At 34.4% G+C, this 130,938-nt stretch overlaps 11 protein-coding genes and 2 long non-coding RNA genes across 25 annotated transcripts; 9 read left to right on the forward strand and 4 right to left on the reverse strand.

Annotated features, from left to right (window-relative positions):
- Positions 1-24,585: 24,585 nt before the first annotated feature.
- LOC122584659 lies at positions 24,586-26,939 on the forward strand. Its single transcript, XM_043756704.1, has 2 exons — positions 24,586-25,024; positions 25,326-26,939. The coding sequence occupies exons 1-2, from the start codon at positions 24,643-24,645 to the stop codon at positions 26,732-26,734; spliced, it is 1,791 nt and encodes a 596-aa protein (XP_043612639.1). The 5' UTR covers positions 24,586-24,642; the 3' UTR covers positions 26,735-26,939.
- Positions 26,940-30,699: 3,760 nt separating this feature from the next.
- On the forward strand, positions 30,700-34,653 carry LOC122585406 (serine/threonine protein phosphatase 2A 57 kDa regulatory subunit B' beta isoform-like). Its single transcript, XM_043757540.1, has 2 exons — positions 30,700-31,985; positions 33,913-34,653. Exons 1-2 carry the CDS (start codon positions 30,822-30,824, stop codon positions 34,237-34,239), a joined length of 1,491 nt encoding a protein of 496 aa, XP_043613475.1. The 5' UTR covers positions 30,700-30,821; the 3' UTR covers positions 34,240-34,653.
- Positions 34,654-34,726: 73 nt separating this feature from the next.
- Positions 34,727-37,259, reverse strand: LOC122590077 (probable pectate lyase 18). The gene is made up of 5 exons (XM_043762413.1): positions 37,135-37,259; positions 35,892-36,621; positions 35,618-35,806; positions 35,314-35,522; positions 34,727-35,210 (listed from the first exon to the last, which is right to left on the reverse strand). Exons 1-5 carry the CDS (start codon positions 37,257-37,259, stop codon positions 34,727-34,729), a joined length of 1,737 nt encoding a protein of 578 aa, XP_043618348.1.
- A 6,543-nt stretch (positions 37,260-43,802) lies between these two features.
- LOC122584721 (SHUGOSHIN 2-like) lies at positions 43,803-47,808 on the forward strand. Its single transcript, XM_043756803.1, has 12 exons — positions 43,803-43,951; positions 44,785-44,951; positions 45,127-45,164; positions 45,254-45,362; positions 45,457-45,480; positions 45,583-45,651; positions 45,760-45,801; positions 45,906-45,993; positions 46,441-46,495; positions 46,562-46,740; positions 47,014-47,068; positions 47,135-47,808. The coding sequence occupies exons 1-12, from the start codon at positions 43,903-43,905 to the stop codon at positions 47,439-47,441; spliced, it is 1,182 nt and encodes a 393-aa protein (XP_043612738.1). The 5' UTR covers positions 43,803-43,902; the 3' UTR covers positions 47,442-47,808.
- Positions 47,809-49,206: 1,398 nt separating this feature from the next.
- Positions 49,207-64,021, reverse strand: LOC122585084. Of its 5 annotated transcripts, none has more exons than XR_006321659.1 (8): positions 63,790-64,021; positions 63,121-63,195; positions 62,973-63,025; positions 52,464-52,924; positions 52,126-52,209; positions 50,020-51,373; positions 49,875-49,923; positions 49,207-49,755 (listed from the first exon to the last, which is right to left on the reverse strand). It is a non-coding gene; the product is annotated as an uncharacterized LOC122585084 (long non-coding RNA). The 5 variants fall into 5 exon arrangements; XR_006321657.1 differs by having other exon boundaries at positions 52,699-52,924; positions 63,121-63,223; XR_006321656.1 differs by having other exon boundaries at positions 63,121-63,223.
- LOC122585083 (G-type lectin S-receptor-like serine/threonine-protein kinase SD1-1) lies at positions 50,518-53,082 on the forward strand. 3 transcript variants are annotated; one of them, XM_043757178.1, is made up of 7 exons: positions 50,518-51,100; positions 51,280-51,417; positions 51,528-51,685; positions 51,833-52,043; positions 52,121-52,370; positions 52,453-52,606; positions 52,684-53,082. In XM_043757178.1, the coding sequence occupies exons 1-7, from the start codon at positions 50,542-50,544 to the stop codon at positions 52,984-52,986; spliced, it is 1,773 nt and encodes a 590-aa protein (XP_043613113.1). In that variant the 5' UTR covers positions 50,518-50,541; the 3' UTR covers positions 52,987-53,082. The 3 variants fall into 3 exon arrangements, with proteins under 3 accessions (XP_043613113.1, XP_043613114.1, XP_043613115.1); XM_043757179.1 differs by having other exon boundaries at positions 52,133-52,370; XM_043757180.1 differs by having other exon boundaries at positions 51,292-51,417.
- A 1,391-nt stretch (positions 64,022-65,412) lies between the features above and the next one.
- On the reverse strand, positions 65,413-67,827 carry LOC122586472. Its single transcript, XR_006322008.1, has 5 exons — positions 67,742-67,827; positions 67,165-67,393; positions 66,530-66,727; positions 66,261-66,431; positions 65,413-65,594 (listed from the first exon to the last, which is right to left on the reverse strand). It is a non-coding gene; the product is annotated as an uncharacterized LOC122586472 (long non-coding RNA).
- Positions 67,828-78,368: 10,541 nt separating this feature from the next.
- LOC122585627 (pre-mRNA splicing factor SR-like 1) lies at positions 78,369-84,843 on the forward strand. Of its 4 annotated transcripts, none has more exons than XM_043757755.1 (5): positions 78,369-78,480; positions 78,634-78,986; positions 81,612-81,692; positions 83,735-83,811; positions 83,896-84,023. In XM_043757755.1, the coding sequence occupies exons 2-5, from the start codon at positions 78,705-78,707 to the stop codon at positions 83,936-83,938; spliced, it is 483 nt and encodes a 160-aa protein (XP_043613690.1). In that variant the 5' UTR covers positions 78,369-78,480; positions 78,634-78,704; the 3' UTR covers positions 83,939-84,023. The 4 variants fall into 4 exon arrangements, with proteins under 4 accessions (XP_043613690.1, XP_043613687.1, XP_043613688.1 ...); XM_043757752.1 differs by having other exon boundaries at positions 78,373-78,480; positions 83,735-83,806; positions 83,896-84,843; XM_043757753.1 differs by lacking the exons at positions 78,369-78,480; positions 78,634-78,986; positions 81,612-81,692 and adding an exon at positions 81,721-81,831 and having other exon boundaries at positions 83,735-83,806; positions 83,896-84,843.
- A 3,753-nt stretch (positions 84,844-88,596) lies between these two features.
- LOC122590086 lies at positions 88,597-90,208 on the forward strand. The gene is made up of 3 exons (XM_043762420.1): positions 88,597-88,977; positions 89,058-89,307; positions 89,388-90,208. Exons 1-3 carry the CDS (start codon positions 88,597-88,599, stop codon positions 90,206-90,208), a joined length of 1,452 nt encoding a protein of 483 aa, XP_043618355.1.
- Positions 90,209-90,810: 602 nt separating this feature from the next.
- LOC122585513 lies at positions 90,811-95,474 on the reverse strand. Of its 4 annotated transcripts, XR_006321720.1 has the most exons (6): positions 95,202-95,474; positions 94,313-94,380; positions 93,875-93,989; positions 93,379-93,468; positions 91,183-91,297; positions 90,811-91,112 (listed from the first exon to the last, which is right to left on the reverse strand). XR_006321720.1 is itself a non-coding variant. In XM_043757639.1 (4 exons), the coding sequence occupies exons 1-4, from the start codon at positions 93,647-93,649 to the stop codon at positions 91,004-91,006; spliced, it is 348 nt and encodes a 115-aa protein (XP_043613574.1). In that variant the 5' UTR covers positions 93,650-93,862; the 3' UTR covers positions 90,811-91,003. The 4 variants fall into 4 exon arrangements, 2 of the variants coding, with proteins under 2 accessions (XP_043613574.1, XP_043613573.1); XR_006321721.1 differs by lacking the exon at positions 93,875-93,989; XM_043757639.1 differs by lacking the exons at positions 93,875-93,989; positions 94,313-94,380; positions 95,202-95,474 and adding an exon at positions 93,594-93,862 and having other exon boundaries at positions 91,205-91,297.
- A 3,720-nt stretch (positions 95,475-99,194) lies between these two features.
- LOC122590096 lies at positions 99,195-100,075 on the forward strand. The gene is made up of 2 exons (XM_043762431.1): positions 99,195-99,924; positions 100,029-100,075. Exons 1-2 carry the CDS (start codon positions 99,195-99,197, stop codon positions 100,073-100,075), a joined length of 777 nt encoding a protein of 258 aa, XP_043618366.1.
- Positions 100,076-104,806: 4,731 nt separating this feature from the next.
- Positions 104,807-106,243, forward strand: LOC122590115 (receptor-like protein EIX1). The gene has a single exon (XM_043762452.1). The coding sequence runs from the start codon at positions 104,807-104,809 to the stop codon at positions 106,241-106,243; it is 1,437 nt and encodes a 478-aa protein (XP_043618387.1).
- Positions 106,244-115,897: 9,654 nt separating this feature from the next.
- LOC122590124 (receptor-like protein 33) lies at positions 115,898-117,205 on the forward strand. The gene has a single exon (XM_043762463.1). The coding sequence runs from the start codon at positions 115,898-115,900 to the stop codon at positions 117,203-117,205; it is 1,308 nt and encodes a 435-aa protein (XP_043618398.1).
- The last annotated feature ends 13,733 nt before the right edge of the window (positions 117,206-130,938 follow it).

The following is a 130,938-nucleotide window of genomic DNA, read 5'->3' on the forward strand; positions in this document are numbered from 1 at the left end:
TTGGACATAATAAAAATATTTTTATGAGTTGATTAATTTAAAGAAGAAGAATGCTAGATATACCTTGGGATTTATTAATGATACACGAGGGCTTAAAACGCGTACATTGCACGCTGGAGAGAAATTATAAAATGGATTGTCCATAGTAGGTGCATATAAGAAGGATTATGTTGGTTACCTGGATGTGATAGGTATTATGAATTTTCCCGCACTTTGATATATAGACCCACGTAGATGCACTATAACCTTAAATAATTTCTTTAACACCAGTTCAAGCATGCATGTAGCGAAGTAAATGTACTCCTATTACCACTAATGATCATTTTAAAAAAAATTAATGACTTAAAATGCATAGAAAAGTCTTATTTAGCACTAAAATAAACCATATATACCTCATAATTTTCATCACAAATTTGATAGACTGTTCTTTGTATAAGATTTGAAATTTGTTGATCATTCATTTTAACTCCAATAGCACCAGTGGCATCTACAATCCTAACTTGCACATTAAACCTACCAAAAAAAAAAAACAAAGATACAATTTTACCACACAACTTAATGATTATAGAGTTTTAATATGAAATATAAATATATACCTAGGATTGATGAGAACTCCTTCCTTGTTACATGAACAACAAATCCACATTTTGTTGTCCCTTAAAGCATCAATAATGTCGACTGCATCCATGTAGAGATCGATCAACTTAACTTCTTGAGAACAGTTCACACATCCCATTGAATACCATAACTGGTCGGTTGGAATAAAACCGATTGTTGCAACAACAACCACTTTATCAAACTGTCAAAATGAAAATGTTTATACATTAGAATGTTAAAAAGCTAGTTATAAATTCGAAAGAAAGTTATGTTAAAAAGTAATCTAATCAAAAAAGAAAAATTCACAAACAATGAATACTTACATGTTCGTCCATCAGGATCATCTCAATACTACCTATGTTATTAACATCTCCGTATAGAGGTTGCTTCCATAGCCGCAAATTCTAACCGTTATCGTACATGACTTATTATTTGGACGCAAATTTCTAATTGAAACATGGTTTAGTGAAGCCATGCTAAAATTGATCTGTTATTTGTTTACGTTTTAAAATGCCTTAAAACTGAATGGAAGTGGCCTTATATAGACATAGACATGCAAGGAAGTAACCGCCACAAGCAATACACGAACGGTTACATATTCAAATTTTTCAAAATTTGAATTTCTTGAAAGCATAACTAATATGTTTTCAAAAATTTGAACTTCTTATAAAAATAACTAATCCGTAGACCTTCCAAGGAAGTAACCGCCACAAGTAATACACGAACGGTTACATATTCAAATTTTCGAAAATTTGAACTTGAATAAAGCATAACTAATCCGTTTTCAAAAATTTGAACTTCTTATAAAATAACTAATCCGTAGACCTTCCAAGGAGCAATATTTAGATGATTTTTGGGCTTTCTTGCATTTTTAAGCATGCCACATAGGCAATAACTAACAAATTTTGAAGTGAGATTTATATAATGTAAGGATATATATATATTGATGCACGAATACTTTTATGATGCACAATGATCTTTTGTTTAAAAAAAAACTATTTTATTATAATACTTATCTTATTTTTACCAAAACCAATATACATATAATTTATCAACTTTAGTGCCAAAAAAAAAAAATTTATGTAAATATAATAAATATAGATATATTATTATTATTATTTTAAATTTTATCGTCTCCATTATAATACGGTTGTATTCTGCAAAATGAGATTTAACTTTGAAATTGGTCGACTATCAAGTGACTACCGAACATTATTTATAACCTTAGGCTATTCGTAATGGTCTAAACTAAAGTTGAAAGACTTATCTCTTTAGAAATTTCATGTTTAATCCAGTTATTAATGAATAATTATAACTTGGTGCAACAAACTGTTAACAGCTAACATATATTGTCCCAGAAAATAATAAAAATTGAAAATTTAAGGATAATTTGGTTGATTGCAGCTGCCATTTTAACTTTTTCTTTATTTTTGGATAGCTGAAAACAATCAACGTTTCAATATCATTAAGTACTAATGTTATGAATAGTGCCACGTCCATGACACTGTTCTATTCAGTCATTTTAACCCCGCATTATTGTTCAAATTTTGTCATATCATATCATGTTTGAATTTTATTCTTAATTTTTTTTAGTTTTTTACACGTCTTATTTGCATTTGTGTTCTCTTCTATTCGTTCATTTTATACCCTGCATCACTATTTGAATTTTTCCATATTAAATCCCGTTTGGTTTCTTTTTCTCGGTATTTTTGGTTCTTTTTTTCACGGTATTTTTGCTTTTTCTTTCTCAACTAATATATTGAAACTTTTACTCAACATTTTGTTTTTATTTTGTTTTTTGATTTTTAGTTTTTCTTGCACAAATCAAATGCATGTATTCGATATTGCAAACCTTTTAAAACGATTTTTTTTTTCTTGCACAAACGTTTTTGTTTTTCATCATGTTATTTCTTGGTTTTTTTTTTCACACTGTTTTCCTTTCGAAAGCACCGCAAATCTCACTAGTTTCAATTAATTCTAAATTTAATATTGGTATTTCTACTCAAATAAAAGAAACTACTCATAAATTAGTGGTGAACTTAATACAGATTGATCGAACACCTGAAATTTCTTCTATGAAAAAACCTAATGTTCTCTCTAGATAATAACAATCTTATTTCCTCCACCAAAAAAGTCGAAGGCTGGTATGGTGTTTGTTTTATGTAATATACATGTACGATAACATGGACACCAATTTAATTAAATTGTATACAACCCCTTTTTATTGAAAGTACTAGTATACACTAATACACGTATTCACATTTGTATTTTCTTAGATTTTGCGAAACTCAAGCGCATAGAAACACAAAGCCGAAGGCATGGGCCTTTTAATTAACGGCCTCAGCCCCACAAAGAAAATAAGTAAGGGCCTATCAGGATTTGGGCTTGACCAAGAGGCAAGAGAGTGTAGCAACATGCCAACATCTCGCTCAAATTTCTTTATAGAGTAAATTACACTTTTCGTCTTTGAAGTTGACACGTTTTCCACTTTTGATCTTTAAACTTTAAAAATTATAATTTTGACCCTAAAGTTGGCCAATTTTTTCAATAATCGTCCTTTGGCCTTACGACATTAAAAAATGGCCGCTAACGTACGCACGTGTTAGACACGTGAGGGCACTAGTGTCATTTCACCTTACACCAAGGGACGAAAAGTGAAAAAATAGCTACTTGAAGGACGAAAAGTGAAAAAATAGCTACTTGAAGGACGAAAAGTGAAAAAATAGCTACTTGAAGGAAGCAAAATGAAAATCATACAAATAAATTTAATCTTTCATTCTTTCTTTTCCGATGAAATTATCCGACTAGACATTTATTTACCCTTTACCCCCAAGCCTCTCCAATCACCACCACCTAATAACCACCAACAACAGTCTCGCTACCAGCCACCGCCGTTTGTAACCAGCATCAGCCACCGCCGTCTATAACCGCCGCCGCCGTCTGTAACCAACACCAGCCTCTCCAATCACCACCACTGCCTACAATCACCACCAGCCACCACCGCCTACAATCACCACCAGCCACCACCGCTTACAATTACCACCAAACACTGCCATCTACAGTCACCTCCAACCACTGCTGTCTACATTCACCACCAACTAACCGCGCCACCTAGAATCACCACCATCCACCGTCTTCCTTTCAATTAAAAATCAAAACTTAGAAAAGAAAAAAAAAATGACTGACATGTTTGAACTATAACTTGTGTTGATTGGTTGTGTTTTGAATGTCATGAATTTGAGTAAATGATTTTGTTTGTGGTATAGATTTGGATTCAAAGTCAGAAAATTCCATCAGTAAAAATGATCGGAAAAGAAAGAATGGAGGAATAAGTTTATTTGTATGATTTTCATTTTTCGTCCCTCAAGTAGCTATTTTTTCACTTTTCGTCCCTCAAGTACTTTTTTTTCACTTTTCGGCCCTCGGTGGAAGGTGTAATGACATTATTGCCCTCACGTGTCTAGCACGTGCGTACGTTAACGACTATTTTTTAACGCCGTATGGCCAAAGGACGATTATTGAAAAAATTGGCCAACTTTAGGGTCAAAATTGTAATTTTTAAAGTTTAGAGATCAAAAATGAAAAATGTGTCAACTTTAGGGACGAAAAGTGTAATTTACTCTTCTTTATATCTGTTTCTTTTTAATACTCGTATCTAAGAGACACATGCACAAACATGACTAGTTCACTTCTCGCCAATTCGCCATTTCAGGGCATCTTTAGTCAGTTTTAGCTCCAATAAACATCAAGGCCACACGACCGACCAATGGTCGGAAAAAAAAACTCACTTATGCATCCGTTTCATCCTTTTCTTTTCCGTTAATACTTTACCTTTAATTTAATACCTTATTATACTCTACAATATACAATTATACTCGATCAAAACCAAACAAATAAAAAAAACAAGAAATATGGACTCTCTCGTCTCTTTTCACCCTAGGTAATATCTTTCATCGATCACTTTTACATATTTATGTTACTTACTTTTAACTCTCCATCTTCTCATCACCTTTTTTCACCTATTTATTTCATCTTCCTTTTACAAATAGTCTAAAGAACCAAAACAATACAAATTGAAATAAAATGCAAAATAGTAAATGATATTAAGCAACAAGTAAATATATATAAAAATTGTACACTTTGACTAATATCATGTGGTAATAATAGTAGTAATCCTGTAATATTAATTATAATGGATTTTCTTTACTGAACTTATAGCCTCTCGAAACTTGGAGGCCATACACTATTACCCAAGTTGGAAACCCTCAATGATGACCATGGTTGTATATTAGGGACGAGCAAAAGACCCGTTGACGTGTGCTCGACCCGTCCGAAGCCCTAACAGGTCAGGCCACGTGTTACGTTTTTAGTACATTTGCGGGTCACGGGTTGGATGGGTCGGGTCGGGTCGGATGAAGGCAAAAACTGAAAAAATTGTAAAGGAAATCCGCGAACCGCCTGTGACCTTACCCGAACCTTCATGCTCTCACGGGTCGGGCCGGTTTTTGCCCGGTTGGGCCAGGTTTCGACACGTACACATCCCTATTGTATATTATTCAAATCTTATTTTGTTTAAAAAAGACTCTCTCACTCCCATTCTTTAGGTCTTTGCTCAATCAGAAACTGAAATAACCCTCGCAGGTACTGTGCTGTAAATTCATAAGAACTACGTCAACAAGCATGGAGCTAACCGACTGGGTTGGATCAGTGGTTGGAGCTAATGCCTCTAGAAACAGAGGTCATGGGTTTGATCCTCATGCCCAGCAAGGCTGGAGGTCCTTTTCTACCTATGGTAAACCTGGAAGCAGCCTCTTTACCTTTGGTAGGGGTAAGACTGTCTACATATCAACCTCCCCCATACACCGTCGAAGACGGTATTAAGACCCAAAACCCATAGAAAACGGCATTGGGAGTTACTTTACTTTTATCAAAGTATGGAAAACGTAAATGTACACACTCTTACTATTATAAACATATAGAAACTGATTCTGGGAATCACATACCAAAGAAGTATGGTATTATCCCACTAAAAATTAAGCACCTCGTATTTGTATCATCATACATCTCCTACGGCATCTATATTCCTTTTTTCTTGCTTAAACCAAATTTCGCTGAAGTTACTTTACTTTTCGTTCTTAGTTTTTCAATTTGACAACCTTATATTATTACAGAAGGAAGCACCTCATATATTTGTTATTATCTAAACATGATGTTAATTAGGGGTGTTCATTACGTAGTCTAAACCGACAAAACCGAGAAACCGACCGGACAATGGACCGAAACCGAATAGAACCGAAGAGTTCGGTCCAGTCCACGGTTCTATAAAATCTTGAAAATCGGTTCTCGGTTTGGTCCATGTTCAACCCGAGAAAGCTCATGTCTAGAACCGGACAGAGAAAAATTATATAAATTTATCCTTATTTAGTATAGAAGATATACAAATGTATTAAAAAGAGATTATGACTCCTTTTATCTAGCAAATTAATAATCATATACATAATTTACATAAATTTTTTTCTCAAGTTTCACACTTTTGGTAAGCCATAGCAGGTACCTTTTTATGAATTATCATACAGTAGTATAATATAATCATTACTAACAGTAAGATTTTTTTAATATGTTAATTGCATGTATACGTTTCTATCTTCAGTAACTATTTGATCACCAAATTTTGATGAATATCGTATTTTAATAGTCGAAGATAGATACATATATATTACAAGTATTATAGCAGAACATGCACTTGTTTGATTACATGGTTTCTTGATTTCTATTATAACTGTCATATTATAGTACTAATAGTAATGTGTTGTGTGTTTGATAACCAAATCTCTAAAAATTTCATAAAAATGTCTCGGTCTCGGTCCATCCATTAAAACCTGAGAACCGACTAGATACCGAACATGAACCGAACCGTCTTCCCCGGTCCGGTCCTCGGTTCTACATTTTAGACGTTTCCGGTTTTCGGTCCGGTCCTCTAAACTACCGGTTCGGTCCGGTCCTCTAACATTGTTAATTGTGTTTAGTCAAAGCTAGCAACCAAATTTGTTAGTTGATGTGTTCAAAATTAAGATTATATGACGTAATTGAAATGAATTATCTAAATTAAGGATACATAAACCAAGTGTAAAATAGATTGAGTTATAAATTAAGATATAAAGTATTGTTTATTTTTGTTAAATTGAGATTGATGAGTTAAAAAAAAAGTAGGTTCTCATGCTTTGCATATAAATTACAAAGAAAGACTTTATAGTTAAAGATAAAAAACGGTAAAATAGTCATTTAAAAATTTGAAGATTCATAAAGACTGCCCGGTGAAATAAGTTTTCAAATAAAGGACGTTCCTAGTCATTTTTTTTAACTTAAAGAACGAAATGTGAAATACGATACAAACTACATGGACCATCTTCACGTACACAAACAATTAATTATATATTTTTCTTGAGATTGAATAACAACAAAGTTAAAAAACTTTATATACTTTTGTTGCCATATGACAAAAAAAACATCGTTCCTGTTTGCTTCAACATGGCATAAATGTATAATATCCTCCATAACAGCTAATTAATTTTCAAACACTTTAATTATAACTTATAATCACAACCACTCATCTTCAAAATACTCATTATCTTTAATCATAACCATCCATTTCACTCCGCTGTTAATATTTTCAATCTTATTATCATTCCACACACCATTTATAACTTTACCTCTACAATTAAAACAAGTCGTAAACTGAAATAATTCATGGCAACCATTGTTTATTGTCGATCATCAAGTTGTTGATCTAGCTTGTAGCATCATACGGGTCCATCTTGTGATTTATCAAAGTGTGAATGTGAATAATAAACTATTGAAAATTGGGACCAATGTGTAAGCACGCTTTAATCCAAAAGTCATGTAGGTCCATATGAAAGATACTTTGACTTAAATGTAGTAGAAAATATAGTTCCACGGTTAGATAAGATAGAATCATACATTTTAAATTATAATCCTTCATGATTCACATTTTTTCATTCTATATCAATTTCACTTATCTGTGCTCCTTGTCGAGATACGTAATTTTATTTATTTATTTTTATTTTTTTTTCCGGATAACAGACTTAATTTGTTTCACTTAACAAAAAGGTGTGTATCGTCCTTTTATGTTATTCAGGAAAGTAAGAAACCAGACAAAATCAATTACTTATCTATAAACCCTTATAAAGGTATTGGTTTTAAGAAATTAAGCAACTTTTTCATTCCCATAATACCCTTCTTACTTCTATTGTTTTTTACACCTCCTCAAGTATCTACCGAAAGTACCCTTATCAAAAATTTAAACCCACAAAACACACAACATCCTTCTCCTTCGCATTTTTCGATCACCACCGCCGTCTTCATTTTACATTGTCCTCATCTTCTAGGCGCTGCAACGCACGGGTACTATGCTCGTGTTTCTTACACATATATAAATTAATATTTATATTTATTTGTTCAGCTTTGAAAGAGAGAATCAAAATCAGACATTATTGATGTAGTACTTTTGACATTTATGTATAGTTGACTATCTAATCCATACACAATAGGTACTCAATTCCGCTTATAATTGTAAATTAAGCTTTTTGTATTTCTTGCTGTTAACTTACGGAGTAACCGCAAGTCCGCAAGTATAGTGAGTAGTAACTTTTTTCTTGACCTAAAAAGTACTTAGTCGTGATATAAAAGATATTGTTTTTTCACTTATAATTAAAAAGTTGAATATAATTCGAATATCATTCAAGAAGAATATTTGAATATATAATGAGAAAAGTTCAATTAAATTTAAAAAAGTTATTAAGCGGAACCACGTATCATATATATTGAGTAAACGATAAGTAACTAATTAAAACAGTTAATAAGTCATCAATAATTAGTCTTTGGACTAATATTTAATGGGTTTTTTTTTCTTCCTACTATTCAAACATGAAATCTCGGACATTCAAATAAGTAAAGCTCATTTGTTGACTTTATATAACATTGAAACCAAATTAGTTATCATCTAGAAAAATATATATAGAGTAATACGTTAGGTGCATACGTTTGATATTTGATACTATTCGGATCATTCCAGGAAACTCTTTCCCAGATGATTCCCAAAATATATACTTACTTTAAACAATTATATGGGCAAATAATAGACTAAACTAACAAGTTATTACAGATATGTAGTCAGAATATTACATATGATTGACCTCATTTTTAAATGGTACCGTGGCATCAATAGGAGATCATAAATAAGGAGTTAGCTACTTCCTGATAAATATTTCTCCATGTACCACGGATTCACTTCATATGATATATCATCACCAATTAGTTATGTTCTATTCGTAATTAGTTTTGGTTTTTAGGTTTGGATCAAATAGTTAACATTTTTGTTTTTGGAGATAAGGGTTAGTTAACATTCTTTGGAAAACAAAGATCATGAATCTCATCCATTTTCTTTGCAAAACCGAAAGTAAGGCTGAGTTTATTTTTTTTGTGTTATGTTTTTCTAGCACCTTGTTAGCCTAGTAGTAAAATATATATTTCCGGTTGTCGTTCCAAAAAAAATATAGTATATCAGTCCAAAAAAATAACTTATAATCATGAAAAGTTTTGATTACAAATAACCCACACAAACATCTATATGTGTTCGGAAAATTATCAGGAATGAAGAATTATAAATATATAATAACAAATAGCACATACAAACATGTACAACTCAAAATATGAAATTAAAGTAATTAAGAGAAAAAGAAGAAATGAAAAAAGACTTACCTTGTTTAATTGTACTCGATAATGAAATTGAAAATGGAAAAGTGATAATAATTTGCATTCTCTCCATTATTTACAAAAACAACATGGTTTGGATGTAAATACCCTAGGAAGTTTGATTCGAATCCTTTACAAAGGTTGGAGGTTTTTTCTACTATTTAGGTAGAAACTGTAAACAACTTTTCTATCTAGATGAAAACAAGGTCTGTCTATTTCTTAACTTTCTCATACACCGTCAAGACATTGAGACCAAAAACTATAAAAAACAACAGTGAAGAACTTCTTCTTTTTCCTTTCTTTATTTTTAGAGTAAGAAACTTATGATTTGAATGATGTGTCAGATAATTTTTAAGTTTGAACTATTAAAATTCTACATACTGTTATAAGATGGAGATAGAAGAGAAGATGGAGAGAAGAGAGGAGGTAATCTTATTAATTAGGGATTACAATTAAGCCTTGTGAATATCCATACTATATTTAATATTACAATACTCCCCCTTGGATATTCACACTATATTATAGCAATATGATGTATGCTGCCTCATTAAAAACCTTATCAAGAAAAACCCAGTAGGATAAAAACTCGGTGAAAGGAAAAAGAGTGCAGCGCGTATAATACTCCCCCCCCCCATTTGAATATCTGTCTTCAAAATATCAAATGTCGATCTTGTATACAAATGACTCAATAATTTGCCAAAGTTGCTCGTTCAGGTTTGATGAAAAGTTATTGTGTCACCTTCTTGTTGATCATATGTTGAGATTGAATCTATCATTGTTTGAACTTGGTTTATACATCACATTATCTTCACACAATACCATTGAATATTACGTGCAAGTCTTGCGAACACATTTTTCTTGGAAGTCTTCATTATTGATCTTTGACCATAACCATCTTCATAGTTTGATGATGAACTTGATAATGATTGCTTGATCTTCATAAAATCTTGTAGTATCATCACTTGTGAAAAACTAAATTATTCGTGACTGTGCTTCTACATCAACATATCCAATCATCTTTGCAAGTGAACTACTTTGATCAAGTAATCTCATATCTCATGTATGAAGTATATTTTCAGTTTCATCCAGCGATAGCTTGTTGATTCGAGCCATTTATTCCTAATACATGTATAGAATGATGTAATATCGGGGATATGCAGTACTATCATTAGTACTGATAAAATACATCAACATCCTATTCGCGGTTCAAAAAACCGATAATAGCTTAATGAGTAAGCCTTGCCAATATAAAAGCTCTTTGACCTTTCGTCAATATACTTTCATAAATGGACAAAAGTCCCTAAATGCTCGATTTTTGATATAATACAACATTAAGTTGTAGTATATCCATATCTTTATAAGATTTAGGCATACGAATTTGGATCATCCATTATTTATTTTATTAATGAATGTCCCCCTTGTATGTCCAATTTGCAAAATTATGCCTCATTAAAACATAATCATGTCAATACGATTCATATATATGTCCCCCTTGGATCATCCATTATTTATTTTATTAATAATGTCCCCCTTGTATGCCTCATTTGCAAAATGATGATATCGCATGCGGGCAATTGTGCCATACACATATCTTGTTTCTCCATATAATGACATAATAATCTCAAACCAATATTGTTTATAAGAACCATTCATATATATGTTGATCATTAAAAATATGATACATGCTCCTCGCATTTTATATCCATGTGAACCTTTAAGTCATTTCTAGGCTCTAATGATAACAAGGAGATACAAATAATTATTTGTATATCAAGGTATTCAAATCTACCAATAATATGATCACCATGGTAGAAATATATCAAGGTCATTGCAAAAATCTATTGTAACATCAATTGCGTCATATACGTCAATATATCAATTTCTCATTTCGCTTTAGCACAAAGACCGATTTATACAAAGTATGCTACACATTCTTAGGTTTGGACTTCATGTCCAAAAATTTCTTGCCAGATAAGAGGCTTTAAATGTTCGGTAGCATTATTCATCTTTGTTATTTTTAGCTAACGTATCTCAATTTCTTGCACCTCATAGCATATATGCTCTTAAAATTTGCACGCATTGTATATAACGCCATATAATATACATAATTGTTGTCGACATCAATCTTATTTTGACTCCATACTTTTGATTCAATGCAATACTTGACATAATATATGTTTGTAAAAGATCTCTTTATTATTCAAATATCATCGGTTCCTCATGAACCATCATGTCTGTTGTCTCCCTAAGACACATGTTTGGGTCTTTTCACCTCGATATGACCATCACATGTATTGCTCCTTTATATTTTCGAGGATTTTTATTTGGAATCGATATATACCACTTTGCATGCGTGACATAGACTTATATATATGTCATCTTTATGAGATACGATCACCGTTGGAGCATTGAAAATCAATGTATATGGCTTTATCTGATTTAGTGAGCGTGTTAGTCAATCACAAAACTTAAGTGAATGGATCACCATATGAACCTTATGTTCATGCTCTTTAGTAAGCTCACAAATGATCATTACTTCTTATCTCTCCCTGAAGGAATCATCCATTTTTGACCAAAATCAATTATAATGGGGAGGAAGTGTGGTACTTTGTTGGCATGATGCAAACTCATATTGTATAATAACTTTGCCCAAACATATAATACAGAGTTTTGCTTTCAAAATTATATAATTTGAAATAGACGCTTAATAAGCTCTTTAAGATTCACCACCATTTACGAATACTCACAATCTTATTAGCTAAGCCACTTGTGACACAAACTTCATGTTGCGCCTTTCATGATATATGACCATTTAGACGATGCATCGCTTTTGAATAACTAAATGGTATATTAGATGTATAGGCCACATACATCCTCTTGTATCATCTTTAATTAGATATTAAGGGAATGAGTCCCCACTTGGCTAGCAATTGGTGAATAATTGACGTTTCTGAGAGCTTATAAACTCATTACTTTGAAGAATCTACGGATTCTCTTTTGCGTCATATATAGATCCGGATGGTCTCACCGGTCATGCCAAACAATAATAACAAAATCATGGTTCATAAACTTTTAGTTATGACCATATATGATTCAAGTGCATTTTGCATTGTATAGTTTATATACAACGATGATACCAAAGTGAATCATATACTCTTAAATGTTGTTCCTTTTAATCATTATATTAGCTATCGAAGTAGCTCTTTAAAACCAACAATATGTCAATAATATGACAATCTTGAATACATATATAAATGTAGTTGAAGTGAAATAACGACATATTGTATATAGTTGTTTTCTTTAGTCACTAATAATTTGGTCATTCATTGTGACAACTCGTATTCATAAGAGAAACACTATGATTCGTAACCTATCATCTTCATTTGATCATATAGAAGTCGATCATTGCTAGTGTCATCTCGTGTTCTTAAAAGAAACACCTTGATATTTGAATTTCCGTGACCATGACACATGTAATTGCATTCACTTTAGTGAATGAATACCACACCGTTAAACGGCTTTAGAAATTTTTTACCATATTGCAACTTCATGATCATCCATGTGAAGTTGTACTCGCTTATATTTGACAAATTTCAACTTCATGTGCAACTAATTGTAGCGAGTCGATCACATGTTTAAGATTATCATAGAATTCTTATGACCATTGTCATAAATTTTGATGTGCTCTCATATTGAGCTCTTATAATGGATCTTCGTGATTATATCACACTAATTTGGTGATCCTTTTTTTCAAGAAAATGGAAGTAGTTCAAAACTTAAAGTTTTGATATGCCAATTCATCGTTGTACTTTATGTCAATAATCACATGGATATTGATAATCAAACCAAACTTTGATCCAACAAAATCAAAAGTTGTATATTGTTGCACAATAACTTATAGTAATGATTTCCAATAAAAAATCATTAAGAACTTTTGAACTACATGACGTAGTTTATTGAAATGACAAATAATGTCAAAAAATCGATAACCTATAGTTATTTATGCTTTGAATGTGTTCAAAGAATCAATCACACAAGAACCTTTTCTTCTTTATTATATATGAACTACAAGTAGTATTAATCAATGGCATATCCATATCATTCTCTACGGGGAATTTTGAAACAACTTCATGTCAAATAAACATAACTCTAGTTACGATATTTCTTTCAAGTATTTGATATAATTGCATAGTATTCGATAACTATGTTGCGTAATAAACTGATGTTATTAGCAAATTATATAATTTTTGATCCAACAAAATCAAACATAACATGAGTTATGATTTTCTATAAAGAATCATTAAGAGCTTTTGATTTGCAATAATTGTCAATTAACCATTGAGATTTCTCATAATTGCAACGGGTATTTTACCGCTAAAATTCAAGCGTTGACATGATTCCAACGAGTCTTTCATCGTTATATATTTGCTTTTAAAATCCTCATGGAGGTGATGTTGGAGAAAAATCATTGATTTTTTGTGCTCTTGTAAAGTGGTCTTATCCAACTTCAATTGTGTCTCCAAGATTATTTGGAGATTGATTAATTCGACATATCAATAATAGTTATTTCCACCTTTGCAATATTTTTCATTGTAACTACAAAATACGAGAATATGTAATTACTAGTAGCTCTTGCAGAATAAACCTTAGTTTTTTAGCCTCATATTGAATTCAATTGTCATTGTAAATAACCATTGTTATTTACTTATATAAGATACAATTATTTATGCTTTGAATAAATTCAAAGAATAGCAAAGAACTACATGATCTTTCAACATAACTTTGATCATGTTATTATTGATTCAATTCAAAAAGGATGAAACTTTTAAGTTTCTTATGCATAACCGTAGTTAAGATTCACTTTAGTGAATAACGAAAAATAATTCATGAGGAAACATTGAAGTTTATTATGCATAACCGTAGTTATGATTCACCTAAGTGAATAACGAAAGTACAATCAGTGAGGAAACATTGAAGTATCTAATGCATAACCGTAGTTATGATTCACCTAAGTGAATATCAAGGGGAAACCTTTAAGTTTCCAATGCATAACCATAGTTATGATTCATCTTAGGGAATATCGATAACACATATGGTTCTTTTATGCATAACGCATGTTATGAAACCATGAATTGCGTCGAGCAATCTTAAAATTTAAGATAAAAGAAACCTTAAGTTTCTTATGCATAACGGTATCACGTTATGATTCACTTTTGTGAATGACTTTAGAACAATTTGTTCATTAATGCATAGCCGATGTTATGTATTCGTGTATTGCTTCAAACAATCTTTACAAGCTGAAGAACTATAAGTTCTATAAATATAACTACGGTTATGTTAAATTGATTCTCGTAAAAGAGATTATAACGATTAAGATAAAAAAAAAATAAAAATAATACATCGTATATATCATATATGTCCATATGGTTTCCTATGAGCGCCCAATATAAATCGAAAAACAATTGAAAATTTAGTGGTGACTGGTTGATCTATTTTACAGAACCATTTTGTATAAAATTATTATAGAGAAACCGTAGTGATCATTATATTTCTTTTCTCATATATAAAATTAAAATAATAATACTCGTAATAAAATAAATAAAAATCATCATAAAAAAATCTCAGCTCATGAAAAAATAGTTCGTAAGCCCATGTTAAACTTCTCAAATAGCCGCAAGTCCGCAACATTATTACCTCGTGAATTTGAGTAAAGCTTGACCATAAAAGTATATTGGAATGGAACATCGTAATTCGTAAGAAAGGAATACTCAAAAAATTATGTTTTCCACAAAACATAATCTTATACTGTTTTATCAACTTTTTTATAGTAAGATTTGAATGTGCATGAAACATATTGTAAAAACAAAACAAGCATGAAGCCAAACGAATTGTTTTTTTGTCATCAATTAATTTGTACTTTAAATAATAGTTATCCAAATCGAACCACTTGTCGAACTAAGGATGATGGTATTTAAGTTTAACTACCGTTAGTAGTCAATTCAGATAACTAATTCAAAGATACATATGTATAACACAAATAATATAAGCATGAACAAAACATGCATATATTTTCTTTATAGTAATGAGAGTCGCCAAATCCAACTATTTGTTGAGATAAACAAGGCCGTAACTAAGTTCAATCATAATTAGTAGCAAATTCGGACCATCATAAATCAAAAGAAAAACTTGTTTCATTCGATGATTCAATAATAATTATAAACATATATCATTGTCCAAAGAAAAAAAAAAATATGTGTTATCTTGTATGAATCAAGAGAAACAAACAAATAATCACAATAACAAAAAAAAAATCTAAAGTTCTATTATCAGATTAATATATAAATATCGGAATAAAATAGCTTTTGAATAGTTAATGTATTTAAAAAGAATGTTGTATCAATTGTCGGTATATGTAGTAAAAACTAATATTTGCTTTGAATGAATATTAATCAACTAGATTTTAGACCCGTGTCCAACACTGGACACGGGATTTACGATATTAACAATATTAGATCTCCATACATTTAAGTCATAAAAGCTTACAATTTTAAAAAAATACGGTTTTAAGTGTTATATTTTGCAAGTTGTAGTACAATAATCATAGGTTTCTCACTGTTATTATTAGCCTAGACATATTGGTGAAATTGTTTGCCGTAGTCATTCCACAAGGCACATGCTATATATAATAATTTCTCCATTATAGAATATTTTGAAACAGATGTACTCATAATTTGATATTATTAAGAAAAGTAATTAAGAATTAAAATATAAACATATTTGTGATCATGTACTTGACACTCAAGTATATGTATTTAATCATGATGCACGTTCATAACACGCATCTGTTTATTTTCAATCACTTATTCTATGATAATATGATAACAATTAGGATTATTTTTATATTATTTGATAACGATTAGGACTCTTCTAATATTTGTTAATAAGTCATTAGGTTTTCAAATTATTTTTTGTAAAAAATATTTCATATGTTAAATTTTTTTTGTTTAATTAAATGATTGTAAATTTTAAAAAATTCTCTCAAGTTGATGGCTAAAAATAAATATAAATGAAGTATTCAAGGCTAAAAAGTGTAAATTATTGATGGAAAACAAAAAAGTATAAATTAATGAGACTTTTTTTACAAATTAATACAAATATTAATATAATAATATATTTGGATAATGATTATTATGATTTTTAATTTGTAGTTTATCTAAATGATGACATCATCAAAAGTCAATTTGATGAAATCGAACAATGTGATTGATTAATTAGTCATTAGTTCAACTGTCTTATAGTATATATTAAGATAAGATTGTCAGTATGTTTTCGGAATAAAAAAACTTACAACTTGATTAAAGATTTAAGAATGTTTCGAATACTCAAGGTAATTGGTCGGCCGAAATTTTATTATTAAGAGACTATTGTGCTGATAACGTGTTATAAGATGGAGATAGAAGAGAAGAAGAATTGAGAGAAGAGAGAAGGTAATTTTATTAAGAAAAATGATAATGACAGTCTTGAGGGTTGTCATTAACAGCTTATTACATGCATAAAAAGTAGTACTTTATATATCAATAACCGTCCCCCTGAATTTTCGCAAGACAAAGTACAAATTTTAATGCATCAAATTAACTAATACTGACAGCCCTTAGGACTGTCATTAACAAAACTCTTTTATTAATTAGGGATTACAATTAAGCCTTGTATTTATAGGTTATAAAAGAATGTTCTAAATACTATAATATGGAAGTGACTATCCATATTATATTTAATATTACAATACATACTTAATTTTTGTAAATTTCTAAGTTGTTGAAAAGTGGCACAAGTAAGTGTGTACTTAATGTTAATTTTACTCGATCTCTTGAACAATTCAACAATTTTAGTATAAATAATAATGGTTTCGTCAAAGACATCTATGGCCTCTTGCATATATGCACGGTTGCTCATTCTACTAAAATTGTGTAATTAATTAAAGCATATACAATTATAGTAATTTCTACATATTTATTCTCTAGAAGAAGATCAACATTGAGTAATAACCTGATTAGGCAATTTTCCTGAAGAAAACATCGACAACTAATTATAAGAGGCAATGAAACACTCTCCTGTAAATGTGAGGTTAATAAACTTGATATAGGCTCAATCTCACTCTCATGTCTCTTGAGAGAGAGTCCATGTTCAATACTGTAATCAATGAATTTAGTAGTATATAGGGTACGTAGTTTATGAATAAGAGTAAAAATGATGTAGCAATATATTAACTGTTAATAAATGTTACTAAACATTCTCCAAATTAATGATGAGTTGGTGAAGTGGTTTGGAGTTTCCCTAGTGACCTATAGGTCTCAGATTCGAATCTCCATTTCACCAAGTTTGATATATAGGTAGTCTTTCTATGAGGGTTTGACTTGAGTATACCCAGGTTTAAGCCTGAGGGAGCAGAGTTTACCCCTATTAATCGTCGTGTCTTCGGGCGGATAAGCATGGGGTTTTCCCCCATTGGGTATTTGAAATAGGCATTTATACTTCGAGTGAGCTCTCTAGCGTGGATCCGGTTAAGACAATATATGCTAGACCTCTCGTTGTCGAATCGCGACACGAAGTTTCAAGCGAAATCCACTTTTCAAAAAAAAAAACTAAACATTCTCCAAGTGAATTTTTAAAGAGGAATCTAAGATTTTCTCAAGTTGTGACAGCTACTATACGTTAAACTATCCTCAACCTCAACCTTTGGATATCAAATTTGATTTTTGAATCTTGACTATTGATTTTAATTTAAAATTAAAGATAAATAGTTAAGTTGGAAAAACTTGAAAAGATCCTTATCCAATTTTTTTATAACAACCAAAATAAAATTATATCAAAGCAAACTAGCAAGTCACTAGCTCCTAAAAAGTACAATTTTTTTTCCATGTGCAATCTAGAAAAGAAACATCACAACTATTTTTAGACTCATCCCTAGAGATTAACAACGAAAATTTCAAAAGGAGTTAAAAAACTCATGCCTATTACTATGAGAAGAAACGAGAAAAACTCCCAACCATAAAGATCGAGCCATAGGTTTTCACCTCATGGCGTTTTTGATGAAATCCCAAACATGTCACTGGGTAAAAAAACAACCATTTGAAAACCAACGTGGACTAACAAGAAGAGAGTAATATCCCCCATGAAGATTAAGCAAGCAGATCATGCATAACTATTTTAGTGACAGTATGTTATTTGACGTCTTTGACTTGTCTCAATACATCTCCAAAAAAATTTCTTATTTGAGATAAGCATATTTAGATTTTTACTTTAAACTGCTAAATACTAGTATTACATCTAAAACTGCTCCAAAAATAAATAAATAAATAAGTTTGAAGGAAGGGATCCTGCCCCCGATATCCCTTAGTTTGGATACTCACCTATACCACCCGGTAAGGCTTTGGATGTGAGTGAAACACCTCCACTTAATTACTACAGGATATGGGCATCCTCGAGGATCAAACCTTTGTATAAACTTGATCTATTGCCATATTTAATTCCTACAGGATATGGCGGTTTTAATTCCTACAGGATATGGGCATCCCCGAGGATCGAACGTTTGTATAGAGTTCTCCTGTAAGCCCTAAACATCATTGATGACGGATACCATTGAGCTATTGCCATATTGGTTAAAACCACCCCAAATATGCTTATATTAAAGTATAAACCTTGATCTTCATCACAAGGGCATAAGGATGAAAGAAGTGGGGCATAAAGGCCGACGACCCATGCCCCGTTAGGCGATCCGGGTGTTGAGCGATCTCCATAGGTTGCGTCAATTTCGTTCGACCATTACATTTTCCTACAAAGTGCCGTTTGAAACGGCTTTATTTATATATATGAAAGAAACTCTTCTTATTTTTTATTTCCTTTTTTCATCTATAAATACCACTATTTTTTTTATATTTCATCAAACAATTCACACATCTACACACTTTCATTCTTAAAAGACACTCTAAAAAAACATACACAACAATTTGTAATATTATGGGTTGGACAAAGTCGAAAGAAGTTAGTTTAACTAAAGCTTGGATCGAGGTATCGGAAGATCCAAATTGTGGTATACTTTATTAACTACTAATTCGTACATTATGGTGTGATAATGTTTTATTAACTAGTAATTTCTTTTTTGTGTTATTGTTTGTAGATATTTACAGACAAATATTATCAATGTGTTTTAAATAGGGAAAACGAACAGGTTGGTTATCGTAATGAAGACATCGTTGTCGCTAAATGACGCCATTTGCACCTCTATTCACTCGTTCAACCAAATTTTCAGCCGTTTGAACAACCATACTAACGAGGCAAGAATCCAAAATGTGTTTGTCGAGTATACAACATGTGGGCGACCATTTCATCACATGGTGGATTGGGAGTTACCAAGGAGAAGTCCGAAGTTCTAGTTTTGTAATTTTCTAGTGTTGTGGTAATAATAGTTATGATATTCTTCCCACGTTTAAAGCGCTGTGATGTTTTAAAAAAAAATCCAATTAAAACCACTAAACATATGGTTAGTTTTGGTAGAACGATATACTGTATTCAACATATGAACTAAAACACGTTTAATATTTTGAATACGATATATCGTCTACAAAATCTATCCGTATTTGTAGTGGTTTTAATTTTGGTAAAAACATCACACCGGTGCAAACGAGGCAAGAATATGAAATACATAACCCACACCTGTAATGTTTTTTATATATTTATTTGTAGTGTTCTATAACTTTTTACATTTATTCGTAATATTTTATGATTTTGTATGTAATATCCTATATTTATTTATATATAAAGCCTAAAATAAAATTAATAAAATAAAAAAAATCAATCATTAGTCTACCTCACCATTCAGGCAACTTCACTTACACTTTTTTTTTCCACGCAACTCTTGGCAACCCAGGATACCACATGATGTTCTTGGGTGCAAGTAGCTCAATCTCCGAAAACTCCACTCCTCTAAGCCTAACTCTAAGCCTCTTGTTTAGTTGTTTAATTATTATTATTTTTTTAAATATAGAGTTTGTAGATGAGTATAATAAAATAGATATCTAGCTAGTTGTAAATTTATAAAAATGTGGCAATTATGTGACATGTTAAAAAAATAACATTAATGTTGTTGTATCAGGTGACGAATTATGTTTGAAAATCATATTGGTTTTGCGCCACCGGCCCAACAAGGGCCGACTGCCGAGGCAAAGTAGGCTGTGAGACAACATAATAGATAATGAAAGAAAATTAGAAGGAAAATTGAAGAAATTAAAACTATTTTTTGTTAAACAACAAATCAAACTAATAATAAATTATTTCAAATACAATCAAATTACTCCATGTTGAAGATTAATATTTAGTCTTTATCTTTGGAGACAAAAATTTAAAATAAACTAATCCTACATTAATAACTTTTTGTTACTTTTTCCTTTTTGTTAGTTTTTTTTAGGACAACAAAATTTTATAAAATTAATCAACTAACAAGACGCCTACTAAAAAGTACAATTATAAATACAAATTTAACAAGATGCCTACTAAAAAGTACAATTATAAATACAAATTTAGATATAAACAAAACAACTAAACTAAACCCTGCCTCTACCCGAGACATTAACTGCTAGAATTAAAAAAAAAATGAAAAAAGGTTAGAAGTTAAGTTAAATGTTATAGACCATAAACTTTTTAGTCCAATTCTTCCATCACGTACGAATGATTCTTCATGTTATGATTAGAAATTCACAAAGGCAATAAAAGAGACAATATAATGGAAGGTTTCAATATCACTTACATGGATATCACTATAGATGAATTGAAGGAGGCATGTTAATTATTTCTAACTATTCAAATCCATCACCACCAAATAAAAATTATAGGCCTCAAGAACTTGTCAGGCATATTCATTGAGCAGTCACGACTCAATCAAATTGAAAACCTAAAGCAAGGTTTTAATCGTCGAGGCCTTCTCAAGATATAAAATAATTAGTATTTTTAAAAAAGTTTATCATTGCAGTCTTATTAAATACAAAATTTTTAATTAGTTTCAAACAATAGTTTAAAATGATAACTTCCTCTCAATCATTAGAATTGTAGTTCATTTGATCTTATATGCTATGTTTTCTGATCATATAAATTTGTTTCCTATAAGTTAAGCTATGAAATACTGTCACCCGTTTAATAACACTTAATTTGTACGTGTCAAACATGTTTAATTGTTTTATAACATCATCAATAGATAATTGTTTGCTTATAAAGTTTTACCTATATTATTAACAGCAAATAGTACATCATAACAAATGATCAATTTCTATGAAAAAAAAAATCAATTAACATCTTATAACATTCAATTCTCAATTTGGATAATTAAATTTTTGATTACGTATTGTATTAACATGTTTTCAACCTATTGTTTTTTCCTCTAGCTTGGTTTTTTCACGTATATATAAATGTGAGTAAACACGTTCATACACAATAGACACATAATCTAGAGGTTATTATTTGTCTTAAGTTCTCTAATTCTTATTTACACCGAGCCTTATTAATAAAAATATGAGGCTTTTAGAAACTTGAGGTCTAAAGTGTTTGTTTCACTTGTGTTACCCTTAAACCACTACCGCCAGTGAGTTAAAAGTTCGCCCACCATTTGCAAGATTTTATTTATTTCATATATGTTACCATGTATATTTTTTTATGAGTTAAATGCAAGAATGGTCCCTTTTGAATATCTGAAATCTGACCTAGAAATTTAAGATATCCAAAAGTCGAATATCGACTTTTGAATATTCAAATATCCGAAGTTTTCAAAAATCGTTACCTAACTTAAATCCAAATCTAAACCGAAATTTGAATATCCGACAATTCAAATAATACCGGATTAGATTTTTAAATAACGTAGTTGGATACAAATACTTTTGAACACCTCTATGTTTGTGTGGGTGGAAAGACATTAATACCCCCATGTGCTACTCATATGGAAAACTTAACGACACTAATTAACGATTCTGTTAATTAGTCAGGGACCGCCATTGCAACTGAAACATATTTTTAGGGACCACGGTTGCTAAAAAATCAAGAGAGGGACTATCGTTGCAAAAAGTAACAAACCACAGGGACCATTCTTGTATTTAACTCTTTTTTTATTTTCTTTTTTCATTTCTTACACCACTTTTACATATTTTGACCCCACAAAAAATCACCTGAAACGGTCAATTATTGATCTTCACTAAAACGAACACAATAGTTTCCTTAAAATGCACGCCTAACCAATATTACATTTTCTTCTTTTTTAAAATGAGTACGTTAGTCGCGCAATGTAGCGGTGGTGTTGGGTAAGAAGGTCTAATGATGTCGGTGATGGTACTATTGGTGAAAGTGGCGGTGTAAGTGGTGTAGGTTGATGTAATTGTAATAGTGGAAATTTTGAGAAGATAATAGTTTAAAGTGTTAATTATTAAAATAAAGGTTTAAAGTGTAAATTAATTCATTAATGACAAATTTGGTATTTTATAAAATTTCTTTTCATAGTGGGTGTTTATTAAGGGTAATTTAGTAATTCCGTATGTAACTATTTTTAAAAATAGGAGTGAGATAATTTTTTTTAAAAAAAAGTATAGATAATAATAAAAAATACTCTGTTATATAAACATCCTTAATTCTAAGCCAACTTTTTTAAATTTTAATATTAGTAGATTTAAGCAAAGCATCCTCAAATGTAAGTGTGAGTCACGTATAAAAACATAACTATAATAGTAATAAACTCTTTTAAATCAGTCAAACAAACATAGATAATCTATACTCTATATTAAAAAAAATACCCCAATGTTGAAAGTTACATAGAGAAAAATGTCTAAAATGTCCTCTTATGTAATATTTTCACCTACAAAGCAACATCCCTTTAAAATATTTTCACATACACTATTTACTTATCTATACTCTATATTAAAGAAAATACCCCATGTTAAAAGTTACATGGGGGGAAATGTCTAAAATGCCCTCCTATGTAATATTTTCACCTACAAGGCTACAACCTTTTAAAATATTTTCACATACACTATTCTCTTAATATTAATAATTAAATTACACTATCAATCCTTTATTTTTCTAAAATATCTTCATTAACCTTTTAAATCAATTACTTTTATATGAATTATCTACGGCACTCGATGTCGCATCCACCACCAACACTCGCCTCCACCACCACACCGTCACCATCACGACCACCGTCACATCGCGCGGGTACAATACTGGTTAAATTTAAAAATTATCCTATATCACATGCTTTGGCAATGTTACCGGCCGACGCAATTAGAGGGCCATTTAGGCAAATCGGTTGCCTCATAATGGCACATCAATTGTCTCATTCTATTGATGCTCCTAGTACCGACATATTTGTTGTGCTCGTCAGCGATCCAATCTATTAACCAATAAGCAAATGATGGATAAAATTCGGATGTGTATAATTTTTTATTTTTTATGTGTATAAATGTGGGTAAATTGACGGGAACCTTTTATGTTCATGTATCTAGCTTTTTAAGACACACATAACCTCAAAAAGGATAATGTTAAAGTAATTCAACCATCACAACTTAATCATGTATTTAACAAGATTTGAACATGGGTTTCTCTTAAGAAGTGACGGCTGGTGGTCATCTATAGTTAAAACAATTAATTAAAGTGATGAAATCCATCGACAATGACATTTTAATCATGAGATATTTTAAAGTTAAAAGTAATTGGGAGGTCTTAACTTTTAGATTAATAGTAATTTAATGATCAATATTTGAAAGTTATTTTTAATTTTGACTATTGATTTTAATCAAATAGTAATATTTACTAACTTCACCGATAAATTTATTTTGAACTTAGAGAAATTTCCATTCAATTAATTATATATTAGTAAAAAATGCTAACATGACATCAACTGATAAGGTTACGTGACTCCATAGCTAGGGATTCTTCGTCTTCGTATCGAAATTGTTATACTAAGAAGTTATTGGTGAAATTAAAATTAAAATAGATAACGTTTTATCCATTCGATTTATCCTTGAATTCGAATAAATTAATACCATTATCAATTAGCATCCCTAATGTATACGTATCGTTAGTCGTGGTATGTCTTTGTCTAAAAGAGTCAACTCAAAACACTCTCATTTTTCCTATATAATGTCCACACGTTTGGCTTTATATCACACAACTAGAGCTTATAAGATCTTATCAATAACAACCCATCACGTACTTTCAATTCACTACTAGTCTCTAGTGATGGTGATGGCCAGCATTGGCGGCCGGTCACAAATGGGCAGCTTCGCTGTCCAAATTCTTAATGGCCGGTGGTTCATGGTGTTCGCCTCGTTCCTCATCATGTCAGCCGCTGGTGCCACCTATATGTTTGGTCTGTATTCGTCCGAGATCAAAAAATCTCTCGGATACGACCAAAGCACACTAAACTTGCTATCGTTCTTTAAAGACCTCGGTAGCAACGTTGGTGTGCTTTCGGGGCTTATTGCTGAAGTCACTCCACCGTGGTTCGTTCTCTCTATGGGATCCGTACTCAACTTTTTTGGGTATTTCATGATGTGGTTGGGTGTTACCAAAAGAATTGCTAAACCAACCGTTTGGCAAATGTGTTTGTACATTTGTATAGGTACGAGTTATTTACTTCTTACACTTTTTGGAAACAAAAAATCTTATGTCATTAACTACCTACGACTTTTGTGACCAAAATTATATATATGTGTTTTGTATCATGCATATGTTTTAATTTTGTGTAAGATTGACTACTCAAAACTTTCGGTTTTCATCTTGATTTTTTTCCAACCAAATGTTTTAAGCTTTACATATACATGGATTAGAAAAGGTTTTCAAATATTTTAGTTCTTTGTATATTTTTTGGTATATGTATGTATAATGGTATTGATATTGTACATATGGATATATATATATAGGTGCAAATTCACAATCGTTTGCGAACACGGGGGCATTAGTAACATGCGTTAAAAACTTCCCGGAAAGCCGAGGGGCAGTGCTAGGACTTCTCAAGGGATTTGTTGGCCTAAGTGGAGCCATCATCACACAAATTTACTTTGCAATATACGGTTCAGACGATAAAAGTTCAATCATTTTGTTCATAGGTTGGCTTCCTGCTGTTATATCCGTAGTGTTTGTGCGTACAATTCGTATCATGAAGCTAGTTCGACAATCAAACGAGATCAAAGTTTTGTACGATCTCTTATACATATCTCTCGGTCTGGCTGGATTCTTGATGATTATTATTATAGCCGAAAAAAGTGTCAAATTCCCTCGGCCTGAGTATGGTGGAAGCGCGGCTGTTGTTATTTTTCTTCTCTTTTTGCCCCTCGCGGTTGTTATAAGAGAAGAGTACAATATTAGAAAAAACAAAATTCAGTCGCTAAATGATCCATCGCCTATAAAAATAGTCACTAATAATCCACCTTCGACAAATACAATCATCGTGCCACCAGTGTCACCACCCAAGCAAGAAAAGCAACCGTCATGCTTCAAAACCGCATTCCAACCACCCGCAAGAGGCGAGGATTATACTATACTCCAAGCGTTGTTTTCCATCGATATGTTGATACTATTTTTAGCGACTATTTGTGGCGTTGGTGGTACTTTGACTGCTATTGACAATTTGGGCCAAATCGGCGAGTCTTTAGGGTATCCGACTCGAAGTATTAGCACATTCGTGTCACTAGTAAGTATATGGAATTATCTCGGGCGAGTAACAGCTGGATTCGGGTCAGAATACCTTCTAAAGAAGTATAAGTTCCCAAGGCCTCTTATGCTAACCCTAATCCTAATTCTATCTTGCCTTGGGCACATTTTGATAGCATTTGGTGTCCCGAATTCTCTCTATGTCGCTTCGGTTGTCATTGGCTTTTCTTTCGGAGCACAATGGCCATGTCTTTTCGCAATCATATCCGAGATTTTTGGGCTAAAGTACTACTCAACTTTGTACAACTTTGGGTCGGTGGCAAGCCCGATTGGATCATATATTTTGAACGTTAAGGTAGCCGGAAACTTGTACGATAGGGAAGCCGAAAGACAGATGAAGATTTTAGGGATTGAAAGAAAGGCGGGTGAAGATTTGAAGTGTAACGGAGTAGAGTGTTTTAAGGTTGCATTTCTTATTATAACTTGTGTCACTGTTTTTGGTGCATTTGTTTCGATAATTTTGGTGGTTAGGACTAGAAAATTTTATGCTGGTGACATTTATAAGAAGTTCCGAGATCAAGCCGCAAGGGCGGAGATAGAGACAGAGACCGAGATAACGGTGGTCGAAAACGGTACTGGTGGTGGCGGCAACCACAGCGGTAGCAAGGGAACTACTTGATTATGTTTGTATACATTTGTTTTATACAATGTAATGTAGGTATATTAGTATACTGAACATTTGAAGATACGAAGTTATAGCCAAGAAAATGCAATATTTGCAACTTAGTTTTTGTTTTTACAAGTAGAAAAGGCTATGGGTCCATTATGGAATTTGTAAACTTACTAGACAAAGTAAAAGAAAAAAAATTAACGTTTTTCTTGAACGTCGAGCTTATTTGAAGCTTTCTATATATGTGTCAAAGTTTTGTAAGGAATAAACAATGAATAATTCTAGATAATCCTAAATGATTATATACTATTTCCAGTTGAAATAGATTTGTATAAAATATTCACATACAGATAAATAGTTGGCTTTTCAACGTGTCTTAAATAATGTTTTATGTTCGTAGTAGCTATATCTAATTTTATATATCCAGCTGGTTCGGGGTAGGTGGACCAATGGTTTATCAACTTGTACGACTTTAGGACTGATGTGGTAAATCCAAAATTTTGAAAAACAATTAAAAATAAACCTTACATAGTTACATGTACATCAAAAGAGAGAAATACCATAAACAAGTAAACAACCATCTACTTGTTCGTGCGATCGTGCGGAAACAAGAATTCGGATTATGAATGACTTGTGGACTTTTGATGAGAGACAACATAAATGTAAGATTGAGCCAAATACTTAAAATTACATGGGCTTTTATTTTGAAAGTGGGCCTTTACTAATCCTAAAAATATATTGGACTGATAATTGGTTATAGCCGTGCCCAAAGAAACCGGTTTGAGCCGACCCGGTCCGACCAAACCGAAAATCGAACCCGGTCAAAACCAATTTTAACCAAATCAGTTCGGTTTCAAAGCCAACCCGGTGGTTCGAAACCGGTTCGGGGTTTCTAGGTTCAAATTGGTTTCAATACCGGTTTGAGAATCGCTTTCAAACCTATTCGGTCCGAAATATCATTTTCACTTAATTTCAAGTGTTTTTTGTGAAATAACTTGAAGTTTTTTGTGTTAATTCACTAGATATTATTCATTGGAAGTTGTCTTGGGTCCTAATCTCGAGTCATTAGCATCACGTGGCCGAAAAATGATATACGTAGTTAAAAAGTGACCTTTTAGCATTTTTAGTGATTTTTAGTGAGTTTTCACTTAATTTTAAGTGTTTTTTGTGAAATAATTTGGAGTTTTTTGTGTTAACTCACTAGATATTATTATTTGGAAGATATCTTGGGTCCTAGTCTCGAGTCATTAGCAAAAACGTGGCCGAAAGACGATTTACGTAGTTAAAAGTAATAGGTTCGGTTTTCGAATCGGTTTGGACCCGAACCGGTCCCAAACCTATCCAATCGGTTCGAAATGGGTTGGGTTTTCAAGCCTCCAAATCGGTTCTAAACTGGTTCGGGTTTGACCTCACACCGATTTGGGTCAACACCCCTCTAAACCGGTTTGGACCGGGTCGGGTCCGGCTTGGGTCGAAAACTGACTTTTGCCCATGGCTAATTGGTTGTAACTGTGTCTAGTTATCTATTAAACTCCATAATTTTAGTATTATTTTATATTTTAGTTTGCTTGCAAGAATATTAATAATTTATAGACTAGAATTTTCAAAGCTGAAGTTAATTAAATTTTATTGTGATCCATAATGGGGAAAAAAAGATTTAGTGGGATTGGTGATGATACTAATCATAGTAGATAATATAGACTATGACGAGTTTATCAATCAATCTGTTGTGAATATTGTTGGGAGAAGTTTATAAATCATTGGTTAGCTGCTATGATATGTATAATTTTGTAATGGTTTTCTATTAATTTGTTTGAACAATAAATTTTGTATTTAATGATATAAAATTTGTCGCTGAGAATAATTTATATAATTTAAATTGTTATGTTTAATCTAATAGCTTTTTTTTCGGACTTATCTTAGGTCAGCCCCAATATATATGTCATGAGAAACAAGAGGCGATACCATAAAAAATCTCAAAGAAGGTAAAATTAAAAAATTCATGAAGATAAATCTAAAAGGAAGCAAAATATTAAAAACTTTATAAAACTTTTTTTAATTTATGAAAAGTTTAAAAATACATGACAACTTTTAAATTTTAAGAAGGCATTGGACATTTGGACCCCTTGCACCACTGACGGGAAATGATGTCATTGGCACCATCTTATCATGAGATGGGGTCGTTGAAACTTGGCGTATATACAAAGGGGTACAACGTGATTAGGTGGGTATATATATATATTAGATGGCTCCTCGCGCGTTGCAATGGTAAAATAGATAATGTTTGAGGTGGAATGTGAAGCGGGGAAGGGGGAGACAAATTATGAGTTAGGGTTTTTGCTATGTGTTTTTATGTGAGGGGGACATAGTTACTGAAATTTTTGTAAGGATATTTTAGTCAGAATGTATAGAATGGAAATAGAAATATATTAAGATAAAGAGTAAATTAGACATATTGGGTTCTTAAAAATATAAAAAAAGGGGTGTCGGTTTATTATATACAGGATTATAGATATATATAAAATATTTGGATATGAGAAATAAAAGTGTTCATGGTTAAAAAAAGGTGCTTTTGAGGATATCTTTCAAGAAAAATAACTGTGAAAAATGAGTAAGAAATGTGTTATGATTGTAGGAAAATATAAATTTTCAAGACCACCTCGATATCCTGCATCATACACCATTTAGTTTAGGAAGGGGATTCTTTAAATTTATTCCAATTTGACTAGTTAAGTTAGAAAAATCAATCTGATTCAAGTTTATTCTTTAAAAACACTAAACATATAGATATGATACGATAATGTAAATGTGTAATGCATAAATATATATGAACAAAAAAAGTGACGTAAACAGAGGTGGATCCAGGATTTCGTCTAAATGGGGGCATAAAAACTTATTTGATGACTAGTAATAACAATGGGTCGGGTATGACCCGGGTTTAAGTAATTGTGGTCTTATGGACCTGTTTAAAAATCTTCGTTTCAACCTTAGACCCGGACTCGTCGAGTCCTATATTTTTTGGTAATTCTATTAAAATAATGAACTTAGATTTTACTCCTAAGGACGTCATATGTATCTAAAATATATATTAAAAAAAACCTTATTATTTATTTATCATAGTTTTAGATGAAAACAGCCATTAAGATTTTAGAAAAAAAATCTTAATTGGTTAAAAATATATATGCAACTAACTGTACTCCTTTCACAGAATTAATGATATATGTATCAAAAATGTAGAGCCTCTTATAAGATAGAACTAAAAATGTAAGACTATGGTGAAGTAGGACTACAAGAGTACAAGTCTACAAGTGTGTAGAAAGTATTATAAAATATTAAAATATGACAATCGATGTATTAGTGTTTCATCGCTTTTACTAGACATTATTTAATTAAATGAGGGCATTGAGAAAATAAGCTGGGGGCAATAGTGAAATTTGGCCGTATGTACCATAAATGCTTATGGTATTGGTATTAAAATTTTCAATGTTATCGGGGGCATTACCCCCATTGGTATTCAAGTGGATCCGCCCCTGGACGTAAATATCACCAAATTCACCATTCTATTTCTATTTCGTTATGTAAAATTAACCTCTCGTTCAAATGTAACCATTTCAAAAGAAAGAAATATTTATTATAAATAAAGTTTTAAAAAGTCATAAGTATGTAACTAAAAAAACTACAAATTCAATTTTCTGTTAAAAAGGAGTTAATTATAGTTATGTATTTCCCTCTTTTTCCCATTCTCCACAATCAATCTCATTATCACATTCAACTGAAAAACCTAATTAACAAATAATTTATAAAAATAATAGTTCTGCAGATGCTTTCTATTTTTGGATCTCCCCCTTTTCGGATCTCTTTCTTTTATTCCTTCATCAAGGTCCCATTTTTTAACCTTTCTTTCCATTTATATCTTTCAATTTTATTTTTTTTATTTTAATAAAAAAAAAACAAACAAACTGATCTTTATTACAAATTGCTTTAGGGTTTCATTTCCTTGATCCATTCCTGTCAAGAGCCTGCATATATATAGATACATATATAGATATAGATATATAGAAATATAGAGTGATTGGAATTTGGGAAATTTGTAAGTATGTTAAAGATTATTAAAGGGATGAAAAAGGGTTCGAAACCCGAAGTAATCGAACCGCCACCGGGACCTAACGGTCCATCTGATGTCACTGTAAACCATGCTTCGCGTTCGGCTAATCCAAACGCGAATGCTAACCCGACTGCAGCCCAGCTGACTAATGTGAAGTCGCTGGCTATTAGTCGAACGTCGCAGACGCAAAATAGTGTGATTGAGGTGACACCCATGGTGAAAGACGTACCGGTAAACGAACGACACGTTTTGTTTATCAAGAAAGTGAATATGTGTTCGGTGTCGTTTGATTTTTCTGATTCGTTGAAGAGGGTAGGAGAGAAAGAGATAAAAAGACAGAATTTACAAGAACTCGTGGATTTAGTGCAGACGGGGTCGAGTAAAATGAATGAGATTATGCAACAAGAAATGGTTAATATGATATCTGTTAATATATTCCGGGCTTTGCCTCCTGCTGCATTTGAAAATACGGGTGCTATTGATGGTGACCCTGAAGAAGATGACGTTTATTTGGAACCCTCTTGGCCACATTTGCAACTTGTTTATGAATTGCTTTTGAGATACGTGGTTTCGCCTGATACTGATACTAAAGTAGCTAAGAAGTTTATTGATCATTCGTTTGTGTTGAACTTGCTTGATTTGTTTGATTCAGAAGATCCACGAGAGAGGGAGTATTTGAAAACCATACTTCATCGAGTGTATGGTAAATTTATGGTACACCGGCCATTTATCAGGAAGGCGATAAATAATATCTTTTATAGGTTTATATTTGAAACCGAAAGGCATCCTGGGCTTGGTGAATTATTAGAGATTCATGGAAGTATAATAAATGGGTTTGCTGTCCCGATGAAAGAAGAGCATAAGTTGTTTCTTCTGCGGGCGCTTATACCACTGCACAAAGCTAACTTTATCAATTATTACCATCAACAGTTATCGTACTGTGTAACCCAATTTGTGGAAAAAGATTTCAAATTGGCCGATCTTGTTATTAGAGGGTTATTGAAATACTGGCCTGTTACTAATTGCACAAAGGAGATTCTTTTTCTTGGAGAGTTGGAAGAAGTTCTGGACGCAACACAACCTGCAGAGTTCCAACGTTGCATGGTTCCTCTATTTCGAAGGATTGGACGCTGCATTAATAGTCCCAATTTCCAGGTCTGTATATTACTGATATCCTACTTTTAGCTGACAGTTGGCTTTAGTTTTTTTGCAATAATTGCGTGTTGAGTTAAGAACGTTAATTTGTCCTTGGAAATTGTTATAAGGCGAAATTTCTTTTAAGTTTTAAGTGTTATATAACTATAGGACCCAATTGATATTCTATTTAGAACGAAGGAAATAGGAGAAATCTGCCTGACTTATAATCCCTATTTTAGAAAGATCAAATCATGGATATGATATGAGTTATTCTGTTACTCCATCATAATACTATTTCCATATGTTCTGACTTATTTGATTATGTTATTGTTAATGCCATAAGTGGGTCTAATCAATCTTTACTTGTTCTTTGCTTGATATTTGATTATGTTATTGTTAATGCCATATGTTCTGACTATTTTTTGACATTAAGTTCACCGCCTTATCGTTCTAGTGCAATTATTAATCTGTTCTTTTGTCACATACACACAAACACGAATCATTTCATATGTAATATTATAGGGGACACTTTTTCCTCGAATCCAACCATAGCTGTCCATAATTTGATCCTGTGTTACATTATGCTGGCACAACAATCCAGCAGGCAATCATTAGCTTCCTAATGCTTGTAATGCCTGTTCCAATTTAACCAAGAATTGGATGATCAATATTATACCCCAATATTGTTGTATTCTATATATAAAGGACCACATCCATCATCAGTCGACCCCCAAATGATAATGTTTTGTGATTATGTTTGAAGGGATGGATGAACTTGTTAAACAAGCCAGGAAATCAAGAAAGTGATTCAAATATAACACAATCCGTTTTGTGAAGAAAGAAAGATAGTGGGTACTGGTAGTTGTATATACTAAAGGAAAGTCTTTCTGCACTTTTTTACTCCCACTAAAGAATATTGAGATGCAAGATATTGAATTTAAAGTTACGAGTTTTTGTTCTCGTATATAGATACAGATCAATGACATTCGTTCTAAGACTCTAAGTAATGGACCAATGGCCTATATCCACAGCCGCACTAATGAGTCTGTTATTTACTTGAGTTGGGGTTTACGGTCACTTTAGGGACATATGAAGCAAAGAACCGGGCATATATGGTGACCAGTAGTTTTCCTTGCTGCCGACCTCGACCTGCTCATTGGTCTGTCGGGCTCCGCCATTGTGCCCATGTCCCCGGACTCCCGCACTCATAGCGTCTACATATGTTTGGGTGACAAGTGAGACTCCACACTCCACAGGCACAATTCCACACCTAATGCATTGTACATGATTGACAGCCTCTTAAGAGCTAGAAATTAACCATGATATATAGAGATATGAACCTCATATGTGCCAACTATAGTAAGTTTTAGTTGGATTTCTTTGGGTGAAGGAAGCTTGCATAATTGGAAACTTGATTTCTTTCCTAATTAGCCATCTAATCTGTCTGAATTAGCACACAGTTTATAGCTTTTGCAAGTTTATATCGATGTATAGAAATTTCACATTAGAACCATGTAATCAAAGATCGATGGTACATATGTAACTACTGTGTATACATGTGTGATACACACATGTACACACTCTTACAACATTGCAACAAATTACAGTTGAATCATATATTGACACATTAATAATCAAAATGTGCATCTATTAATGCACACATACATGCATATGATTTAAGATTTAATCCGTTATCCATGTAGTTGTGTACAATGGTAATGAATGCTAGAAAAGAGTTATAGAGTGTCAACATGCCATTATATATGACTTTGTATGCAACGTAAGGTTGCAAGAGTTTTCCCATGGAATGTAAAAAAAAAGGTTCATGTGTCATTATTTGATTACCAAAGGTACCATGAAGAATATTGTCAAAGAAAATAGTTCATGTGTCATTTCATAGCAAACTTTGTTTCCAAAGGAGTGTTGATTTCAATCTTTGGTGCAGGTTGCAGAACGGGCACTTTTCTTGTGGAACAACGAACATATTGTGGACTTGATTGGACAGAATCGTGAAGTCATATTACCCATCCTCTTTGAACCGTTGGAGAAGAACATTCAGGGTCATTGGAACCAGGCCATCAATGGATTAACTGGCAATGTCAGAAAAATGTTCATTGAAATGGATGCAGACCTCTTTGATGAGTGTAGTAAGCGGTTTTCTGAAAAACAAGCTATGGTCGATGAAATGCTAAAGCAACGTGAAACGGCTTGGAAAAAACTCGAGGAAATTGCATTAGAGGCAGGAGGAGACGATGAAGTTATGATTACTTGATAAAGCATTGAAGAACACTGAAAAGACTCCCACTTTACGTTTCCATGTTTACTCATTCTCCCATTGATTTTTTTGATTTAATCTCTTTGAAGTGTCGAAGTTTTTTAGGCCATCGACTTGCTACCTGGACTTCTTGCTCATTTCCGACATTCAAATGGGCAGAGGTACAAGATGATCTTCAGTCATTAGTCTACAGTCTCAGAGCATGACAATTGCTCTTTTTTTCTTCCATTTCTTCACATAGAGTAGTTATTATCTGTTGTTATGATTACTGTTATTTTGTTATTGGGTTAATAATAAGTTAAAGCTGTATGATGTTAACATCATAGGGAACAAGTTCTTAAACTTTCTTATACTGTGGTCAAATGAACCGCATATCATCTTTTTGGTTTGTGAATATGAATTGCATTAATATCTTGCTGGGTCCTAATTTGCTACCATACAGTTATTTACACTGAATTTGCCATTTCCTTTCTTAATAGTTACTTTAATGAAAATAGAGCACTGGAGGAATGGGCGTGTGCAATGATAATACAACTAGGGAGGACAGAAATATGTTGATTGATATCGAAGAATGTGCCAATGTTTGAATGCTTCCAGATCCACCTGAAAATCTTCTGCTGCCGGGACCACCACAATAAGGTATTATTCCAGGTCCACAACCTTGTAGCACCCCAGGTGGTGGTGATCCTGACCCGTACCCACCAGGATTCATCCCAGGATCACCATATTGTGTGTTCCCAGGAATACAACCGCCACCAGGTATGTTTTCATGTGCAAAACAACCTGGTGGCATGGTCCCATAAGTGTTGACACCTGGCAGTATTGTCCCCGGCGGGTAGCCATAGCCGCCACCATCAGGTGGTATGGTTCCTGGAGGAAAGTTAGGGTTACCACCATTAGGTTGACCATCTAGAGGTGGAGTAATCAGTGGAGGACCGTCACCAGGTGGAGGATTTTCACCTACATTGCTGCGTAACAATAATAAAACATTATTTTAAAAATCACATGGAATCTGAAGCTCTTATGGCCAAAAGGTACCGATACCGTAGAAAAAGTTAACCCGTTAATCACCTTGCAGGGCCTACAAGTACACCGGCATGCATAGTTAGTTGGTTTATGAGATAGGCAGACATTGGTGGAACACTGGAAGCCTTGGCATACTGAACACTAAACTCTGCACCCGAGGGCACAAAGAAAGCACCATTGACCATTAAGTCCCCTTCTGTCCTCCAGTTCCACCCCTTCCATTCATCCTCCTTTGCCTCCATTCGCTTTGTCACCTATGCATACACTTCTTGTAAGTAAGCATACATATATACATTTATACCGGTATAAAATGTGACAGTGTGACACCATACTCATAGTGGTTATGTACCTCTTTGTGAGAATTAGGCATGGCAACAAATCTGTTGCCCTGACTATTGATGGTGGGAGCAGCGCTTCCGCCAATAGCATACAACTGCCATTCAGTATAGTCATTGTTTACGACATGGAAATATCCATGCCGGCATCTTGGCATTCTCTCCACAAGCCCTTTCCCAAAGTGATTGAATGCTACAGTCACCTACACAAGCAATCACTATGTCTACTTGTAGTGTTCATATTTAGTATAAGCTTGATGTAATGCATTTTAACTTTTAAGAGGTTACCTGCATGCCGGCATCTGCCAAGTAGTCATCAGAATGACCCAATAACATGACCTTATCATGATCTGTAAAATATGAATTGGTAACTGTCACGGCTGTTGATCCTTCCGTGATATCCACCAGTCCGTCGGTACACCTGGCAAAAGAACAATGGTCAATCCACAAATTTCTTACCCCCCTGACCGTCAATCCATCACCGTCTGATTTGCCTCTGCCCACAACGTCTGTTGGACTCACCCGTATCTTAGCCTTTCCCGATGGTTCACAGTCGTGGATGTAGAGGCCATGAATGATGATGTTCCCCACATTCTCTATCACAATGCACCCTTTCCCGGTCACATGCACGATAGCTCCACGGCCATCAATGGTTTTTGAGCTGCTCACAATGAGCTCATTTTTCAGATTAATGTGCATGTCATTGGCAAATATGATCCATAGAGGTTCAGATTGTATGACAGCATGTCTTAGTGTTCCTGGAGATGGGTTTTCTGGATTACCATCAGATGAGTCTGTGACAACGTATATTTGGCCTCCTTTCCCACCCATTGCACCCTGACCAAATCCGATAGCACAGTCAGCAAGGCGTTGACGGTCATTGGCCCAGTTTGGGTCACATCTCCAGCAATCGTCAATCGGGTTTCCTGTCTGACAAGGAATTTGGTCTTTTGATCGAGTGAATATTGGCTGTGTTTCAAGTAATCTTCTTCTAGAGGTGATTGAAGCATTTATTTTCCTGTAAAGGGGGAACAAATGAAAACAGAGCAACTGGAAACAGAGTATTAAGACAAAAAGAAGGAAAAACATAAACTTTTTTTGAAATGCCAAGAAAAGAAAGAAACCCAGATTGTATAATCTCCCAATAAACATAATCCAGATGGGAAAGGTCTACATTTCAACAGTGATCCAACTGGGTCGGGCTAGGTGGGGGCAGACCTGCTAAAAATATATGTTTCTAAAAGTTCTTGAAAAACTAAATGTTACCCAGATGATAAAATCTACCAATGAGCACAACCCAGATTGCTCAATCCCACATTTTCTAAGATATCTTTCAAACATACACAAATGTTCACGGTTCGTCGAAAATGGAATAAGAACTCCATCAACCCATAACCTTTTGATTGACGAGCCATCTCGAATACCATTATGCCAAAGGCCCGTTGGTCTGGAACCCACATTTGGATGGTGAAAATATAAAAAGTACTATGTGTTTGGGTTTAAAGATCATATTAAAGCTAGCTAAGCATACCTTTGTAGTTGTAGAACAATGGCTTCAGGGTCAGGGTGTTGATGAGGGAGCAATGCTAGTGTCCTATTAAAAGTGAAAGATAGACAAATTAAAAGCATGTAGATGAAAAGATTAGAGCATGTCATTTCTTTCTGTTTGAGGATTGAAGTTTCATATGGTAAGAAACTAAGAATGCTTGTTTATATAAAAATGTGAAAAGAAAAAAAAAGGCAACGTTTAAGTTAATTTAAAATTATTAAGACACAAATATTGGGTTTCATAGGTTAGGGTTTATCCAAGGGGTTTTTGAATAATTGAATTACAAGCAAAGTAAAGATATTTGTAGCATGAGAAGTTGATTAAGACAAATTTCTTTCTCCATGCATTTTTCATCATAGTTATTATTATTAACATTCTTATCTTGTTACTTAATCATTTTGAGAAAGGAAAATAGATACGAATGGGAACATCATTATTATTATTATGTGAATGTAAGGTGAGAATCTCTTTCATCTCCTACTATACCTTATTGTTATCTATCCCATATCTTACATTCTTGTTCTTATTCTTACTACTCACCATTATTTTTATTTATGTGACAATGAAAATTGGGGTTTAATATGTCAGGAAATTATTTCACCCATCCCAATAAAAGTTTTAACTTATCCTTGAAATATATTATTATTATGCACATACAAGTGTAGTTGTGTACATATACATACATGTATGTATGCATGTATAAATATATACTCATATAAATATATGTACATGTTTTTTGCATACATACATACATACATTACAATGAGCAACGAGATAGGAGATAGAAAGATGCAAGTATTTTAGCAACATAAAAATGTATACATCATACATATATGTTACATCAGGGTATTTATGCTCAAAGTTATACGCCTTTTTATCTAATCTAGATTAATTAGGACATCACTATATATCATGTATATTCCATCTCTAGTCTCCTTATACTTCATTCCCAGTGAGTCCGCAAGCAAAATAATAATTCTAGATGTATACAAAAAGGTTATCTCGTCACCCCTAGCACGATTCACCATTTGAATAACGTATCTTGAGATTTTTAGGTGAATATGATATGGTTAATGGTTATATTGCCTTCTATGTTTTCCCGGTATATCCTATGTACATTTCCTACCATTTTTCTAACAACCTTCAAGATATTTATTCAGAAAAGTGCTCGAATCTATGACCTCTTGTAAGAAAACATGACGCTTAACCACTTAAACCACTTCGATATATAGTGGTTTGAATAATTAGTACGAGTATATTGTATTTGGTTATAAAAGAATAATTAAAATGTAAATAATGTACGTGAAAGTATTAGTTAATTAAATCCTTTTAAGATTTCCTTTAAAGTTCTAATTTGTGGATTTTGGCGGCTATGGATCAAAGATTCTTTGCGGTAATTGAAGTATGTCTCTTGTTCAAATATTCCCTTTTATTATTAATTTTATATATTTTAATGTTATGTTATGGAGGGAAATCAGTTAGAAAAGCAAATAGATCAAAATAAAAGGTTTAAAAAGCAGCGTTTTTTATGAAACAATCCAAGTTGATACCAACTTTTTGACAAAGTACCCCTAAATTATGGCTCTTTCAAGGGAGACATTATTTTTGACTTTGTGTAAAAGTAAAACAAAATGATAGAGACTGGCGTTTTTTATGAAACATATTCATTGTAATCTTATACATGTGTAAATGTTTTAGATAAAATAAAACAAATATATTAAAATAAAAGAATAGGTGTTTCATTGAAAATTATCATGTATTATGAAAATTATCGTGAATCAATTGCTTTGTGAATCTTCGTGCATCAATTTAATCATGATGTCAAAATCTTGTGTTATTTGTTTTATTTTAATACTTATTTTAAAATACTCAGCCCCTATGTATATAATATATAAAGATAATTATTCTGATTGTTATAAATATTTGTTGAGCAATATATTAATGTAATGTAATATATGTAAACCATAAAAGTATTTTTTGGCAATAAAATACTAGTGAAGAAGTGATTATTATCTGCAATGAACACGTAATATTAGAAAAGCATAACATACATGATATATGTTTCTTAAAAGACAGTTTTAAAAGTGCAAAATTTATCTGGAAAATGCAAAAGCAAACACCAAACACCCATTGTTCACAATACTCATGTTACCAAAAATAGCTTAGAAAATTTTATGAAGATAATAATATTAAAAAAGTATTATCTCATCTTTATTTCTATATAGAATAGACTATCTTTTCTTTTTAATTCAAATTTTAAAATGACCATTTTAGCTATCTTCTTTATTCACTAATTTAAATATTTTCAACTAATATAACTATAACACACTTATTGAAATAACATAGTTACATCGATTCTCCAACTCCTATATAGCTACACTAATTCCCTTTACATCGCTTAACTTTACCCTCACCACCAAACTACTACCGTCGTCATCCATCACCTAATATACCTATAACACGTAATATGATTCGGTCTTTAGAAAAAGCGGGTTTTCTTTGAGGGGTTCTATTTAGATTTTCAAAGCTCGCTTCATTATGATCCGATCTTTAGAAAAAGCAGGTTTTATTTGGGGGGTCTTATTTAGATTTGTGTAGTAGTGCTAGTAACATATAACAACAATGCAATTATTTAAAAACTAGTGGGTTTATAAAGCCACACTGCGGGTTTCGACTATCGTGTTTACGTGCACAATTACATTCAAATGTTTACGATATAAAATAAAAAGACTAAGCCGACTGACAGAGAACTATATATATACATCCACGTTTGTTATATCAAACATAAGTAAATATGATAATCCCGTTTAAAAGTTTGCATATTAAACACATATGTTTTATTTAATTTTAAAAAAAAAAACAGACTGATAGGCATCAGCGCTAGAAAAACCAAAAAGGGTTGCGACATGGTAAAATCCGAAAAGTAATACGGGTGAGACGTAAAAAATGATTGTAAAAAGAACTCATAAAAAGCAATAAAATAACCTTGTTTAAAACTTTGTCATATTACATACATTATTTTTTTTAAAAAAAAATCTAAAAAATAAAGCAAATAGAACCATTCAAAAATATGAATTAGTTAAATCAAAAATAAAAGATAGACGAGATCTAAAAGAACCTTAATAAAAACAATATGATAAACCGCTAAAAAATTTGACATATTAAATATATACGTTTTATCATTTAAAAAAAATAAACAAGCAAACAGATGCGTAGTCACTTGTCAGGCTGCTTTACTGTTCATCGTTCCATTTTTCTTGATAGAGATATAATTTGAACTTTAACTCAATAACGAAAACGACCAAAACTCCAAAAGTATTCAAAATTCAAATCTTTAAAACTCATTTATTTATCGGAAATGCTAAATACAGCCCTAATGGCTGTATTTAATGTGCATAAAAAAACTTGTATCTTCCATATTAAAAGTCCGCCCCCTGCTTTTCATGGTAAATGTACAAACAATTTATGCACCTTAAACACAGCCCTAAAAGCTGTATTTAGCAAACCCCTTTAATTATTATATTTAGTAGTATCATAATACAGACATGGCTCATTAATCTCCACTTATGAAAAATTTATTCGATCACTTAAAGTAAACACAAGCTCATGGAAGGAACTTTTAGAAAAAAGCTCCAACCCCTTTCTATTAAAATTACCAATACACTCCCAAAAGTTCATCATGTCGTATTATTCAACAGTGGAAGACTTGAAGTTACAGGCATAAGTCTTACTTTTGAGTTCCCTGCACTACAATAATTTACATTGCAATTTTTTTCATTTGAAGATCTTTTATTAATACCTTTTTCTTTTTGAAAAGCCAAGGCATACATTCAATTAAAAACAATTGTCGAACATAAAAGTTCTATGGTATCATAAATTTGATAATCGAGAAGGTAATTTTAGGGTTGTCAATCTCGACCCAACCCGAAACCCAACCCGAAAAAAATCAGGTCAGGGTTGTGAAATCTCGACTCGTCAACCCGCCAACCCGCTAACCTGATTTATTTCGGGTTGACCCATTGGGTTAACAGGTCGACCCGCCACCCTGATAAAAATTTAAATTTATATAACTTTTTTAATAGGTCGACCCACCAACCCATTTGACCCGCCAATCCATGATTCATTTGACCTGAAATTTACCCACCAACCCGTCAACCCACTAACCCACGACCCATATGACCTTTTTGACTTAAAATCAACCCGTCAACCCATCAACCCATTTGATCCGTTAACCCGAAACTCGACCAATCAACCTGCCAAGCCAAATTTAGTGGGTTGGGTTCGAGTTGACAGGTCATGGGTAAGGATTGAAATTTCTGACCTGAATTTTTTTAGTGGGTTGAGTTAGAGTAAGAGATTTTTGATCCGCCAACCCAAACCCGTTAACCTGAATCCATTAACAGCCAAAGTAAAGATAACCCATTTTTTCTTGTAACGTACAAAAATCTAAATATTTGGATTATCTAGAATACCTTTTATTCATTCTTTTTCTTCCCATATGTAATGGGGGCATAATGATGTACATAAGAAAAGTCCCTACCAAAACAAGTAGCGTAGTTTAAATGCATTCTTCAAATAAATGGTGATCATGTCTTTCATTTTTTTTATTAACAATTTGTAGATGGTAAAAAAAATTTTTTTATCAATCTTGTTTGTTTTCTATATTATTTCTTAAACAAAAAACCTTCTATGCCTATTAATGTAATTATACATCTTTTAGCCACAACTTATAGTTAGTCTGCCAAACATATTTATACAATTAAAAGCTTTAGTTTTACAGGTCCAGCCTTCAACTTCAGCCCTTAATTCTAGTTACAGCCCTTAATTCTAGCATCAGCCTTTAACTCTCGCCACTTTTGCCAAAGACCTTTATAAAAAACAAACAAACTAACACTAAAAATATTAAATGATTACGTATATCATCAAATTATGGTTATAAGGTATGATAACTTTTGTCATCAAATTAATGCAAATAAAATATTAAATAATAACGTTTGTCATCAAATTTGGGTAATAAGGTATGATAACGTTTGTCATCAAATTAATGCAAATAAAATACAAAATAATAACGTTTGTCATCACATTAAGTTATGCTTTTTTTTCTCCAAATCAAATGCACCGAATAATTCTTTAATTTGTTTATACTCATGATGTGTTAGGGGCCGTTCTTTTTTTAGTCATTAAGTGCTAAATGTTTTTTTCAGTTATTAAGTGTTGAATGTATTAAGTAACTGAATGTATAAATAATGATTGAATATATATTAAGTAAAAAATAGGTCATTGACGGTTATTTTTATTTATTAAGTAAAAACAAAACATAAAATGCTTCATATGTCGTAGTAGATTAAGAATAAGCTTTAATTTTGGAAAAAATAAAATAAAAATAATCACCGATATAGACTCGACCTTTCATATTTTTTGTTACTTTGGTCACCCACCTTTTATTTTTGTTAGAATGAGATGCAACTTTTCACTTTTTTACCATTTTAGTCACTCAACTTTTATTTTGTTAAAATGGGACGTAACCTTTGGATATGTTTTTACATTAATTACTCACATTATAAAAAATTGTTGAAAAATGGTATTAAAGTATAATTGAACACCAACATGTAATTAGGTAACCTATTAAATGTCCATCTTAGCTTTCATGTAGCTTGTCATGTCACTTAAAACAATTATTTTTGTCATCAAAACTTAAGATGACACATCAAAACCTTATTAAATCCATCCATACCCATTTACCGTTTCTATTTTTAACCTAAAACTTCTTTGTAACTAAAGGAATCGAAAACCTTTTAAATATCTTTGTATATAAAGTCATTGTTGTTGTTTATATAATAATTGTTTAATTTTAATTAATGAATAAATGGTTTATGATGAGTATTACTTTGATATCATATATGTATCTTTTGGTATGCATCATATATATTTTTATATATAATTTTTATGAATCTAATGATTAAAGTTAAAACTAAAACTAAAATAGGTATTGATTTTATGTCAAAGAGAATAGACAATGGGGTAAATATTAATTATCATTTTAATAAAAATAAAAGTTGGGTAACTAAAATTTTAAAAAAGTGAAAAGTTGCATCCTATTTTAACAAAAATAAGGTGAGTGCTTATAGTGGAAAAAAAATTTGAAAGGTTACACCCTATTTTAGTAAAAATAAAAGATGGGTGACTAAAATGACAAAAAAAAAAAATTGAAAGGTTAGGTCTATATGAGTTATTTTTCCTCTTTTATTTTAATAAATGATTAATCATCCTAATTTATTAGCCTGAAAATCTTCTTAATTTATTGGACGGTGACATGTGAAAAAGGATAAGATTAAGAAAAAAATTAAAATGGAATCCACTTATCAAATTTATATAGTTTTAGGAAGATTAATCATTTTTTTTAAACATATATCAGTCAAAGGAAATGATAGATCTTTCTAAAAATTAACTTAAAAATCCTTTTAAAACTTTAAAATTGTGACATTTGAATTTCATTAATTTTCTTTTTTAATTTTATCCGTTGAGTCTATTTGTTTTTATCTTAGGAAGATTTGCATACGGTAAATCACTCCGGGCCTGGGTTAAAAGCCTAAAAACCGACCCACACGCCATTTCAAAATTACGAGTTCCGACAATTTTCCCTCGTCTATTCTCTTCTCCGTGAGAAATAATGAAAGATATACATATAATAATATTCATTTTGATTTGATTTGATACTTAAAAATTAGGGCGCATTATTATATGTAAATAATGGAGCACTTCTCTTTTCATCATCCAAAGATGGACGTTTTTGTTGCAGGTATCTCAATTTTGCCCTAATTTTTCTCCAATTTTAATCCGCTTATTAATTCATTTTTAACAAAATTGAAACACCAATAGCTGATCCTATACTTATTTATTTGTTTCGTCTACATATATATATATATATATATATATATGGTTTTCATATTGAATTATGATGATTAATACTGTAAAGCAGTGATAGTTGTAGCTGTGTTACAGGTGAATTGATAATATATAAGCTCGAATTCAAGGTTTTTTTTAACCGTATGTCGGCATTTTAGGTTTTTAGTAACTGCTTGTGTTAAGTCTGAAATTTATTTGATATGTAAATTTGCCTACACAACTATTCAATCGGTTTGATGGCAAGACCTATAATATTATGTTGTTGAACGGTTTGATGTCGAGAGAGATAAAAATGAGATCATGTTTGACAATTTCATACTTTGATATCGAGAGAGAGATAAGTAATATTATGTGGTTGAACTGTTTGATATCGAGAGAGGTATCGATAATAATGTTGAATTTTTGGCTGCGAAGATATGGAACTCTAGTCTTTATTTTTGCGTTATTCACATTTACAACCTCTAGGATTGTTCCTGCACCATACTGCGTTGATGGATAGTTGTAGGTATTTTAAGAATAAATAGTTCGTTTGCAATGAAAAGGAAAGGACAGTCATTTAGTAGTATTTTGTTTGTCATTATGAAAGTTAATCTTGAGAGTTGAGACCCAAGATAGGGTATAAGAATTGCCAAAGGATTATAAATAAAGATTTCACCTTATATGTTTATAGTTTACAGAGATTGTATTCTGTTTGTGTTAATTATGATGTCTTGGGCTGAAATATAGATAGGACAAAGGCGTCGGGAGTTGCAAAGGGTAAACCGAGGATTGCAGTGAGGAAAACCCTTGCTGATATTAGCAATATTCCTCAGAGAGTTACTGCTTCGAGTGAAGTTAACAAGCCACGGCAAAGTTCAGACGCTACAAGACAGATTATCGAGCAACTTCAAAAGGTACATCTTTTTAGTTGGTGACATTACGCAGTTTTAATCTGCATCTTAAAGCTAAAACATGTCACAGTTTTGTTAACATGATTCAAGTAAATATCATTTTTTTTTTTTTGATATATAATATAGATAGATAGATATGCTCACTCAGTAATTGAAGTTGCTCATGTATGTTATCCAGGAAAATGCAGGACTTCTGAAGCTTTTGGCAGATAAAAAGTATCCATTGATTTTCTTTTACATTTCATGCTGCTATGAGAATCCCAAAACTTAAATTGCTCCTTATAAGTTAAATAATGTTTTTGCAGTAAACTCATTGAATTGAGTGGAGCCGAGGTGCAAAAAATGAGGGCTACTTTGCAGATAGTGAAACAACAGAATTTGCAACTTGCTCAGTCAAACAGCCAGATTCAAGCAGTTAGTTTACTTGGCATAGTTAATGCTTGATATACTATTGAAGCATGCATTTGAATATGACTAATATGTGTTAATATTTCATTTTATGTTGCAGGAACTAAATTTAGTCAGGGAAATGGTAGGTAGTCCAGGAAGATGCTAGGCGTTTTGTCCTTCTCTTTGACTTCTAAGTTCTTACACTGGTCATATTCATACCCCATGGTTTTCTTGTTTCATCTAGCAAAAATCTCTAAAGCATGAGCTTGGTTGCAAAAGTGCCTTGATTATTGCAAAAAATCTCGAGCTGGAGGTCAGTTTATTGTTATCTTCTTCATCGGTAGCACACTTGCTGACTTGCATGCCCCTTGGTATATATTTCTCTATTTAATGCCTGTTTTTTGAATGTATGTTATCTCAGGGAAATGCGAAAACCAACATGTGTCAAATAAATGAAAATGTTGTAAGTACATAAACCTCGATAGTATTATAGCTTTGTTCAAAATTTGTTTGTTCAAGTTTTGTCTGCTACAATATAGGATGAAAATTTATGTTTCCATCTTGTAGACTGGTAATGTAACTGAGCCAGAGGAGAAAGAAGTGATCCAAGTAGCAGAAAGTGACAATGACAGCAGTAGAACGCAGAAATCTAAAAGTCAGTCTTATTGATATGTTCTGGTTTCATTTTCTTATAGCGCTAACTGCATAAAAAAAGAAACAAAGCTTAGCCAAATTTATATGCTAGCTGCTAGCTAACTAAATTTGTTTAGGCTAGACAAACGACCAACAATTTAAAATTTGATTTAAAGTACCTTACTTTCAAATGTTTTCAATGAAGGTACTCTAAGTTGGTTTAATTTGATGATGTACTGTTAACTTTGATCCTTTTGACTTTGTATTTTCTTTCATACCTTTTGTTAATTGGTGCCTGGAAAGTGGTTAACTTCGAAAATTAACTTAATCGGAAAATTTGATAGTGTGATGGTTTTCTAGGGGTAAACAATGTTGGCTACTTGAAACAAAAATTTGACGAGCACCTTTTTATGCAACTTACACCACTTGCATTCTAAAAATGGGTAAAATCTTCTCATGTTGATTTTAGGTTTAGTCCCTTCTGTTGAAAAGATACAAGATACTGATGTCACTAAAGCGAGAAGGTATTTGCATACTCGTCATTAAGGAGCCATTTCTACACAGTCCGGATATTGAGGTTTTCTTTGCAGGATCCAAACTAGAAGGCAATCTGCTAGGTTTAAGCTTAATGAACCCAAACCTACTGAATTAGCCATTAAGATAGAGAATGAAGATGGCTGTCCACCATGTTCATTACCGGATGATGATAACATGAAAGTAAATGATTCTAACTCAGTACCTTCATCATCTAAGAAGGAAAATATAGAAGGTAACCTTACTTTCAAAGATTCTGACTGATCTATCCTGGTCAATAAGAAGGAAAATATGGTTAACATTACCAAATGACGATATTCACTTTTTTTTCTCATTCGCTGTTAAATGGAACTTGGAAATTGGTTAACTTAGATATTTACTTAAATCGAAACTTTTATAGTTTTATGCTTAAAAAAAGTTAGCTACTTGGAGTTGAAATTTTAAGAGTTCCTATTTATGCAAATTGAAAATTCTAAAAATGGGTATACTCTTCTCATATTAATTTCAGGTTTAGTCCCTTTTGTTGACAAGATTCAAGATAATGATGTCGCTAAAGCGAGAAGGTATGTGCAAACTCATCATTAAAGAGTCATTTCTACAAGATCTGGTTATTAAAATTTTGTTTACAGGATCCAAACTAGAAGGAATTTTGCAAGGTCTGAGCTTGATGAACCAAAACCTACTGAAATCGCCATTAGGATAGAGAATGTTGAGGATCTTCCACCATGTCCGTTACCTGATGACGATAATATGGTGAATCATTTGAATTCAGTGCCTTCATCATCTAAAAAGGAAGTTACAGAAGGCGATTCTCTTGAAGACAACAAACCTCAAGAACTTAGAAAGCCATCTTTTTCAAGGCCCGTTCGTGAAGCAAGAAGGAAAGTTCAGTCTTACAAAGAAGTCAATCTAGTTGTGAAAATGCGAAGAGAGTGAGCATTCTTTAAACTTGTTTTTACATAAGATGATCAGGCTTGGAATTGACCTGCAACAGTTTCAAACCCCTTTTATATCTGACAGTATATATGGGTTGTGGAGTGGTCAGAAACCGGGTTCCTTATTTAACATGTCTGATGATAACTAGCTGATCAGAATTATTGAAGATATAATGATATAGATTGCTAAAGCTTTGTTTGACTCTACAGTTTTTGTCATCCATTATATGTAGGGATCTGAGCTGCTCATCTGAATTGTAACTGAATTTTAGGTCTTAGGGTGTGTTTGTCAATCATGTATTCAATCATCTTTGACAACTTGATGTAAGAACACTATTCACAAAAATACTATTTTATTGATAATCAAATTCGAATTACAACAAGATTACAAAGTTATTAAGAAGTAAATAACAAATACAAGAATCAAAGTACAGAAAAGAAAGAAAAGAAGAAGGCAAAATGAACTGAGGATATGGTTAAACCAAGGTTCCTTAAAACTGATTTCAGACCACCCAAGTAAACCCGTCAGTTTCCTAGGGTACAACAGCCAAAGCAGGTTGTACTGTCGGAGTTAATCACAACCCCGAATTATATTTTCAAGAACAGCTCTAAGTGTTGTTTAATCTGATCAAAAAAACTTGATCATTTTATTAGAGGAACTAATGAAGTGGAAAACACATGTTAGCTTGCATGGTTAACTAACATGTGTCACACTTAGCATGTAGCAAGTGTAGAACCAGGTGTTAAACCAAGAATAATCCACTCCACTGATGTAAGCCATGATTGAGCCGAACTGAACTAGTCAAAAACAAAGGCGGCTCTAAAGCGGCGATGCAAGCGTGCTAGGTGCACCACTAAAACGCCTCATCGCCTCCTTGCCCACTTGGGGTGTAGCCCCTTATAAGGAATTATAATTCCTCCAACACTCCTCCTCATAAACACACTTAATATTTATACCTCTTCCAATGTAGTACAAACTCACATTATTTAAATACTCTTTCAACTTATTTTTAATCATATCTATTAACTTGAATAATTTATGTTTTAATCATATCTATTATGTGTGTTTTCTTAAAATTTCATGCTTTTTCATTAGAGATGTCAATCGATAAACTTTCGATGAATTTTTAAATCCGAGAGCGGAGCCCTGCGGCTAAGACATTCGGTTATCATACTCTATGACTTGACTTATTACTTCCACCATCTCACCGCCGCAACGCGCTGACACTATATAAATAGATCATGGTGATTCATCTTGGAATCACTCAACAAACTTCCAAGCCAACGATGTTCATTTATATGTTATCTCTAACTTCTTGTGCAAAATAGTACTCGTATTCTAATACAACGATGTGTTTCGACCAATAATAATATATTTTTTTGTAGGTTGTTAAAGCCTAAATTTACCGTTAAAGAAAAAAATGTAAAAGAAGTTGATAAAATAAATTTATATGAAATATACAGCTAATCAAGATGTAATTTATCTGAAAATGAATAATTGATTTTCCACCGAATCTCAAAGATGTAAGTTATCTTGGTTAAAATATAGGTTGTTTTCCTAAGTAGCAGAAATTGTTATTTAAATGGGATAACGGAAGTATATAAATTAGGTGCTTTCCCCTTGAGGGATATTATGTGTACATTTAACGAACTTCAAGGTGAGACAATGGAAATTTTTTATAAAAGAATTTAATAAAAGCAATATATATTGAATATATATGTATATGTATCAATGTCGGTAGTATATCATTAAAATTAAATAAAAATGAAAACCTAAAGCAACAATTTTATACCATATAAGTAAAATTTTGTTTGAACTGAAGAATCAACATTTTTATACTATACAATAAAAAAATTGTAAAAGTAATATGACCAATAAAAAACAAACTTATATAACTTGAATGAACATCTAGAAACAGTATATTCATTTCCTAACTTGTTCGTAGAATCGTAGTCATTTCCATTCTGCAAGGCGTTGACTAATGACTAATCAACACTATCGAAGAAGTCATGTGTACCATGTTACACCAAGTGGAATGTGCCTAATGGGTGTGGAAACGATTTTCTTTTCGAACGTTACAGATAGGCATTTTCTTAAGGGGCCATTTCTAGTAAACTTCGTATTATTGAAATGTCTTCAGTCTTTGGCAAGTCAATAACCACCTCCAGGTCTAGCGCTTAGGCAATTTGATTTTACTTTAAGTTCGAATCTTGCTAGTTAACATTTCGAGGTGATTAGGAAAATGGTTAGAAATTGACCACAAATTTACCCGCCTAGGTCTCATACGAGATTCGCTATCCCAGATAACTTGAACCTGAAAAAGTTTTTAAACACGATTACAAAGTCTTTGTTAAGGTTTATGCAGAATATTTGCAAAAGAAACTTAATACCAAAAAAGGCCAAACCAAGTATCATGTTACTATTTTTTATCACCTTTTTCTTTCTAATTCAAGATACTTATTGTGCAGTAAACACCAGTAAACTGCATCAAAAAATCACTGATGGTGAGACTATTGTTTCAGAGAACAAAATATATGAGATGGGATTTTTTGGGCTAGGTAGATCGAAAAATCGATACCTTGGAATATGGTTTAAGAACACAAATCCTCGTACTGTTGTCTGGGTTGCAAACCGTAAAATACCCCTTAAAAATACCCTGGGTGTCCTCAAATTGAATAACCAAGGAATTCTGTCTCTTCTTAAAGTAGGTGGGATAGCCATTTGGTCATCTAAGCCTTCTTCTTCATCTAGCAAAAACGTTAGTCGTCCCATAGCACAACTAACGGATACTGGGAACTTTGAAGTTCGGGATGAGAATGATGTTATTTGGCAAAGTTTTGATGACCCTGGAGATACCTACTTACCAGGAATGAAAGTGGGAAAGAACCTTGTAACAGGAAGAGAGATGTACCTGACGTCGTGGAGGAGTGTAGATGATCCTGCCCCTGGTGAGTATACAATGAAACTTTCAATGGTTAAGGACAAATATCAGCAATTGTATCTTAGAAAAAACTCTGTCATTCAAGCACGGATTGGTCCTTATGAAGGCTTACAGTTTGCTGGCCTGCCAGTTTATAGCTTTTTTGAGCATAAATTTGATATGGTTGTGAATCAGAAGGAGATTTATATCGAAAGTACGTTGAATAGCATCACATACTCATTTAGGAGTATAGTAACTCCTGGGGGCTTGTTTGAGATATGGCATATGGATATGCAAAACCACTTGTGGTATCAAGTTGACATTTTTCCGAACGATAATTGTGACAGTTATGCACTGTGTGGCCCATATGGAAGCTGCAGTACCGCCAGTTTTCCTAATTGCGGATGCTTGAAAGGGTTTGAACCACTGAGCCGTGAAAACTGGACCCGTGGATGTCAGCGGAGTAAAGCCTTAAATTGTGAGCCAGGAAAGGGGTTTTTCAAGATGTTATCAGGCATGAAACTGCCAGACACGCAGAACGCCATGTTCAACAATAGCACAAGCATCGAGGAATGTGAGGTAGCGTGCAAGAATAATTGCTCATGCATCGCCTATGCAACTAACATGACTGGAGATGGAATTGGATGTCTGCAATGGTTTGGTGATTTGATTGATGTCCGAGTGTACCCAGAAAACGGACAAGATTTTTACATTAGGCTAGCAGATTCTGAATTCTTAGGTAAGCAAATACATTGCTCAAACATATAAGTTGGTTATGATGTTTGACTTCATTATTAACAAGTCTACATATGATTTTTTTGTACCAAAGACAACTTGATGTGTTTCAATCCACTCATTTCAAGGATTATATGTAACTTGAGAAGATTTCATTTGCTTTAACTCTGTAATATCTCTTAGATCTCCATTCAGGCAATGGAAAGAAACAGCAAGTTATTAAAGCTACTTTGTCAATTTTAGCCGCATTGATTTTTTTGGCCTTGATAATGGCAATCTGCATATGGCGTAAGAAAAGGAGATCAAATGCAGAAAGTGAAGGTTAGTGAAATTAATCTAGATGTTCATACATTCTATCAATACAACATAATACCTTAATTATGATCATTTTTTTGTATGTAAGTTCTTTACATCGACTTAATCTTTTGTAGGTATTGTAGTAAATGTTCTATATAACGATCACTACAGTAGCAGCAAGAGGAGAAGCATAGAGGTGCCAGTGTTTAGCTTTTCAACAATTGCTAGTGCAACCAATAACTTTTCTAATTTCAACAAGCTGGGAGAAGGTGGTTTTGGTCCAGTGTACAAGGTAATGCTAATACTTAGAGGTTCTGTCATGGTAATTTAAAGATTGAACAACTTTGCTTCTGCTTACTTATCTAAACAGACAGACTTTTGGACGTTGATCCTTGTAATTTCTAACACTAATGTATGTACTGATAATGATAACCTCTAGGGAGAGCTAGAAGAAGGACAGCAGATTGCTGTAAAGCGGCTCTCAAAGTTCTCTCAACAGGGGCTCGATGAATTCAAGAATGAGGTCATATGTATTGCTAAACTTCAGCATCGGAATCTTGTAAAGCTCTTAGGTTATTGCATTCAAGAATACGAGACGATGCTAATTTATGAATACATGCCTAACAAAAGCCTGGACTGGTTCATATTTGGTTAGGCTCTTTTTTAAAATTTTAGAGTTAAATTATATAGTTGAAAAGAAATACAATTTATGTAAACTAATATTTAGCATACCGAGCAGATGATTCAAGGAAATCATTACTTGATTGGACACAACGCTTTCACATTATTCAAGGGGTTGCACGGGGTCTTCTTTATCTGCATCAAGATTCACGACTTAGAATTGTCCACAGGGACTTAAAAGCAGGCAACATTTTGCTTGATCAAGACATGAATCCAAAGATATCGGATTTTGGTTTGGCTAGAGTGTTCAAGGAACATGAAAGTGAAAGAAAATCCAAAAAAGTGGTCGGAACTATGTTAGTATCCTAAACTTTGCACTCTTTGATGCATTTCAATTTCGTTTTTTCTCTATTGATATTGGCTTTATCTTCTACTTAGGGGATACATACCTCCAGAGTATGCAGTAAACGGACTCTTCTCGGTAAAGTCAGATATTTTTAGCTTCGGGGTTTTGGTGTTGGAAATTGTGAGTGGGAAGAAAAACAGCGCTTTTGTTCATGCAGACCACCATGATGATAGCCTTCTTGGACATGTAAGTGTGTTGAATACATCCATTCATTTATAAACTGAACTCATTTGTGTTTATTACTTGTATTCATTTGTGTTTAGGCATGGAGACTTTACCATGAGGGCAAGTCACTTGATTTAGTTGACACATCTTTAGGCAAGTCATATTCGGCTTCTGAAGTGTTGCGATCAGTACACCTCGGTCTATTATGTGTGCAACAACGACCGGAAGATAGACCTAGCACTCCGTTTGTAGTTTCCATGTTGGGTTATGAAGGTTCGCTACCTTCACCCAAACTTCCGGGCCTCTTTATCCAAGATGACAAAGGATCAACCTCAAATCCTATTTTCCAATCATCATCAGTTAATGGAATAACTATAAGTTTAGTAGAAGGTAGAAAATGAGGCAAAAATAGTCATGTTTAAAGTTGTTAATACATGTTGTCACACCTATTTTGTTGGGTGTTTGCTAAAAAACTGTATAAGCATAACATTAGGAAGACTGTGAATTTGTTTCGATACATTTAAACTGTATCATATATAGAAAATGTAATGAATACAATCAGATTGATAAGCTTGTTATGAATGGATAGTTATTACTTTCTTTTGAAAGACAAAGAATTATATCTCTAACAACTTACAAGAAATAATATTTAGCAATCCTTAATAAGCTCAAGGATTTAATGGATTCCAAAAAGAGTTTATATGGCATAATTTTATATTTATTTGTTTGTTTGAGTTTAACCAAACATATGAACGAACACGAACAATTAAACTAACATACTTTTATGATCGCCTGTTTAAGTTTAACCACTTAAATGAATGAATGCAAACACTACGTGTTCGTTTCTTTAGATTTAAGCACACAAATGAACGAACACCAATGCATATTTTCATTTATGTTATCCCTTAACCATTACAACTTAGTAATAATATTATATATATATATATATGTTTATACGCCATATATACGATACAAATTACTAACACATAATCAAACAACCTGTCAGGCATTCATGAACGTGATTCAACGAGACATACTTGTGATTGCTTGTTTAGTATTAGACTAGGTTTTTTATTAGAGGGTGTTCATTGTAAAAGTATCTATTATATGTACCTCCTATGTAATCCCTTTTGAGATATACAATAATACAATCAATTACAAAGATTCTTAAGGTATCAGAGCCAATAGACTCTAAACAATAAACCCTAGCCGTCACCTCCATAGAGGTCGCCGGTTCATGCATTCTTCCACACTCAACCATTCCTTTACGGTTAAACGCATACTTCGATACTTAAAAGGGAGTGTTAACTATGGTCTACTAATACAACAAAATTCGAACCAGCTTGCATGCCTACCATGATGCAAAGGGACTGTTAAGTATGGTATATTGTTAAGTATGGTCTACCACAACAGTCACTCACAGGGTCAAGCCAGATCAGTCACCACAGCCACCAATCAGGGCTCGGGCAAAGCTGATTTAAGCGGTATTAGGTCTGCTTTAGACACAATCAGGTTTGATTTAGGAAGATTCAGGTCTGAATTGGGCAGTTTAGGGTTCCGTCGAAATTGCTTTGGGTCTTATTTTGGCATGTTCAGCCAGGCACATTAGGGTTTGATTAGGCAGATTAGGTTTTTATGGGGTTCGTTAAATAGCAGTAGAAAGAACTGGGTTTTGGGACAGCAGGGGCTGTTTAGGTCTAAATTGGGCTGTCTAGGGTCCCGACGAAATTGTTTTGGCAGATTTGGGTCTGATTTTGGCAGATTAGGGCTTTTGGGGGTTCATGAATTAGCAGAAGGAAGAACTAGGTTCCAGGTCAGCAGGGGCTGTTTCGGGTGTGTGTTTACAACAGAAAAACCGAGACTTTGAGGGTGTTCAAGTTTGTTTGTGGCTGTTTTTTGTGAGACTGTTTTGATCAGATATCTTCAAACCAAGTTTTATTCTTTCTTGTGCCTAGTTTAAGACCGGAAGAGAGGCATAAGTTATTCCAACCAGAAGAGCAGAAGAAGCGGACGGAAAAAATTCATCAAGCAGGAGGCTTTCAACCAGGTCTAGCTTAGCTAGAAAACAAAAGGGACGTAGAAGCAGGAGGCTCAGTTCTTGTTCTTTTTTATTTGGTTGGTGGTTGTTGAGAAAGAAGTAACTGGGTAGTGAATATTAGATCAAAAGTTTCATTAGCATGGTGCTGCTGATGTTGAGTTCTTTGCGGGCCTTGATTGGCTTGTTGATGATAAGAGGAGACCGTCGTGTTGCATGAAGAACAGGAAATAAGGATCCGTTAAAGCGGTTGGCTTTGGATTCGTCTTGTTTAGCAAGGTGAAAGAAAACAGGTGGCTTGTTTTCTTGGTCGCTGGAGATGCTTCTTTGAACAAGCATGATCAAAAGAGGTTGGACATTTTAGGAATCAACGTCCGGAAAATAACAAAGGACTCAACACTACAGAAGACTACAACTCAGACGAGGCGCTAATTGCAGAGTAGAGAGTAGTGTGGATACCTAGGTCGTGGATTTTAGTGCTTCATTTAATGCTACCCACAACAGTGAAGCACTGCGGAATCTCAAAGTTGGGGATTTTGAAAAGGTAAAACCGGCGAACATGAATTTCTTGATGTGTAGGGCATGGGTGACATAGATTTGAAGACTCCAGCCAGTTCATGGACTTTGAAAGTCTTGGGGTTATTCCAAGTCGCAGTTGATTCTGTCGGGAAGTTGGATGAGCATGGGCATGAGCAACATGGTGTCTTTATATGGTCAGTTTATCGGGCTGAGGGAGTGACCATCCCAGTTCAGAAGAAAAACAAAATCTGGTTCACAGAATCTCGTAGGCAGAAAAAGGTTTGCTTTGCAGATGGCAAACCCAGAGCTACAGGTTAGATGCAAGTTGAATGTGCTAGGAAAGGTTCAGAGAAACCAGTCAGGGGTTTTTATGACAGTGGGAGCATGGGTGTTGTGCTTCAGTCAGGGCTTCTTGGGCTAAGAGAACCAGTATTCTTCGAGCTGTTATAGTCACTCCAGTTGCTTTATTGAGAGTGTTTGTTCTTAGCATGCTCCAGGTATCGGCAGTTCGAGTAAGTGGGAGTCGGGCAGGGACAGAGAACGAGTCAAATTATGTGACTGATGTGTTGAAGCTCAATGGGAGCTTTAACGGGCCTTCAGGTAAACTGATGAGAAGGCTAGAGGGGGTAACTAGAGACCATTAAAAAACAGGAAGGTTATTGTTACAAATATGAATAAGAAATAGATATGGTGCAGTTCCAGGTCCCAAGATACCAAGTGGGAGATTGTTGGGAGTTGTTGTCATCGGCCCACTTAGACTACTAAGTTCCCGCAACTTCTAAAGCCAGCGGGCCTTAGTTAGATAGGCTAGCAGCAAGCCCAATTCTGGTTAGGTCTAACTTGGGGAGCAAGTTTTCTAAACCCTAATTTGTGTAACCTACATTAAGATATCTCTTGTACATGTATTTGTGAGGGATTCAATAAAGAAAAACCAGTTGCACCCCATGGATTAGTTCACACATATGTGTGAGATACCATGTTAAATCTCTCGTGTTCTTCCTTGTTATTTCTCTGTTCTTTTCTTGTTATTTGTGAAGGGTATAGTGGACTGTCAGGTAGGCGGTTTTTCGCGGCCAGTTTGGCAGTTAGCAGGGGTTCTAGGGTTGCTACTACTTTAACAGGGAATAACAAAACTGTTGGTAAAGTCATGTGTGAGACAAAGGTACCATTCAAGCAATTTAGAGAAGTTGAATTTGCTGATAAAACATGCTGAAGGGCTGTGTTTTCGTTGTCAAGAGAAGTTTGGGTCCGGACATTGTTGCTCGGAAAAGAGTTTGTGTCATTTACGGGTGATTCTGGAGCCAGATGACGTAGGAGGGGAGTCAGACGATGAGGACGAAGAACATATGCATTTGGATGCTATTTTTGTCTAGGTAGGGTTTTCTTTACCTCAAACAATGAAGGTGAAAGGTAAGTTATGTGGAAGTGATGTGGTTTTAATTGATAGTGGGGCGACACATAACATTTTGGTCATAAAATTGGTTGCAAGTTGCAACTTGGTGGTTTCAGGGGCCTATCGACGCGTGTTGTGTTAGAAAATGGTAAGTTGGATCAGAGTTATGTTTATGTTTTCCAGACGTGGAAGTAAATGACGATTTTTGTCCATTAGAGTTGGGTAGCACCGATGTTATCTTGGGAATAACATGGTTACAAAGTACAAACTTTAGGGGATACTAGAGTTAATTGGGGAGCCTTGACAATGAGCTTCCAATATGATGGTCGGACAGTGACGCTTAGGGCCGGAGTCCAGGTTGCAATGAGGGGAAACCTCCTTGCGGCTCTGATGCACGAAAACGACAAGAAGGTTGATGTGTGAAATCGAGTTTAATAATTTATAACAAGATCTACCGCTTACTGACTACCACACACTTATGGGCAGTGTACCCGTTCATATGTAATATAGTTAATTGGTGAGACCAGGATCGAACACAAGGACTCAATGTTGTACTTAAGGTTGTAAAAAAAGAGAAAGTTTGGTTTGTGACCGAGTTGTCACTTTTGCGTTTGAGAAAGCTAATTAATCAACAAGTAAAATAAAGGAAATACTCAACCGGTGTCAATGAAGAGTATGCGAAAATAGTTTGAGTTGTAACAAATAACTAAAAAGCCATCTATGTCGAATCCGCTACACAAGAGGTTTAGATTGCATATGGTTTAAGCTCAAAATTCAATAATGTTGGTGACAATAATCGTGACAAGTCAAAAACACAAACGGGTGCACAACGTTTGTAAAATTCACTCAATCACCTAATCAACCCAATTTCTTGTAACAAGTGGTACCACCAACCCTATTACAATTCCTTGAACTAACTAGTTCGTTTGATTATCTAAATAACAATTTTATCTTTGTGAAAGAAACGTGGTACCACCAACCGTTAAATCCACTTAACAAAGTAATTTCTATTAAACTTTTATTCTTTACTATCATACCATGACCTAGCAAAAGTTGTTCATAGACAAACAACTAAAATAATACTTGAATTCAACTAGTACCACTATTGAAGAACACAAATATCCCAAGAACACAATTTTAAGTAGAAGAACTCACTTCATTAAGATTTTGACAAAATGTTAAGTAAAACCAACTTGAATTCAAAATGCTATGCAACCATAACTAATTGTTTCACTTCATCTTCATAGATGCATAAAGATTTAGCTATTCATAATGTTAAAAGCTAAAGATTTAAATAGAAAGGAAGACATAATGTACCAAATATGAAAAAAAGATTCAAATAAAGATTACAATCAAGCTTCGACAAGTAACTAGAGCTAAAATCAATCTTCAAATCTTCAAAGTGTTGTTGGAATGATGAAAACCCTTGAAAACCCTTTAAAATCAGCTATGAGTTAAGTGTGGAGGCTAAAGTGTCCAAGATTAGGGTTTGGGTTGAGTGGTGGAAGGTATTTATACTTCAGGAGAGAGAAAATCTGTCAGATCCCCTGCTGGTCCCGTCGCAAGCTACACCCTCGCGCCGCGAGAAGTAACACTTTCGAGGCACATTTGATCAGGGGATTTTTACGCCGCCGCGAGTCTCACCAGTCGTGCTGATAACGCGAAGGTCAAAAACAACAGGGTCGCGCCGCGATATCCTGCTCGCGCCGCGAGTCTCATCAGTTTTCCAAGTTTTTCTGATTTCCAGCTCCGTTCTTCTTCCGTTAGTGCATATGGACTACTTCTGAGCTATTTTCTACCATTTGGGAGCAATATACCTGTTGTAGGCGTGAAACCACTAGCAAATACCATAACGCACCACAAAACAAGTATAAGCTGCTATAGAATTAGTACAAAACGTCCAATTCGGTGTAGGGAAACATGTACAATTTGAGGCTTATCAAAGGTGCTGTCCCACGTACCAGAAACTCCCCGGGGACGGAAACGTGTACGGGGACGGCTGGAAACGTGTACGGGGACGTTTCTTGACCGTTTCCTTAAGTCAACGGACGTTTCTTGAACCATTTCTATTTTTGGGGACGTTTTTTTATAGGTTTCCAGAAGTCCAGGGGCGTTTCTTGACCGCTTCAACGACGGTCAACGGCGGTCTTCGGTGGTCAACAGCTCAAAAACGGCCAAAACTGGCCGGATCTTGCTACAAAATAAAAGAAGATGAAATCTGGAAATGGGAAGAAAAAGAAGAAGAAGAAAGTGCATTTGAATGATCGTCGGAGCTGGCTAGGTCGACGGAGATGGCTAGGGTCACCGGAGATGACTCAACGATTTTAAATCGTTTTCATTTTGATGCCTAATATTCATGTGGTTTAGTTTATCGTTTCTTTAAATGGGTTAAGATTTGATATATAGATGACGAGAGAAGACATTCATGGAGTTGTGTGTATGCCTGTGTTTTGTATCTATCTGTCTGTGCATTTCTTTGCCTCATCAGATAAGATGAGTTTGGTTTTTAGTCCACTTTAAAAGCTACTAGTAAATGTTACCAATTTAGTCCTTTAAGTATAGAAGGTTTGTTGATTTCTATCACAAAAGTTGCACAAAAGTCATGTATTACCATAAATAATATATAATTAATAAAATATTTACCCTAAATTTGTTATATTTTTTCAAAGTATCCTCAATATATACTATAAACTTGTATATATATTATATTTTTTATGTATTTATTCCCGTACCCGTGCCGTACCCGTTTCTTGATTTTTTGAGTTTTGTCGTTTCGCGTTCCCGTACCCGTTTCTCGTTCCCGTACCAGTTCCCGTGCAACTTGGCCTTGCGGTCTCTCACCAACGATTTGGAAGGAATTGATGAAGGGTATTTTGTTATGCTTGACAGAGATGGACACGACTATTAAGCAGGAATCGCAAGTTAGGCCGGAGTTGGATGACTTGCTTACTAACTTTGTTGATGTGTTTCTAATGCCTAATTTACCACCTTCACGAGATAACGAGCATGCGATTGTGCTAAAAAGTGGGACCAAACCCGTAAATGTACATCCCTATCCTTACCCCCAATTCCAGAAGAATGAGATAGAAAAAATTAGTGGGTGAGATGTTGACGGCGGGTGTCATTCGGCCTAGTAGTAGTCCGTTTTCAAGTCCCGTTTTGTTGGTTAAAAAGAAAGACGGAAGTTGACAGTTTTGTGGATTATCGGGCTTTGAATAAGGGTACTGTGTTGAACAAATTTCCTATTCCTGCTATTGATGAACTGTTATATGAAATGCATGGAGCTACTATCTTTTCAAAGTTAGATCTTAAATCTGGTTGATATCAAATTCGCATGAAGGGGGATGATACTCATAAAACAGCTTTCATAACTCATGAAGGTCATCATGAGTTTTTAGTAACGCCGTTTGGTTTGACAAACGCTCCATCCAAGTTTCAATCTATGTACAAAGTATTTCGAAGTTGTTTACGTAAGTTTGTGCTAGTATTTTTTGATGATATTCTTCTTATGGCCGAAATACTGATGAACATAAGCGGCACTTGTCAATAGTTTTTGAAAAACATTGTGGGCTGAGGGGTTGTATTGTAATAGAAAAAAAATGTGTTTTTGGACAAGGGTGGGTCGATTATTCGGGTCACATTGTTACAAGTCAAGGTGTTATGACGGATCCTGATAAAATAAAAACTATGACTGATTAGCCTAAGCCAAAAATTTAAGAGAGTTACGAGGATTCTTGGGGTTGACTGGGTATTATTGAAAGTTTGTAAAAGGTTTGGAAAAATTGCGAGGTCTTTGACTGATTTACTTTAGAAAGATGGGTTTGAATGGTCCAACGGGGCTACTCAGGCTTTTGAGGAGTTACAAGAGTCAAGACAAGGAACCTGTGTTAGCATTACCTGGCTTTACTAATAAATTTGTGATTGAAAGGGATGCTTCTGGGCAAGGGGTTGGGGCTGTGCTTATACAAGAAGGAAAACCGATTGTTTATTTTAGTCAAGTTTGGGTATAAGGGCACAATTCAAATCAGTTTATGAAAGATAGCTAATGGCCATTGTATTAGCAATTCACAAGTGGAGGCCATATCTGCTGGGTCGAAAATTTACAATAGTAAGTGATCAAAAGAGTTTGAAATTTCTGTTGGAGCAAAGGACAGTGCCTGGGGAACATCAGAAGGGGATCGCGGAGCTGTCAGGTTATGATAATTGTAATATTATATCAACCGGGAAAAGAGAATGGGGTTGCTTATGCTCTGTCACGGCGTGGAGAGGTTATTGAGTTGGGGCATATCAGTATTAGTTGAGTGGCATTGAATGACGCTATGTTGTTAGAGTTAAAGGCTGACCCGGAGTTAAGACTCTTACATGATCGTGTTAAACGAGGATATTCTGGTCTGGATGGGTACTCGGTTAGTGATGGGGTTCTCTGTTACAAGGGGCGTTTGGTAATGAATCATCTTGGGTAAAGTGTCTATTTCTTGATGTTCATGGAGTCGTGGGTGGGCATGAAGGAACTCAAAAAACTTACCAACCAATGAGTAGGGATTTTTATTGGGTTGGGATGAAGAGAGTCGTGGCCAAAATGGTAGCTGAGTGTGATGGCTGTAATTCAAATCTATATCCGGCGGGATTATTGCAACCACTGGCTTTACCCGATAAGATTTGGGAAGATTTACTATGGATTTTATTAATGGGTTACCTAAATCCAGGGTGGGGGTGGGGGGTGTATAGTATGATTTTTGTGGTGGTTGACAGATTGAGTAAAGGAGGACATTTTATCCCTTTGAAATATCCTTATACCGCATTTTCAGTGGCCTCAGGTTTTTTATTAAGCAGGTTGTACGTATGCAGGGATAAAGTTTTTGTTAGCCAATTTTGGAAGGAATTGTTTAAATTCATGGGGACCGTCTGGAAAAGAAGCACGGCTTATCATCCGCAGACGGATGGTCAAACTGAAGTTGTTAATAGAAGTTTGGAAACTTATTTGAGGTGTTTTGCATCTGATAAACCTAAGGACAGGCTAAAATGGTTGTCATGGGCTGAGTATTGGTATAACACTTCGTTCCATTCAACGATTGGGATGACCCCATTTACGGTGATGTATGGCCGAGATCCTCCACCACTCATACACTATGATTCTGGTAATGCTTATACTTTTGATGTTGATAATTACCTTGAGGAGCGTGATCAGGTTTTGGAGAAATTAAAGGTGCAGTTTTTGCGTTCACAACATATCATAAAAAGTCAAGCAAATGCTAAGCGTAGACATGTGGAATTTGTATTGCATCCAAACCGACAAATACATAATGTTATCAGAAGTTATCAGACCGATCTATGGACCGTTCAAAGTTCTGGGTAAGGTTGGACAGTGGCTTATAGGTTGCAATTACCGGTAGGGTCGATGATACACAATGTTTTTCATGTATCTCAACTAGGAAAGGTAGCAGGGAATATTCAAGCTGAAACTACTTTGACTGTGAGTATTGACGTTACTGAGATTGTACAGCCAAGTGAATTGTTGGGCGTGTGAGGTTCTGGTATTGACAAAGAGGTGCTGCTGTCATGGTTTGGGTTACCAGTTGAGGAGGCTACTTGGGAAAAGGCAGATTATATGGCAGTTCAGCTTCCAGATTTTCACCTTGAGGCCAAGGTGATTCTTTGGGAAGGGGGTAGTGAAGATTTACAGCAGACTGAGCAGAAAGATCTACACTCTACAGCATAATGGGCCAAGTGGGCTGAAGCCAGGAATTCAGAAGACAGGTCTACACCCGAAAGAAAAAGAATAATCAGTGAAGGGGGCTGAAAGTCAAGTTTAATCATTAGTTTATTATTATGATTAACAATTACTTGATAATCAAGTTAGGGTAAGTTGTTATGTTAACTTGTTAAGTAAGGCATGACAACCATACGTGAGAATTGTCTAGACTTTTATTTTGTTCTGAGGAACTTGGGAGCTACTGGAACTCAAATCCAGCCTGATAGTTTAACAACCAACTTCATTTGGCTATTGTTTACATTGTCCTTTGCTATTTATCTTAACTGTTTGAGTTATCAAGTCTGTTCTTTACTTTTGCTATGTGAATTCAGTGTATTATTCATCATAGAGGTGGCAAGATAGAACTTGGTTGAAACAGGTTGTTTTCTGAATTCCAAACTACTGCAGTTGAGGTAGCAATTTGACCCCTTCAATTATCAACGAGTCTGCTTGGTGTGTACTACTTTTAAGTAGAAAATCTTATATATTGTTTCAACAAAGATTTAGATTATTAAGTTAATGACATTGGTTTGTGATCATAATGAACATAAAAGAAAGAGCTAGGTAAGCCAACCAAAAGGTTTAGACTCCTACTAGAAGTGACTCACTTTGAACCAAACCCTCTTTGACCTATTACCTAGCTACACCCACTTGTCAAGTTTATGGTGAAGAGAAAAAGAAAACTCACCTGTAAAGTGCATTGTAATGGTTATATAAATCCTTGTTATCCATCTCGCTTATCTGTGGACAAAAGCATCATGTTAATAGCATTATAAGTAGGAGAAGTTCATTCATACAAAAAATATCATAAGTAGCATCACCTTGAGCTTAAGTACCTGATCAAAATAACACTTGTCAATTTCCTTATATTCAGGTATTTCTAGATCCACTTTATTCTTCAATATAGCCTCCTGATATACAGCCACAGTACCATGAGATCTGTTCAGCTCCAAAATACAAATGTATATGATCCTATATCCAACCAAGGATATAACATGATTTTCAAAGTATTATAGGGACATTGGTGGATAAGAATACTCATAACAATAATAAAATTCATATATTAATCAATAATGATGATATAGACATAGTATACTAATAAAATAATAGTAGTCGATAACGTTATAATGATAATGATACCGTCCACATAGACTTGAGTGATGGCAGCATGAGACATGAAATACGAGTGGGTTAAAAACAGCTTAAAAAAAAAGAACAAATCAAATGGGTTGAATATGTCAAAAATTACCTAAAGTGCATTTTTAAGAGGTAGGACCTACTTATAGGCTATAGCATTTGAATATAGAAACTAGATTATTACTGAGAACAACATATAATTTGTGTAATCGTAGTTGACACTAACTAGTCATGGACCATTCGGAAAAAAAATTGACAAAAAGTATTTCTTATCAACGTGACCCCATCCATCTTTAACCCATATAAAACATAGTTGTAAAAGGTTACCCAACCCAGCAGATATACCTAATGTAATCTCTTTATCGTACCTGTCTACTTTTGCCTTTATCTCCCGGTACCTCAAGTTTTCCTCGAAATCACGTCATAATTTAATCTTGATCACACTTCAGTACTTCACATCATCAGTTTTATTCATTTCAGCCAAGAGTTCCTAATTTTTTTATTACCCTTTCAAGCATGGATTCTTCTCGAGACTTCTTTCCTTCCAGGACATGTAACTTCTTAGGAATATTATCTTTTTCATACCTGACAAAAAAAAAGTGGCAGCTATCAGAGACAACAATAACAAAATCACATATCCAACCCTTAAGAACGAGAACTTGCCATTCAATATCAGAGATCAATCTATCAAGCTTGTTAACACCCTGATTATTCCTTCTTTACAGTTCAGCTTGTGCCTCGTATTCTTTGTTGTGTTTATTTTTCATATCTTCATATGCACTTCTGTACTTCTCAACTTCCTTGGATAAAAGACCAACATTCTCTTCTAAATGCTGAAAGCACAAGGACATGAAATTACACGGTTTTCGTCCTAACTATTCAGAATCTCGAGATAAAATCAGTAAGTTAATGACAAGTTATGTGTACCGAAGAGTCCCATAAACTGACAAAGTTTCTAACTATGCTTTGAAGTTTAATCTGTATTTCCATTTCAAGAACAAATAGAAAGGAACCATAAAATCCATTAATTATAGTTTATGAATGGATTGATTAAAGTTGTGTTTTATCTAAAATGGTTAACAATAAAAAGACTCAAAGTTTATATTCAATGCAAGGCTGTAAAAAAAAGAGAAAGGGGGGACTTCATAATGCACTCTTAGTAACCGTAGGTAATGCGTTGAAAATTTACAATAAATGGAAAAATAAGTGATCATGTGTCAACGCAACCCGGACAGCCAATCTCGACCCATACTATATATAAAATATGTCAACCCGGCCCATTTAGACCGGTTACCCGGCTCACCCATCTTGTCAACTCTGACAGTTACCTTGGTCTCACTGTCAAGCCGATTAGACTCCTTGACCAATTGTTCTAGTTTGTCTTCCACCTCACCAAATCCGGGCATCAATAGTATAATAGTACTTAAAGGTGGAAATTATTAATCAGTTTACTAGAAAGTGGGTCAACTAAAGTTAAAGTTCATATTTAACATGTCAAATGGCAAAAAGGTTTTAACCTAGATAAAGAGGAAGCAGGTCAAACCAATTCATCGTCACAAAAGCTATTTTTATCCTTGTATATCAACTTACTGAAGTAAATTAGACATTGTTAAATTTATAACAACCAAACCTTTTGTGTACTTACATTTTTTCTTTAGCAACATCCAAGAATTTAATATAAAACTTGATGCTGGTAGACTGCTGATTCCGGTTTGAAGCTTTGACGCAGCATCTCTCTTCCCAGCTGCAATTTAAAAGAAATCATACTTAGAAAAAGACTCAAATATGAAAAGATATACACGTCTGGTTCCTATAAAAACATTATGGTACTTAATTGCCATTTGAACCATTATTCCAATATATCTAAGCATGGTCCAACTGTCCAACAAAGGGAATATATAACAAAAATAAGATATTGCTGGCAGTAACCTTGTCCTTCAATACAATTTTTTAGAGGTGTAAGGAGGAGGCTTACAGTCTTTATCTTTGTTAAGTTTGACCAAATTATCATTGACTTCTTGTTATTTTAGTTGCAGTGCATTGACATCTTTGTCCTTCAATAAGACACAGGACTTTAACTTTATTTGTAAGAGCTGCTACCTCTTTTGACTTATCCTGTATTTTGGGATCAATTTTCCTTCCAAAAGAAGCTTAATCTTTCAACCTCGATACCCTGCCAACCCGGATATATAAGATCAGATCAGGGTCCCATTAAGGCACAAATTATGAGAAAAATACAATAGTATGTTGTAGAAAATTGACATGCTGGGCAGGTTCAGTAAAGGGTCAAAAACAGATATGAGGTTAAATTGGAGAAGACTAATCAGGTTGGGTTTACCTCTTGACCCAGAGTTTAACAGTTTTCATGTATGATTAACAGGTTACTGATCATTGACCAGTTTGGCCTTGGCCCCTTTTAGATTCTCTTTTTTTTATTAATCTTTTCACCCGTTCGAGATCCAACACACCCAGTATACTCATTTATAGATAAATGGTTTGAGATTGCACGTTTTAAGCATTGAGACTTGCCACTAAAAGGAGTAAAAAGTTTACACATTTGTTCAAATACTTTAAAAGCAAGCAAAAAGTTCAAAAACAAACCACACTCAAACCCATAATCAAAATGAGAACCTTTTTCTTACATTACATCAATTTTATATAAACTTTATTTGGAAAAACATTACTGAGCTCCTTTCCATTAGAGTGGGGAAATGGTCTTTTAAAATCGAAATCCTGATGTCCTAGCAAACATTAATATTTCACGTAATCTATAAGATATAACATCCCTCTAGTTATCTACTAGTGATACGTTTATTAGAAAAACATAAGACGAATATACCTTCTTCTCATCTAGGTCACGATCAAGATCGTCCAATCTCGACTTTATACAACTTATATGAATTGAAGCAACTTCATTGTTGAAAGGAGTTTATGAAAGAGACCCCAGATTGTGATGCCGATAAAGCTCGTGGATTGTCACATCTCTCTACTTCTTCAATTTCATATAAAGCTAAAGCCAAATGCAGAGTATTGATTAGTAACAAAGACCAAATAGAGCTTCAATAGAATTAAAAAAGGAGTTGTTGTCAATGTAGGATAAGAAAATACCTCAGGTGCAGCCTGAAGCTTGCCAACTTTCCCAATGTAATCTAAGATTTTTTTCTATATAAGAAAGTTTTTCGTCTCAATTCCTCAATAATAGCTTTTTGTCTCAATGTCCTCAATATTCCAAAAGACATCTTCCAGGACAGCTATCCTTGCAGTAAACTTGGCATTCCATTCCCTTAGATCTTTGTCCAAATCTGTCTGGCATCAAAAAGGGATGGAATAAACTAAACAGAAAATATAACTCACAAAGAGGCAATTAGTAATTGCTAATAGCAATAAAATGGGGATGTGCAAAAATGTGTCTAGTACAAAAACAAAATGGTGAGCAGGTACCGGCACTTAATGCTATATTAAGTTAGCTTCTTGCATCAGTATGGTGTTGTTCAGAACCGGAATCCAACAGGTTTTTTCTTTAAATTTCAAAATGGAAATGACACCCTTCAGATGTATAGTTATGAAAGTAAAAAAACCCCATGTTCGTGTTCAGTTTAAGTCAGTTTGGGACTGAACCAATTTAGATCAATCTGGTTATCGGGTTCATTATTCCTAAATCCAGACCGGTAAAGATCTATTGTCCATCCGAATACCACTCATTATTCAGACGTTAAACCAGAGTAAGTGAATTGGTTACAAACCATCACTATCGTCACCTAGATCTCTAGAACTCTTCTTCTTGCTCCTCAAATAGAGTGTGTCATCTGTCTTGGTGGCGACCTTGTCTTCAAGCTTGCGCAATTCCTTCAGTGTAGCTTCATTCTGATGCAATTTTATATCCACATCTTGGACCTTTTGCTCCAGATCTTGCATTTTACTGCCTAGCCTTTCTTTCTGATCTTCTTGATCTTGCGTGAGACACTGTCGAAGCTGTATCAGACCAACTCAAACAAAATTAAGGTACAACCAAATTTCAAATGCAGCATACCTGACACAATATAAGGTACACTTAAAAAACTACCATGTTCATGACCCGGAGTTTGTGATTTTATAAAATCAAGCAGAACAATTAGAACTAGTATTGCACACATGTTATACTGTCTCCAAAGGTATAAAGGGTGTCCAAGTACAACATTTCATGTCAATACCTTTATCTACCGCCTCCATAATATAGTAATATTTTACAGCTTTTCACAAAGGAAACTATAAAAATGGAACTCTAAAAAAAGTCTAAACAATAAAAATGAATAATAAAAGTTCATGTCCAGTCATCAAAACCTGTTTCAAATTTGTTGTCGTCACCACCATGTTGCCATCAACTCTATTTTCTGGACCATCCAAGGGACTACTAACGGTTTATATCCTCATATGAAACAGCAAACAGAGAGGCTTCACTTTCAATCTCTACCATCTCGATCACGATTTCCCATAGTACACTTTGAAATCGTCCATATACCTCGCATTATAAAGAATCAATTGAAAACTATCTGGACTAGGTTGGAGCGTTATGATCATGTAATTGCAAGTAATAACAGCTAACATTATGCAGAATCCATATTGTGGCCTAATTGACATGACATACTAAGATAAAAATAAAAAAAAAATAAAAAAAAACTCTGCAGGTTATTACATAATATCATATTACCCATTTCCAGTCTATCTATTAAAACCAATTCCATAATCTTGTTAATATAGCAAAACAAGAACTTACCAATTCCATATCTACCGGTCCATTTTTAGTCTATCTATTAAAGACTGATCCCATGTTCATGTGTCTACCATAAAAGATAAACTTGCCTTATTACAAGTTTGACTTACTCTTGTTTTGAAACCAAATCTAGAGATATCGTGCTGTAAATCTCTAGTCTAAATGTTGCAACATGTTTGACCAACTACGTACGTACTTCTATTGGGGGATTTCAAAAGCAATTGAAAACTTTAGTAGCATATGTAGCCCCAACAATAAAACTGTCAAAATCACATAGAGCAGAAGAACTCAAAAGCAAATGCAATGCCCGCTACAAGAACAGCCTACATACACATGATCAACCCTCATGTACAAGCCTCAAAGTACAAGAGAAGTTATTACATGTGTTCAGGTGTTTTGATAAGGGGATACAAAAGCAATTGAAAACTTTTAAAATATATGTAACCCCATTATTAAAAACATCAGAAACACATGAATCAGAGGAAGTAAAAGCTGATGCAATTCTTGCTACAACCACCACCTAGATACAAATGATCAACCCTCAAGTACAAGCCTCAAAGTACAAGAGAAGCCGAAACATGTAATTAGGTGATATAGTAGAGTTGACAATGCAAAAGCAATTGAAATCTTCAAAAACATATGTAACCCCATCATTAAAAACATCAAAAAACACATAAAGAAGTGGAAGTCAAAAGCTAAAGCAGTCCTCGCCACAATAACAACCTAAATACACACGATCAAACCCTCAAGTACAAGCCTCAAAGTCCGAGAGAATCCAAAACATGCGATTAGGTGTTACAGTAGATTTGAGAATGCAAAAGCAATTGAAATTTTCAGAAACATATAAAGCCCCATAGTTAAAAACGTTAAAACCAAAAAAGTAGGGAGTTCAGAAGCTAAAGCAATCCCCGCTACACCAACAACCTAGATACACACGATCATACTCTCATGTACAAGCCTCAAAGTACAAGAGAGTTTAAAACGAGTGATAAGGTGTTATAATAGTTGGAAAATACAATAGCAGTTGAAAATTTTAACATATATAACCCCGTCAAAACTGAAAACCACATAAAGTAAGGGATTTCAAAAGCTAAAGCAATTCCCACTACAATAACAACCAAAATACACACGATCAAACCCTCAAGTACAAGCCTCAAAGTACAAGACAGTTTAAAACGAGTGTTTTTGGTGTTCTTGTAGTTGGGGAATACAAAAGCAATTGAAAACGTTATAACATATGTAACCCCATTAAGTAAAATATCATCAAAGAAAATATCGGTAGTTATAAAAAAAAATACATTGTACATACCATGAATTATACTAATATCATAATATCTAGTTAAAATATGCAGCAAATCGAACATCAAAACAAATAAACGGAAATCCCTCAAATCAAGAACGCACGGTCAATCTCAAAGTAATAGTTTTGAATTACAAAAAAACGACAAGTGGAGATAAAACACGAGTTTATGCCCAAAAAAAATTTAGCAGGGACCAGTGATGTTATTAGATAGATCTTTGCTACTGTTACTATTATTATTATCATGTTGAAACCTATTTGGAATTATAAAAAAAAAAAAAGTAATAGAAATCCCTACATGTAAAATAATACACAAGTAAAACCATATGTATATAAACCTAGGCGGATAATCAGCAGGCAATATTAACAAATATATATATATATAATAATAATAATAATAATAATAATAACAATAAGTACAAGAAATAATCACATATTTTAAAGATAAATAATATTCGGGCGTACCTGATGATTCTCAACAGAAGAAGTTTTACAGACATAATAATGAAGAAAGGATTGTGATTTTTGGAACAGACAGGAGGCGCGGAGTATGATTTTATTGAATGATAAAAGAAATATAAAGAGGAGGAGGAGCGTCTGATTTAATGGCCGTTGGGTTACGCGGGATGTTATGGCGGTGGCGAGCGGGTGGGATTACGCGTTTTGTAAGCTTTTCAAATTAGGGCTTTTAATTACGGAGGAACTTAGCTATTAAAAAAGGGATTATCATTTTTACAATGTTATATTAATTTTATTATTTTATTTTATCTATTTTTTATTATAATTGCTCTAATAACTTAGTAACCAATCACATCTCTTAATTTTTTTAAATTTTTAATTTTGACTTTTGTTGACTTTTTATTATATAAATTAATAAATATTTAAACATATAATTATATATATATACTAGAGTGAAGACCCTTGCGATGCACGGTTTGAATTTTATATTTTTGTCAAACGCTATATTAACGAACGTGGTTTCATCTTATAAACACAAATATAAAACTTGGAAGGCGTTGCCTTGGAACGGTATATTTACTCAGTCCACCGCACCCTAAACAGTTTAAAATCAAACTACAATTACCAGGTAGTCAAAGGAAGGGGCTGTCTTTGAACTGTTAAAACTATTGGTGTCAATATGATCACAGCAGTGGATTTATTCGCTTATGATTTCCAGTATCATCAATGCATCCCAACTTGGAAAACTTGTCAATATTATCATCAAATCATAAAATACAATTATATTCAATCCTAACACACAACCTCAAACACTTGGATGATAGTTTCTAAATACCTATCATCTTGAATTGAAGTTAATACTTTTACATCCTCAAACACTCTCTATACTCTGAAATAAGAATATTGGTTAAAGACAAACAGATATACAAATGCATATAAATCATTATCAAAGAATATGACTAACATAATACCAAGAATTCAAAAATCACTCTTCTAGGCATTTCATCAAACTCTTAAAGTGTAACCTTATAATATGGCACAACAAAAGCATTAAAAAGAAAAAAAACTCACAATTTTTAAGTACCTAAATTAGAAAAGAAGAGATGAAATAGAAACAGAGGAGTTTCAATCCAAAATTTTCATTCATTTTTCAATTTATAATAAATCAAAAAAATGGTCATAACCAAAAAGTAATGGTCATAAACCGTATCTGTTCTTCAATTATAGAGATGGATTGAAAGAACCGGTATGATAGTTTTTGGAAGAAATTTTTGAGTAATAATAGTGGGAAATTGAATGGGTTAGTGTGAGGGGCATCAACATTATAATTATTATTTGTTTGTATTTTTCAATTACGTAAATGAAAGGGTGGAGGCTGAGTTTATTTTTATAAAACCGATTGGAATCTTTTAGGTTGGGCTGATGAATTATAAGGAATATCAAAAGGTTATAGTTAATGACTTAAATCATTTACTTGTACTATTATTTTCATACTAATACCAAATTACCAATATCAAAATGGTTAAATTATAGATTATTAATCCTTAATACTCCTTTATATATATAATTAAGTAATTAACTAACCTCATTTAGTATCCTAATTAATGAAGTGCCAAAAAACATCAGGCCTTCAACTTTATATTACAATAGATATATATATAATTAAGTGATTAACTAACCTCATTTAGTACCCTAATGAATGAAGTGCTAAAAAACATCAGGCCTTCAACTTTATATTATAATATATATATATATATATATTGCCGGTAGAGTTGAGATAAAAAAGTAAAATGAGTATTTAATCTTCACCATCAAAAATAAGATTAATTTTTAATCTAGACCATCCAAAATAAAAGTCAAGACTATTGACTTAATATATTTTTAGTAATATGTTACGACACAACTCACGGCTAATTCGATTGAAAGAAAAGTCCAAATTCAACATTCATTTATATTAAATACTAATTAATATGATATCTTTATAAATGCTAACAAGATTTTTTTATGTCATTATAAAAACCACAAACATAATTATAAACTTCGTGCACATGTGATCAACAATCTAAATCTTCACATAATTGCATAACGGATGATAATCCATGCCTCCACACAATTATAAACTTGAAAATTACACATAAGTTATTCAGAAAACAATAAAAATTAATTTTCATGTAAAGAATAATCATCGGTTGGGCTTGATTTGAAAAGTTCTCAAAGGTTCTCGCAAAAAAAAAGTTCTCAAAATAACTTTTCAATATATATATATATATAAAAGTAGTAAAGTAATGGCAGTTTGTTAAAATAATATATTGATATTTAATAAAGTCTAATGGACATAAAATTTCAAGATACTTTGTGTGTTTTTAGTTTTTATGTTGTATGTGACATGTGAAACTTTACAGCTAGAATCACATTACATACAATATTATATTAATTAAGTAATAGTTATATAAGTAAACGTAAAGCCTCCACCTTGGTACTCTCCCATTCTGTTTCTACTCTCTAGTATTATCTTTCAAAAAACACACACACACTGATATCTGAGATTCCAACCATGTAACTATTATCATCTACAATTTGGAAAGTAACCATCCACCTCCAACCATCATCAAATAGGTAAAGTAGGCATACGAACCACTTTAACTTTTCCTTAGACTCTATTCAATCTGGAGAGTAACTATCCACCTACAATATGAAGTTTGAAACCCATAAAACCTTACGTCGTTCTTTCCCCCAAAAAAGTCAAACTTTTGTCAGATTGATAAGTCCCATTAAGACCGTTATATGACTGTTAAACCCGTTTTTTGACCGTTATTGACCGGACCTTTAAATTTACCCTACAACACCCTTAACATAACGGCAGCCCTTCGTTACCCTCCTTAACACCGTTATAACGGCTGTTAAGCCCATTATTTATAACACTACTATTGTGCAATAGTATCTTTTTTATTTGTCTGTGGATTTCCACTCTTAGATAACTAGATGGTAACCCGCGCGTTGCAGCAGTAACTTTTATAAAAAAATATTGGACCTGGTTAGTGATGTCAGTTTTTGTTTTAGTGTTTAAATTTATAAATTGTTGTACAAGTTAATATCTCAAAAACACACACACCTTAACCGACAGTGGACCTGATCAGATGTAGTATAGTTTAGTGATAAGAATAGGATCGTTCGCAGGGACGCATTGCTATACCTAATCTAGTAAAACATGTAATTCTATTAGTTGTTGGGGTTGTCACAATTTGCTAATAAACTAATACTGAAAAGTAAATATCCAGTATTACCGGGGCATGCCGTTTCTTAAGAAACAACGTAAACAATTGAAATAACCTAATAACAATAATTAAATTAAAATACGTGTTTGACATTTGGATCTCATTGTACAACTGAATACTATTCTACCCATTTGCTAGACTATTAGAAACTTAATCATGGCTCAGATTCTCGTTAGATTCACTTTGCCTAATTACTAGTGTTGTTGCTAGACTCATACTAACCTATAAACACATTTTCGTTAGATTCATTGTTTAAGCATTAATGACCTAAAGTTTGTGTTACTATTCATCCTTTAGTTACCCCGCTCCTAAGCCATTATCAGATAATAATTATCTCCGGTGACCACAATGCTCGTTTCCAAGTCAAATGATCGCGTCTGACGTTGTTACGTGTAACATCCCAAAACTTTTTGACGTTGACAGTTAACTTGTCGTTAATGACCGTTAGTAACTATGCATTTTATATGTGCTTACGTGAATTTAACGATCTACATGAGATATGTGTTAAAGTGATTTAAAGTAATGAAATTCAAGTTGATAATGATTAATAAAGCCAATTAATGTTCCCGATAAGATATAAGGGTCGATAAGTGTCCCCGTAAGCGTTAAAAGAGCCGTTAAGGGCCAAAACGGGTTGTAACGAAGTGCGTGTGCCTAGATGTAAGGTTTTGAAAATTATTCCACTATACATAATAGCTTATGCACGACCTAAAGGCTGGAAATCAGATCTAAACCCTAGAAAATTCTCACACACAAAACCCTAGGTTAATTCTTGAAGTTATAGTCGATTTCGGGGGATTTCGGAAGGGTTTTTGCTTGGTTTTCGATCTGTTGATCAACCCTACAGGTATTATATCATCAATTGATTATTGATTAAGTTTTAAAGTAAGTTTTGTCCCTGTAAATTCGACCATGAGGGCTGGGGTTGTTGGAAGTTGATGTTTTCGGTTAAAAACGACGTTTTCGTGAGTAAAATTATTAATAGAATTGATTAACTATGTCAAGATGCAAAGTTTAATGTTGAATAATGTTGTTTATATGTAAATAAGTGAATTCCAAGTGTTTAATTAGATCCATGTGTGTTCAGTTGTGTTTTTAAATCAAACGTTGCGGTTTCGAGTCGTTTTGATAATCAAAAGAGGGACTCATTTATGCAATTGATGTAAGGATCAATTGGTGTTTTCAATGAGTGATGTTGGTCTTATTTTAAGTGTATTTGATGTTCATAAGACTTGGAGATGTTTTAAAGTCGTTCGGGATGTGTTTGGTTAGGTTTTGAAGTTGTTTTTCACGTTTGCTCGTCGTAACTCCCGTTACGGTTGTGTAACTCCCATTAGCTGGATAATTGCGATAACACTTCCACTGTAACTCCCGTTACAAATATTCGTAACTCCCGTTAGGGACTGATTTTTGTAACATTTTTAAACGACCATAACTTTTGACCCGTAACTCCGTTTTTGACGAATAAGCTATGCACGGAATCGTGAGAGAGTCTATTTTCTAATGGTAATGTTTTTAAAAGATGATTATGATGTCAAGTTTCCAGAAAAGTCTAAGGTGTCTTTAAGTGTCTAGTTGACTTATGATTCATACTCATTATAGGTTGTCGGAAACACTTGTCAAGCACGGTAAACTCGATTGTGATTGTTGAGTACTCCATTGAGATAAGATACATAACTTTTCTCACGCTGGAGGCACAACAAAATGTGGTTTTCTATAAATAACCTCTTAATCGGATTATCTTATGTGTGTTGGGTTTTCCGGGTTATGCGGGAGGTTATGTGGTAATATATGCATGCTGAAATGATTTATGTTGATATGATGACGTTTAAAGTAGAAGTATATATGTGCATATGAAGTATGATGCTTATAATGACGTTGCTATGATATGTTTAAAATATGTGTTGTTTATATGCCTTAATGTTGATATGTGATGGCTTGTATGTGGGACTTATGTATGACATGTCTAGTTCACTAGATACACGTGGGAATTGCTATGAGTTATGCATGTTAGTGGGATTAAAAGTTAAAGTAGATGTGGGATTAATTAGGTAATGAATACCTAATGTTAAAGTAAAGTGTGAAATGTGGGAAATCGTTCTAGCCTTAGTGTTAGTGCGTAAAAAGTAAGAAAGATATAAATACGTGGGAAATGCTATAGCTAAATATGTGAGATTGACGTGGGAAGTGTTAAGCTTAACTCATACTAGTTGTAATGCTAGTGTGTAAGACGTGGGAAATCGTGCTAGATGTAATGCTAGTGCGTAAGACGTGGGAAATCGTGCTAGATGTAATGCTAGTGCGTAAGACGTGGGAAATCGTGCTAGTTGTAATGCTAGTGCGTAAGACGTGGGAAATCGTGCTAGTTGTAAAGCTAGTGTGTAATATGTAAAGATGTAAGACGTGAGAATAAGTCGATTAAGATAGATATATGAATATTTGAAAAAGATGTACATGTAATTTAAGACGTGGGATTACAAGGTGACGTGGGATTTAATAAGATGTGTTGAGACATGTGATAAGAACGATGCATAGGCACAATTAAGAGTATATGTCCTACATGTGCTATGCATATATGTGCGATATGTTTATGTGTGATATGTAAGATGTAAGATGAAGTCGGTTAAGCTGATTAAGATGATAATAAGATATGTGTGGAAGAAGTATATGTGCTTTACGTTGTGAGACCACCATGTGACGTGAGAATATGTGCTAATATGAATACGTGTGACAAGTTTATGCGTGATATGCCAAGATATGATATGAAGTTACGTTTAAGTGGTAAGTCTATGTTGATATGATATAAGATACTCATTAAGATGTGGGTATATGATAATATGATGTATATGTTGATATGAAATGAAATGTGATGCAATGTGGGAAAAGGGAAGTATGGGTTGATCTTTGATAATTGTGAATGAAGTGTAATGTGATCATGTTTTGATAAGTAAAATATGACGAAGTTTTATGAAAGTAAAATGAAGGACGTTTTATCAAAATGTGTGTATCTTACTTAGCTAATTTTATTAGCTAACACTTGCTTTTATGAAAATGTTGTGTCCTTCAGGATAAGCAGGTATGAGCTAAGAAAGGATTAGCTCGGTGAGATGGGTAGATGCAATAAAGAAGACTAGCATAGATTGTTGAATGCTTAGACTTCCCATAGCCTATGTTTCGGCTACAATATTTACGTTTTCGATGCATGTAATAATGAATGGCATTTATGTTTGTGCCAAGACTTGGATTTCATTTATATTGTTTTGATGATGCACGTTAGTAACACCATTTTATAAAGGTACCATCCGGTTATGGATGTGGAAGTTTTAAAGTGATCCTTTTCCGCTACGTTTTAAACACTATTTGGCAAAAGTTTTTTTGAAATCCAGGTTTTAAAACAACGGGTGTTACATTACGCTTCATGTTCTATTCATCCTAGTTACTATGGTTCTGGATCCCTCAGTTACAAGTGAATCGCCTCTTACAACTAGTTAACTAGTGTTTTCCATCCTAGCATATTAGTCCTAGTGTATGATCATAGACAACCATTAGATTTAAACTAATATATTCAGATATAGAACCGATAATAATATGAAGAACTAGTAAAATATGGATGTACGATAAACAGTAAAACACACTCCAACAGATTCTAACAAACAAAGTAAAACATTAAACGTCTACATGATGACATTGATCTAAACAAGTATTCAGCCTACTAGCCTAACATTATTAAGGAAATAACAAAGTCTGAAAAGATGAAAGACATTGTTTACCAAAAGAAAGTAAAATAAAAAAGTAGATCTAGACCAAGGATGAAGATCGGAAGGTGTTAGAAGCTCCAAAACCTTCTTGAAATCTGCAACTACAACCTAGGGTTGATAATGGGCGGCTAGCTCCAAAACAAGTATTATGTATGCATCATTAATAATAGTATTATAAGCTCTTTAACATAAAAGGACCAAACTATATACTAAAAGTGACAACCACCACCCTGATGATCACATGCTCCTACTTTTTTTTTTTTCATTTGATTTTAGAAAATCAAATTATATTCATAAGACGATCACCATAATCCTAGGTCAAGGAGCTTCAAACTTTTTATATAATATAGTCTATATATGAGAGCAAAAACATATGATCGCCACGCAGGAAAAAGATGACGTGACGTGCAAAAAGGTATGCCACATAATTTTTTGGAGATAAAGAATCTATTATCTACCAATAGCTCTACCAATATACATGTAACAAGGTGCTAAATTCATTCTTAAATAAACAAGAACCCTTAATTTAGCATTGATATGTATAAATGGATATGATATGTGGTTCAAAATCTGAATTACGTTAGGTTTAAAATCATCAATGTGATTCACTGTTCTGAGTCTGCGTTCCTCTCTGAACAAATGGTAATAATATATGGAAAAATATATGTTCCTCATTCTTCGAGGCAAATTCGATTACTAGCCCCCTTAAGATGTTGTTAAAGAACAACTGGAAGTGAAAATAAAACAAGATTTTGGAATGATCATTGGTTTGATGGTGGCAATCTCGCAACTCGGTTTAGAAGGTTGTATGCCTTGACACCATCTAAAGAATGTGTCATGTGTGATATTTTTTATAATTTGACATGAAAATCCGAATGACATCGAAATATTTGTGATGACATGGATAAACAAAAACTTTTGGCATTAAATAATTTATTTAATCAGTAAGACTTAATGAGCAATACAATAAGTATTTGTGAAATTATCAAGGTAAAAAAAAAATAAATGTTAATAAAGTGAAATTGAATATTTTAATTTATTAACAATTAATTAAGAAAATAGTATTTTAGATATATATAATTATAAAAATATATTTACCTGCATATTACGCAATACAATAATCTAGTTATATATAATAGAGATAGAGATAATTATGTCATTACAATCTCTCTTTATTTATATAATAATAGATTAAACAGTTTTAATTTTAAAAAAATTAAAAAAATTATTTTAAAGTTATATACAGACTTATAATTAACATACCTTTTCCTTAAAAAGTCATTCGGTACAAAATAGATATGCCTAGTCGGCTAGTCGCTTACTATCCCCAAATCTTTTCCGGTTCAAACCGGGTCAATACCCATATATCTCTCCGATAATAAACTTACATCAGCACATCAATATTTCCCATTTTTTTAGATTTGGGGGTCTAGGGTTTGTCTCAAAAAATTAAAACCCTAAATTCTTTTCGCAAAATCGCCTCAATTTCTCACATATTCGTCTTCATAATCCCAAAGGTATCATCACTCTTTAATTCCATCTTCTATACACACATATATACATGTATCCTATTAAATACTTCATAAAGTTTGAATCTTGAAAAAAAATCTATACTTGTTATATAATTTATAATATCTTTTAAAGGTTTTTTGTTTTTTTTACATGTTTAGGTGTAAAAGCTGTTGAATTTGTTAACTGAAAGTATAGCTATAGATACAAAAAGTAGGTTGGATTAACTGTAATGGAGATACCGATAAAGCCGATAGATCAATTATTGGAGAGGGTACTTTGTATGAACATACTTTCGTCTGATTATTTTAAAGAGCTTTATCGGTTTAAGACGTATCATGAAGTTGTTGATGAGATATATAATCAAGTTGATCATGTTGAGCCTTGGATGACTGGGAATTGTCGCGGCCCGTCTACTGCGTTTTGTTTGCTGTATAAGTTTTTTACGATGAAGCTTACGGTTAAGCAAATGCACGGTTTGTTGAAGCACACGGATTCTCCATACATTAGAGCGGTACGTTGTTATATGCTGCATATTATTTCTTTATATGCATTCTTTTTGTGTTAGTAGACATTTTTTGAGGGGTTGGGTTATTTGTCGTAATTTGTTTACGGATTCTATTTTTGTCTTCATAGGTCTTTAAAAGTTTGATTCTTGTCCCGTTTGTACCATTTCGTTGCCTGGTAATTTGATGAACACATGTAGTCTGTGAGAAAGAAGTAAGGAACAAGAAGCTAGTTTGATCTGTGACATACGTGTTTGTGTTTCTAAGAGTTTGTTCATAAGTAGACGTTTTGTTTTATTTCTTGTCCCGTTTAAGTCTTTTTATTACCCGGTGATCCTATAGCTGGTAAACATTGCTTAAGGTTTTTTTATTATCCCATTTGAGTCACTCAATTTATTTTGTTGTTCCATTTGAATCAGTTATAGTTTTATTTCTTCTCTTATTTTAATCAATAAAAGTTTATTCATGTTCCAGTCGAGTCATTAAAAGTTTTATTTCTTGTTGCATCTGAGTAATTTGTTAGTACCATGTAGGCAAGTATCTGATCTCCTGTTGGCAAAATGACCCAATTGGGACAAGAAATATTTTTCTAATGACCTAGAAGCATAAGAGGCACGTATTGGCTGTTTATATTGGTATCTACATGGGCGAAAAACCTTGTCTCCGTACTACAAAAATACATGTCTTTTTAATTTTTTTATCTTATTTTATTTATTGGACAAATACTTTTTTTTTGAGTAAGAACAGATTACCCAGTAAGAACATATTACCCTTTAAGGAAGTCATTTTTGGTATATAGGAGTAGCATGTACGTGATATATTGATGCATAGTCTTTTCAATACATCCTGATTTGCAAGTTGAAGAAGATTGCTAATGGTCAGGGTGATAGCAACCCAGATGTAGTACTTGCTTTTTTAAAATTGTAAAACATTGAGGTGTTATCTACATGGGCGAAAATCCTTGTTTCGGTTCGACAAACATACATGTCTTATTAATTTTTTTGATCTTTTTTTATTTATTGGACAAATACTTTGTGTTTTGAGTAAGAACAGATTACCCAGTAAGAACATATTACCCTTTAAGGAAGTCATTTTTGGGATATTGGAGTAGTATGTACGTGATATATTGATGCATAGTCTTTTTAATACATCCTGTTTTGGAAGTTGAAGAAGATTGCTAATGGTCAGGGTGATAGCAACCCAGATGTAGTACTTGCTTTTTTAAAATTGTAAAACATTGAGGTGTGAAGGTCTCGATTTGTTGGTACTAATAATCATGAGGTCGTTTAAGCATACGGCATTATACGCAAGGTTAAAATCAAGGCTCAGTTCCAACAACCATAGTTTTTTGTTCAGATCTAAAGTAGGAGGACCATGTGCATATTCCATTGCTTCATGACATTGTTGTAAGTTAATAGCTATATGCTATCTATGAATAAGCAACGTAAGATAGTACATTTACATTGTTACCTTGAGCTACCTTTATTCACATCATTGTTGTAAGTTAATAGCTATATGCTATCTATGAATAAGCAACGTAAGATAGTACATTTACATTGTTACCTTGAGCTACCTTTATTCACATCAATGTGTAGAAATAGAACTGTAGATAAAAGGTATGTTTTGCCAAATTAGCTTGGCTTTTGAGTTGTGTAGAAGTTAGAATTGTTTATTGAAAGGTTGTAGCTGTAGATTAATATGTAATTTGACACAAAAGACACCCAAATGTATTTATTAGGAACTTGTTATTGTGGACGGAAATTTTGGTAATTATGTTTTAGAAAGTTTCAAGCTTGTTTCTGAAGTATAGTTTGGGTAAATTTTTGTCTTGAATTTCAAGCTAAAGCTCTGTCAATCAAGTTTTTTTTTCTTTTCTATTTTTTTATTTTTTTAGTGGATCCTTATTTGGGTAATTTTAGTGGACCGTTTGGTAATTATGTTTTAGAAACTTTCAAGCTTGTTTCTGAAGTATACTTTGGGTAATTTTTTGTCTTGAATTTCAAGCTAAAGCTCTGTCATTCAAGCAAGTTTTTTTTTCTATGTTTTTTTTAGTAGATCTTTAACTGGGTAATTTTGTTTACAAAGCTCCAAACCTAAGTTTTAAAACTACTTTAAGGTGTATATTTTTCTATCTCACAACTGAAGCTTTTACCTTAATTAGGTTTTATTTGTTCATTTAAAGTTAGGGAAAATCAAATCTGCAGCAAACTTCAGGCGCCAGCAATAACAAATTTTTACATATTAAGCTTTTTAATTTATAAATGACCATATCCCCCCCCCCCCCCCCCCCCCCCCCCCCCCCCCCCCCCCCCCCCCCCCCCGGATTTACATGTTGCTGCAGCCAATATAGCTGCAGTCAACAGCAGGAATATAAGCCCTTAAAGTTATTGTTATTTATGTAAAACACATTTCAATAGATTCCAAAAGCTGCATGGCAAGCACATACAAAGTTCATGTTATCAATTCTGCAATTTAAAATTTTCTGTATGAATATTACTGGTTTTCATAAAAGGTTTTCTCTATTATTTGCAAGGGGATTTGGCAAGTTTCTCATAAACAGAGCTTTTAATTTATGTATGAACGGGCTATAAAGTATATACATGCAGGTTTTGATATCTTATATGTTTCTTCAGGTTGGATTTCTATACTTGAGATATGCTGCAGATCCGAAGTCATTGTGGGGCTGGTTTGAACCATATATCAAGGATGATGAGGTACTTCTTTTTTCTCCATGCTTTTAACTCAATTCTGTAGGTTATCGTGAGGTCGCTAATTTGCAAGTTTGTTACACATGTCATGCTTGAACGTTGGACACGTGATATTCATCTGAACATACATACTGCCATGCAAGAGGTAGCATATAAAACTAAGACCCTTCACCCTTGAGCAGTTTTCTCATATTTTACTGCAATTGTACTTTGTTGGGCACTCGCATTGAACATCACGTTTTGTTGTGACTTTATGTAGAATTTCCTTTTTGGAGATGATAACAGAGGATTTGGTCAATGGTGCTCATAGAAAGTAATAATATATTCTGATTTTGGGAGTGCTTGCTTGGCCTTAGGGGATGGGAATGATTATGATTGAAGGTGCTCGGTAGGCTATAATCCGACTATAACCTTCGCGCTATTACTCAGGATTGGGTAGTGGATTATTACCCAGAAAATTTGGGGGCTTGAGAATAACTAACAAGTTCCCATGCCAAAAGTGGGTAGTGATTGTATGCAGTATAAATCTTATACTATTAACATATAGGAAAATTACAATATTAATTATATGGTACACCGAAAAATATATGGTACACCGTACATATATAGTACATCGTACCAAAGCGAGCCGAAATGAGTTTACCCCCGTTGTAATTAATTTTGGAAATGGTGAATTGTGATCCCGTACTGTGGAACTATGTTGCTTTCCTTTATACCATTCCTTTTCGTAATAACAACTTTGAATCAGGCATACCCTAATTCCGGGTTACACATTTCATTGTTTTGGGGTTAGGTGGTCTTTGTTTATACCCTCTTGTTATTCCCTTTAGTTGTATTATATAAGTTACAAAAGTGAAATCTTCACTGTTACATTCCACTCCGGGCTTATGTATAGCTGTATAGGTTTATAAATGTGGCTGTTCTGCTGACTACAACCTTAACTAGCTAACTTATTAAAAAAAAGGACATTTTGGGGACCTTGCAACACTGTTGTGAGTGTTACGCAGCAAGCAACTAGTATAGTTTGAGGATGGGACTTGCCCATTTATATCCGTTTGCAGTCACAATGTGATAATATATCATAAAAATCCGAGTCCAGTAAGGTTTACTAAGTAGGTTCACTTTTGATAACTTTAAGCCTAGTAGTTGTCTAGGTAAGTCCCCCTCCCTCCTCCGGAGTTGAACATTGAACTTAAGCCTAGTAGTTGTCTATGTAAGTCCCCCTCCCTCTTCCGGAGTTGAACATTGAACTAATAGTGGGTTGAATTTTCGTAATTAAGAACATTATTGTTTACCTTTTGGATGTCTTTTTGTAGCATGTTTGCTATAAAGGGCTAAGGAGTTTCACACATTTCAGTATCAAGTACCAACTACAGACACATTTCGGTGTCTATAATGGCTCAAACATGTAGTGACTCATGTTGCATCATATGTTAATTAGCACAGAAATGGAACTTGCAATGCTCATTTTCACACGACTTGCATCTTTAAATCATTGCCTAAAGATATACTATATCCTCATGCTCTTTGGTGGGAACATGTAATCATTTAATTAGTTGAAGGGGTGGCTCCGTGGCTTGAACATGGTTTTCTTACTTGTCCATGACTTCAATCTCTAAATCATTAATGGAATTAGAAATATACGCAGATAGGATTTATATTGTACTCTGTTGAGTGTATGATACATTCTCTAGCTTTTTATAATACTTTTCTAATTTGATACGGATCATATGATATGTTGGATAATATAACTGTTTCTTTTCTTTTTTTTTTACTCGTTCAAGAGTCCGGGCAATAATGGAAGGATGTGGTGCGACTGGAAGCATACATAGGTAGCATTGCTTATGGTAGATGTTTACGTATTAGTTGTCCTAGGAGCCTCTTTTGTAGGCAGTTATATGCTAGTGTTGTCAGGGTCTTAGAGATGCTTTTTACTTTGCATTGGGTTCATTTGGTGCCGTATAGAACCGTTACATTTTATGGTTGAGTAATTTGAATTTCAGACATATTTGTTGAAGTCTGATTTTTATGGTTTTCTTGTTTGGTAGGAGTTCTCACCTGGATCTAATGGTAGGATGACAACTATGGGAGTATATGTGCGGGACCTACTTCTTGGCCAGGTCAGGTGCCAGCCATACTTCTATCTCATCTGTTAACTTCTGTATTTTACTCTTTCTTTCACAACGTTAATGTAGGTTTTTATTTGCAGTACTACTTCGATACACTCTTTCCTCGTATTCCTGTTCCTGTAATGAGGTCAATAACAGCAAACCTCGAAAAGCTGAAACTCCCCACTAAACATTGTGGAGTAACGGGGGAATCCACCCGTGGATCTGATGACATGGCACGTCGACCTCCATCTGTTAAAGCTGCTCTTTCGGTTTCTTTTGGTCAGCGAGCCCCTCATCGTGCATCCACACGGGATTCCTCCCCTGTTCGCCGTACTCTCCCGCCACCACCTTCCTATGACCGAAAGGATGGTGAAGATTCCCGTAGATCTCCGTCCCGCCACCGTAGCCAAAGCCGTGATCTACCCGACCGTGATTATTCTGATCGAGGCAGAGATCGAGGACAAGACCGAGACCGTGACCATGGAAGGGATAGGAATAGGGATAGGGATAGAGAAAGAGATAGAGATAGAGACAGGTATAGGGACAGGAGACATGACTATGATCGAAGGTCCAGGGAAACTACAAGCTATAGAGACCACCATAGAGAATCGAGTTCTCGAAGAAGTCGTAGCAGGAGCAGAAGTAGAAGCAGAAGCCGAAGTGTGCGTGTGGATCATCAACCGAGTCCAAACAGGGAAGAAACAAAAGATAGAACATCTGCTTCTAGTAATCTAGCCAAACTAAAAGACATGTATGGCGACTTGACCACTGACAAGGGTGATGCAACAGACGGTAGGGCTCCTGGTAGGAATAATGGGGCTGAAGAGGTCATTCGGCTTGGTGGTTCTTCTTGGAGGTAATCATGGACTGCTCATCTTGTCGTCAAAACATATGTATATGCCATGAATGGATGTATGGCATATGGTAAAAGAGAAGTTAATTTACTACAATGATATATGTTGCTCTCTTTGAGGTTAAATTGTTCACTGTGTACTGTATCACTGATTAGCTTATCAAATTTTTACTTTTGCATCTTTTTGAGCTTTCTTTTGGGGTTCAGATTTGTTGTATCAAGAGCTGATAATGATGGTGTGTTTATCATTTGACATGTTGAAATGTAGTTCTTTTAACATGCCTGTATATCAGAGTCATTTGCCGTTGTGAAAGTCAGCCAAGGGAAAGCACTTGTGGTAAAAGTGAAATCGATCGAGGCCGATGAAATCCTTTTTTTCACTCTTTTAAATTGAAGAAAGTTATAGCTTGTTCTGTAAACTTGATTAAAACAAAAACTAAACTAATTTAGCATAATCGATGTACATCAGTACATGACTGCATAAAGACACACTTGGGAGTTGGGACATCATTTTATTAGAGTCAGGATGAATTAGTTAAGAGTTGAGACTTGAGAACTTAAAATAACTTGATGCATAGCGAAACCGAACCAACGTTTACTCTAAAATCAAAAGAGGGAATGGAATAAAACGATTCAAATGACTTGTACGAATTGAATATTCACATTTTAATAATACGTAGGGAGGTTTTAGCTAAGAGAATCCAATTATTATATTATAGCCTAAATAAAAACTTTTCACGTTAACAGTAACTGTCCGCATGGCTTTTCATTAGTGGTTCATCACTTTTAAAATTAGATTTAATCAATTGTACGAGAAATATAATATATATATATATATTTTAAGACCACCTCTTATTTTAGGACTAACTAGGACCATTGATTTTTGTACACCATCATCATCTACTACGACATACAAGACTTTTTTGTAAAAACATTAAGACTTTCCAACGACGGACCCACAGAAAAATCATGTGTAAGTTAACTTACACATAAGTTACACATGTGTAAGTAACTTACACATGTGTAAGTTAACTGTGTAAGTTAACTTACACATGATTTTCTGGTGGGCCCGTCGCCGGAAAATCTTAGTGTTTTTTACAAAAAAGTCTTGTATATCGTAGTAGATCATGATGGTGGTGTGTAACTTTTGGACTTTTTTTAGTTGGTCTCAAATTATCTTTTCCATATATATATATATATATATATATATATTGCCTTTATTTTTTAAGCAAGTTAATTTATATAATATATATTTTTAAAGAACGTGTTTAGTTGCAGTTAGGAAATTGGAACACACACTAAACTGGCATTGGAGAAATCTCTAGTGCGTATGCTTTTTTCTGAATTTATCCATTGTGAACTCAAATGAAATCTCTTATAAAAGCAATGAAAATCGCTACATAGCATAACATTTTATTGCTTTTTCTCCAAAGCCGGTGTTGGAATTGCCGTGTCTTCCTGGTGGAAATGATGAGCACATGTTTGCAACTTGCTTTCCGATTTTTTTTTTTTTTTTTTTTTTATCGACATAAATCGTCCTTGTGGTTTACCCAAACAGTCAGGTTTCGTCCTTTAACATTCAAAACCTCAGGGATAATCCTTTATAGGAGAATAAGGTTCAAATTTAGTCCTTTCCATTAACCGACGTTATCAATTATCCGTTAGTGCCCTCACGTGTAAACCACGTGAGGGTAGTTTTGTATTTAGCCACCATTTGACTCGCTTTTCTCTCTCTTTTCCTTATTATATTAGCAGATTCATATATATATATTTCCCACTTCTCACAAAAACCCTAAATTAAAAAACTAAATCAAACACAATCCCGATACACACACTTCCTTCTTCCATGTAAAACCTTGATTTTCTGAAACAAATATGACAGGGTGTCCATTGTATACCATTCGTGTGCCTGGTGAAGATTGGGACCTCGACAGTATTTATCGTGAGTATATGTTTGTTTATTTTTGCTCTTTAGTTATTCAAGTTTCAGTATTTAACCATTTTATTATGTTGTAAAATGCAGACAGTTATGCTGGGTTGTTTTCGATGAAGGTTCATCATGGAGGTTTTTTCACACCATGGCCAGGAATGACATATGAAAAGGGTAAGATTAACTATGCCGATTGCACTAATATTGATCAATTTTCAGTTCATGAAATGGACTCCATTGTGGAGGATTTAGGTTATGTGGAAGGGCAAAGGATGTTTTATTACTTTTTGAAACCAGGATGTTCATTAGACAATGGTTTGCAACCCCTAGCTAGTGATCATGATGTAAATAATTTGGGTAATTATGTTGAACAAACTAATTTGTTTAGTGTTTACATTGAACATGGCATGCCAAATTTAGATCAGTATTTTATGCCTAGACCATCAAAAGTTGTGCTTGAAGAGATCCCTGATGATACACTCACTTCATCTAGGACTAGACCATCAAAACCCATGAAAAATAAAGGAACTTAAAGGAGATTGTTGCTTGATTGGAATGAGAAAGAACCTGTTTTAACCCCTAGTAGTCAAGAGAACATACAAACTGACTATGTGAATGAGGAAGTGAATGTGAATCAAACTGCTAAGGGTAAAGCACAATTAGAAGAAGCACAAGTGGGTAGCAATGAAAGTGATGATAGTAAAGGAGTAGAGAGTCAAGATAGTGAAAAAAAAGAAGCAGAAAAAAGTAAAGATAGTGAAGGAGAAGATAGTTAGGATAGTGACTACATTGTAGATAAAGATAATGAAATTGAGGATGTTGAAGTGGACATGAGAGACTTTCACCTGCATGTTGATCCCAATTTAGAGTTCATGGGTAGCTATCTACCCCCTGTTATAGATGAAGTTGTTGGTGATGATGAAGAGGTTGAGGTATTGAACAATGAAGAATTTGAAAGTGCTTCTGACTCAGAAGATAACACCAATAGAATTAGGAAGAGACTGTTGAGAAAGTTGAGAAAAAAGCAACCAGTTCAAAGTGAGAAAATTGATAAAACTTTTTTCCAAGTTGGTCAAACATTTGGGAACTTTGATGAGGTAAAAGAATTGGTGAAAAGCCTTGCAATTGAAACTAGGAGGGAGTTGAAGATTGTCAAAATGACAAAATCAGGGTGACAGTATTATGTGAAGGCAAACTTGGAATTTTTGATGAAAATGATAGAGTTGTAGGGCATTTTAATGCAGAACATGCAACTGAGACAATAAACAATGGTGATGGGCCAAAAAAGAAAGCCACAAAGCAGAAGTCAAGTGAAGGTCCAAGTAAGTCCAGTGGGCCAAGTCAGTCAACTGGTCTAACAAAGAAAGCCACAAAGCATAAGACAAGTGAAGGTCCAATTAAGTCCAGTGGGCCAAGTCAGTCCAATGGGCCCAAAAATACAACTGAGGGTCCACCTCAGTCCACTAGGTCAAAAAGAAAACAAGATGAAATGCATAGTGAGGAGGTAAGTGAGAACTCCCAAGTCAATAAAGGTGGTAGAGGACATAAGACAAACCCCAATGAATTTCAATGTCCTTGGAGATTACATGTGTCCAAGATAAAGGGTGATGCAACATGGATGGTTAAAACCTTTAAGGAAGAACATAAATGTCTCCAATCTAGAATTAACAAGCACTGCACACATACATATCTTGGCAAAACAATAGTACAACAGATTGAAGGTAAATTTACTACATTTTGTACTAGTTTATTACATTTTGTACTAATATATTACATGATTTACTAATTTTTAATTGATTAATTATAACAATATATTAAATGTTTTACTAATTTTTAATTGATTAATTAACAATCTGCATATTATTTGGTTTTATAGGAAATCCAGAAATCCCTAGTTCAGCTCTGCAGGATGAGTTACAGAGAAAGCTACAGTTAGGAGTGTCTCAACAGAAAGCATAAAGAGCAAAAAAGTGTGCAAAAAGGCAACTTAGGGGAGATTATACCAAACAATACAACATGCTTAGAGATTACATACTAGAATTGCATACTTCAAACCCTGGAACCACAGTTAAGTTACAAGTTGAACCACCAATAAATCACAATGAGTCAACCAGGGTGTTTAGAAGAATTTATGTATGCCTAGGTCCATTGAAAAGGGGATTCAGAAGTGCTAGTAGGGAGTTGATTGGGCTTGATGGGGATTTTATGTCTGGTCCATTCCCAGGACAAGTGTTGACTGCAGTCAGTGTTGATTCTAACAATGGAATATATCCTATTGCTTATGCAATTGTGGAAGCCGAAACTCTGGACTCTTGGACTTGGTTCCTGGCTAACTTGGGTGATGATTTAGAACTTGACAGCAGGTCTAATTATACTTTTATAAGTGACAGGCAGAAGGTACACAATTAATTTACTCAATGAAATATTCCTAGTGAATTATATTTACTTTCATAATTAACTCTATAATATACTTGTAGGGAATTATTCCTGCTCTTGCAAAAATGTTTCCTTCAGCTGAACATAGGTACTGCCTCAAACATATTCATGAGAATATGAAACAAAAATGGAGAGGCCAAGCTTTCAAGAACCATCTATGGAGGTGTGCTACAGCTACAATTGTTCAGGAGTTTCAGAGGTATATGGAAGAGTTTAAAAGGTATAGTGAGCCTGCATACAACTGGCTAGTCAAGATTCCACCTCAACATTGGGCCAGATCACATTTTTCAGGTACAACATTCATGGTCTAATTGTCCTTTATTCTAGTATGTTAATTATTAAGCTAAGGTCAAAAATATTTGATCCAACAGGAAGGGCCAAGTCTGATGTCTTACTTAACAATATGTGTAAGGTCTTGAATAGCAAAACAGTCAAGGGTAAGGATAAGCCTATAATTCATTGCCTGGAATACATTAGGGAATACTTGATGATTAGGATAGGGAATGTGCAAAAGGTGATTGATAAATGTCAGGGACCACTTACACCAACTGCACATAAACTGTTGGAAGTTGTGAAAAAAGAGGCTAATCCATACAAGGCTATATTTAATGGAGAAGTGTATCAAGTTAGTGGGCCTTGGGGGGATCAAACAGTGGTAAATGTTGAGAAAAGGACATGCACTTGTAGGAGATTGGAAATAACTGGACTACCATGTAAACATGCAGTTTGTGTGAACTGGAATATGGCACTAAATAAAAGACCAGTTGGTGCAATTGAGACATGGGTTGATCCTATTTATAGGCTTGATACTTGGAAATTGATGTACAAGTTTAAAATCAATCCCACCAATGGTGTGAACATGTGGAACAAATCCCAGATTCCAACAATGATCATCCCACCCAAGTATCACACACCTGTGGGGAGGCCCAGAAAGAAAAGAAGAAAGACTGAAGAAGAGCTTCAGATGGTCAAAAATGGAAAGTTGTCTAGGAAACACAAGTCAGTTGTTTGTAAGACTTGTGGAAAATCTGGTCATAACAAGAGGTCATGCAAAGATGGGCAAGCTTCTGGTAGTCAAAATGTTCCAACCCAATCTAGTCAGGCTACTTCAAATGTTCCAAGTGAAGGTGCCAGACAAAATGTAGCAGCTCAAGTGAGTCAAAATGTGCCAAGGCAAAATGTAGGAGATTAAGCCAGTCAAAATGTGAGTCAAAGTGGTACATTTGTTGGTGGTTCAAGGAAATCCAAAGCTGTTACCAGTCCAGGTTGTACAATTAGGTGGGTTAAAACCAAGGGTGGACTCAAGCCAGTTCAAATTTAGATTAATTTGATGTCTTTTGGTCATGTAATTCAACTTGTCTTTTGGTATATTATGTCATGTAATGCAACTTATGTATTTGGCTACTTTAAGACTTTTAGTGTCCTGTGTAATGCAACTTATGTATTTGGCTTGTAATGTGATGCAACTATTTTAAGGTTTAATATGTGTTTGTGTTTCTGCATTTATGTATTTCTACATTTTCTAGCATTTTCTCTTGGTAATGAAAACTATTTTAAGGTTTACTAGCATTTCTGCATTATGCACTTCTGCATTTATTTTTAGGTTTAATATGTATTTTTGCATTTTCTCTTGTAATATGTTTAGGTTTAATATGTATTTCTGCATTATGCATTACCAGATTTCTGCAATTCATGTAATATTTCTGCATTTGTGTTGGATGCAACATATGTTTTTGACTTCATTCTGCATTTAGGTACTTTTGTCAATTCGGCATAACAAAATAATACCATTTTCATTCATACTTTAAAGTTCATTCTGCATTACAATGTTTTGATAAAATTATGCATAACAAAATTACCATAAACATACCACTTCCTACATCTAAGATCCTAGTTCACACCAATAACAATGATACAAGAAACAAAATTACAATCGAAGCAAGCAGCAACATTATCTTCAATCTTTTCACTTGCTCATATCTTTGTTTCAATTGTCTTTCAACTCGATTTTTGGACCTAAGCAAACCGGGTATAATTTTAGTAGCACGTTGACACATTTCTGGATCATGCCATCCAATGAATCTACATTTGGAACCCTGGTAACCAACAATGCCCAATTTAGGTCAAACTGTATAACCAAATTACAATTAATTTTTGAGTAGAAACCTCTTTGGGACAAGCATAAAACCTCCTTCCTGGGTTTCTGTCAGTCCATGATGTTCGTAGTATTGCTTGCTTACCGCACCAACAAAACACCATTCTTGATTTTATGATTGATCGGCTATGATACACAAAGAAAGAAATAATATATGGTTATTAATTTAGGGTTTTTGTGAAAAGTGGGATATATATATATATATATATATATATATATATATATATATATATATATATATGAATCTGCTAATATAATAAGGAAAAAAGAGAGAAAAGCGAGTCAAAGGAAGTCAAAGGGTGGTTAAATACAAAACTATCCTCACGTGGTTTACACGTGAGGGCACTAACGGATAATGGATAACGTCGGTTAATGGAAAGGACTAAATTTGAACCTTATCCTCCTATAAAGGATTATCTCTGAGGTTTTGAAAGTTAAAGGACGAAACCTGACTGTTTGGTAAACCACAAGGACGATTTATGTCGATCACTCTTTTTTTTTTTTTATCTTTTCTAAATTTTTTTTGTGGAAAGATGTAAAAGAAGTAAACAAAGAGATATATATTCAAAATAAATAAATTTATTCAAATGAACTGTACATTTTTTTTTATCTTACTAGATTTTAGACCATGTCAAATACATGAGTTTTATTACATTATTAATAAAAGAATTAGTTATGGAACAAAAAATTACTTATATGTTAAAATGTAAAAATATACTTAAAAAATTGAGATATTCAAGTATATATATATCCAATGTTAAGTTATATACTGAATGATAAATTATATCAAGACTGGATTGTATGGGAGAGTTTGTTTTATACAAACTCTTTCAGATAAGCAATATCTTAACCTTGATTACACAATTGACCAAGTACTCATTGATGTTTTGCAAAAAAGTAATTTTTATTTTCGTTAGCCATGGTTCATAAGAACAATAAAAGTAGCAGTTGGTTTGTAAATTTTATTTTTGTGTTGTGATTTTTTTGGTAGAATTCAGTTTATATAAGAAAAATCTGTATCCTAAATATAGTTTGATTCCAATAGCTAATAACAATAATGATTATCCTAATTATAGTCCGATTATAATTACTAATAACAACAATATTAAAATTATTTTGATTACAATTAGATAAGATATTGAGAAGTTTAAATTTATTGTTTTTTAAATTGAGTTAAAGTATAAATTGGTGATGTAAAACCAAAAAGTGTAAATTAGTTATTTTAAATTAGGTTAAAGTGTAAATTGGTGATAAAAATTAAAAGTATAAATTAGTTTAGACATGTGTTGATTTAATTTAATTTGAGACTTGTGATTGGTCAATTAAGGTTTGGTCAATTACCTTTTAGTATATACGAGAGCAAGTACTCGCGCGTTGCAGCGGTAAAATGATGAGGTTGATAAGTCATAGAGTGTGAGAAGTCATAGAAGGTGATGTCATAGAGTGTTATAGCCACATGCCTTAGCCGGGCTCCGTTTTCGGATTTAAAAATTTGTCGAAAATATATCGAATGACATCTCTAATGAATGACATCTCTAATGAAAGAACATGAAACTTTAAGAACACCCATATCATTTTTATAATTTATCGATGTACGGTTTTTAAGATAAAAGATTTTGAAAGAATTAAAGGAATAAAAATAATTTATGCAGGAGAGAGAAAGATGTATGCATTGATGTAGGTACATCATGTATTATCATGTATACATTAATAAAATTGAATGTTGAAAAGTGGATTTGCTTTATAATATAACTAGATGGATGCCCGCGCGTTGCAGCGGGTACAAGGTGCCATAATAGAGGTGTCAAAATTAAGATGATGATGATGTGTAAATAATTACATAAAATTAAGATAAATATGTGTTTATTAGATCCCACCATTTTGCACAGTTAAATAGTAATTGTTTACTACGATTTCATAGAATTAATATTTTCAAAGAAGCCCGTCATAATAGTATTCAGTCATGAACAAATACATTTTGTACCTCTGCTCAAAAAGGGATTTTGATATTTCCAAAAACTATAAACTTTCTACACCATAGTAATGACATTCGAAGATGATGAAACTTTTGTTACCCAATAATGGATGCTAGCTTCTGGTTGGTAAGAGAAGTGATGGTTCTATAATCATCAAAATCCAAGAAAATGAGGTGCCAAATTACATGACTATATTGGGCTACAGGCAAGTGAAAGAAATAGAAATCTTACAGGTTCATAAGGCTAACAAAAATATAACCGTGTTGTCCAAGATGATCCCCAGGTACTCCAAAGAATCTTGTTTCTAGCCTGCCAACGAACCTGTTTCACAAGATACATTATAAGTCGTATTAGAGGCAAACCAAAATAATGATATTACAGAATGTATTCGCGTTTGGGTTAAATTTATCAAGGAAGATTTTAAAATGTAGATAGAAATCATATACCACGTCAACAGAGAAGTTCTCAAGAAACTTCCCGTGACGTAAAGGATAAACTTCATCAAGAGCTTGCTGGTAACTCGTGGGAGCCAGTACCAAGCCAGTACCTAAATCATTTGATTTAAAATATATAAAATGTCATGAACATGTGATTTGTGAATCTAAAGAATCAATCTTTTATTATCTATGAAAAACGAAAACTTTTACATCACAAAAACATAAACTAAACAGGAAGTGTTGGCAAACAAAACAGTTTCGCAAACATTCATGTAAGTTAAAACCTCTACCTTTGATGGTATAAGTGTAAAACGCAGTCCAAGCTGTGCTATTGAACTCGGATTATTGTCGAAGCTCAATCTATTGTAATCCCAAACTTCGTTAAACCAAACATCATCCGGCTCACTGTAGTTATCAAACCACCCATTGTAAAACCTCATAGGATTTCACATGAGCAAGTGGGAGTACATTCACCAAACAATTTCAAGATTCAAGGCCAGTGAATCCAGAAAGATATTTGGGAGTGAGATGAAAGGTATATTAACTTTGTAACGTTTTTCCCATTCTATCAGGAAAGTTAGCTCAGGTTATATCAAAATATCAAGTCAGTTATGTGTTTCCCATACCGGCAATCCTTGATAGTTCACCAGATATCAAACCCGTATTGTTTCCTATGATCTGGCATAATTTTTGCACATTTTCTAGAAGTATATAAGATTGAAACTTACAATTGATCGTGCTAGCACCAACGGTTAGGATCCACGGAGCCGCATTGCTCACTTTCTGTGGCAAAGATCTGCTAGCAGCAAATGTACAAGTGAATCAACAAATGTAACTTTAGACTCAAGAAAACGATCAGCCATCTAAAGCATAATGTATAAAGAAGCTCACAAGCAAAAGCTCCTCCTTTGTAACATTTGGCAACATACCCAATTAGTTTGAGCCTTATATGAATTTTGCAACATAAGTGGGTCGGGTAATGATTCTTTTATTTAAAATCCATGAAGAAAACAATATATTTAGCATCATGCTTACTTTTTGGCAACAAATGAATGATTATTAGCAAACTATGATCATAAAAACCCACACACACATTATATGTTGCATTGCTTCCTAATTTTTATCTAAAGGACACTATGCACATCGTGTAACCTAAAGCAAGAACTCCTACAAAGTGGGATGGTACATCTTGCGAGCCACTACATGCTTTAGCTTCTATATTAATCTAGCAAACTTCAAAAGGAATTCTGACATTAAGGCGAAAAGAAAATTTTAAATCTTTAAAAAAAAAAAAAAACACTAAAATTGATAGGAAAAACTCCGAAAGTTATTCAACAAATTCTGTATTCCAAAAAAAAACCCTAAAATTTATAGAAAACAGATATGAAGAAAAAACAAATAGAAACATAAAAGCAAAAATGAAAAATTAACCCAACTCAATATGAACAAAAATGAAAAATTACCCATAAAGATCCTTGATTCCCAACAATTCAAAGATTAGCTTGCAACAATTATCAACCGTAAACAATTACAAATATATATTAAAAAATCGCAAATTAACCATTATATGATATATAATCCATCAAAGAAAAAAAATATCATAACGAATTAACCTACTTGTTTCAAATGCATAAGATCCAAAAAGATCGAATGTTGATGGTGATGAAGGGCGGTGATGATTTGATTCCATTAAATCTGCAGATGGTGATGGAGGGCGTGTATATTTTTTAGGGAGACATACTGGTTGGTGTTGATCGGATGTTCATTGGGGAAAAATACGGCTACGGCGTCGAAGGTGTGGCGGGGCTCATCGTGGTTATGGCAGCCGGAGATCGAGAGGGACGGTTAGGGTTGCTGGAACGAAGCGGAAGGGTTTTTGGGTGAGAGTTCTGAATGTGAGGGAGAAACGCCAAAGAAGTCTTTTTTTTTTTATTCATTAAGATTCAATTTTCAGCTTCTTACTCCCTTAAAGCCAGTTTGCTTTATATATATTAAGATAAGATGTTTTTTAAATAAATATGTTTAATTTTATTAATGTTTTTGTTTAATATCTTTTTATTTCATATTTTTGATTAAATGATTAATATACTTATTAATATAATATGTAATTTAAGTTAATATATTGGTTCTCTGAAAAAGTATTACACCATCCAACTTTTATATGATTTATTATTCAATATTTACGTTTAAATGTTTCAATTCCCTTTTAAGTATATTTTTACATTTATCATATAAGTATTTTTTTTTGTTTCATATACTAATTTTTATATTAATAATTTTGTAAAAGCTGTGTATATGACACAGGTATAAAAGGTAGTATACACTAAAAGACAATTGACCTAACCTCAATTGACCAATCACATCTCTCAATTTCACAAAACTAATTAAATCAACACATGTTTAAATTAATTTACTTTTTGATTTTCCATTACCAAGTTACACTTTAACCAAATTTAAAAATTATTAATTTACATTTTTTGGTTTTCCATTACCAATTTACACTTTAACCCAATTTAAAAGGTATTAATTTATCCTTTTTGGTTTTTCATCACCAATTTACACTTTAACCCAATTTAAAAATTATTAATTTACACATTTTGGTTTTCCATTACCAATTTACACTTTCACCCAGTTTAAAAATAGTTAATATACACTGTTTAGTTTTCCACAACTAATTTACACTTTAACCCAATTTAAAAATAGTTAATACTTTATTGCATAATGTCTATTTAATAACAAAATACAACTAAAAGTTAAAGAAGTTATACATTTAGATTTATACGAATTAGAACTAATCTTCTATCATATATGCAGTAATGATTGTCTACATAAATACAATAAGGTATAAACTCTCAACATCTTATCTAATTGTAATCAAAGAAATTGTAATATCGTTGTTATTAATAATTGTAATCGAACTATAATTGGGATAATCATTAATGTTATTAGGAATTGAAATCAAACTATATTTAATATACAGATTCTTCTTATATAAACCGAACATTACAAATAAAATTACAACACGTGAAATTATTGAAAACCCACGAACCAACTGCTACTTTTATATTAATGATGTTTTAAAAATTGTGTATTTGACGAGTTTAAAGTCTACTATAATTTTAAATATAGTATACAAATTTCATTAAATTAGAATATAAAACCAATTTGTATTTAACAATAGAACTTTTCACTCATTTTGAATAAAGCTACAAACACCCCCATGGCTCCACGTGGTCATCATCTCCTCCACACTTACAAAAACCAAAAACCATACAAAGTCAAAGATAATTTTCATGACCGGTCATGAGGTAACCAGCTTTCAAAGAAAGGAGGAAGAAATAGCAACTCCGCAAGAAAATGTTGAACAACACCGGTTTTCGCACTTTTATAAAAATTATGGAACAAGTTCGTATAAGCACCAAATGGTTTGAATTTTTACATATCCATACAATGCTGGACTCACGTAGTTATAACCTTCACTGATCATATATCAGTCCGATATGATAATTGACAAATAATTGAAATCCTTATGTCAGTAAATATATGATGGGCGTATTTACTATTAATGACATAATATAGGGTTTCCCATTAGGTAATTAGAATTAAAGAGACTTATAATACACATTACACAAAACACCAAGGGGGCTAAGTATAAATGTTATATATATAAATATAACATAATTAAGTCATTAGTGACTAATCAATTGCTAATTTCGGCCACCATTATTTGTGTGTGTGTGTTTTCTCTTCTTCCTCATCTAACCTATAATCACCTTAATTTGGGAACCAATCTCAATGACAATAATGCTGAATCAACTAACAGGTTCCTCAGGATCTTCAGGTTAGTGTTATTAATCATGTTTACATTATATTTATAATACGAATCATTATTTTTCCAACATACAAAATTTTCAATATGTATGTAGCCATCGGCTCTTAAAAGACTTTGAGTGATTGACTCTAAGTCTACCATTAAAATTTTTATCACAAGTTTGGAAGCCTTTGAATGATTCAAGATTTTAATTATTAATTTGTAAGACTTTGAATGATAAAATCTTGATCAAATTGAGATATTTGGAAGATTTGATTTGAATGATTCAAGTTTCCAAGTCCACTGATAAAATCTTCAAACTCGAGCCCGACCTTACTTAATTTTGCTCGAGCTCGACCTTAACTAAGTCTAAGTCAAGCTCGACCTTAAGCTAACAAGTCAAGCTCGACCTTAATGATTCACGTTCAAGCTCGACCTTAATGATCCAATTCGAGCTCAACCTTAATTTTCCAACTCGAGCTCGACCTCTAACCTCGACCTAGCTAGGCTCGACCTCGACCTCAACCTAGCTAGGCTCGACCTCTAACCTCGACCTAGCTAGGCTCGACCTCGACCTCGACCTAGCTAGGCTCGACCTCGAGCTCAACCTAGCCTAACCTCGACCTAGCTCCTGCCTCGACCTCGACCTAGCTTAACCTCGACCTCATCTTGCACTAGTCGTACTTCGACCTAAATTGTGGTGCTAGTCGACCCTCAAGCTGGCTAAACTTCGATCATAAGTCTTGGCTAAACCACGAGCTAGTCAACTCGACCGTATATTAATTTTTTGATTTAGATTTTATTCAATTCGACATTAACTTAAGTCGTCCTTTTTGATTTAGTTTCTATTGAATTCGACGTTAATTTTAGTCGATTTTGATTTAGTCTTTATTGAATTTGAGCTTGAGTTAACTTAAGTCGTCTTTTGATTTAGTCTTTATCGAAATATGAAATTATACGGCCTTAAAATAACGACCTTGACCTTAAATAGTCGAGTTTGTTAACCCCATAATTTTATGGTCGAATTTGTCTCAAATTTTTCAGAAATAATTTTTTTTTGAGACGTTTTTGCCATAACATGTTAATGGAAATAAAAAATTTCCAAGCTGACCTTTAAGCTCGACCCCAGCCAGGGGCTCTGCCCCTTGGACCCCGCCAGGGGCTGCCGCCCCTTGGACCCCGCTCCCGTAATGCTTGGGGGTTTCGCACTAATACATGGTTTCATCGTTTGTGCCCAAAGGTCAAATATGATTCTCGTGTTGTGTTTTCTTTTCTTTTTGCATAATAAACACTTAACATATTAATTCTGCCCAAAGGTGATTTAATATGTTATGTGTGGCAAAAGGAACTCCTTTTCATGCATGATATACACGATGCTTAATTTTGTGCCCAAAGGTCAAAAGATAAGTGTTGTGTTGCACGAACCTAAAGCTCATGTTTTTTTGCTTAGATATTAGTTACTTCTGCCCAAAAGTGATGTAACATCTAAGTGGAGCCTAATTTTAGCTTATGGTTTTGGTGTTTACTATAAGCGTATTTATCACTTGCTTCATTACTATAATGGTCACAGTCTCATAACTTTAGGAACATTAGGCATACTTAATTTAGTTCCATTACTCTAAGAGACCTCACTTAGTCTGCCTTACATAGCTAACTTCGTCACTATAATAACCTTCTTTAACTCGTATCGTAAATTCATATCCTCTTTATCTCCACTGTCAGTACCTAACTTTGGCATTGAGCCACTCACTGGCGCGAACTATGCTTCTTGGAAGGATCAACTAATGCTGACTCTAGGCATGTTAGATTACGACCTTGCCATTCGCCAGGACGAACCTGCTGCCATTACCGAGCAATCCAATAGGGAGCAGAAAGCGGCTTATGATAGATGGGAAAAGGCGAATCGCTTATCACTTATGCTGGTCAAGAATACAATCCACCTCAGCATCCGAGGAGCAATTCTTGATTCTGACAAGGTGAAGGAATACCTCAAATCTGTAGAGGATCATTTCAAGGGATCATCGAAGGCGCTGGCAAGTAATTTGATGCTGCAAATGCTTACTCTAAAATATGATGGTAGCAGTGGTGTTCGTGAACACATCATGAAGATGACTGACATGGCTAATAAGCTTAAGAGCCTTGAAATGGAAGTGTCGGATAACTTTCTTGTGCACTTCATCATGACATCCTTACCTGCTCGTTTTGACACCTTCAAAGTGAATTACAATGCTATGAAGGATAAGTGGTCAACGAGTGATCTAATTTCGATGTGTGTGCAAGAGGAGGAACACCTCAAACTGGCACAACCTGAGTCTATTCATCTTACCACCACTGCTAATTCTAAGAAAAGGAAGGGTAGATCTGGTAATTCTGGTAATAAGAATGCAAATAAAGTCCCTAAGACCAATCCTGGTGCAGTTGCTTCTAGCTCTAATCCCTTGAGTGACAAACTTCATTGTAAATTCTGTCGTGCAAATGGGCACACTCAGAAAAATTGCCCTAAATTCAAGGAATGGCTAGCTAAGAAAGGTAACGTACTTTATGCAATATTTGATTCTTTTATGACTGATGTACCTATTAATACATGGTGGGGTGACTCTGGTTCTATGGTTCATGTGACCAACTCAATGCAGGGATTCCTAACAATCCGGAAGCTACCAAAGGGCCAAAGAAAGCTTAGATGGAAGTGGTGATCTCTTAGATGTCGAAGCCATGGGAACTTTAATTTTACATATGAGTACCGTAAAGACTATTAGACTAGTAGATACCTTATATGTACCGAGAATTTCTCGGAATCTTGTATCTATTGGTAAACTTGATCTTGAAGGTTATGTAATGATTCATGGTAGCGGCAAGATTGCTATTACTTTAAATAATGAATTGCTTGGTCGTGGTTTTTTGGATGGATTACTGTATAAATTAGAACTAGATCATAAATTTTCCCAGTCTTTGTTGTCTCTTAATGTTGATGATGTAACTAAAACAAAGTCAAAATCACCTAAGAAATTGGAGAATTCCTCTATGTTGTGGCATAAACGTCTTGGCCACATCTCACAAGATCGTATGAAACGACTCGTGAAAGATGGAATCTTACCTTCTCTCGATTTCAGTGATTTTGAAACATGTATTAAGTGCCTTAAAGGCAAAATGGCTAAAGGTAACAAGAAAGGAGCCATTAGGAGTTCCAACTTGTTGGAAATAATTCACACTGACATTAGTGGCCCTTATTCCACATCAATTACTGGTCATACATCATTTATTACATTCATTGACGATTATTCGCGTTACATGCACCTGTATTTAATTAAGGAAAAATCTGAGTCCTTGCAAACTGTTATTGATTATAAAACTATGGTTGAAAACCAACTCGATCGTAAAATAAAAGTTGTAAGATCAGATAGGGGAGGTGAATATTATGGCAGACATACTGACATTGGTCAAGCTCCTAGTCCTTTCCATAATTATTGCAAAGACCATGGCATTATTAACCAATACACCATGCCTGGTTCTCCTCAACAAAATGGTGTTGCTGAAAGGAGAAACCGAACCTTAATGGACATGGTGAGAAGTATGCTTGCCAACACCAACTTACCTAATTTCCTTTGGACTGAGGCCTTAAAAACAGTCGTTCATATACTCAATAGGGTTCCATCCAAATCTGTCCCTAAAACTCCTCATGAGATTTGGACAGGTAAGAAACCAAGTCTAGCATATATGAAAGTATGGGGCTGTCCTGCCGAAGCTAAAATCTATAACCCAAACCTAAAGAAACTGGACCCTAAAACCATTACATGTTTCTTTGTTGGTTATCCAGATAACTCAAAAGGTTATCGGTTTTACTGTCCTACCCATACTACTTCCATCACTGACACGCAGCATGCTACTTTTCTTGAGAACTTAGAGATCAGTGGGAGCACGACAAATCATAACTTGGATTTGCATGAAGTACAAGATGCGGGGGGAAACCACTCGTCGGTTATTAGTCCTCCGATGATTCCTCTTGTACCAAACGCTGCTCAAACCACTGATCAACCTTCTCCTAATCACAACGCTGCTAATATCAATGATCCTCCTTCTCCTAATCAGAATCCCCCTCCTAATCATAATGTTGATGATGCGAATAATGAAGGACCTTCCGTTACAGAACCCGAAATTCAGCTTAGAAGATCATCCAGGCAACGAAGGGCCACAAATTTTGATGATTATGTCACCTTCCTAGCTGAAGATGAGGACATTGGAAAGCTTATTGATCCTACCTCTTATCAAGAAGCCATTAATAGTAACCAAACCTCTAAATGGAATGACACCATGATTGAGGAGCTTAATTCCATGAAATATAACGACGTTTGGGATTTGGTTGAACTTCCTGAAGGATCCAAACCAACAGGTTGTAAATGGGTTTTTAAAACCAAACTAGACCCGAATGGAAATGTTGAACGCTATAAGGCTAGACTGGTTGCAAAAGGCTATACTCAAAAGGCTGGAATTGATTATCAAGAGACCTTTTCTCCTGTGTCTCGTAAAGATTCCCTAAGGATCGTCATGGCACTAGTAGCTCATTTTGATCTCGAGTTACATCAGATGGATGTCAAGACCGCTTTTCTTAATGGAGACTTGGAAGAAGACGTATACATGTGGCAGCCTGAAGGATTCATTCCAAAAGGTAAAGAGCACATGGTCTGCAAGTTGAAGAAGTCCATATATGGGTTGAAACAAGCGTCACGTCAATGGTACCTTAAGTTCGATGAAGTCATGAAAGGACAAGATTTCTTAAAGAATCCAGTGGATCAATGCACCTATCTCAAGATCAGTGGGAGTAACTTCATAATCCTCGTTTTGTACGTAGATGACATCCTACTTGCAAGTAACAACTTGGATATGCTGCATGAAACGAAGCGCATGCTTTCGCAGAATTTTGACATGAAAGATCTCGGTGAGGCCTCTTATGTCATAGGTATCGAAATACATCGGGATAGGCGTAATGGTGTTCTGGGTCTTTCTCAAAGGGCCTATATTGACCGTATTCTGGAACGCTATAAAATGTAGGACTGCTCGCCCACTGTAGCTCCAGTAGTCAAAGGAGACGTATTCGGTTCTTTCCAAACCCCGAGTACTGAGATTGAAAAGGAGCAGATGAGGGTGATACCTTATGCATTGGTAGTTATTTGTCTAATCCTGGATTGGCACACTGGAAAGCGGCTAAAAAGGTTCTACGATATCTGCAAGGGACCAAAGACTATAAACTAACTTTTAGAAGGAGTGATGACTTAGAAGTAGTAGGATATTCTGATTCCGATTTTGCTAAAAGCAAAGAGGACAAGAAATCTACTTCTGGATATATTTTCATGTTAGCTGGCGGACCTATCTCTTGGCGGAGTCATAAACAGAAACTGACTGCAATGTCCACCATGATGGCTGAATATATTGCCGTTTACAATGCCACTTGTCATGGAATGTTGTTAAGGAACCTTGTCAGTGGACTTAAAATCGTCAATTCTATTTCTAGACCATTGAAGCTTTACTGTGATAACTCAGCTGCCGTAACTTTCTCGAACAGTAACAGTTCGACTGGCGTTGGACTATACCTCGATACAAAGTATCTGTTTGTACGCGAACGGGTTGAGGAAAATATTCTTTGTATTGAGTACATAAGTACAAATGATATGCTAGCGGATCCGATGACCAAAGGTCTTCCTCCTAATATCTTCGTAGGACATGTGTCGAAGATTGGGCTCACAAAAGATTTAATTTAATAGCATATTGTACTTGTCAGGTCATTATTATTAAATTTAATAAAATTTTCCTTTGTATTCAGATTTTGTTTGTCTATTATTGATTTACATTCAGCATGCATAATGATGTATGGACATTACTATAACAAAATTTGTCTTAGTCAATTGATCATTGCTTATTTAGTTTTAAATTTGAGTCATAGTTTAACTAGTGGGGGTCCTGAGTTGATGTTCTTCTCTACGACTGTACTTATTGGCTATGATTTCGGTTTAAAACAAAATGAGTATTATCCCGGCCGGATTAACTGTGATACTCATAGATAAATGATCGCTTGGTCAAGTGGGAGAATGTTGGACTCACGTAGTTATAACCTTCACTGATCATATATCAGTCCGATATGATAATTGACAAATAATTAAAATCCTTATGTCGGTAAATATACGATGGGCGTATTTACTATTAATGACATAATATAGGGTTTTCCATTAGGTGATTAGAATTAAAAAGACTTATAATACACATTACACAAAACCCAAGGGCGCTAAGTATAAATGTTATATATATAAATATAACATAATTAAGTCATTAGTGACTAATCAATTACTAATTTCGGCCACCATTATTTGTGTGTGTGTGTTTTCTCTTCTTCCCCATCTAACCTATAATCACCTTAATTTGGGAACCAATCTCAATGGCAAGAATGCTGAATCAACTAACAGGTTCCTCAGGATCTTCAGGTTAGTGTTATTAATCATGTTTACATTATACTTATAATGCGAATCATTATTTTTCCAACATACAAAATTTTCAATATGTATGTGGCCATCGGCTCTTAAAAGACTTTGAGTGATTCACTCTAAGTCTACCATTAAAATCCTTATCACAAGTTTGGAAGCCTTTGAATGATTCAAGATTTTAATTATTAATTTGTAAGACTTTGAATGATAAAATCTTGATCAAATTGAGATATTTGGAAGATTTGATTTGAATGATTCAAGTTTCCAAGTCCACTGTTAAAATCTTGATCACGACAATTGTGTCATTCATAAATACACATTCAAGTTTTTCAAAAGTCAACAAGCATCTTTGGCTAACTAGTTATGGACCCAACACGTACCAGCATTCTGTAAAAAGTAATTAACAATATCGACCTTATTGCCATTAAATCATGAAGTACATTCTGTATATTCAGATCTCATATTCTTGGGTAACACTACTATCTATGTAACGGATATACTTGTTTTGGTAAATTATTACATTTTTAATGAAGTTGATATGTATGTGGCCACCGGCTCTTGAAAGACTTGAATGATTCAAGATTAATTCCAAGTCTACTGTTAATTAATTTTGATCACGACAATTGTGTGATTTATCAATACAAAAAAGTTCTGCAAAATACTGCAGTCAATAAGCATCTTTGGCAGGCAATTAAATGTCTACTACTAAATGTCTTGTGGACTCGAGTCGATATCAATCTAAGTGTACATTCACAAAAGATTTTAAGGCATGCTGTGTTATATATGTGCCCATTGGCATGCTGTGTTATATATGTGCCCATTTCCCCTGAATTATAAATGTACTCTATCTTAATTACTTCAAAATGGAATCCACTTTTCTTTTCACTTTTACATTATTATTCCTCTTTTTTCAAACATATGGCGCAAGCAGTAACAACACCATGATCACACCTTCCTCAAACGTTACCTGTAGCCAAAGGGAGCGGCAATCACTACTTGAATTCCGACAAGGCCTCACGGACGAATCAAATCGTTTGTCAACATGGACCGGAGTAGAATGTTGTGAGTGGCAGGGAGTTGGTTGTGACAGCAGACATGGTCATATTGTCAAACTTGATCTTCGATCTCCATTGTCTTTCACGAATGACGTCTCTACTTTAAACACAAGCAAGTGGCTCGAAGGTAAGATAAGTCCTTCCTTACTCAACTTGAAGCATATGCGTTACTTGGACCTCAGCATGAACAATTTCTCAGGACAAAATATTCCTGAATTCTTTGGGTCTTTCAAGTATTTGGAATACCTTAACCTTTCTAGTTCAGGTTTTAGTGGTGTAGTCCCTCCTCATCTAGGAAATCTTTCAAGGTTACAATATCTTGATCTTAGTAGCTACGAGGTATATTTTGAGTATGATAATACTTTAATGGTCAAGGATGATATGAGGTGGGTGTCATTGTTGTCGTCGTTAAAGTACTTAGATTTGTCATGGATAACAATTGGTAACGATATTGATTGGTTCCATCCAGTTAACACGTTACCTTCTTTGTTTACACTGTACTTGGCCAGGTGTGATATCAAAATCTCCTCTATAAAATCCATAAATTCAACTTCTGTTAAGTCACTTGATCTCTATGGAAATTACATAACTTCGACCATTCCTGTTTGGTTATCAAACCTTACTAGCCTGGTGTATCTTAGACTTAAAGAAAACAACTTCCATGGCCGAATACCCGATTCTATTGGAAACTTGAGCTCTCTTTCTATTATCAGCCTTGCATATAATCAATTGGCAGGTCCAATACCTCCCTCACTTGGTCGCCTGTCATCTCTAAGAGCGCTCTCTCTTTATGCAAATCAATTGAGTGGGAGCATACCTGAAAGCATTGGACAACTAACGAAACTACAAGTGCTCTGGCTTTCAAAGAATCAATTGAGTGGGAGCATTCCCGCTAGTCTTGGTCAGCTTGCAAACCTCAAACAACTTCATCTTTCTAGTAATCAGTTGAGTGGGGCTATTTCTGAAATTCACTTCATCAAACTCAACAATCTAACTGGATTATCCTTGTATAATAATCCATTAACATTGAATGTGAGCCCTCATTGGATTCCTCCCTTCCAATTGAAGTATTTTTTTGCAAGCTCCTGCAACATCGGACCCCGATTCCCAAGTTTGATTCGGAAATCGACACATCTTCAACATCTATATCTTTCAAATGCAAGTATTAGAGATAACTTACCCGAATGGTTTGAGAGCATTTCTTCTCATCTTTATTACTTGGATTTGTCGGACAACCAGATGAGTGGAAATCTCCCACGAATACGAAACAGATCACCGGACCCAATTTCAGGTATAAATCAATATTACACAACTTTCATGTGAATATTACCCAACTTTAATGTAAATAAATCAGTCGATTTTTTAAAATTCAAATTGTCCTGTGGACTCCTAAAGCATAACAATTCATATTAGGTATCTAATCTTACTTAAGAAAAATCAAATACATCAATATCTTATCTTAATTGTATCGTAAAAAAAAATCACTTTCATGTGAACATTACACAACTTTGTAATCCTATTTACACGTAGAAAATAGAATGACACTAACGAATATGTGTAATATAACCTTTCCATAACATACAAAAACTACTCACAAATCAAAATCAAAATACTTGAATGGGTACGAGTATAGCATGTAGACACAAAGGAAAATCAATCTGTTTTATATTATATGTAAACAACACTATAGTAAGAACACTCTTAATATACGAACGGTAAGAACACTTAAAAACATCATTTAGATGCATTAAAAGTCCATAAAACTAACATAGTGCTTGACTAACTATCATTATTTAAGTGTTTAACAACACATTGACCCGTCAAAATAAAAAAATCACGTTTTTTGTTGGATGCATCATTTTGATGAATATGCATCCAAGATGGATGCACAAAATAAAAAACATGATTTTCTCGATTTTGACAGACCAATGTGTTATTAAACACTTAAATAATGATAATTAGTTATACATTATGTTAGTTTTATGGACTTTTAATGCATCAAAATGTAGTTTTTAAGTAGTCTTACCGTGTTCTTATTTTAAAGTTATTCTTATTTGATTGTTCTATATATGTATGCAATATATCAACTATCCAAGGAAACTCACTAACCACGTACAGTACGTTATTTTATACCATTTCAAACAATATATCCGAAGGTTTTACAAGAAAAAAAAATCCATGAAAAAAAGGCAAGAAGATAGAAATATGACTACAAGTCTACAGCTTACAATGAATTTATATATAAGCAATTAAGCATGGGGGCATACTACTCACGTCCCTAATAAAAAGTAGAAAACATGCACCACTAATTCTAAGTGCTACGAGGCACTATATACTTCCTAAAATGCAGTTACCGAAAATGACTTATCAAATTAACAAGCAAATAAAAAAGAAATGAATGAAACTTCTTTAATTATATATTTAGCTTTTTAACAACCTTCTTTTTATTACAACACGAGCACATAAACATATAACAATTCACGAATACGCAGCGGAAAAGAAACGTATATGTAATCAAATTAATTAACAAAGAGAGAATCGAAACGTGTACCTTTGCGTAAAGCTTCCAATAATATTAATAATAAGATTATTATTATTAGTTAGGGTTTAAAGCAAAACCCCTCTACGATCGCACACTAGACAACCCTTATACCGTATGCTAGTACCCGAATCACGATCTCACAAACCCTTTTGTGCTTTCCCTTTTGTTGAAGTCAAAATTCAAAACATCCCCACAATCTATAGATATTGTATAATGAATGTTTCATGAATAAAACTTATATTCATATAAGTTTTACGAATGAAAAAACAAAACAAGAATCCTTATTTTGTCTCTTTCTTATTCAAAAACCAAAGTCACAAAACCCTTTGTCTTTGATGCTTACTCGACCAAGCTAAAAAAAGAGAGAAAGAAGAAAGATTTTCTTATGTGAAGGAATGAAAAAACCCATGAATTAAGCCCTCCATTTATAGGGTTTAATTTACTTGGTGAACAAACTAGATTAAGGCTTACAAAGCCTTATCAAAACCGGCCCCTTAGGATCCATCACCAATTTCCTTATTTCATAATTTAATCCTTCATTTAATTAAATATAATTAACCCCTTAATATATTTAAATTAATCATTTCGTGATCTAATTAATTAATATATTACTTTAATATACTAATTAATAATATAGAGTTACCGTGTCATTTCGTGTGACCCCGTAGGCTTAAATGATTTCCGGACATGCGATTTATAATAAAATGATCACACTCCAACAGCTCCCACTTGAGCATGTTATTATAAAGGCAATAACATTGGTTGACGTCTAGCAACACTCCAATGCTCCCGGAAATATTTAAGAATAGATTCTTAAATTGCCAAGTGGAAATGATTTAGTCTTTAATATCCCTTTGTTCAGATACCCTTGTTAATTATGAATATGGATCAATGTCATTTCATAATTTAACGATTATGTTTCTCATTTCTATAATTAATTAAGATTACCAAATTAGTCAAGATAACTTCTTGAGTTCATTTGGGTGTGGCCACACAAACATCTTCAAATAATTAATGAGGGCGCAAAATGGTATCATACTTCAGTTGCAAATTGAAGGAACAAATCCTGTATTGACTACAAGTGTCTGGCCATGTCGTTTCTTAACATTTCTGAAAATAGCCCTTTTTTACTGCCTTGTTCAGGACAGTTAGGAACTATATCAAGAAATGCAATCCACACATGCATAACTCACTTGTATCTCAAGTCAAAGGATAAATAAAGTAACCATTTCACGAATTTCATTTAATGACGCCGATCCATAAAATGATAATTTGTTCTGTGGGGTAAGTCCAATATTCACCTTTTGAATATCATGTGAGTTTGGTACGATCCACCATCTTCAAAATATTCCCTTAAATATTTTCACTAATCTCTCACAATTGTCTTACTTTAATTATATTTCCATATAATTAATCGACAATAGACATTTAGAATATTCAACTAATATTCATGGATTTAAACATGCAAATATAGGACACAATTATTATAAAAATGAAACCACTTATACCACGTATAAAAATTCATTTATTGAAAATAACAATTGTTTAACATCCCATTATCTAAATACCAATCACAGATTTACATGATATAACTTAGCAATAACCTATGCCCACGGCATACTTATTAACCTTTCCTTTTGACAATACCTTTGTAAAAGGATCCGCTAAGTTATAATCTGTGTGAACTTTTAGTAATCTGATTTCACGCAATTCACTTTGCTCACGAACGTAGTGATATCTTCTCAGGTAATGTCTGACACCTTTCTGAACCCTAGGTTCATTGACAATGATAATTGCTCCCGAATTATCACAGTACAGTTCCATAGGTGTGTTATTTGAGGATTATCATATTAAAATCCAAAAATAAACTTTCTAATCCAGACAACCTTCATGTCGTCTTTTCTGAGACGGCAATATACTCAGATTCTGTTACGTACATAGCAATTGTGGTTTGCTTTTAGCTTAAAGCATTCCATGTGTCTTCATTTAAAATGATGACGTATCCCGATTGATATTCTTGATTCATCTTCATCAGTCATGAAATCCAACATTACAAATTCTATTACCATTTGAATTTTGATCAGGATTTCAACCATACACCAAAAATAATTCTTTAGTAGCCCGCATGTACTTAAGAATACTTTTCACAGCAGTTCACTGATCCACTCCGGGATTTTGCTGATATCGGCTAATAATATTTTGAGCGAAACACAACTTCAGGTCTAATGCATCTTTCCGTGTACATGATAGATCCCACAGCCAAAGCATAAGGAAGTCTTTGCACACGTTCCACCTTTTCAGGTGTAGAAGCACCGTTCTTGCTAGATAAATTAAGTCCTTCTTGCATAGGCAAATTTCCGCGCTTAGAATTTTCCATCTTGAATCTCTTCAAGATCTTATCTATATACGCACTTTGACTTAATCCGATCAACCATTTACTTATATCTCGATAGATTTTGATTCCAAGTATGAATGCTGCTTCACCCAAGTCTTTCATAGCGAAAACACTTTCCAAGATAAGATTTAACGTCTTTCAACATTGGAATGTGATTTCCTATTATCAATATGTCATCGACATACAAGACAAGGAAAGTAACATTACTCCCACTAGCTTTGCGATATAAACATGGCTCATCAGGATTCTGAACAAAATCAAACTTTTTGATCTCTTCATCAAACCTTTTATTCCAACTCCTTGATGCTTGCTTTAGTCCATAAATGGACCTTTGAAGTTTGCATACTTTGTTGGGATATTTAGGATCGACAAAACCTTCCGGTTGTACCATATAGACTTCCTTGTCTATAAAACCATTTAAGAAAGCGGTTTTGACATCCATTTGCCATATCTCATAGTCATAGACGCCGCTATGGCTAAGATGAACCTAATAGCTCTAATGTCCGCAACCGGAGAAAGGTTTCCTCATAATCAACTCCAAAGAGTTGAGTATAACCTTTCGCCACAAGACGAGCTTTATAGGCGTGTATATTTCCATCCATGTCGGTCTTCTTCTTGAAGATCCACTTGCACCCAACGGTTCTACCATTTGGTGGAAGGTCAACCAAGCTCCAGACTTGATTGTCTTTCATGGATTTCATTTCCACATTCGTAGCTTGAAGCCATTTTTTAGATACCGGATCTGATAATGCAGCATTGAAATTAGGAGGTTCATTCAAATCTCCTACCACATGTTGTTCAGACTCAATCATAAGATTTAATCTATCACAAGCACGTATGGTCCTTGAGGACCTACGAAGTGGAATCGCTTCATCTTCAACTAGAAGTTCATCTTGAGATTCATCTCTTTGAACATTCCCCCCCCCCCCCCAAGTTGAAGATTTCTAGTATCTTTAGAAGTTGACACATCTTGTTGATGCTCATCAAGCTCAACAATCCTCCCACTGTCTTTTTGAGATATGAGTCTCCTTTCAAGGAACTCAACAAATCAAAAAGTCTTTGACAATGTTTCCGGTAGGAAAGTAGAAGTAGTAACCCATCGTTTATTTTGAGTATCCTACAAAGATGCACTTGACACCATATTCATAGTGTCTTGTCAACTTTCTTGGTTGGAACCATATTGAGAATGCATGCAGCAATCTCTAGAGCATAATCCCAAAATGAAATGGGAGAGTCTTAAGGTTCATTGTTTATCTTACCATGCTCAACAAGGTTTGATTTCTCCTTTCACATATACCCTTATATAGGAGTAAGCTCTTGGATTAATCCACAAGCTTTTAGATGATCCTTAAACTTTTGGCTTAAGTACTCTTCATCTCGATCCGACCGAAGAATCTTGATGGTTCTTTTGAGTTGATTCTCTACTTCATTTTTAAATACTTTGAATGTTTCAAAGACTTCATGTTTATGTTTAAGCAATTAAACATAACCATAATGACTGAAATCATTCATAAAAATGATTAAGTAGCTAGCCTTTCCTTGACACATGCCTAAATGGGCTACATACATCTAAATGTATTAGTCCAAGTAATTCCTTAGCCCTCTCCGGTTTTATGTGAAAAAGGTATTCTTGTCATCTTGCCGAAACCACAAGGCATGCATTTGTCAAATGATTCATCATTTAATTTAACGATCTCTTGTCAATCATTTGATTTTAAGATCCCTTCAATTTGAAGTATGCATTTCTTGCTAACGACAACACATTTATCAAATGATTCATCATTTGATTTCAAGAACCCTTCATTATGAAGATTTCCAATGTGTTTCTTGCTAATGATAATGTCAAATCCATGCATTTATCAAATGATTCATCATTTGATTGTAAGACACCGTCCTTTTGAAGTCTTTAAATGCCTTTCTTGACAAATATTAAACAAGATGACTATGTCAAAGATAATTAGAGTCCAAGTTAAACTTGACTCTTTGCTATTGAATTATTATTTGTATAACAATGCATATAATTCAATTTTGAAGATACTTGAAGCACTTGCCGAACCAGCTTGCTTCTTCTTCACATTCAACTCAGCTAGATACTTTAGCCGTATGCTCCTTTTGCCAAAAGGGACTTTTAAGGTTTTGAGACAAACACAATTTGTTTTCTCTTACCAAAAATCTTGCCCTTAACTTACGGTTGTTTTGCTTTCCAAACCTTTCCCCCCTTGATCATAAGAACTCGGGATGTAGCAGATTTCCTTGGAAGCTCTTTCTCATACTCAATTAACATGATATGAAGTTTAACTGTGGTTTTACTAATGCTATGCATATTATAATTGCACACGAACTCCTAAAAAATCCGCTTTTTAGGTTCATGCCACTAGTAATATGCAGATAATAAGCATAGTTTAACCGTTCCAATTTCCCATGAGTACCTCTTCAACTAGAGTACTTGAGGACTAACCGATGTTCCATGCTCGTGTCGCAAGTCATGAAGTTGATCAACTAGGTCGAACAACTCCACTCCGGCTTGCTTTTAGTACAAAGACTTGAGTTCAGTGAGCATATCACATGGAAATGAATGCTTAAATTGCTTTTGAAGGTCGGCATTCATGCTTTCCAACATTAAACAAGCAACCTCATTATGTCTATCGTACCGAGCATTGTATGCAGGCAACTTTCAAGTTGAAGCATTCGCTCCCGGAACAACGGTGTCTGCTTATCAATGACTTAAACCCAGTCATTGAAGTTTGGCTCCAGAAAGTCTTTTCCATTCTAGCATCGACCTGAAAGCCGATTGGTGTATGTTTTGAGAAGGAATTTGTTGTTGCCATCTTCAAAACAGACAAAAGTTCAATTATTGGTATTTTTGATAATTAATCCTTAAGAAATGTAATTTACCCTCGTTAAATTCATCTAACAAATTACTTTCACTAAGGCTAAGATCCAACTTGACATACAATCATTTCATCAGTTGATCTGCTAGAAATGACGGTATTCAAAAGGTAATCGAGAATCGATAATTGCATTCATGCAACTCCTAGAATTATGGGACTTACAACAACACTGTAAAGGGGTATTAAGTGTTTTGTAAACATGTTTTGTCCCATCTTATACCACGGGTTAAGGTCTTACCTCTTAACTCGTTTTAAGTCGCCCAATTAAGAACATGTAGATAGTCCACCGCTGTCTCACAACGAGTGGTAATCCACCTTGAAGAGATACAATTCACCTACGTCTCACGTAGATCAAAAAGCACTGGCAAGTGTTCTTAGCAAAATAGGTGGCATTGACTTAACTTTAAATGGGTAATGCATTTGATGTGAATCAAAAGTTTATGTTTGAAGACTCATGCATAATCTTCGAAACATAATATTTTAATAAAATCATTTGTATAATCTTAACAACACAAGAGAGCTCGGTAGCTCCATTTGAACGCACAAAGAAGCGCAAGGGCAAAGGTATGCGATGAACGCGATTTAAAAACCCGCCCTTTTAGAAGGCTAGCGCACTCCGACTTATACCTCTCTTAGAGTTTGTTCAAATGGGTGAGCCGGTGTATCTCAAGGTTGCAAGACTCCAATTTTATTAATGAAATCTCTATTTCGATAGTTCTTAGTCAAGTTTATTTTCAAAACCAATTTTTGCATCACCTTTATACAACTTATAAATAAATACAAAAATTAAGGTGGGCCACCTAAACATGGTCACAATGGTCACTATGGTTCATGCATATGTTTAAACCCGGCTCCCCCTTCTGAAAAATTAATAAACTTATTAATTACCGAACTATTTAATCAAATAACAAGTTAAGGTGGACCACCTAAACATGGTCACTATGGTTCATGCATATGTTTAAACCCGGCTCCCCCTTCCGAAAAAGAGGACCACATGCATCAGATTACCTTGATTGCGTAAGCCTTTAAACAATTTAACTTAACAAGTTGCAAATAAACACATATACATGCTGTCTGGAAATTTCCAGTAGCTTTATGACCAGTTTACTCCTGTTTCTGGTCCGTTTCAACTTTCGATCAAAACTACAAAGTTGTAGCCCTATGTGTTGGGCTTCTACAGTCCAAAGCACGACTCCTAACTCATTACAGATTAATTAATATGATTTTTCTAGTAAACTGTCGCACATCAGAAAATTTACACGCAAAAATCACATTGTCACATAATTATCTAATAATTAACCCTAATTATTGGATCAACATGCTTTGCATAATATAACTCTTTATATATCCAGTAAAATCACAATAAATTTTGCATGAATTTCTTGTGATTTTACTATTTATTTAACAACTTTAAATAAAACGATACACATAATCATGCAATTCATCACATAATTTATATCAATTCATAATTCAAAACTTGCTTGAGGGTTTCAATCTCTATTGAACAAGGTTAAAACTTTAATTAAACAAAAAACCTAATTTTTATTTAATCAAGATCCGATTTAATTAATTTTAAAAAAATAAGAAAAACAACCTTTTAATTATTTAACAATTAATTAAAATCAACCAACCCTTAAACCCCCCTTCAAGTTTTGATCTTTGTAATTAATAGATCACATATGTGGCTCGTGATACCACTGTTAGAATATGAGCACATAAACCTATAACAATTCACGAGTACGCAACGGAAAAGAAACGTATATGCAATCAAATTAATTAACAAAGAGAGAATCAAAACGTGTACCTTTGCGCAAAGCTTCCAATAATATTAATAATAAGATTATTATTATTAGTTAGGGTTTAAAGCAAAACCCCTCTACGATCGCACACTCGTATGCTAATACCCGAATCACGATCTCACAAACCCTTTTGTGCTTTCCCTTTTGTTGAAGTCGAAATTCAAAACATCCCCACAATCTATAGATATTGTATAATGAATGTTTCATGAATAAAACTTATATTCATATAAGTTTTACGGATGAAAAAACAAAACAAGAATCCTTATTTTGTCTCTTTCTTATTCAAAAACCAAAGTCACAAAACCCTTTGTCTTTGATGCTTATTCGACCAAGCTAAAAGAAGAGAGAAAGAAAAAAGATTTTCTTATGTGAAGGAATGAAAAAACCTTTGAATTAAGCTCTATATTTATAGGGTTTAATTTACTTGGTGAACAAACTAGATTAAGGCTTACAAAGCCTTATCAAAACCGGCCCCTTAGGATCCATCACCAATTTCCTTATTTCATAATTTAATTTTTCATTTAATTAAATATAGTTAACCCCTTAATATATTTAAATTAATCATTTCGTGATCTAATTAATTAATATATTACTTTAATATACTAATTAATAATATAGAGTTACCGTGTCATTTCGTGTGACCCCGTAGGTTTAAATGATTTCCGAACATGCGATTTATAATAAAATGATCACACTCCAGCACTTTTTGGGTAGGGTCATATAGCATCAATTTCACTCTTTCGGTTTTCATTCTCTACAATCAGATATATATCCACCATACACGAACAGAGTGAATCACATGAACATAAATGATCACAAAGGATTCAGAATATCAAAGAGATAAACATCATTTGGATCATCCGGAGATAATAAAGGTGGAGAAAGTGGAGCTTGGTGCAGATTATTCTCCTATAAAGACGGTTAATATATAGGCATAGAGCAACAACGGTCATGTGTCTGTTTTGAGCTTGGTGAAGATTATTCTCTAAAAAATAAATACGAGTATATTGTATTATAAAAGACAAAAAAATCACTAAATAACATAATAACTTGTTAGTATTTGATCATATACAATAATAATATTGTAAACGAAGTTATACAATAAATTTTAGTTTTAAATAAACTAATAAAAAAAGATACGACGTACTTATTTTGGGGTTATTTGACTAAAATAGTAATTTTAAGTTAAAATATCAAAAAAATGTTTACACTTTGGTTTTTTTTTTTTTTTTTTTGAATATTTGCATTATAAAACAATTAATTATTTCACGTTGTTAGAAATTTCAACTTAATGAGTAATACAACCTAACCCAAACTAACTTGTCTTATATATCTCAATTAGACAAGCTAATGATTGTTCAATCCAACCCAGGTGTCCCTTATGTTATTCTTGGGAAAAATCGCTTCACTGGAAATGTTCCAACACACTTATGCGAGTTGCGTAGTATGAATATTTTGGATTTATCTAATAATAATTTCTCCGGAGTTCTTCCCAATTGCTTAGGGAGCTTGATTCATTTACGGGTAATGAATCTTAAAAATAATACTATAACAGGCGATATCCCGAACTCATTAGGTTCTTTATCATATCTCCGATCATTGCACTTGAGCAATAACAAACTTGAGGGCAATCTCCCAGTGGCTTTACAGAACTTGACAAGCTTAGTCATCTTTGATTTAGGGAACAATTTGTTGACCGGTAAGATCCCTTATTGGATTGGCAAAAACTTATTGAAGCTTAAAATCTTGAATCTCCAATCAAATAAGTTCATGGGTAAAATTCCACCGGAACTATGTGAAATCAACGCTCTTCAACATTTAAACTTGGCAAATAATAACATAACTGGAACTATCCCTCATTGTTTTTGTAATTTAGCCGGTATGATCATGACTAGTGATAACTGTGTAAACTATGGCACCGGTATGTTCAATTCTAGTTACAGTGGCACTAGTAGCGTGAGTACCGACTACATTTATTACAATAGGAGTGGGTATGAAGAATATATTGTGACTTATATAAAAGGCATTCAATTGGAGTACACCAAGAGCATTAGGTTTCTTATATCCTTGGACCTCTCAAGCAACAAAATCATTGGTGAAATTCCTGATGTTTTGATGAAACTTGTGGCGTTAAAGAATTTGAATCTTTCTAGAAATTTACTAAGCGGGCAAATTCCAACAACGATTGGAAATCTAAGGCAAATGGAATCTTTAGATCTGTCGGCGAATAAATTGTGTGGTCAAGTTCCTTCAAGTTTAGCTAGCTTGAACTTCCTAAGCTACTTGAACCTATCCTTCAATAACTTATCTGGCCGAGTACCAATTGGAAATCAACTTCAAACTTTAGGTGATCCATCTACTATTTATGAAGGGAACATTGAGCTATGTGGGCCCTTACTATCATGGAGTTGCAAAGAAAACAATTTATCATATGCTCATGCCAACAAGGATGAAGGTAAATATGGGTCACAAGGTTGTTTGTGGTTTTATGCTGGTATAGTCTCGGGTTTTGTTACGGGTTTCATGGGACTTGTTGGTAGCTTGCTCTTTATTAGGATTTGGAGGGTAACTTACTTTGAGATGATAGAGAACGTTTACACTTTTTTAACGATTTCAATCATACAAACTTTTGCGCTACTAAAAAGGAAGATTTTCTAATGAGGTATTTAGATTCACAAACATTAGTATTTTATAATTTTGTCTAAACATGTGTTTCATGCTTGGGTTAGTTGTCAAAATATAACATGGTTGGCATTTATAAATCATCGCTCTCTTCAGGATTAAATTGTTCACTGTGTACTGTAACGTTGATTAGCTTATCAATTTTTCACTATTGCATCTTTTTGAGCTTTCTTTTGGGGTTCAGATTTGTTGTATCAAGAGATGATTGATAATGATGGTGTGTTTATGATTTGACATGTGGAAATGTACTTTTTTTTAACATGCATGTGTAACTATCGACATCATCTACTGTTGTGAAAGTCAGTCAAGGGAAATGACTTGTGGTAAAGGTAAAATCTAAGCCTAGCAAAATGGGCGAGTCGGCGGGTTTGGGTAACGGGTCGAAACGGGTGCGGGTAAAAACGGGTCGGATGTGGGTCAACCCGTATTTTTTTATTCTTTTTAACATGCCGTATTTTAACATGTTTATAATAAAGTTAAAATTGCTTAATATATACATATAAATACTATTGGGAAAGGTTAGGTAAAACATGCAGTAACTATCTTAGGTAAAAGCAGGGGGGATTATGTAAAATTCAGTGGGGGCTATGTATGTTTGTCAAATTCAAAAATTTAATTTTTAACTTTTTTTTAAAGTGACAGTACCTAAACTTAGGTAAAGTCTGCAGTACAAATCATTTTCCTAAATTCTATATATATATACATAGTTGTTAACTCTTGACTCGTGTGTCGACACACTTTGTGAAATTTTGAATAGTGACTCGTATCATGAAAATTACATAACAATATTATATAATGCATGTGTAAAAACATACATATATTGATATTTCTAACAAAAATATTGCCACATCATTAAAATTTCCACGTCATAACATTTTAAGAGATCACCGTTGGTACATCATTGTGGTGATTTCTATGTGATCCAAACACCTGAAGTTGGTATTGCCAGTCATTATGGTGGTCATAATCACACTGGTAACTATTAATATATTGCCATCTCCAATCATCATCATCAGACTACAGAATGGGCGCCTAGGGTGAATCAGATTGGTGGTAGAGGCCATGTACCTGAACACCAGCATTCTGGACAATGCACTGAACAATGACGACCTTATTGCAGTTAAATCATGATGTACATTTTGTATATTCAGGTCTCATATTCTCTGGTAACACTATGTAACTGACATACTTATTTGGGTAAGGTCTAGGTATGAGTGTCTTTCCATGTTATAAACTTGACCTGTTCTTAAAAAGGGCGGCACAAGCAAACATGCTCATTCTATAATTCAAACAATAATGCAATTCCTATGAGTTGATTCTATTAGAATATATGAACATAAATACATAACAAATCACGAGTACGCAGCGGAAAAGAAACGTTTATGCAATCATATTAATTAACAAAGTAATGAATAAAATATGTGTACCTTTGTGCAAAGCTTCCAATAATGTTAATAATAATAATAATTATTATTGTAGGGTCTAAACTAAAACCCCTCTACGATCAAACACTTGACACCCCTATATCGTATGCTAGTACCCAAAGTATCATTTGAAATGATTTAGTCTTTAATATCACTTTGTTTCAGATACCCTTGTTAATTATGGATATGGATCAATGTCATTCCATAATATAACGATTATGTTTCTTATTTTTAGCAATTAACTTAAGATTACCAAATTATGTCGAGACAACTTCTTGAGTTCATTTGGGTATGACCGTACAAACATCTTAATTAATCAATGAGGGCGCCAAATGGTATCATTCTTCAGTTACAAATTGAAGGAACAAATCCTATATTGACCACAAGTGTCAAGTCATGCTACTTCTCAACATTTCTGAAATAGCCCTTTATTACTACCTTGTTCAGAACAACGTAGAACTAAATCAAGAGAATGTGATCCATACACACTTAACCTACTTGCATCTCAAGTCTAAGGATAACTAAAGTAACCATTTCACGAATTTAACTTAATGACGCCGATCCATAATATGATAACTCGTTAAGTGGGTTAAGTCCAATATGCACCTTTTTGAATATCATGTGAGTTTGGCAGGACCATCTTCATATATTCACCAGAATATTACCAATCTCTCACATGTCTTAGTTTAACCATATTCCCATATAGTTAATCGACAATGGACATTTAGAATATTTAAAAACATTCATGGATTTAAACATGCAAATATAGGACACAATTATTATGAAATGAAAGCACTCATTTGTTGAAATAATAATTGTTTAACATCCCTTATCCAAATACCAATCACAGATTTACATGACACGACCTATCAACTTAAGACCTATGCCTTCAGCATGCTTATTAAGCTTTCCTTTTGACAATGCCTTCGTAAAAGGATCTGCTAGGTTGCAATCAGTGTGAACTTTGAGTAGATTTATTTCACCTGATTCGATTTGCTCTCGAACATAGTGATATCTTCTCTGGTAATGTCTGACACCTTTTTGAACTCCTGGTTAATTGGCAATGACAATAGCTCCCGTATTGTCACAGTACAGATCCATAGGTGATTTATTTAAGGACATCACGTCAAGTCCAGAAATAAACTTCTTGATCCAGACAGCTTCCATAGCGGCCTCTGAAGCGACAATGTACTCAGACTCTGTAGCAGACATAGCAACTGTGGTTTGCTTCTTGCTCTTCCAATCCACTGCGCCTCCATTTAAAATGAAGACGTATCCCGACTGAGATTTTGTATCATCTTTATGAGTCTGAAATCCCGCATCACAGTATCCAGTCACTTTGAGTTCTGTGTCAGAATTTCCTCCACACACCAAAAATAAATCTTTAGTATCTCGCATGTACTTAAGAATATTCTTTACAGCAGTCCAATGATCCTCTCAAGGATTTTGCTGATAGTGGCTAACAATATTTTGCGCGAACGCAATGTCAGGTCTAGTGCATCTTACTGCATACATAATAGATCCCACAGCCGAAGCATAAGGAACTCTTTGCATACGCTCTACCTCTTCAGGTGTAGAAGCACCGTTCTTGCTAGATAAATTAAGTCCTTCTTGCATAGGAACAAGACCGCGCTTAGAATTCTCCATCTTGAATCGCTTCAAGATCTTATCTATATAAGCATTTTGACTTAATCCTATCAACCTTTTGCTTCTATCTCTATAGATCTTGATTCCAAGAATAAATGTTGCTTCTCCCAAGTCTTTCATAGCAAAACACTTTCCAAGATAAGATTTAACGTCTTTCAACATTGGAATGTGATTTCCTATTATCAATATGTCATCTACATATAAGACAAGGAAAGTAACATTACTCCCACTAGCTTTGCGATATACACATGGCTCATCAGGATTTTGAGCAAAACCAAACTTCTTGATTTCCTCATCAAACCTTTTATTCCAACTTCTTGATGCTTGCTTCAATCCATAAATGGACCTTTGAAGTTTGCATACTTTGTTGGGATGTTTTGGATCGACAAAACCTTCCGGTTGAACCATATAGACTTCCTCGTCTAGAAAACCGTTTAAGAAGGCGGTTTTGACATCCATTTGCCATATCTCAAAGTCATAGAATGCAACTATGGCTAAGATGATCCTAATAGCTCTAATGTCCGCGACAGGAGAAAAGGTCTCCTCATAGTCAACTCCGTAAAGTTGAGTATAGCCTTTTACCACAAGACGAGATTATAGGTGTGTACATTTTCATCCATGTCGGTCTTTATCTTGAAGATCCATTTACACCCAACGGTTTTACCATTTGGTGGAAGATCAACCAAGCTCCAAACTTGATTATCTTTCATGGATTTCATTTCCACATTTGCAGCTTCAAGCCATTTGTCAGACTCCGGATCCGATAATGCAGCATTGAAATTAGGAGGTTCATTTAAGTCTCCTAATACGTGTTCTTCAGACTCAACCATAAGATTTAATCTTGTACGAGCACGTATTGTCCTTGAGGACCTACGAATTGGAATCCCATTTTCATTATTTTCAACTTGATATTCATGAGATTCATCTCTTTGAACACCCCCCCCCCCCAAGTTGATGATTGCTAATCCTCCCATTGTCTTCTTGAGATATAAGCTTCTTTTCAAGAAACTCAGGAAATCGAAAAACTTTGACAGTGTTTTCGGTAGGAAAGTAGGAGTAGTAACTGATGGTCCACGAATGCACAACTTATGTTATATTTAAATTAGACAAGAAAGTATATAAGCAGATAAATAATAAGAACAATAACAAGTTCAATTGTAATAAATCAATACAAGGATAATCATATGTATCATTGATTAAACGATGAATACATGGTTGATCTTACACACTTGACTTACAAGAATACAAAAGAACAGAGGTAATTGCTAAGTCTAGACACACTAAAAACTTGAACAATTACAAGTGACACACACTTTCAAGGTGACTAACACACATGATACAATGCGGCTGTGTTGCTTTATGTAGAGGAAGAATTAGGGCAACACAGCCAACCTTTGATAGTGATAAATGGTGGTTGTCGACATTCCATTGGCTCCTTGTACTCCCAAGTAAGAGCCTTTGTCTTCTTTACCAAAACGGGTATGAAAGAGAAACCCTCATTTTGGTCCCAACATGTACCTTTACCATACAAGGCAAATTACAGTTGGTCAACCACCATGTGACTTCTTGTCTTCATTTGATTTGAATTCTTCCCGCCATGACGAACATGTTGGAGTATTCAACTTGCTGATGACTTGCTGAAGACTCGATGACGACATACGTCAGTGAGCAAGTCTTCTTCAGCGAATCTCAGACTTAACAATCTCCCCCTATTTGCCGAGGAGACTTGCTGAATGAAAGGTACTTAAGACATACAAATGAGGGAAGAAGAAGTCTTTATTTCACATTAAAAATGTTACAAGCAGTATACATTAAATATTAAAGACATTTGAGGCCATTGCTGCTTCAATTTCAAAAGCTTCTTCTTGCTTGGCTATCCTCAGCACCGGATCATCTCGTCTATGGGGCTTAGTCAGCTCCTCATCTATCATGCTGATGACCGATCTGGCACTCGACACTTTAACAAACCTTTCCCTGAGGCCAATCAGAAATCCAGTGGATGCCTTTTCCATTTCAGCAATGCGAAAGAAGAGTTCATCATTTTGGAAGTTGTTGAAGAAGATGCCAGCAGGTTGTTCAAGAACTCTCCCTTCTTCAAAGAAAGCTCTGGGAGGTAGCTTCAGGTTTAGACCAGCATTAGTAGGAATAGGAGGAAGATCAGTAAGCAAGAGTCTTTCAGCATGTTTCCTTTTAGGTACACGCTTGCCTGCTGACAGAGTAACAGCTGCTGGGGTCCCAAAGACAGCTCTCAGCAATGGGAGGTCTGCCTTAAACTTTGTTTCAAACTTCAGAGCTTTATCAAAATATTCTTTCAGCATCTTCTAAAGGTGTATATAACTGGCATCCTTTTTGTTCTTAATCAGCATATAAATTTCAAACCATTCTGATGCTCCAAGGTTGGTGATCTTCACATCTTCAATTCTTGTTGGCGCAGTGTCCCCTTCCCTTACGAACTTCAGATTTGATTTGGTTCCCAAAGCTGCTTTATGAACTTCAGCAACAGTTATTCTTTCCTTCCTCTTTCTATCATTCATGATCTTTATCCACTTGGCCTTCTCACTCTCAAACTTTTCTCTTTTCTCTTTCAATCGTTGCTCTACATCAGCTTGTTTTTGTCTATAGAGAGCTTGAGGCCCACCAGTGGTCAGCAACATCTTCTGTTCAGCATCCATCTGATCCTTCTCAAAGAGGGCCAACTGGGAAATGAACTGTAGATTTTTCCTTTTATTTTCCTGGTTTAACTTTATTCTGTCAAGCTCCTCCAGTGCCTCTTTTTGAGTTTTTCCCTCGGCAGTAAGAGAGAGAACATCAATTACCTGAAATTGATTGCCTGCCGGGGAAGTGATGGATACGTTTTGAGCAGTGAGTGAAGAAGATGGTCTGCTGAGAATGCCCGCGTCTACAAGCTGCTTCCTTCCAGATTCAGTTATCTGAGTAACTTGAGCATTTGCAACATAGCGAGGATGAAAGATAGGGAGCATCTCTCTAGATATATCCGTCTCCATTTCTTGAATGTGAGCGGCTTCCCATCCTGCTTTTAATGTTTGAGGACTTACTTCCTATTCTTCATTAAGCACGTTTTGAGCCTGAGGAGCATCACTAATAGCCAATGACTGCTCCCCCTCAGCATTTGCACCTGTCTCCCCCTCAGCTTGAGCAGGGGGACTTGTTTCTTCTATAGCCACTAATGCTCTTTCTTCATTTGTTGTTTTAGTGGCTGTAGCATTATTATCATCTTCATCAAGGACCTTGTCAGCAGTTTCTTCAAACATATTACCCACTGCCTTTTTTACTGCTTCAGAGACAAGATCCAAGATGACAGCATCAACTTTCTCCCCCTTGGAGGTTGTGTTATTAATAACAACCTCCACAGTTGCTGTCGGGGCATCTTTCTTGTTGAGAAGTTGGGTGACAGTTGCTGTTGGGGCATCTTTCTTGTTGAGAAGTTGGGTGAGCAAGTTCTTAATTTCTCCAACTTCGGCCTCTAGCTTCTGTTGGCACTTACGATCTTCCTCAATGAACGAGACTTGAGGAGGAGGAAGACTGGCCACTTGTGTTTCCAAGGCACTAATTGCCTTAAAATTGTTCTCAACCTTGGTGATAAGGGGAGACACTAGGTCAGCAAGTTTCTTAACCTCAACAGCAGCAGCTTTACTGCTAGAGGATGCCTTATTTGCAAGCATTCTGGTGGCATTACCAGTTCTACACAGCGATCGAGTCACTCCCCGGATGGCCTGCTGATCTCTTCTAATAGAGGAGGAAAATATGCGCAACTTAGTTTGATCAGCAGTCATGGAGATAGATTTTTCTTTGATCTTATCGATGCTGGCAGAGTTTTCTTTCTGCATGAGGTACCAGCTTTTTAATGTATTCACCAAGGCATCGTCTTCAACATCTGAAAATTTAATTGCAATAGAAGCAGCCTTGGTGAGATCATTTAAGTTTTCTTCTATTCTGGCAAGCCTGTCAGCAGAGTTGGTATTGAAGGAAAGTCCCAATTCTTTGGCAGTTAATGGAACATCAGCAGGCTTGCCAGAGGTACATCCAAAAGCACTAGAGAACGAAGAAGGCATGCCAAAAGAGGGCATGCCCAGTGCTTATACATCTACTTGTTCAGAAGTGGCTGCTTGTTCTGCTATATCAACAATTTCAGTGCGAGTGTCAGCAGCAACATCTTCAAGATTTTCAGTGATTGTTGCACTATCATCAAAAGCAGTTTCCTTATCAGCATCCTCCTCCATATCACTAACTTGTACATCAGCCTGGGTGGAGAAATCCAGCTGGAAATCTTCAACCATAAAATCATCCAACTCTAAATCACTCTCTTCATCATCAAACTCAACATAACATCAAAACCATCACTTTCCACAACATTATCGACCAATTCATCTCCAACACCTTCAGTAAGCACATTTTCTTGTTCGTTTGAGACCTCATCAGCACCAGACTCTACCACCACATTCTCAACATCCTGAATACCAACCCTTGCTTCAACTAAAAAATTTAAAGGGTCAGAGGAACCGGGTGCCTCAGAGTCATTGTGTTGTTGCACCAACTCATCATCGGCCGTAGAATTTGCTGACTCCAGCAACACCTGTGATCTGGCTGCTGTCAGCGAATCAGAAGGTTGAGAAAAAGGAATTATTGGAGTGGTAGACTCAACTCTACTGGGCTGGGATGACCTAAGTTCTATACCAACCTCGCCTACAGAAGTTTGAGGTGGCTGCTGTCTGTTTCCCGTATTCTCGTCATCAGTCTTTTTTGAGACTGCTGATGGGCTGGCTAGGTTTCTATTGTCCTTGGGCCGTGAGGACGTCCTAACCTTAGTGGTTGGGCCCTTTGGTACTCGCTGCTGCTGTGTTGGGACAGCAGCAGGAGGTGAAGTGGAAGAAGAAAGAATTTTTAATTTCCTTAATTTTTTGGGTTTCTTGTGAGCTTTGGAGGCTGCTGGGGGGATTACCAGCACACCAGCTACAAAGGGGTTTGGTGCATACTGTTCAGGAAAAAACAGTGACAAGTACCTGATTCATTGCTGGAGTAAACTCAACGAATCTTGCTTCAAATTGTTCTGGATCACATGCTGGAGTTTTATATACAGTATTGGCAATTCTGGGAGACAACATGCACTGAGCACCAGGAGGCATGTACTTCTCCTTCAATTCCTGTTTAAAGATCAGTAAGAGAAATATTGCAAATGATACTAAACTTGATCTATTCTTGATGGTTACTTTCCCTTTAAGATCTTCAAAATGACACTGGCAAAGTCAAGAAATCGACCATTTGCCAGTGCATATATCATCTGCATCTGACCAGCAGTGGCTTGATCAAATGATCCACTATTGCCACCAAGACATTGTATTACATGTGTGAACAACAACCTCCACACCCCTGGCAAGAACTTCTTTTGGGGGTTGCTGTGCACAGCTTGCACAGGTTCAACATTGGTACCATATCCAATGGTAGCCAGCCATTCCTTCCATACTTGGGTGGATACCAAACCAACAAACGGACGCTCAACAGATTGTTGAGGAAGACGAAGAGCACGCCTCAACGAATCAACAGTAATAGATATTTTGTATTCCCCCTTCATCACCGATCTAGTGATGACATCATTGACCTTGTCATAGTCACAAGTCCACCAAAACTCTCTTAAGAGATGAAGAGGCATTTCCTCAGGATCTCTGTAAATCGTCCTTCTGACGTCACACCCTTTGATGAAGTCTAACATGGAGAAGTATCCCTCTACATTATTTGGGATACTAGGAGAACCAAGATAGTTGTTGGCCTTAATAATGAGTTTAGAGGCCTGGAATGAAACAAGATTAGAGGAGGGGATCCCTTTTGGATCATATTTCTCAGAGATAAGATATGTTGGAATGATTTCTGATTGAGCAAGTTCTTGAGAAGAAGAAGCCATTTGGTAAGTTTCAGAGATGATTGGAAAGTTTAAGAGATGTTAATAGATGTTTGAAAGATTTTGAGAGAGAAGTTTGAATGATAAGAGATATTTGAAATTGATAGAGAAGAAAAATGAACGTAAAAGATGGAATATGGAAGGGATTGTGAATATATATGGCATGGATATGGGCCCCATAATTGCAAAAAATGAGTCGTCACATGTATTCTCTTTCATACGTGGCATAAAAAATATTATTTTAAATTATAGGACACTGTATATATGTACGTATGAGAGAGGTATGATGTGACTATATGAACCACGATTTCAACTGTACTCGAGTTCATACGGCGCGTACAGTGTACAAGTTGCCCATTTGAGAGTAAATCGAGGTAACCGTTTGAGATATATATAATAAAATATTAACAAAATACGTAGTGGAATACACTCAAATAAATTGAGGTATCCACTGAAGAGTTTATTTTATTAAAAGGAATGGTTACCAAGTTTTAATCAGCACCACAAGGAAAGAAAGAGTGGATGCTGATGAGCATTAAACAATTTTTGGCAAATTGTTAGCCATCAACAGATTTTAGAAGTCTTTACCAGCAGCCGTTTGCTGCTGGACTAGATAGGGACTTTCAGCACCCTATTACTTTTGTTATGCTTTTTCCCAAATCATCAGGGATCAACGGATTTTAGATGTCTTTACCAGCAGCCGTTTGCTGCTGGACTAGATAGGGACTTTCAGTACTCTATTACTTTTATTATGCTATTTCCCAAAGCATCAGGGATCAACGGATTTTAGATGTCTTTACCAGCAGCCGTTTGCTGTTGGACTAGATAGGGACTTTCAGCACCCTATTACTTTTGTTATGCTTTTTCCCAAAGCATTAGGGATCAACGGATTTTAGATGTCTTTACCAGCAGCCGTTTGCTGCTGGACTAGATGAAGACTTTATGGCTCTTCATTTCCTTGCTTTGTAGCAAGTAAGACACACTTGAACTTGCTATGGATCTTGATATAAGTCAAGAAATTTCAACTTACAAAAGATATGTAAGTTAAGTAGCAGACTCGCCATTTAGCATTCCCAACCTGCTGACGAGATCCTTGAATCTTTTTTCATCTAAAGGTTTAGTGAAGATGTCAGCAAGTTGGTCATCAGTGGGGATGAAGTAAATTTCAACATCCCCCTTCATGACATGATCACGAATGAAGTGATACCTAATGTCAATATGCTTAGTTTTGGAATGCTGAACAGGATTATGTGTGATGGCAATACCACTAGTGTTATCACACATGATGGGGATTTTAGAAAAATCTAGGTCATAGTCAGCAAGTTGGTTTTTCATCCAAAGTACTTGTGCACAACAACTTGCTGCTGACACATACTCTGATTCAGCAGTGGAGATGGAAACTCTATGCTGTTTCTTACTAGACCAACTAGTCAGCCTTCCCCCCAATAGTTGACATCCACTACTGGTACTTTTCCTATCTAACATGCAACCATCATAGTCAGAATTAGAGTATGCAACTAAGTCAAAGTTAGAATCCTTGGGATACCAAAGACCTAGAGAGGAAGTCCCTTTGAGATATTTGAAGATACACTTGACAGCGAGAAGGTGAGACTCCTTGGGTGATGCTTGATACCTTGCACAAAGACAAGTAGCAAACATAATGTCTAGACGACTCGCTGTGAGATACATCAGCGAGCCTATCATCCCACGATAAAAGGTGAGGTTCACATGCTTACCATCAATGTCAGCATGGAGATTGTTTGGAGGAGACATGGGGAGTAGGCTTTGTGGTGATATTAGACATATCAAATTTGGCTAGCATGTCTCGTATATATTTTTCTTGGTTTATAAAGATGCCATCAGTAAGTTGACGAATTTGTAGACCACGGAAGAAGGTTAGCTCACCCATCATACTCATTTCAAAATGAGAAGATATGAGTGAGCTAACTTATTGCAAAGTTTCTTGCTGGAGGATCCAAATATGATGTCATTGACATATATTTGCACATATAGAACATGAGCACCCTTTCTATAAATAAAGAGGGTGCCATCTATAGATCCTCGCTGAAACTCATGAGAAAGAAGAAATTCAGAAAGAGTGTCATACCAAGCTCTGAGAGCTTGTTTAAGACCATATAATGCTTTATAAAGATGATAGACGTGGTTTGGCTTGGTTAGATCTTCAAAACCAGGTGGCTGCTTCACATAAACTTCTTCTTCGAGTTTTCCATTTAGGAAAGCACTCTTGTGCCAAAAATAAGCGTATTGCTTCAAGTTTAGCCACTGGAGCAAAGGTTTCGTCATAGTTGACACCTTCTTCTTGAAGGTAACCTTGAGCAACTAACCTAGCCTTGTTGCGTATGACAACACCATCTCCGTCCATTTTATTCCTATAAACCCATTTAGTTCCAATGGTTTCTTTGCCAGGAGGAAGAGGAACTAAGAACCAGACATGCTGTCTTTGGAATTGTTTTAGTTCTTCTTGCATGGCTGCAACCCACGATGGGTCAACCACGGCCTCTCCAATATTCTTAGGAGTAATCATTGACAAGAAATTGACATATAGACATGTGTTTCTAGTCGCTGATCTAGTTATAATGCCCTGCTGAGGATCACCAATAATTTGGTGAGTAGGATGACTTGAGGTCCATTTAAGTGATGGGACACTTGATGAGCCTAGAGTGGAAGCGGAAGACATTTGTGAGAGATCAGCAGGAGAAGGATAAGAAGAGAGATCAATGGTTATTGATGGTTCAACAAGAGTTTGATCAGTGGAGCCATTTAACTGATTTGAGTTATCAATAATGATGGGGTCATCAGCAGACTCCATGTCTTCAGCGTTAGCTGAAGCATCATGAAACTCATCATCAATAGAGTCATCAACTTGCACATCATCAGTCAGTGATCTAGGTTTGGCTGATGCAACATGGATTGACCTTAAGATAGGCTCAACTGGCTCAATCGTATAGATATGAACAGCAACTTGCTCCAGCTCAGGATCTGCTGAACTGTCCTCAGTGAGTTGCTGATCAAGAGGAGATGAGCAAGAAGCATCAACAAATGAGTCAGCATCCTCCGTAGGAGGATTAGTGAACTTATCGAAGATCTCTTCAGTAGAAGATGGCTGGATATTTTTAAGAGCAGATGAGCTTTCATCAAAAGTGACATGAATGGATTCATCCACTTTTTGAAGCCGAGTATTAAATACTCTAAAAGCTTTGCTAATGGCAGAGTATCCAACAAAGTAACCATCATCAGCTTTAGGATCAAATTTGCCTAGATGATCCTTATTATTAAGAATAAAGACAGGACATCCAAATACATGGAAGTATTTGATTTAAGGTTTCTTTCCTCTTAACACTTCATATGCTGTCTTGTCATGTCTTTTAACAATGAGACATCGATTTTGAGTGTGACAAGCAGTGTTGACTGCTTCAGCCCAAAACCTACTGGAAGTGAGGACTCACTGAGCATCGTACGTGCTGCCTCAATAAGAGTTATATTTCTCCTTTCAGCAACACCATTTTGCTCAGGAGTTCTAGTAGAAGAGAAGTTTTGTGAGATCCCTTGATCATTACAAAAAGATTCAAGAGTGTGGTTTCTAAACTCAGTGCCATGATCACTTCTGAGTTCTTTAACCCTTATGCTGTTGAGATTTTCCATTTTCTTAATGAATTTGATAATTTCATTAGCAACATCACTCTTAGAATTAAGAAAAATTGTCCAAATGTATCGTGAATATTCATCCACAATTACTAAAGTGTATCTGCTACCCTTTAGACTTTGGACATTCACTGGACCAAAAAGGTCCATGTGAAGAAGGTGAAAGCAACCCTTAACAGAATTTGCTTGTTTTGTTTTGAAAGTAGCTCTATGGCATTTGCCTTTTTCACAAGCACCACAAAGTCCATCTTTTTCAAAGGACAGAGGAGGAAGGCCACGAACAAGGTTCTTTTTGGCCAGTGAGTTTATGGTTTTAAAGTTCACATGTGACATACGCTCGTGCCATAACCAATTTAACTCGGATGCTGACTTAGCAAAGAAACAAGTCTCACTATCAGTCTTGATAGGAGTGAAGTCTACAAGATATACATCCGTTTTTCTTGGTGAAACTAAGACGACTTTCTTGTTGATGTTTACTACAGTGCCTTGATGTTTATCAAGGATTACTTTGTAGTCAGCATCACATAGTTGACTTATGATGATGAGATTATGCTTTAATCCATTTACATAAGCAACTTTTGAGAATTTTATGAGGCCATTAGAAAGAAGACCATACCCTTCAGTCTGTCCAGTGGAGTTATCACCAAACACCACTGTAGGGCCAGGTGCCTCTGTATAGTTATCCAGCAGGGACTTAGATCCAATCATGTGTTTTGAACAACCGCTGTCCAAATACCACTCCTTTTCCTAGCGAGCCCTGCATGGATGAAAAGAAAGGATTTAGGGATCACTTCGTTCATCCTTTGCTATGTCAGCAGGATTAACTGAAGGTACTTCAGGGGAGGATATTGGCTCTTTAGACAGAGCCTCCTCAAGAGTAGTGTGATTTCCCATAGAGACAAGACCAAAATGAGTTATCTTCATTGGAGGGCATTATGCTAGTTTCATTACTATGAAGATATACATAGCTGCTCACTACATCAGGAGCAATATACTCAACCAGCATTGAAGGTTGCCCCCAAGCATTTGAAATAACCCTTTGAGAATGGGGAATTTCAAAG

Source organism: Erigeron canadensis, chromosome 1 (assembly GCF_010389155.1).
Source record: "Erigeron canadensis isolate Cc75 chromosome 1, C_canadensis_v1, whole genome shotgun sequence".
In the NCBI taxonomy this organism is placed as follows: Eukaryota; Viridiplantae; Streptophyta; class Magnoliopsida; order Asterales; family Asteraceae; genus Erigeron; species Erigeron canadensis.

What these genes read in the sequence shown, in the direction of transcription:
- LOC122584659 (XM_043756704.1), top strand. Translation starts at nt 24,643, where the DNA reads ATGGTGATGGCCAGCATTGGCGGCCGGTCACAAATGGGCAGCTTCGCT. An exon ending in GTGTTTGTACATTTGTATAG is followed by an intron (nt 25,025 to 25,325) that starts GTACGAGTTATT and finishes ATATATATATAG; the next exon opens with GTGCAAATTCACAATCGTTT.
- LOC122585406 (XM_043757540.1), top strand. Translation starts at nt 30,822, where the DNA reads ATGTTAAAGATTATTAAAGGGATGAAAAAGGGTTCGAAACCCGAAGTA. An exon ending in TTAATAGTCCCAATTTCCAG is followed by an intron (nt 31,986 to 33,912) that starts GTCTGTATATTA and finishes TCTTTGGTGCAG; the next exon opens with GTTGCAGAACGGGCACTTTT.
- LOC122590077 (XM_043762413.1), bottom strand. Translation starts at nt 37,259, where the DNA reads ATGACATGCTCTAATCTTTTCATCTACATGCTTTTAATTTGTCTATCT. An exon ending in TGCCTAATTCTCACAAAGAG is followed by an intron (nt 35,523 to 35,617) that starts GTACATAACCAC and finishes GTGTATGCATAG; the next exon opens with GTGACAAAGCGAATGGAGGC. An exon ending in GTACTTGTAGGCCCTGCAAG is followed by an intron (nt 35,211 to 35,313) that starts GTGATTAACGGG and finishes ATTGTTACGCAG; the next exon opens with CAATGTAGGTGAAAATCCTC.
- LOC122584721 (XM_043756803.1), top strand. Translation starts at nt 43,903, where the DNA reads ATGGAGCACTTCTCTTTTCATCATCCAAAGATGGACGTTTTTGTTGCA. An exon ending in TTATCGAGCAACTTCAAAAG is followed by an intron (nt 44,952 to 45,126) that starts GTACATCTTTTT and finishes TATGTTATCCAG; the next exon opens with GAAAATGCAGGACTTCTGAA. An exon ending in TAAGAAGGAAAATATAGAAG is followed by an intron (nt 46,741 to 47,013) that starts GTAACCTTACTT and finishes TATTAATTTCAG; the next exon opens with GTTTAGTCCCTTTTGTTGAC.
- LOC122585083 (XM_043757178.1), top strand. Translation starts at nt 50,542, where the DNA reads ATGGTTGTGAATCAGAAGGAGATTTATATCGAAAGTACGTTGAATAGC. An exon ending in CCTGGACTGGTTCATATTTG is followed by an intron (nt 52,044 to 52,120) that starts GTTAGGCTCTTT and finishes ACTAATATTTAG; the next exon opens with CATACCGAGCAGATGATTCA. An exon ending in AAAAAAGTGGTCGGAACTAT is followed by an intron (nt 52,371 to 52,452) that starts GTTAGTATCCTA and finishes TCTTCTACTTAG; the next exon opens with GGGATACATACCTCCAGAGT.
- LOC122585627 (XM_043757752.1), top strand. Translation starts at nt 78,705, where the DNA reads ATGGAGATACCGATAAAGCCGATAGATCAATTATTGGAGAGGGTACTT. An exon ending in ATTCTCCATACATTAGAGCG is followed by an intron (nt 78,987 to 81,611) that starts GTACGTTGTTAT and finishes ATGTTTCTTCAG; the next exon opens with GTTGGATTTCTATACTTGAG. An exon ending in CATATATCAAGGATGATGAG is followed by an intron (nt 81,693 to 83,734) that starts GTACTTCTTTTT and finishes CTTGTTTGGTAG; the next exon opens with GAGTTCTCACCTGGATCTAA.
- LOC122590086 (XM_043762420.1), top strand. Translation starts at nt 88,597, where the DNA reads ATGCTTAGAGATTACATACTAGAATTGCATACTTCAAACCCTGGAACC. An exon ending in TTATAAGTGACAGGCAGAAG is followed by an intron (nt 88,978 to 89,057) that starts GTACACAATTAA and finishes ATATACTTGTAG; the next exon opens with GGAATTATTCCTGCTCTTGC. An exon ending in GGCCAGATCACATTTTTCAG is followed by an intron (nt 89,308 to 89,387) that starts GTACAACATTCA and finishes TTGATCCAACAG; the next exon opens with GAAGGGCCAAGTCTGATGTC.
- LOC122585513 (XM_043757638.1), bottom strand. Translation starts at nt 93,649, where the DNA reads ATGAAGTTTATCCTTTACGTCACGGGAAGTTTCTTGAGAACTTCTCTG. An exon ending in AGAACTTCTCTGTTGACGTG is followed by an intron (nt 93,469 to 93,593) that starts GTATATGATTTC and finishes CTTGTGAAACAG; the next exon opens with GTTCGTTGGCAGGCTAGAAA. An exon ending in TTTATGCTTGTCCCAAAGAG is followed by an intron (nt 91,113 to 91,182) that starts GTTTCTACTCAA and finishes GTTGGTTACCAG; the next exon opens with GGTTCCAAATGTAGATTCAT.
- LOC122590096 (XM_043762431.1), top strand. Translation starts at nt 99,195, where the DNA reads ATGTTAGATTACGACCTTGCCATTCGCCAGGACGAACCTGCTGCCATT. An exon ending in GGAATGGCTAGCTAAGAAAG is followed by an intron (nt 99,925 to 100,028) that starts GTAACGTACTTT and finishes AACTCAATGCAG; the next exon opens with GGATTCCTAACAATCCGGAA.
- LOC122590115 (XM_043762452.1), top strand. Translation starts at nt 104,807, where the DNA reads ATGATCACACCTTCCTCAAACGTTACCTGTAGCCAAAGGGAGCGGCAA.
- LOC122590124 (XM_043762463.1), top strand. Translation starts at nt 115,898, where the DNA reads ATGATTGTTCAATCCAACCCAGGTGTCCCTTATGTTATTCTTGGGAAA.